At 40.1% G+C, this 144,179-nt stretch overlaps 2 protein-coding genes across 28 annotated transcripts in view; one reads left to right on the plus strand and one right to left on the minus strand.

Moving 5' to 3' along the window:
• The window catches only part of GJA3 (gap junction protein alpha 3), a 13,513-nt gene extending 8,167 nt beyond the window's left edge, over positions 1-5,346 (plus strand). For 2 of the 3 annotated variants that reach the window (XM_015852173.3, XM_015852172.3), the window contains exon 2: positions 1-5,346. This exon is cut by the window's left edge and continues 2,230 nt beyond it. The gene's annotated coding sequence lies outside the window, so the exon portion shown is untranslated. The other variant, XR_004305973.2, reaches the window with a different exon arrangement.
• Positions 5,347-30,613: 25,267 nt separating this feature from the next.
• Positions 30,614-117,723, minus strand: ZMYM2 (zinc finger MYM-type containing 2). Of its 25 annotated transcripts, none has more exons than XM_085536399.1 (26): positions 117,174-117,253; positions 116,325-116,382; positions 97,435-97,531; positions 95,609-96,104; positions 95,251-95,344; positions 87,444-87,732; positions 83,939-84,104; positions 82,764-82,976; positions 71,135-71,285; positions 70,247-70,362; positions 65,255-65,371; positions 64,533-64,683; positions 53,717-53,889; positions 47,412-47,577; positions 46,486-46,520; positions 44,429-44,558; positions 44,153-44,268; positions 43,167-43,338; positions 42,636-42,743; positions 40,850-40,944; positions 40,256-40,424; positions 39,186-39,337; positions 36,348-36,462; positions 35,030-35,281; positions 34,529-34,649; positions 30,614-32,378 (listed from the first exon to the last, which is right to left on the minus strand). In XM_085536399.1, the coding sequence occupies exons 4-26, from the start codon at positions 96,095-96,097 to the stop codon at positions 32,186-32,188; spliced, it is 3,783 nt and encodes a 1,260-aa protein (XP_085392525.1). In that variant the 5' UTR covers positions 96,098-96,104; positions 97,435-97,531; positions 116,325-116,382; positions 117,174-117,253; the 3' UTR covers positions 30,614-32,185. The 25 variants fall into 25 exon arrangements, 22 of the variants coding, with proteins under 22 accessions (XP_085392525.1, XP_085392524.1, XP_085392522.1 ...); XM_085536398.1 differs by having other exon boundaries at positions 95,609-96,107; XM_085536396.1 differs by having other exon boundaries at positions 95,251-95,434; positions 95,609-96,107.
• Positions 117,724-144,179: the final 26,456 nt, after the last annotated feature.

A 144,179-nucleotide genomic window follows, 5' to 3' on the forward strand; every position in this document is an offset into this window, starting at 1 on the left:
AGGTTCATCTTTCTTTTTTTTTTTTTCTTTTTTTTTTTTCCTTTTTTTTTTAACTCTTGACCTGTTAGGAAGTGTTCAGTTTGACCTTCTATCCAGTGTTTACCAACCATGATCACATCATGTTTTGAAGCCCACAAACATATTTGAGCATGCTTGATTATAATTTTAGATGACTTATGAAATTGCTTAGAAGAGGACAGGAATGTAAACCACACACCTCAGAAATGATTACACAGAACAATTTCTCTTCAGAAAGCAAGGATTATGGTTTCAGTACATTGTGGCCCTATATGTTGCCCATGGACAATCAATAGGATGAAGTAGAGCTCTGCATTTTAGACTATTAGTTACCAGCTTAAGTTTGTTGGAAGAAAGCTATTTAGAAGTAAACTTGAGTGCATATTTTTAAGTATTTGAACATTTCTAGAGTAATTTTGATCTGTAGATTTAAAGTTAATTGACTGTGTACTTACTCATTTTAGTTTGATTTTTGATCTTACAAGAAAATGTAACAGGAAGGAAACTTAATTAATGGTGACAAAGTCCCAAAGCAGCATTTCCTGTTACGATTTACCCTGTCACTAAACAGCAATCTGTAGTGTCTGAGAAGTCTGTAAAAACAGATTTAGACAATGTTGTGTTGCAGAAAAGGTGGCTAAAATATCTGGGCAACATGCTGGTGGGTCTGTATTAACCCCACTGAAGTCACTTGCAGAATTTCCATTCACTTTAACAAGGAGCAAGGTTTGGCAATGGAACTTGCAGGCCGTATTCAATCAGAACTAAAATTCACATGGAGTTTTGGGAGCCAGAACGAGTGTAGATTTGGGGCCTTAAATAAAGACTTTAAAATCCTGCTTTTGAAAATCCTGCTTTTGAAAATCGTGAACTTCCCTTAAAAAATGTGTGGAGGAAACTACTGGGTATTTTTTTCTAAGGTGCAGCTTTCCTTTTAACTGGCTTAATCCTTCATTTCTTTGGAACAAATACTTTTACAGAAATTAGTCAGAATTTTGTATTCCTGAGCAGGCTTGTGAGAGTTTGGGTACAAAGCAATGCAGGATTAGGTTCAACTTCTGTTCTAAGCAAAATCCCAAATCATTGAAGCTCAGAGTCAGTCCTTTTGCTGCTGTAAATTGGAAGTACTGTAGTTGGAGAAGAGCAACCAAACACACTGGGATAGCCCTTCACATGTTGGAAGTATTTGGCCTGGCAGTGCAACCCTTACTCAGGCAAAGCAGGGTCATCCTGTAGCAAATAGTTAAGTTGCCAGTTACCGTGCTGTTGAATGTTTTCCGGAATGTGTTTATTTTATTCAACAGTTAAAATGTTCCCACCACTGAAGCATGAAGTGGTCTGCTTTTGAATAGACACAAAGATTTTCTCTTGGTCAGAGGTACTGTTCTGCAGCCCCTGGGCATGCTGTCTCATGACTTCATTGACCAGCTTGTAGTGAATCAGGTGAGAAGTCTTTTTTGATCTTGGGGCAGACACTGCATTAAGAGTCAATACACAGTAGAACAGTAAAGACACCTACTGCTGGGTGTTCAGCTTGAGGCATTCACTCTTGGATTTTCTGTTATAAGCCATAAAAACCCTTTCTACAAGAAAGCCAAAAGTTGAATCGCACTTTCTGTTCTATCCATGCAGCTGTTCTGAACTTGATGAAAGTTGATGAAATTGCCAAGTTATAAAACAAAATGTAGAGTTTAGCACTCAAAAATTTTAGACTCAGTAGTATCTGTAGTAGAGGCTTTTAAGTTTAAGTAAATGCCAAATAATTAGACAGCTGAAATAATGCAGTATGCATTAGTGTATTAGTAGATCAAAATTCATCTGTGTATTAGTACATCAAAATTCCTTGGCTGGATTTTCCTTTCTTTCATGCTTCTGAAGAATTAAGTCAGAATCTTTCCAGAGTGTATTTCCAGACCACCTGGGAAATGTGTGTTTTTTTAATACAGAGGCCCGAGGGTAAAACTGACTTTCTGCTTGATAGAGCCCTGTATCTTGCAGTCCTTAACTTACTGAAACCTCTACAGAGTGAGTCCTGCAGGACTGCATCCATATTGTATATATAAATTGTGAACAGAGATAGTTTTGACTTAGGATCAACTGATACCTTTTGAATTAACATGTGGTTAGACCTGCAGAGAGCTCAGGTGCTTTTGTGGAACATAAGGTATTTTCAGGCAGAGAAATTGCTGGAAAGTTGTAAAATATCTTTTTTTTTTTTCCTTTTTTTTTTTTCCTTTTTTTTTCCCCTTTTTTCTTTCTTTTTCTTTTTTTTTTTCCATGTAAGGTTCAGGGGTAGAAAGTAACTCTTCTACAACCCCCAAGAGAAACGTGACAGCAGCCTCCACATCAAAGCAGAGCTTGTCTGAGAAAGCAAAAGCTACAACTTAAAGGTTGTGCTTTAAGAATCAGCTTGTTTAATTTCCACCAAATATTTCTACAGTGTCAAGCTTCTTGGTTACCTGCAATTCCATTTGGAGTCCACTAACTGTTTCTTCCTTGAAGCCCAGGTAATTGTTTGAGCAGAGCTCCCCTTCAGTGCTTACCACTCCTTTTAGCTGCTGTGTCACATCTGAGATCAGATTTGTTGAAAAAAGTCTCATTAAGGTGGCAGCATTTGAGTATTAATTAATCTTTACTTACAAATTTTCACTGAATTCACATACCTGAGTAAAGCAGAAGGACCAAGCTCGGAATTTGGTCTAATGCAGTGTTAACATAGGACTAGAGCTCTTAATTTGGAACTAATGGAAAACTTAGGATAAGGTCTAATTCTTTGCGCTTTTCTTTCCCAAATAAGAATTACAAATCGAAAGTATTTAGTGTCTCATAAGACATTTTCAGAACATAACTACTGGCTGGTGTATCAAAAGGAGAGTGTTACAGTGATTTAAGGTATTTGTCCTGTTTTGATATTAAAAATGGATTAATTTGCCACCTTCTGTAGTTCTAGGAAAAATGTACAAGCACCAACTAACTTGTGGAACAGACTGTCAATAATAGCCAATCATTTTCAGTTTTGTTTACTCTTATCCATTAATTAGCTCCAAAGAAGAGGCTGGTAGCAAACGATACTTTGATTTAGCTTGGTCACACAGAGGGTTGAAAGCAAAATCCTGAAAGATTGTGTTCACACCCATAGCCCAGTTATTGCAGAAGGAGAACTGAATCATGCCTGATATTAAGAAAAGTGGATGAAAAATAACCACTAATTTTTACTCTTTGAATAGAATGATTTTGGGAAGATTGTTTGGCCCTAAACATAGTTCAAGGTTAAGTAAACAATGAAAAAGAAATGAAGAAAAGCAAAGACAAAGAAGATACTCTGAACAAGTTACCAGGTGTATGATGAGCTACTTTTTCCAGTAAGACATCTCACTGTTACTAACTGACCCCGCTTTGAACAACAGGGTTGGACTAGATGACTTCCAGAGGCCCCTTCCAACCACAGTGATTACATGGAACATATTTGCCAAATCACTGATTGCAGTAGTACATTTTTTCACAGTAGTTTTACTAAGATATAAGAAAAATATATCTGTACTGTACATAAATGGTTTCTTTGCCATGGGCACAGATGCTGTTTTCTGTCACTGAGCTTTTTTAATTAGTGCAGCTGTGAGTTAGTACAAAAGAAAGTGAAGTACAATGTAAAACCACACATTTCTTCCCTTTGTGTTTTGATTAAATGAAAACAGCCTGCCTGAACCTTCTCTTTATTGAAGTGGTATATTTTGTCTATGAAAATCCATCTATTGCTTTTTCATAGATATAAAGGTGCTCCTTGAATTTGTTGATCCAGGCTGCCATTGAAAAATATTAACTTCTTGAAAATAGACAGCACACACTGAGAAAGCAGATGAACTGTGTTCTTCTCCAGTGTAATTCAGAAGCCAGAGGTGTGTAAAGTGGTGCCAAGGGTTGATTTGGTTTGGCATATCTGTCATTTATAAAGGGGCATGGAGCTAATTAACTGTCTGACATTTTGCAGCTCTTGAGATTATTTCCTTGTCTGAACACACTAAAGTGTAGGATCTATAGAATAATTAAAGCAAGCTTTAAAATTCAGATCAGTACTTGGGTCCTCTTTCAGTGATTCGCGGGACTGCCTTGGTTGATGCAGGTTGTTGCATTTCACTGAGCTCCTGTGAGTGAGAACAGTCTGCAAGAGCAGAGCATTGAGCCCCCCAGGCCCTTTATAATTTTTTCAATGCATAAAGTAACATCATGGATTTGAACAGGCTGCCTTTTTTCTTTTTGTTTTTCCTCCTGAATATCATTTACTTTGATTTTTCTTGTGAAAAGTGTGCTCTTTTTCATTTTCTGGAGTTTACATTCAGATTTTGATTTCAGATTGCACATTTGGATGAAATTGTTTTCTGAGTTTACATTTGTGTAAGAATTAAAAGAATGACTCTGGCAATATGCTAAACCTAAAGGAGATTGTCTTACTCTGACACAGGAACTCTTCAGATATAAGGCAATATCATTAAATAAAATGAAACCTGATCATTGACCTACTATAACAGTTTTGTTGGGAGCTGGCTGTACAGGGAGCACACTATGGAAAAATACACTTCATCACAAACAATTACTACCAGTCAATTTAGGGTTTGCTATTATTTATATGCCTTTTTTTGTGTCCGTGGAGGTTCAATGACAGAAATCAGCTGTGGCATTTGTCTTTCAAGAGCAAAATTTACAGCCTGGTTGAAAATTCCAAACAAAATACTTGTGGAGAAATACTGCACTGTTTAAGATTTTACCAACAAGGTGGATATTTTGTTTTCTAACCAACAATATGCTTCTGAGCCTGCAAATACAATTTCATCTGTCAGTTCTACTTGTGCAAATAGGGCCAGTAAAGGTAACGGGACTATTTGCATAAGCAAAAAACACTGACATGAAAAAAAATAAATTGCAGATTTGCGTTTTATGCTTGTTGCAAGATCCCCTTCAAATTCCAGGAGCTCCAGTCCTTGAATAGTTACGCAAGAAATGTGAACGTGCTTTAACATGGAGGATACACTCCTATTCCCATTTACACCATATCTCACAATTAAAAGGTTGTACAGCACAAGAACGCTTACTCAGAGCTTTCTTGTTGCTTACCAGATGTTTGTTTGTTACATGGCAGAATCTGAATACAAGCATAATGAATTTTCTGGACCATCGTGGACTTAGAATAACAATAAAAGCAGCAAACAATTAAAAGTGCTGTCTTCCAAGAAGTGCCTTGTGTATTAAATTCTGTAAGAAACAAGTTGATGTAAATGTTAGTTTACCTCAAATGTTTACAAAATCGTGACTAAATAAACTTTTTGTACCACAGTATTGCCTCTTTTCTATTGAATTTCCATGCCTGTGTGGGTAGTCTTTCAAAATACAGGAGTGACTGAACAGTTAAGTCAAGTCATTTAGCTCTTTCCCTTTATTCACTTGCTCCGCTGTTTCCCTTCTTCATATGAAGTGCTTCCTGAAGTGAATCTGTTGGAAAACTGGATGTTGAGACCCTTCTTGCAGAACTCTCCTGGCTTCAAAGGAAGCTCACAGACCAGAAGACACCGCTGATCAAGACCTGCACTAGCAGTTACGAGGGGCGAAGTGCTGACCACGTCAAAACTAGTGGGAGGTTTTCCTCTGCTTTCTGCTGAATACCGGTTTCGTCCTTGGCTCTAATTTTGACATATGTGTTTGTCTTGTGTTGTTTTGGTGTTAATAAGGACTTCCTTCTTTTCTCCACATGTTAAATTAATTGCTTTTGACCTGTACAGGCTATTAGCCACCTGACTGATTTGTCTAATAAGGCTGTTGCTACAAATGCACAAGAGATTTTAGTGCTGAGAAAATGGGGATAATGCAGAGTACCTACTGTGTTTGAAATATGCCCCTTATAGACATTGTTCACAGTTGAGCACACAGAAGCATAACTCAGTTTTGCACTGAAAATGTACAATGTACTAATGACAAGTTATGTCAGAGTGTCACATAACCCTGTGAACAGTCTACGCCCAGGTTTCCAAGCAGTTCAATCTGTGAAAAGCAGCAGTGTGGGCAAGGTTAAGTGACTCTTTGTAAAGCTTTATTTCTCGTACATTGTTTGTACACTTGTGCCATGGACCTGGGAGGGCAGGATAGTTTCTGTCCTGCAGAACTGAGTGTTTCTCCTGTGTTAGTATGGTTAGTACAGTACTTTTTGGTGCCCTCTGTGATCAGGCAATGCTGTGTCTGCTTTACATGATGCAGACACGATCCACCAAAGTGAGTGAGTAGATGGTGGGAAAATGAACTAAAATATTATTTTCCATGTGAAAATGTAACTTGTACTTCTATAATCCTAAATTAAACACAAACTAAAAAGAAGGGGCAGGCGCTTACGAGCTATGGCATGTTCTTGCTTGCCAGCTTGGCAATATTAAACCTTCTAAAGATTCTGGCTTTAAGGAATGCTGTGGTCTTCTGAGCAGAGATTAAGGGATAATTATGATTGAGTTATCCAGCCCCACAGAGGAACCGACTGTTTGCTTTGCATGGCTTATTTAGCGGGGTCTGTTATGAAAATGGAGCACAAAATGCAGAAGTAAGCAGCTGAGGATGATTTGCCTAAGCAAACTTGCTCTTGTTTGAATTAGTCTTGGATAATCTGAGGAGAAAATGGCTTCTTCATTATAAGCAGTGGAAGATGAGGAAAGTCAGAATCATAAAGTAGTTACAATTCTTCATAATTCTCTGTTATGAGATGTATAACATCGAATATAGAACTGCTGTACTGGGTCTCTTAATTAGGCAGTTTCTGTCCTCCGTTCTGTCTCTGCTCTCTAAGGGAGTTTTAAATTGTTCTTTTTATAAGTCATAAAGTTGCTTCTGTCTTTCAGGCAGGCAGTATCTCCTGCTTTGTGTCTTTAAATACTCCTGTGACTCAAAATGGAATATGGTTAAAAAAAAAAAAAAAGAAAAACAGAAAAACAGAATGAGCAGTAAGGACTGAAAGCACCAATTTCGTTTCGTTTTCGTTTCAGTACGAAGTTTCGTAAACTAACCACAGTTTAGTCTGGCTGAAGTTATGTCATAAATAGCTGTCACGATGCTGAATATGATTTGTCCACGTTTGTTTATGACCATGATGTTACATTTGCCTGCTCATGTGAGCTCGCTCTGGCAGCAGTGTCCGGGAGGTGTCAGGGATCTGCCTGATGGCTATGGGGTGTCTTATCACAACCAAAGATCCAGGAGTTGCAGTTAACAGTGTCCTTTGCAGTGTTCTGCAATTACAGATGCCGGCTGTAGCACACTCAGTATCTCTTCAAAGGAAAAACATCTGAGCAGTCTCCAGAAAGCTAGAGGTTTCCTAGAGGTTTGGTCCTCTGAGGCCAAAGAGTAACAAACAAAATTGCTGCCCAGTCATATTTTAGGGCCATAGACCTAGTGAGCCGAACCCACTAAACTGACCTTTTTCTTCATTGTCATTGTGTCTAAAAGAAAATATTTGGATGTACATAGATTGCTAAGAACTGAATTTCCACCACTGTTCTCACCAGAGAGCCAATTGTTAGTGAGGACAGGGAAAACTCGTGTGCTCATTGCTGACAGTCACCTTCCCAGTACTGACCACAGCTCCCTGCCTGCCTTTGTCCTGCCAGCTGCTTCTTTTTGAAAGCTTCATTCTCTCACAGGTCAGAGTAATCAAAAAACTGCTTTCAGGAAGAGGACTCTGGCTACTTTTGTCAGCCTGGTCTGTGAAATTGTAGCTCATCATTGCAAGACATTACTTGTAACTGAGGTCACCTGACAGTCAGAATTTCTATTTCACAACGACGCCAAGAAATAATGAAGTCTGATAAACTTCATCTAAAACATTTTGTATTAGAGAAAAACACAGGTGATCATTTTGGAAGCAAACTGCCATTCTGGGATTCAGGTTTGTTTGTTTGTTTGTTTTCCTATTTTGTACTATTTTAAAATTGCTTTCAATGGAAAAGGTAGCTGTACCTCTTGCTATGTCAAGCCAAACAAAGCAGAAGTGGTGATGGCAGGGCATTTTCTGAGCATGTCCCTTATGTTACCTAAAGATGGAAAAAACCTCGGTTTTAAACACTCCACTCTTATTGTATTCCTTCATCCCAGTGTTCAAACCTTTCATACCCAGGCTGATGGAAGCCATCTCCACAGAGGATCTGGATAGATTAATAATTCCATTGCTGCTGAGCAGACTGGACAGAGAATGGGTTGCTTATTGTCCATGTATAGTGTGAAAGCATCAATGTATTTGCTTAGGTGTGAAAATCTGCTACAGCCAGAGCTGAGACCCAGCTTTCTAACAGTTCTGTGTATTACTCTGAATTCCATTTCCCTACAGCAGCTATAGCAAGTCATGCATGACACTGAAATGTGCATTACAAGTTATTTTGGTGTATAGGAGAAGTGCAGTGATCTGCATGTAATTTGGGTGACTGTCTTTATTTTCAGCTGAAAGAATTCTCTCAGTTGCAACAACTTAAATCCAGTATAACTCCATCACACTGGTGTAACACAGATAGGGCTTCTTTTGTGTTAAAATGACTGCAGTGAACAAGATCAATTGCAGAAAGAATAGCTCTTTTTTAAAGAAAGATCTGCAAGTTCAGGACATAATGGGACAAATTAATCTCTGCTGTAAGTACACTCATTTCAGTGGTGCTGCAGCAGGGATGAATTCAGCACACAGCAACTTTACGATAATTCATATATAAGCACGCTTTAAACAAACAGCATTGTCCAGGGCATTGCTGGTCTGCTGAGCCTCTGAGCTACGAACTGGCCATTGTGCAGCGAGTTTGTTTAGACAGTGCCATTTTGTTCAATTGGCTACATCTGTGGTATTTTAGTGACAGCAGAAATGTCCCCCTAACTACAGAGTGACACTATTGCTGCTGGACAGGACCATTCTGACATGTAGTTCATTTGTGCTCTTATGAAATTATGACCAAATACAGAGAATAGTAGGTTCACCAGTTCTGGAGTGTATGACTCTTTAATTGAGTTACCTATTTAAGAGAATGGGACTGAAATGCTCTTACAGAACAGTCCTGAAATGTGACAAAGTGTCAAAGAGAGTGAAGGCCGAAACAACTCAGACTCAGAACTGGGTCTTCCAAAGGTCACTCAGTTCAGGCTTCATCAGAGGGACACATGGGCTGTGTGTTTTAGGCAATCAATATTATTACAGAGTACCTTCAAGGATGGCAATCCCACGGGTGATATCCTCTAGTTTTCTAAATGTCACAGAATCACAAAATCGGGGAATTGTAGGGGTTTAAGGAGACCTGGGGATCATCAAATCCAGCCTCTCTGACAAAGCAGGTTCCCTACAGCAGGTTTTACAGGAGAGTATCCAGACAAGTCTTGAATAACTCCAGAGGAAACTCCATCATCCTTACAGTAAGAAAGTTCTTCCTCATATTTGTGTGGAACATCCTGTGTTCCAGTTTCTGCCTGCTACCCCTTGTTCTATTGCTGTACACCACTGAAAAAAGCATGGCCACATCCATTTGAGTCCTGTACTCCAGATATTTATAAACAGTGACGAGATCCCTGCTCAGTCTTAGCTGAACAGCCCAAATCCTCTTAGCCTTTCCTCGTAAGGGAGAAGCTCCTGGCCTCAGTCATCTTTGTGGCCCTTCACTGGACTCCTTCTAGAAGTTCCCTGTCTTTCTTAAACTGAGGAGCTCAGAATGGCACACAGAGCTCCTGATGTGGCCTCACCAGGACAGAGAAGAGGGGGAGGATCACCTTTCTCAACCTGCTGGCCATGTTCTTCATAATACACCCCAGGAAACCACTGGCCTTCTTGGCCACAAGGGCACACTGCTGGCTCATGGTCACCCTGTTGTCCACCAGGACACCTATGTCATTTTACTCAGAACTCTCCAGCAGGTCAGTCCCTACCCTGTATTGGTGCATGCAGTTATTCCTCCCCTGGTACAGGACCCTACATTGCTCTTGTTGGAGATCTTTAGGTTCCTCCTTACCCAACTCACTGGTCTGTACAGGTCTTGTTGAATGGCAGCACAGCCATCTGGTGCATCAGCCACTATTCCCAGCTTCATATCATCAGTCCACTCCGAACATCCCAAAACACAGCTTCTAAGTGTTACCTCTTGTACACCATCTGCCATAAGCAAGAAATGTTTGGCTCTTCATGTGTTTAAATTCCTTCCAAGTACTTCTAGGCTCTTGTTTTACCCACTCTTAGCCATCTCTGCCAGACTGGAAGAGCCCATCTCCCACAGCCTCCCCCTGGGCTCCAGGCCGCTGACCATCATGACTAGATCCTCTCAAATTTCCCCGCATCCATCTGAGAACCATGAAACTGTGTTGCACTATTCCACTGGCTGCGTCACTGGTTGCTAGGACTGGATTTGAAGTTATTTGATCTGTTCCTAGCAAGAACCATCAGAGTAGTATCTTCTCTACTGTGCATGGTCTGTTTTCTCATGCTGCCCTGTGTTTCCTGTTGGGTGTATTACCAGTGTTTGGTGATCAGATATCCTGTTGTCACACAGTTGGCAGAGACAGAGATACAGGTCTGGTTGAAGAGCTGATTATGATTCGGTCAGGTCCATCCCTGACAACTTTGCTGTTGTACTGATGGGGCAGGCAGTGTACAGAGGAAGATGAAGAGTCTTAGATAGCCAAAAGCTATTTTCATTTCTTAGCTAGCTGATCTAGGAGGAATAAAAAACATGCTTATCATGTTTATAGAGTTTTCTACAGAAATACAGTTTATAAATAACCTTAGGACAGCTTTCAATTCCTTTTGGAATAGAGACTTCAGCAGAGAGTAGAGAAGTTTCAGCTTTCTCAGAGCTTGAGATGTTGCTTCTTGTGATGCTTTTCTTACAGTGCTTTTCATCTTGATGGCACCAAACCACCTCCACCTGCACCCCCCTTTTTTAAAATTTATTAACTTTTGGATCTGTTCCACCATTCCGAGGCTATGTTGACCAAAGGGTAGTTTCATCTTTGAGATGTCCAACAGTTATGCATTTGAACTGAACTGCATCCAGCCTTTAGCACTTCAGTGTCTTGGCAAAGCTTCTCCCATATGGCTACTGTACAATTAATATGATGATAATTCTAGGTATCTCTCAGCATTCTTTCACATATTTAGAGCTTGGCTGGGCTGTGGGATTTGGTATTTTGGGGATATTACAATGGAAAGGACCAGAGAGTATGTAATGGCTTGAAGTTGCACCAGGGGAGGTTCAATTGGATATTAAGAAAATAGTTTTCTCACCAAGAGTGGTGAAGAATTGGAACAGGATGCTGAGGGTTCACCACCCCCGAAGGTTTTCAAGAAACATGGAGATGTGGCACTGATGGACATGGTTTAGTGAGCATGGTGGGGGTAAATTGATGGTTGGACTGGATGATCTCATTGTTTTATTCCCAGCTTCAGAGATTCTGTGATTCTGTGTCACTCAGTACAAGCTCTTTTTTTCTTTCTCCTCTCTTTCCTGCTCACACATGATTTCCAGTTCCAGCCCGTTACAATCTTCCTTTCACTGTCCGTCTACTTCCTTCACCTCAGCAGCAAAGAACCAGTTCCACTTCCCTAAATTTATCTATTTATGGTTGCAACCACCATAGCTATTGCCCTACATCCCACTTGAGGTACTTGTCCTCCACCTTTTGTGAGATGTCCATCTCTTCCCTACCTTCTCCTCCAGTCTCTGGAACACCCATTTCATCTCTAAAAATGTTGCAGGCAGACACATTTCACTGCACTACTTTTTGTAAGTCTTCACTCTTTGGCTCAGTTCTCAGTTTCTTATTTTGTCTTCTTGAGATGTGTAAAAGTTCAGCAAACAATTTACAGGATGATGAAGGATTGTTGGCTGCAGTGGAAGTCAGCATTAATTTGTCCTTACAAATCATCTACGTGCTCTGAAGATCTCTTATTTTAAATCTACTCACAACACCTAAATACAACTTAGTTATAAAAGTGAGAAATCCTTTTCATTTAGGATCAGGTACCACTAAGCGCTTTTCTGAAACCAGCTCTCATGCAAATGTGCCTATTTTGCTTAACTCTACTGCGAACATTTCCTTAGCTTAATTGTAAGCAGTTTTGAAGGTGATTTCCTGAGACAGACTTCAAAGATAGCTAAAAAAAAGATGAAAAGTTTAAAGGTTACAATATAAAGATGATCAGGAAAAATTAAACAGGCCTATGCAAATTCATTATCTGACAGATAAACTCACACAAAGAGGAGATAGGGGCACAGAAAACTGATTAGTGATTCTGGGACAACTTCCAAGGACAAACTCTGCCTGTAAAATAAAATAATTTTTCTCTTTTTGTCTAGAGCCACCCAGACATGGCAAGTTGGAAGTATATTTTACCTTCTTCATAGCTCAGAAATACTCCTTGAAATAAATGTTCTATCAAGACCCGAGTTTTTGGTTTGACTCTTACCCTGGTTCTGGTCCCCAGGTTATTTCATTTAATGCTTTCAGGCATCTCCTTAGTCTGCTTCAGTCAACAGCGTTGACATTTGCCCACACACTGGAATCTGCTCACTTCAGGATGTTTATCTGCCTTCAGAAGGAGCCCAGTCACACAGAGATCCTGTACAACAGCCTCTGGTTAGATATCTCGCTATCTGCATGATGGATCTTTTTACATCTGTCCTCTGGAGCAGCTGGTTACAGAGCATGAAAGCTGGGATCTTGACACCTCCCTGGGGCAAAAAGAATCTGCTTGCAGAATGCATCCACGCTTTAGTTACAAATGATTTGTACTAGAAAAATAACAGATTAAAATCTGTGATATGCAAAGGGAACTCAGTTATGCTTACAGCTACCAAGAAGTATAACTTTTTGCCATGGGGAGTCCCAGCTGGGCTCCTCATCAGGTTTTTTTCTCATCAGTACTGCACAGACCTATCTTCTGTGTTGCCACCAGGCACTGTGGCTGCTCTTCTGCCAACAGCAGACAGCTGAATTTTTGAGCTTTGTTTTTCAGGCTGATGTCTGAATTTTGCACGTAAGAAAATAAGATAAAATTCAGTCTATAGGTGTGAAAGCTGTAATTCATGGATGGCCCTTAAGTACATATTAGGCATGGGTAACCCTGAAGAGTAGAACTAAAGGGTTAAGTCTAAAATGTAGTTGAGTTGCCAAGCAACTATTTTCACTTTTGTATACAACACTGTGTTATCACTGCACTGCTCAGAGATAGGCATGAATGGCACAGTGAAGTGGGCCTGAGAAACGTAATCAGCTTCATGCCTTGTAGTCCTGCAAGCTTGGTTGGTTTGTTTGGAAGAACAACAGCAAAATGCAGGACACCAAGCCAAAAAACATACACGGAGTTTTAAAAATCTGACTGATTTGTTAGCTTGATCGAAATTTTTTCTGTACTTCTAAATTCATTTCAGAAATGTGACAAATTGCAAACAGTGTATGTCAGCCCAACATCCCGATGAACGCCAGCTGGCTGGAGTAACCTTTCCTACAACTGACCTCCTGCCAATACTGATCCACACAGCAGGCAAACGCTGGTACTCACTGCCCTTACTGTGAACTACAGGCAGTAAATTACTTTTGTACTAACTTTTTTCCAAAATGTTTCCCCGGTATTTTAGTGCTTCTATGCTCAACACGTCATACGGCTGCACTGAAACACTATAGATGGGGATGTAAAGAGAACTGTGTCAGGAAATGACCCGAGAGATGCAAACCCTACACCTCCAGGCTTGTTTTGTCCACCATGAGAAGGCAAATTAGTATATTACTAATTACCTGTGTTCACTGGTTTTCTGTGTGCTGGACAACAAGAGACTTCCTAGGTTTTGAGACATTGCACTTCATGGGCTCTTCCCAAGATTTCGTTCTTGAGAGAGTACTGTGTCTTTGGATAAACCCAAGTGCAAAGTCTTCATGAAACTGAGACAGCTAACAAAGGTAAGAAGAGCTTATGGTCTTGTCTTGAGATGTGACATTGAAAGCATATTATGGGATTTCTTCTGCATAATGTCAATGTCAAGACAATTATTTTTGTAGCGCCATTTGGAAGGCAGTCATAGATAACAGTCTGTTTTGGCAGATCTCAGGAAGCAGAGAGCAAGTAGGCTTGGCTGTGTGCGAGGCTTTGGGCAGGCCTGTGCTGGCTCTGGCGGCAGGAAGGAGCCGCCATGCTGTGGACATGACTCCATCCAGCCTGCAGGGACAGAAACAGTGCTCAGCTCTCAATCTTCCCATCCTGTGCAGATGTTTACACACCAAAAGCCACTGTCACAAAAGGCAACTTGCTGACGATGCTAGCAGTGAGGTCAAAGCCTGAGAATGCACTCAGTCTTCCACCCTTTCTCCTCCAGTACACCAGCATCTGAGACTCCATCTGAAAGTACTGGGGACTAGCGAGGAGGCAACAGGGTGCCTCTGATCTGTTCAAGGAGAGAATTTTAGCATTACCAAACTGCTGTTTTCCAAAAACTGTAACATTCGGGTTCTACGGCAAGCTGAAAGGAAAACAGTTAATAAAAAGAGAGCAATGCTTTCTTTGTCTTGTTAGGAAATTAGACATTAGATTCTGGTGCTAAAAGGTCACGTTTCCTTGATGCTCTGCCACACAGAGGGAACTGGAGATGTTTTCTGATAGAATGGACTTGCTGTAGATGCTGCACACGTATGACATAGGTGTGCTGCAACTACAGGTCAGTATGAAAGATATTAGAATACTAAGAGATACTTAGAGATGTAAGAGCTGATGATGCAAAGACTGAGAGCTGTAAAGGTACTGAGAACTATGACAGAGGTGCAGAAACAGTGACAAATTGGCTGTCAGCACACGAGGCTGGGAAGTTACGCTTTGGTTACTTTCCAGAAAAGAAGTTTCTGATGTCAGCTTTATTTTGAGCAGAAGGCAGAAAAACAGTCCCAGCGAGATAAAAATAGGATGCTGTTGTATTTTATCATTTTACTTGAGTCTCATCGAACATTTCTGATTTAACTACTATTACCCTCATGCAGGTTGTGAAATACATGTCCAGATCTGTTAGAGGCAAAGCAGGCAATGTCATTAGAGAACTTTCCACATTCTGATTTCTATTTCTACCATTTCTATTCTGATGATTTATATTTCTTCATATAGAAATATTCATATTCCTGGAAATGTGTGCTCTCCTCTCTCCCTGCACAGCTGATAACTCCTGCTGCAACTTCTGAAGGAAGCACTTCTAGGGACTGAAGCAAATTAATACCCACTGAAGAGCAGGGAAGGTTGTTTGCAATGAGAAATGCAAGGGTAGAAATAGGAAGAATCGTTTCTGGTACTCTGCTGACATAAACTGGTGTACTGGAACCATGGAGTGGCTTGGGTAGGAAGGGACTTCTCAAAATTACCTAGACCAACACCTTGCCTTGGGCAGGGACCTGTTTGACTATACCAGGTTGCTCAAAGCCCAACTCAACCTTCCACACTTCCACTGATGAGACACCCACAACTTCCAGGGGAGGAGCTCACGCCAGGGGCTCAGTGGGTTTCCCCAAGCAAGAAGCTGATCATCATTCTTTTGAGAAAGCCCTCCAGTTCTCCAGTGCATGGCAAACTCTTTATTTCTCCCATGTTTTCTCACGGTAAATTCTTTTGTAAAAACACCAGGGATGAGGTGGGCAGGAAGGTCATGGGGCTGGTGAGCCATAGGCAGGAAATTCACCCAGCTCCCAGCACAAAGATGTGGGACCCTAGCATCTGCCAGAAGGAACAAAGTGCCTTTCTAAGGACACATATATCTAATTAAATAATACACTTCTGTTACGTGCTTGTTTGCTTGTTGTCATACAGTGACTTCAGTGATAGTGCTCTGCATGAGGCTTTATAGGTGTCCTGTTTGCCATTTAAGCTATTCATATGGATTTTGTTAATTGCTGCTCTATGAAGGTCAGAGGTTGAAAAGATACTGGGGTCACATAATGTCCACACTCAACATCAGCAGCTTATAGCTGCCAAGAGAGACCCAGCTGGATGTGGAGGTCATGACCATGCTACAGACATACTTGTGAAGTTACCTATGGAGCAGTGAGAGGATTTTCTCTAAGAACAGTGTCTGCCAATGTGAGAAGATGACAATGTTCAATAATCAGGTCAGTCTTTACAGGTTTCTCAGGGAGTGTCTGGGTTTGCGAGCTTCTGATCACATGTAAAAAACCTGTCTCTTGAGGAGGCAGCGAGCTTAAATAGCCTGCTGTCCTCTGACATTTCCTCCAGCTTCTGAGGGCAACACCCTGACTTGAACCTTAATTCTCCTGGGAGCTTTGATGGAAGGCAACATCCTGTGCTCATTACCCAGTGAAGTACAAACTGTTGCTGTGATCTGAAAGAACTTTGAATTGCTTAGGGATGTTTTCTGTTGTTGGCAATTGGTGCTTCTAAGACTGCGCTGCAGTCCCAGACTAAATCCTTTCCAGCATGCTTTTCCTTGACTGACCTTCCTATTAGCTTATTTCCTTTTAACATTGTTCTTTTAAAACATACAAAATCTCCATGTTGATAATTGAGATGAAGCACTGTATTACAATGGTCTAGCATTATTGTGTTAGTTCAGCAGTAAATCAGGGAGCTCCAGGATATGGGAAACCATGGACATGATTTCTGATAACACGCAGTAACATTTCTTTCTTTTTGACCTTGATTTCCCTTTCCTTCCAGCAGAGCTGTGTGAAAAGTTTTCTGATCTGCCACCTCTTGAACTCCTATTTCTGTCATCTGTAACTGGGCACTGGTGAGGCTGCATCTTGAGTATTGTGCTCAGTTTTGGGCTCCTCACTACAGGAAAGACATTGAGGCCCTGGAAACTGTGCAGAGAAGGGCAACAAAACTGGTGAGGGGTCTGGAGCACAAGTCTTATGAGGAGCGGCTCAGGGAGCTGGGATTGTTTAGTCTTGAGAAGAGGAGGCTCAGGGGAGACCTCATTGAACTCTACAACTGCCTGAAGGGAGGTTGTGATGAGGAGGGGTTTGGCCTCTTCTTCCAGGCAACAAACAGGACCTGAGGGAATGGCTGCAAGTTGTGCCAGAGAAGGTTTAGATTAGACATAAAGAAAAACTTTTTCTCTCAGAGAGTGGTCAGGCACAGGAATGGCTGCCCAGGGAGGTGGTGGAGTCGCCGTTCCTGGCAGTGTTCAAGAGGTGTCTGGATGAGGAGCTACGAGATATAGTTTAGTGGCTTGTGGTAGCAATGGTGACAGGAGGACTGCTGGATTGGATGATCTTGTAGATCCTTTCCAACCTTGTCATTCTGTGATTCTATGATTCTATGAAAGGAATGCAGAAACTGGGCAAGAAGACAAAGTGCTGTGGCCACACAGCAGTCTACAGCTGCCTTTATTGTTTCTCCTATGTGCTTTGTCTTGTTCCTTAAGTGTCAGATGTTCTGGACTCTTGCCAGACATTCAGAGTCTAAAATAATAGTAGAAAGGAGTTGAAATCACAAAAAAAGCCTGTGTGGAAAAGCAAGTGATACCAGCAGGCGTATGAATCTCATTTCACCGCTGCAGTCACCCAACTAGTGTCAGGGCTACAAAAAGTTTTCTGACATACAGCCAAGTCTATGTCTGTCTTCTCCAGGAATTCATGGTTCAACATGGATATCAGCACTTCCCTGTGTCCAGGGTAGACAGTATTTATTTGGGCCCATCCAAAATGACCTTGAGCACTCCCAGGGATGGAGCATCCACAGCTTCTCTGGGCAAGCTGTTTCAGTGCCTCATCAGCTTCATAGTAAAAAGAGTCTTCCTTGTATTGAATCTACATCTACCCTCCTTTAGTTTAAAACTGTAATCTTCTCGTCCTATCACTTTGTGATAATGAGTTCTTCCTCATCTTTTCTTGCACACCTCTTCAGAAAACTGAAGAAATAGAGATGCTGTGCATCCCACAGGATGACAGCCTGTTTTTGGGTGGCAGAAGCCAACAGAAAGTCAACAATTCCTTCATTCTTGTGTCAAAGACTTCCAAGGAATTTCAAAGGCAGTTCAGAGTATGTCCCCAGTTTCACGATTAAACAAGCTGACCTGGCTGCTGGCAGCTCAAGTGATTGCTTCCCTGCTACTGTCACTAATCCCTGCTGGAGTTACTGCCCCTTCTTGATGCTGTGACTTAAACTAGGTAAGGAACGAGCTCAATTATTAGTCACATACATCAGAATATATTCAACAAGTCAACTCTTAGATCTGGAGAAAAGAGAGATGGCTGGGCAGACTGGCTCCCACATGGGTGTCAGGATTTTAAGTGGTCCCTGCTGTCTCTTTGGGTACCATACCTCTTGATCATCTCATACACTAGAAGTATTTTGTGTTATTTTTAACTAGAAGATTTGATGGAAAGTTGGAGACATGTCAAAATTGATGACAATATTTTCAGAGGTTTTTTTCTACATTTTGGCAAGAGAATGACAAGAAAGCAACAAGGAAAAATAATTTTGGAATAGAATTGGATGGTACATTTTTAATACATTTTTAATAATATATCTTGAATTCATTAAACACATAGTTAATATTTTATCTTATTAATCAATGTCAGTTTCCAACTTGAGTTGAGAGATGGATATGGAAACTGACTGCTCATGCGAGTCATAAAGAATACTGCGTCCTCACCCCCAAGGATGAGGGATAACTGAAACTGGCTGAAACTGGCTGGAAAGACTTGCACTTAGAAAATTAAACTTCAGTTTTTCCTCGTTGTCTAAAGAGATCACGCAGGACTTGCTTGAACAAAACATTTGAAAATGCAGTTGTCATCCATTCTATTCCTCCTGCAGCTGAACACTTTGTTTATTTTATAATAAATGGTGACATTTGTTCATATCATGTGATTAAAAAGGATTCATCGCACATTAGAGCCCATAATCGCAGCCTATAGTCTCAGTTTAACATTTCTCACTGGCATATCCTACTTGACCCTGCTTACTGCAGCACTTCTATTATGCTGTCTAAAAGGACAAGAGGACTGAACTGAAAAAAAATGCAGGAGTGAACATTGCTTTCACACTCACAGCTATGTGTTCAGTACTATTATAGCTCTAAATGAATAGAAGAAATCTGGAGTCTGGCCAACGCTGCTTAACAGAAATCTCCATCTTCAAAAAAAAAAAAAAAAAAAAAAAAAAAGTCCTGATGCATTTAAATTAACGGGAATAACTAAAACAAGGAGCAAGAGCCTTCTTTCACAGAAATACAGGACTCCACTTAAGACAACCAGATTTAATATGATGTCAGCCGTATACTTCCTGCACTATTTCGTGGCATTTATTTTCTTTCTAGGAATGCAGGTTGATATATGCTGAGGATAAATATCAAAAGGTTGAAGAATACTGATTAGGGAGGTTTATTATTGGAGCTGGATAAAAAGTTAATTCATCTCAGAGTAGAGGAGGCTGATGAGAAGCCTCATGGCGACCTACAGCTCCTTACAAGGAGGCTACTGCTCTCAAACAGAGTTTTATTTTGGGGTGGTCCTGTGTGGATTCAGGAGCTGGACTCAGTACTGTGGGTAAAGCTGTAATGACATTTCTGTGTATCTTTAGGTCAAGAAAAATGTCTGTAATCCAATTATCTGGCTTTTCAGACCTGGAGCAGATGAGACAAGAAACTACGGAGTTTGGAGTTAGCGACTGATTTTTTTTTGCTGGAAAGAACCCATTCCTTAGACTCACTGGGTGTGGAGCTCAGGGCACCAAACACCACACAGCTCCCAGAGGGATCCCAGCTGTATGCATGCTATTATTTTTTTGTGATAAAGCTCCTCTTTCTTGATGAAACACACCTCCCAACATGTTCTCCATATATCTTAGAAGGAAATATGGACAGGCATCTGTTGGCCTGCAAATGTAACCTGCTATCAATTTTCCTTCCTTCTCTCAGGCCCAGCCACCTCTCCCAGACTACCAGGACACAGTGTTGTCTCCCAACACCTCTCCTTCCATACCAGGGAGAGTCACCTGTTTCAGTCAACCCTTCTTCAGGCCTTGTACCCACACACCAGGATTACATCTCCTCTCTGTCAACTGAGGGGCCACTGGACTCCTCTGTTGTCCTGGGAGAGGAAGTCCCACCTGTTGGTTTTGGATGGTACCTTAGAGAGGACCCATCACTCTTAGAGTGTGCCTTGCTTCCCTGAGCATCCAGAAACCCACGTGCCTGATGGCTACTGCTGGAGCAGGTTTACCCCAGCACATCTCAAAGATATCAGGAAGGCAGTGATTGATTTGTTATCTATTTCTTGAGTCATCTTCCAAGTGCATAAGATCTGTTGGGTACATTTGGGCTGGAAGGGTGGAAACATCTGCACTGAAGGACATAGGGCAGAGAGGGTCTCCTCCTGCACTCCGAAGCCCCACTTCATTCATCTCTGTTCTGTCAAATAGGAAAAAGAGAAATGTGCAGTGTGAAATTCCTCGAGTGGTTTTCAGCTGTTTATTTTTGTGTGAACTTGTCTGGTTAGCATTGGCTTTTTCATGTCTGCTTCACGGTAGCACATCTGTATTCCCCAAACGCAGCAGTAACAGTACACTATTCACTGTACAAAACGAGAAAGTCCATGCTTCAGTTATGTCAGCTTGGAAATGTTTGGACAAAAGAGAGTTGAAACTGAATTACTGTTTTCCCCTTCGTTATTAGAAAAAATGAATTATGAAATCATTTGCTTGTTAATACTAATATGTATTTAGTGCACTTCTTTTCAAGCTAACATGAAACTCTGTGAAACCTGCATTGTTAACATGCCTGATTTTTCACCGAGTTAACAGAAATGTGGTTACATCAACCTTTCATTGTATGAGGTCTCAGTTATGCACGGCAGCCTTTGTTATGCACTGACTGTGCGCTCACTCACGTGACTGTCTCACAAACCTCACACAATGGCATAAAAAGGCTCTCTCTTCTGGTCAGCAACACCAAATTTGGAGTGAAAAAGAAAGGAGAAGATTTAAAACGATTACCTTCAGTTGCAAGAGGATGTATTTCAGTAAAAATAGCTCTGATGCATTATTTATCATTTGATAGAATCACAGCATCATAGAAGCGTTTGGGTTGGAAGGGATCTTTAAGATTGTGTAGTTCCACATTTTATGCAATAATGCAGTTTTAACTGAGAAGCTGACAGCATCAGGTACTGTTCAAATAAGTGATTTTGATCACCCCATTTCCTACTTCAAAAGAAATCCATCATCAGCTTCCACAGACCGAGATCTGCTGTCACTATTGCATCTGTCACGAGCACTGCTAGAGAGATTTCTGTTTAGCTGGAAACTTTTACAACACTTGGAATACTGAACAGTTGAAAATTATGTGGAAAATGAGTACAGGTAGCAAATTAGTATAATATATAACGTACGTGCCTGCTGGCACAGACTCTTTATTTTCTGAGTACAATTGTTGAACTTCTTCTAACCTAAGACATATGGAAATCAAACCTGGCAGGTATTACAGCAATATGTAGTCAACGGTGTTAATGTTCCCAATTGCAGAAAAAAATGTAACTGATTTACATCCTGGCCTGTATCAGCAATAGTGCAGCCAGCAGGAGCAGGGAGGGGATTGTCCCTCTATAGTTGGCACTGGTGAACTCACATCTTGAGTGCTGTGTTCAGTTTTGGGTCCCTCATTACAAGAAAGACACTGAGGCCCTGGAGTGTGTCCAGAGAAGGGCAATGAATCCATGAAGAGTGTGGAGCACAAGATTTATGGGGAGCACTGAGGGAAGTGGGATTGTTCAGTCTGGAGAAGAGGAGGCTCAAGGGAGACTTTATTGCTCTCTACAACTGACTGAAAACTGTGGAGAGGTGGGGGTTGGCCTCTGCTCCCAGGTAACAGTGATGGGATGAGAAATAATGGCCTTATGTTGCACCAGGAGGGGTTCAGGTTGCATATTAGGAAACATTTCTTTTCAGTACAAAGAGTAAGGCACTGTAATGATTCTACGATTCTCTAAGTCTTATGGTAACTGAGAAACATAATCACCACTGAGCTGTGCCCCAGAGCTCCCCGAGTCCAACATCACCGCTATGATTTTCTGCAGCCACCTTCGGACTTTGCAGCACCTACCAGCAGTGGGTGACACCGCTGCCATGAGATGTCTGCTTGCAAATAGTAGAATACGAGCAGCATTTTTGTATTAAAGAAATATTGGCTTATACTGGGGACAAATATCATTATAAGGCAAAATGCTTAGTGTTAAAAGAATATTACCCGTTAAAAGGAAAAGTTACGTGTCTCCAAGCATGTTACATGTGCTCACTAATGAATGTGAGCCAATGGGAGATGCTGATTGTATGGCAATTTCCTATTGTGCCTTTTGCTGCATTCATGTATGTAGTCACCATAAGCAACCTTATAACTAGCATATGAGTAGAATCATGGCAGGAACAGACATGTATTTCCTATCTGGCCAAATAAGCAAAGGCAATTTGAGGAATTTGCACTGCAGTTCAAATAAGAGCTCCCTGCTTCTCCCCTGTGGGAAGCTTTCTTTTGCCAGGTTTCCAGTACTCTTAATCAAACATCTGGTAACCTACAGAAGGGGTCTGTTTCCTACTCCCTGTGTTCATAGTTTCCACTAGAAGGGCTGTCTCTTGCACCATTACCACCAGCAGAGGTGAGGATTAGCCCTTCCAGACTTAGGGTTCTGAGGTTGGGAGGCAGGTGCATGATGCAGAACTTGGTCCCAGAAGGAGATGCTCAGTGGTGGCCATGCTTGTGGCACGTCACACTCCAGAAATCACAAAAGGTTATTTGGTTCTTGCATAATTTAAGGCAGCAGCATCGCAGGAGTTTCTCCTGTAGGGGAGATGTGGAGAGACTGGGTGGACTGAAGGGGTGCACAACATCTCCACAGATGTGCAGGAGCCATAGCAGCAGTTTCAAGTGAGCTCAACAAACTTTGGCCCTTGAGGCAGACAAAGCAGCTCAGGTTCCTCATCTGAAGTCTTGCCACGTTTGGCCAGAAAAAATGCCAAGAACTGAAACTGTTTCTAATATGGTCTCCTGTCTGATGCTCCTTGCTCTGACCACAGAGGCTTCCTTCTGAGGAAACCAATTTTAGTGAGACTTTCCCAGCAAAAGAGCATGCATGCGTGTCTGCCCTTGGGCAAGGCATGTTCTCACGGTGACATTTATCACATTATATTTATCATATAATCATTCGGGTTGCAAGGGGCTCTTGAAGGCCATCTAGTCCACCCTGTGACATGAGCAGGGACACCTACAGCTCCATCAGGTGCTCAAAACCCCATCCAGACTGACCCTGAGTGCCTCCAGGGATGCCGCACCCAACACCGCTCTGGCAACCTGTGCCAGTGCCTCAACACCCTTATTATAAAATATTTTTCTTTACATCCAGTCTAAATCTCTCCTCTTTTAGTTTGAACCCATTTCCCCCTGTCCTATCACAGCAGGTCCTGCTAAAGTCAGAACCCCTTCATCACCTGGTGCATTTGTAGGAACTTAGGGTTTCTCTTTTGACCAAATGCAGCTGCTCATGGACTGAAGACGATTAATGAAAAGATCAATTTAATGTGCTTGATCTCCTTTTCTGTACCAAAGAAAGTTTTTAATTCTTAGATATTAAACACAATGCTGATGATAGCATTGAATTCTCTTTAATTTGACCCAGTTATTTGGGTATCCTGGGATGGGCTCTTTCTTTCTACCCTGGCCAATTTTTGTCGTCTTAATGACAGAGAAAACAGACCTTTCACAAAGTCCAAACCAAGACCTGTTGAAGTCCGCACTGACACAATCTCAATGTGTGGGGCTGGTGAGGCTGTTTTGAAGGCCTTTGATACTGTCCAAGCTTCCCTTCCTGAAACAATAAGGTTGGATTTATTTATTCCTCTAGCAGTAATTCAGCAAAGTGATTGTCACAAACTAGAAATGTGCTACAAAAGCTCACCTTCAAAATATCTCCAAAGAAAAAGTTCTGTAAGGCAGTTCAAGCCCTTAAAAGATTCTTAGTACTCTGCTTGGTACTAGCTTTTTCTGATACAGTGAGCTGAAGAACCTGAATGCTGATAGAGAATCACATAAAAATCTAAGTTTTAGCAGAGCTTCCAGATCTGCAATCAAACAAGTCAATTTATGACAAATTCCCTATTTCTTACATCACAGAATGGCAGGGAACTCTGGGTCCCTCTGCCCAAACCTTACCCCACCAGGGACTCCCAGAGCAGGATGCCCAGGACTACATCCAGGCAGCTTTGGCAGATCCCCAAAGAGGAGCCCCCACAGCCTCTGTGCAGCCTGTGCTTGTGTGCACTTCCAGGGTCTGCCAAAAACACTGTGGCTGGCAGCTTTCTGCTGGAGATGTAAAGGACCCAACAAGAGTTCCTAGGGACAGCTCTTACATGCTTCTCATTCCACCTCTCCTCCCAGCCACACCATCTCATATGATTTCTGCTATGAATCCCGCAAGAGTTACGTGAATCACAGAATCACAGAATTGTAGGGGTTGGAAGGGACCTCTAGAGATCATCGAGTCCAACCCCCCTGCCAAAGCAGGCTCCCTACACCATGTCACACAGGTCGGCGTCCAGGCGGGTCTTGAATATCTCCAGAGAAGGAGACTCCACCACCTCCCTGGGCAGCCTGTTCCAGTGCTCCGTCACCCTCACTGTAAAGAAGTTCTTCTGCACATTCGTGCGGAACTTCCTATGCTGTACTTTCATCCCATTACCCCTAGTCCTGTCCCCATGCACTACTGAAAAGAGACCAGACTCACCACTATGGCTCCCACACCTCAGGTACTTATAAACCTGGATCAAGTCCCCTCTCAGCCTTCTTCTCTCAAGGCTAAACAGACCCAGTTCCCTAAGTCTCTCCTCATAGGGGAGATGCTCCAGGCCCTTCACCATCTTTGTGGCCCTCCACTGGACTCTTTCCATCCAAGAGATCCCTGTCTTTTTTGTACTGGGGAGCCCAGAACTGGACACAATATTCCAGATGAGGCCTCACCAGGGCAGAGTAGAGGGGGAGGATCACCTCCTTCGACTTGCTGGACACGCTCTTTTTATACACCCCAGTATGCCATTGGCTTTTTTGGCTACAAGGGCACACTGCTGGCTCATGGTCAAAGAGTGAAGAGTTATTGCGCTGCTTTCAGCCTCCTCTTCTCCAAAGTTTCCCTTATGGGATTCTCCATTGAAGATAGAAGGCAAAACACGTTACTTCAGCACGAGGATGACACTGATAAGAATGTTTTCCCTGAGCATTAACACTTGTTTTTTTTTTTTGTAACGTGAAAACGAGTGGTGGCCCATGTCTCTGGAGCTGGAGTGGGATTTTGTTACAAGAAACATATGCAAGATGCAGTGAGGAGGGAAGGCTTTCAGGAATTGTGTTTTTTCCAGAGGCAATGAGGCCGATGGTTTGGTGGTGGTGGAAGGCACCTTCATTTGCCGCAGTGACACAGCTTTGTCCCAGGCTGGAAAGCTTCTTCAACCAGAAGGTACTGAAGAAATTCTTAGGAGTAGAAATGCAAATACTACACTTATGTGCCTTGCATAATGAATACTGGAAACAAAATCACGATCTTCAGGACTGCAGGGAGTATATGGCTTACTCTGCAATCACACCAAGAAATAAAATTGTAGAATCCTAGAATCACAAGGTTAGAAAAGGACCTACGAGATCATCCAGTCCAACCACCCTCCCATGACTGTTGCTACCACAAGCCACTAAACCAGATCTCATAGCTCCTCATCCTGACGCCATTGCACTGTAAAACCAGTAAAGCACTTTGAGTGATTTGACACAAACAAAACAACAGTGGTTTAAATTACACAGATGACAAGGATGTGCCTGTTCTTTTTCAAGAAAGTACACGGAGGCTTAAAGTTTTATGAAACAGAATTTTAGTGCACAAAATAGAGGGTTTGGAATTATTTAGCTGCAAGGACCTTGCAGTTCTGTCAATGGCTGTACTTCATGAAGGCAACGGCTTCCTAGGAGAGGAAATACATAAATTTTCTGGATGTATGAAATTAGTAATGGGTTTGGAAACACAACACGCATCCTGAAAATACAACTAGCCATATAAAATGCTTAAAAATGTGTCTGGTTTCCATGTTCATTGATGGTACACAGAAGCTGAGTGAAATCCTTTGAGACAGGCTATGCGGGAAGTATAAGCTTTGAAGGGATAGTCAGAGTACAAACTAAAACTGAGCTCCTAAATCCTATTACCTGCTCAAAAAAGATACAGTCAACCTTTTCTGTCCTTTCTCTGTTTGCTCACTCTTCTTGCAAACTAGCAACAGCTTATTCAGTCACCATCACAAGTTCATATCCTTGGAGCTCCCCTCACCACACCAGTGTCTCATGCAAACCTTTTCTGCTGTTTTGCCTGTGAGAACTGTCTTGGGGAGAATGGAGCCTTTTGCAAACATAACATTAAATTACGCCTTACTGAAGGATAAGGAAGAGATAGAATTATCATTTGAGCTCCTTCCCTGTCCATGCTTAATTCATAGGATCACAAGATGACTTATGTTGGAATGGACCTTAAAGACCACCTAGTCTCAAACCCCTGCCATGGGCAAGGCTGCCACCCACCAGACCAGGCTGCCCAGGCCCCTGTCCAACCTGTCCTTGACTGCCTCCGGGGATGGAACATCCACACATTCTCTGCTCAACCTGCTCCAGTGCCTCACCATCGAGTAAAGATTTTCCTCCAAACATCTAACCTAAATTTCCCCTCTTTTAGTTTAAAGCCATTCCCCCCCTGTCCTGTCACTACTAGACCATGTAAAAAGTCCATCCTCCTGCCTAATAGCGTCCTTCCCCAAAGGTCACAGTTAGGTCTCCACATAGCTCTCCCTTCTTTGAACAAGCTCAACTTCCTCAACCTTCCTTCACAGGAAAGTCGTTCCAGCCGTTTGATGATCTTTGTGGCCTCCTCTAGACCTGCTCCAATAGCTCCACATCCTTCGCGTGATGGGGGGCCCAGGCCTGGATGCAGTACTCCAGACGGGGCCTCATGGGGGCAGAGCAGAGTGGAACAGTCACCTCCCTCTCCCTGTTCCCATCCCTCCTTTGATGTAGCCCAGGATACTGTTGGCCTTTCTAGGCTGCCAAAGCACACTCCTGGCTCATATCATGCCAGAACTCCCAGGTCCTTCACCACAGGGCTGCTCTCAAAGAGTTCTTCTCCCAATCTGTAACACATATTTGGGTTTAACCCAAATACTTGACTTTGCTGAACCTCATTAAACTCTCATGAATCACTTCTCAAGCTTGTCCAGGTCCCCCTGGATAGCATCCCTTCCTTCTGTGGTGTCAACTGCACCAATCAGCTTGGTGTCATCAGCAAACTTTCAGATCGTGCACTCAATCCCACTGTCAATGTCATTGATACAGCTGTTGGAAGAGCACTTGTCCCAAGATGGTCCCTGGGGCACAACACTCATCACTGGCCCCCACCTGGACATAAAGCCATTGACCACAACTCTCTGGCTGCAAACATCCAACTAATACTTTATCCACCGAACAGTCCAGCTTTTGAACCCACCTCTCTCCAATTTAGAGATAAGAATGTGGTACAGAACCACATCAAACGCCTTGCAGAAGTCCAGGTAGATGACATCCTTTGTCCACTGCTGCTGTCACTCCATCACAGAAGGCCACCAGGTTGGTCAGGAACAATCTGCCCTTGGTGAGGCCGTGGTGGCTTTCTCAGATCACTTCTTTATCTCACGTGTACTTTAACATCTCTTCCAGGAGGACCTGCTGATCATACTCCATCCTGCTTTCAATATAAAGAACATGGATTTAATTGCCTTTTCCATCAACAACAGACTGAGACAGGACAGTGAGCATTACAACAAGAAGGAACTTCATATACTAAAACAAAGTCTGCTAAAAAGGGAGTGCAGTGTATGTTCACTACCACTCATGCCTTTGATCTTCCATCCCAAAGACACCTCTAATGTTCTTTTTGTGATTGTCAGCTCTATGGGACACCTCTCCTGTTTTCCCACCTATTTACAGCCTTCGCTTCTCATCAGGACAAAGCCATAGATATTAAGAAAACAAGTATTTTTTCTGCATTATAGAATCACAGACTCACACAGTGAGCATTTTATAGGCAATTAACATTGTAATTACTCTACAACCACAACTTTCTTTTCACTAATTTATGCTTAGTTCAGTAATTACGACACCTAAGCTGCCTCTTTCTCATTTGCCCAAAATGACTGTACATTTATTTATATGAAGAAAACCCACAAATTACTTTTTGGAAGAACGCATGCATTTTTCACACCAGGCTGTGAAAATCCTCTGTAGTTTTCTCACTGCTATCTTCTCATTTCCCCAGTATCTTGAAGCTATGACTTTACCTGTGAGTTATTCAACACCAGAGCTCCAACTGAGGAGACGCAGAGCACTTTCCAGGTGCATTTCTCAGAGGTGGCCAGATCAGCCATGTTGCCCCTTCATGCTTCCCTCTCAATGTGGAAAATGAAGGTGAGATTCAGATCTGCATCACTAGCTTGGTAGCTCTGTGTAGGGCAGGACATGACACATGGTACAGCAATTTGTCAGGCAACACTTTACTCTGACCTGACTCTAGTCCAGCTGCTGACAGTTCTTATAATATATAGATATATTTGTTCTAGTTATTACAACATTTAATGCCGTTTTGTTTTTCTTCTTCCAGAAAGAAGGCTTTTTATTGCACTCTGCATTACTGTTCAAATTTAGGTATTACAGATATACATACAGCCTTGACTCATTTTTGACTACAATACTTCAGTAGTTTACATTTGGTTGAATCATACAATGCCTGTGAAAAACATTATTGCTGGTGATGGAATAGCTCCATCTTCTGGAATAAAACTTATTTTCTTGTCAACTATCTTCATGGATAGTTTTCATTTTCATTCAACTTGGATCCATATTCCAAAATTACTTTAAGCTGTAACTTAAATATTCCATTGATGGCAAGTGAGTCCTGGGTAGAAAATGTGAAGATTTCACAATAACAGTATGATTTCTGATAAAATTTGGGAATTATTCATTATTTTCTAATTACACTGAAAATGTACATCCATTGCTCAGTATACCACACTAAACACTGATCTTTTTATTTAAGCAATAGCCATTATCTGATTTTGAGGACAATAATTTAGGTTCAGTTAACCAGTCAACATACACATTTAACTTTAGTTCTGATTCAGGGTACTTTAAGTTTCACATTAAAAATATGTCATTTTACAAAAGTACATAGGGAGAGATGTTCCCTGGGGGTTGGTGCTGGGGCCTGTCCTGTTCAATATCCTTATTGATGACCTCAGTGAGGGCACTGAGTGCACCCTCAGCAAGTCTGCAGATGACACCAAATTGGCTGGGAGTGTGGATCTGCCTGGGGGTAGGAAGGCCCTACAGAGGGATCTGGACAGGCTGGACAGCTGGGCTGAGGCCAATGGAATGAAGTTCAACAATATCAAGTGTCAGGTCCTGCACTTTGGCCACAACAACAGTAGGCAATCCTACAGGCTTAGGGCAGAGTCACTGGAGGTCTGTGCAGAGGATCTAGAGGTATTGGTCAGCGCTTGGCTGAACGTGAGCCAGCAGTGTGCCCAGGTGGCCAAGATGGCCAACAGCATTCTGGCTTGTATCAGCACTACTGCAGCCAGCAGGAGCAGGGAGGGGGATCCATCCCTCTGTACTCAGTTCTGGTGGGGCCACACCTTGGGTACTGTGTTCCGTAGAGGAGGCTCAGGGGAAACCTACTGCTCTCTACAGTTATCTGAAGAGAGGTTGTGGTGAGGTGAGAGTTGACCTCTTCTCCCATGTAACTAGTGATAGGACCAGAGGGAACGGCCTCAAATTGTGCCAGGGGAGATTCAGGTGGGATGTCAGGAAGTACTTCTCAGAAAGTGGTCAGGTGCTTGCACAGGATGCTCAGGGAGGGGGTGGAGTCACCGACCCTGAAGGTGTTCAAGAGACATTTAGATGCTGTACTAAGGGATGCAGTTTAGTGGGTGATAGTGGTAATAGGTGGATAGTTGGACTGGATTATCTTTTCCAACCTTAGTGATTCTATGATTGAATCTCATGCTGAAGTACTTTGAATCTGAACTATGGAGAATACAAGTGATCCTCTTTTTTCACAGCATTTGAATGAAAGATTAAAAGAAATATTTCACATTAAGCACAATGTATTTTAAACAGGTAAATGGTTGCTATACTTAAAACTTAACTTATGGTCAAGTCAGGTGTACAACTGGAGTGGGCAGAACAAAATGGCGATAATGATTCCTTATGTAACTTCTTCCGTGTTACGTGGGCACATTCTATGGCTGTTGTTTCAAGAAAAACAAACCACACCAAAAAACACCCTTGAGTTCTTAAGCACTCACAAAGGGAAGAGTACTGAAGTTAAAACTGACATACCGAGTGTTCCCTCTGCTATTCCTTGATTTCACGGGAAGGATGGAGCCACCAGAAAGAAACGAAAAATAAAAGATATACACCTCCATCTACTTTAGAAATATTGGTATATCTAAAGTCAATACATAGTCATGGACAGACAAGAATAATAAAAATTTAAATGAACTTGCTTTACAAAACAAAGCAACCGAAGCTTTATTTCTCTGTATAGAAAGATGAGTCTCCAAGTGCATTCTTCTTAAGCTAATGAAAACAAAAGTCATGCAGCCTTTGCAAGAAATGAGCCCTAAGGTGGTATGTGCGTATATATATATATACACACACACGTACACATACACATATGCATATATATATACACATACATACACAGACGGAAAATTTCTCCCTTTAATAAATGATTCTTCTCAACATAATTGAAGTCAGTTAAGAAACCAAAACTAATGACTATAGGAGAATATTTTACCACATTATTTTTCAGAACAATAGCAAAATCATTGCATGAGCCACCACATTGCTTGCATCAGTTAAACAAAAGCAAGGAACAAAACTTGAGCAGACCTGGAAATCAGACTCCTTCTGCAGAATAAGCACAATGAAAGGATACAGAACACATGAAAGGCATTTTCTTCAAAAATTTACCAGCGTTCTGCAACACGGCGTGTCATATGGCTTTTGTATGGAGGCATTCGGTAAAAGAATTTCCCCGCCCACTGTCAAGTACTGACTGTATTTAAGGACAGCAATGCAAGAACAAACAAGTTCAAATTTAGTATACCATATTACTTTATGTAATACAGCATCAAAATTCATTTCGCTAAGGCTACAAAGGACAGATTTACAGTGATATGAGGTACCAGCATTTATGGTCAGAAAAGTAAAGACAGAAAAGAATTATACAGCATTGTCATCAGACATTTTCCTCTTTTTTTCCCCACTTTTTCCTTTGATTTTTTTTTTCTTTTGTCTCCCTTTTATAAACAAAATACATGTCATGATGATCACATGCTTTAAGCTTATGTTCATTTATTTATACATGTATATATATATTATTTGTAGGGGGCAATTGAGAGAGAGTCACAAATAAGGAAAGGACACTAAGGTTTTAATAAGGGCAACAGAAAAAAAAATGTTTTCACCAGAATAGATTCACATTACAGTACACCAATATTGACAGCATTCTCTTTTGTCTATTTTTGGTACATAAGATGGAATCTCTCTACATAACCTTATAAGGCTTCAGTAACTAAAAAGTAAAAAACCTATTAGTTTACAATTTATTTAAAAATCCTCAAAGACACAGCAAGTTCTAAACTTTAGTAGTGCTACCCATACACAACCATTCGGTTTAAGAACCCATTAAAAGAGAGTGTCCTTTCAAGGGAGCTTGCAACAGCAGAGTTGTGCAATATGGATGTCTCTTACTACGAGAAAAAAAAATTACACATGGCACATTCTCATTCATATTTTGCAATGTAAAAAGTTACAAACATACCTAGTCAAATAAATAATAATTAAAAAAAAAGAATCTGAAATGTGTTTGTTATGTATCCTAGCATCACTATGCAGAATAATGGAAACTTTCACTCACAGACTATTTACATGTTAATACCCAGGTGAGGGTACACAATGCTACAAAACTCATAAAACAAAGGGTAAACTTGAAATGTTCTCCATAATAAAAGTCTAGCAGCATGACTCTATCTAATGCTGTTTGTTTTCTTGACTGTTTTTGGAAGTTTGTTTTAGTCTATGTCTTCATCCAGTTCATAATTGTCTTTTTCATAAATATCTTTTACTAAAAGAACCCGTACGAGCATGTTTTCCAAAGTGTTGCGGTCCAGTGAGGTGGAAGTGTACCAGACAGAACTATCTGAGGAGACAGAGCATTCTGGCTGCAAATAGAACACGTCCGTCCTCTGATTCAGATTCTGTGGGCTACAATGGAGAAACATAAGGGGAATTAGGATAACAGTTTTAAAGGATGAATTAATACATTAATATTTCTGACATTCTGTGTTAACAAAACTCCACTTTTACCTTGGCCTGCTACAAAATGAAGATTACTGTGGAGAAAGTCTCTTGTTCGTAGAGCTGTGCAGCCTGCCAGTCCTGCACCCTCAGGACAGCCCAAAGCAGATGCCTACAACTGAGCAAGGGTGTATGAGACTGCAGACTCTTCCACTTTTGCAAAACTCTGCAACTCTAGGACTTGCTAAAACAGAAGAGAGAGAGACTGGGCTTTCCTTGAAAATCAAGGATGGTAGTTCTGAGGTGCATGGAAGTGCACCAAGAAGCTAAATTCTGTCCTCCTCCTATCTATTTGAAGAGCTGGTCACTAAGACTTAAAATACCTTTAACTCTAAACCTGTTATATCTTGCAGTTCATATGCTTGCTCGATCCAAATGAGACATATCTTCTTCAAGATGATTCTTCAGATCAACTTAACTGCACTATGTTTCAAACCCTAACAGCGTTCAAAATAGAAATTAATTCAAGGTAAGCTAAAGTTATGGCAAACAGTGGTACGTGTTTTGATATACTGGCTAAACACAGCCCTGTGATCAGCAAAAATATGCAGCTGTGCTTTCCATTTTGATACAGGAACTTAAGAACAGGTTTCAAGATTTCGGAATAAAATTATCGAAAATCATTAGTTTCACAAAAACAAGGTCAAATCTCCCCACTACTTTTACATTTTTGTCACCCTTTTTTGTATGTTTAAAACAGAGTTTTGCTACTTAGATACATCAATTACATATTTTATGTGCAGCCCAAGACAATTCCTCTTCACTCAAAGTGACTCAGGGAAACCAAAAGGTTGGACACTCACGGTCTACACCATTCTTCACTTTTGAGAGTAAGATATTACTTCCCAACACAGGCTGCATCTCATACTTCATCTGATCTACTGTGCTGCATACACAACGTAATTTTTCTTCTCTTGCATCACTTGCCTGTATTCTACGCAGTGGCTGCTCCAATTTAAGACGACCATTTCCCATGAAATCCTGTTCTCAAACACTTCCAAAACACTCATCTGCTAAATTAATTTTTTGCAAGATCTTCCTAAATTTTCTTTTTAATGTATCAATACATTGTTAAATGCATTAATCTCTGAGCCGATAGGAAGGAAACAAGCCATTTCTAAAATGCAGAGTTAATGAGGATTATGTTTTTCCTTCTGCAAAATACTTGTAGAAATGTTGTCAAATAAGGTACCTTTCAAATTTGTGACGACTTAACATGAAGCAAATCTTTTCCATAGATTCAGAGAATCATTTAAGGTTGGAAAAGTCTTCTAAGATCATCCAAATCCAACTATCCACCAATCACTAATACCTCCCCCTAGACCATGACCCCTAAGTACTACATCTACCCTCTCCTTAAACACCTCCATGGACAGAGACACCACCACCTGCCTGGGCAGCCTGTGCCAATGCCTCAACACCCTTTCTGAGAAAGAAAATGTTTCTAAAATCCAACCTGAACCTGCCCTGGTGCAACTTAATCTCCTGTTCTATCACTGTTTCCCAGGAGAAGAGGCCAACCCCCACTTTGCCACAACCTCCTTTCAGGCACTGTAGTGAGTGATAATGTCTCCCCTGAGCCTCCTCTTCTCCAGACTGAAGTGTCCCCACTCCCTCAGCCACTCCCCTTAAGACCTGTGCTCCAGACCCTTCACAGCTTCGTTGCCCTTCTCTGGACATGTTCCAGGGACCAAATTTTCTCAACAAAACTCTTACTGAAGAGACACAGACGTCACAAACAACATTCCAGTAGCAAAATCTACCAGATTCCTTGTTGGTAATTCTTAATTGGTAACTCTCTGCAGAATGCTTGGGAATTTTGTGTAAGAAATCATCCTCAGATGAAGCCCCTGACAGTACTCTGCCTGCTTCCACACTTTGTGCAGACACTGTCCAATTACAAGACTGGAGATTTCAGTGCTTTCATTTAAATATATTTTTAAGAAGAATCCAATACATTCCCTTTGTTTGGGCATATGTAATGTGTCATCAAAACATTTCCCTTTTGTACAAGGTCTTCTCTAGGACTCTTCCTTTTTACCCCATATCATACCTACCTTTTAGACAGATAGCACTCAAACAGTTTCACAGGGCATCTAGTTGGATCAGACGTGTTTTCAATTTGTTCAAATACTGGTTCATCATCTTCATGTTTCCTTTTTCCAGTAGTAATTTTATCTTTAAGAAGAGAACCAACAACATCTAAGCCACAATAGTTATTTCACATTTTTCAGTAAATACCCCAGAGCAGACTGACTAAAATTCAACCTAAGTACTGCAACACAGTCATCACACCTACATTTATCTATGCACTGGAAACATAACCCATAGCCACCTCAGAGTCTCAGCACGTAACATGGAGACCAGAGGGCTGAAAGGGATCATTTAATGCAGTGACACTGTATTCCCAACAACACAATCCCATTAAAGACCCAAGAGCCAAGAACTGAATTTTACGCAACAGCAGACCTCTGGCTCCTGGCAAGCTGCCCAGATGTCCCTCAGATGAGTGAAACGTGGATGTTCCTGCAATACTTATTTTGGAACTGTCATAGTACCTTCACTATCAGCTCTGCACAGGGAAGACACCTGATATCGAAGACAAGCTTTGCTTTCCATTGTTAGAGGATTTTTTTTCCACTGTCTGAAAACAGTGCCAAAAGAAAGTCTTAAGTGCTGCTCCACTGTTTTCAGACCAAAATACTTGGTGTTAAAGTAGAACAGAGTATTCAGAAGAGCAACTGGCGAATGTGATCCCAGCTGTTTAATCCTCCATAGATAATCCTCTTCAACTCGAGAGAATATTGATCCTTCAGAAAAAAAATCAGAAAAAGTATAATGAATTAGCCCATAAACTGTCCAGATGTAATAATAATAATAATAATAATAACAATAATGAAGTTTCTGTTTGCTGTAGAATTTAGTAAAATGTTCATGACAGAAGCCTCTCACAAGCATATTTAATTATATGCCTATAACCCCTTAAAACCACCTTGTAAAGACAGTGGAACCCACAGTTTCAGGAAAAAACAAACAATGGAAGATATGCAATTTCACACAGAACGTATTTCTTACATGCAGTTCCCTCGCATTATTACATAAAAGCAAATGTTCAAGGTCCAATCCCCTAGCCCCTTCACAAAAAGCCTTTTTTTTTGAGTTTTCTTTATTCTGCATAGACCTCTGCATAGGTACACCTTCTTTCTTACTGCTCACGGATATCACTTGGAAACAACTTCCAGGCCATGCGGATGCGCATAAACAGAGCCCTCATAGGCTATGCAGATAAAAGACAATGTCAAGTAAAGAGAAGAAGGGCTGGTAAGTAGGAGCCCTCGCTCACAAGAAGTTTAAGACAGATATGGAAGATTGGATTCTGTAGTTTAGAGCCAAAATGGATCTGCTGGGAAAAAATTTCTAGTATCCCACACTTCTATTTTCTCTATGAACTGACAACACTCCTGAGTAAAACGTTCCAAGCAGACAGTCTCCCAGTCCAAGTAAGACTTAACATGTAGCTCATTGGTCCAGCATTTGCCTGGCTCATTCCCAACTGGAGATTCACTTGAGCAAATATAAACTCAGCTCAGGTAAAAACAAGTCAAAACCAGCCATTTTTGCTGATTTTCTCTCCTCTTGAAGACAAGTGGTCCATTTCAAATAAACAGATTGTGGCAAAAACAACTCTTGTTATGTGGATTACCATGAAACAAGATAATGTTTATAATCACAGTCTTAATTAAAGTCTTGTACGAAATCTTTATGATGTTTAATCAATTAATACCACAACATACAAAATCTTTCTATATAGCTGCACACTTAAGAAAATAAAGCTATTAGGAGATGAAAAACATACATGACCAAAAAGCAAATTACCATCTGGAAGTATGCTTGGTTGCCAACTTCTAAGGATTTTATTTAATTCTTGTTCAAACGTCTGGTAGGTTGGATCAATAAATATGTTGTCTTTTCGATTACTTCCATATAAATACTACAGAAAAAAAGCAACAGACAACATTTAAACATCAGATTAGAATGAATTCTGGGCTACACCATTGCTTTTCAGCACAATACTACTAAAAGCAGTACTTGAAAATACAACAAAATGCTGCTACATACTGGAAAAGCTTTTAACTCCAATGCTGCAAATTTCTAACTAGATGTGTATCACAGATTAATTACAGTCTAACAATTCTCTCTAAAATGTTCTTGTATCTGATACTGTATCAACACACAATGAGTCATTTAAATATAAATGTGTATATTAATTTATCTTTTCCTACAGCTGGGTCATCAAAGAAAAGAAACATACAGCAAGAAAACACTATTTATTTGTTAAGTCTGGTAAACAACAAATGCATCTTCAACAAGCCTGAACAAAAAACCCAGCCCCATATATTTATGGTAATGATATCCAGCAGTGCAAGAAAAACGATAGGTTGATGTGAGGCACCAAAACCAGTCTTTGCTGGGACAAAGAAAGAAGGCCACGATGCAGCAGGGCTGCCAGGCAGGCTAATGACTTGCTCTAGAGGAATCCTTTCCACTCAATGCTCACCTCATCATGCAACAACCTTTATTTTAGCATGATATTTTTCAAGAATCGTACTTTGGGTTTACAAAATACATTACTGAACCAATTGTGTCTGCAAGCAGAACAATTTCAGCTTCAGATGAACCTGAACTGAACATGGCTACTGGCTTCATTCAGGGACGATTTTGCTTTAAAAAAGTTTTCCACGTGTTTCATTTAAGAAAAGCAATTATTGTACAAAGTCAGAAAGATAGCTTAGGGCTCAAACAACTCCTGAGCACTTTCACTGGGCTCTAAACCATGGCACACGCAGGAGGAAACATCCCAGCCTGAGCCAGGGCTTCACCACTAAGAGTGAGTGCAGTCACTGATGAAGGAGAAAGCTCTTTTTCAAATCTGCACCTTCCACATTCTATTCCTTTGATGTATTACTCTTAAGTCAAATATCACTGGTCTTGGCATCTTTTGATCTTCTCTGAGCCCATTCTGAGTTAAGAAGAGCCAACACTCTTCATAGAGCAATAGGCGATTTATCCCATTTTCGGGAGTACATACGCGGGGGCTGTCAGTTGGAAAGAAGGGGTAGGAAAATATTGGAAGGCAATGCAGTTTTGTTGCATGTTGCAAAAATTACATCACATTTAGTGTACCCACAGCTTGTTTCAATCTATTTCCGAAGCCTTTAGTGCACAGGAGTTGGCTGCAACCCTTGGCAGATCACATGCTCACATGTTTTGCTCCTCTCGCTCTCGTGAAATACAAACTCATCAGAACAGGGAAAGTCTTCCTACCAGCCTGAATGCCAGGGGCACAAGTGGGCCATCAACAGGCAATGAAATGAGGCCAATAACACCACCTGAATTAAATACTGGACTCTAAATATAAGCAATATTTAAAATAACACGAGTGCAAGTACTTCCTTTAATGTTTCAATGTTGTATGAGTGTTAAGGGTCCTGATATTTGCGTGGTACCACACACACTGGTTCTGATGAAGTGAAAAGTAAAATTTTATGCACCATTAGCTTTCACGACAGACAAAATACACAACATCAAAGGCATGAAGAAAAGAAAAAACACTGCTATTAGTTAAGTTCCACTTTCTAAACGCAGAGCTCTCTCTCTGTTCATCAGCTCAATAAGACTGTTTTCAGTTCAACAGAAAGGTACAGACAGTAGATCATGCGAGTGCAGTGGCAGAAAGCTGGCTGAATTGAAACATGCTTTGTAGCAGTACTGACTAAAATACCAATGGATGCTCGCTTCTCAAATTTCAACCATGTCCCACATATCAGTGGGACACAATATCAGCTAACTCCTTAATTTTGTATGTTCTTCATACAGAAAAGTTATTGGAGGTACTATTTCTTTTTTCAAAAAGCCTTTCATTAAAAGCAGAACAGCAGTTTGTGAACATTTGGCTTTCCACATCCCATGCATCTTTTTGTCTTTCAAATTAAACAAATTTTTCCATTTCTCAGCTCTGAATATGGTTTGTTTTATCTACAATTTGTCTTATGTACCAAAAATTAAAACATCCTCTGCTTAAAAGATAAACTAAAGAAAAGGGTTTTTTAAAAATATCTAACGTTACTGCTTTCACATGCACTTAAACTGACTCCTTTTTGCTTTGAAATATGATAGAATTGCAATTTGAGGGAGCTGGCGAATGGAAGGCAACAAATACAGCACAGTTTCCTATGTTCTGGAAAAGAAAACTGTCCCCGTTTTCAGTAAAATAAGACTCTCAAAACAATGCTTTAAATAGCTTGTTTCCACTACCTGCTAAGCAACAGAGTTAGTAAAACCTTTACATCTCATTCCTCATTCCATTCTTCTCTTACGTTGAGCCCTCTTCAGCAATCAGAGTGAAGCACAGCATGGAAAGCATCATTGCACACTACAGTTTTTTCGCTTTAACCCAATGAGAAGCTTAAAATTGTAACAGCATACCAGCTTACATTTGAGTTTTCAAAATGGGTCTGTAAACTCATTTACTATACAGACTTCTATAATGTGATTTATATAGCAGCCTCTCTGAGTTTCAGACTGTAGCAATTATATTTACAACATCTCCTGGCCCCCTCTCATCAAACAATTCACATTATCTCCATTCTCCCACTGAAACAGATTAGAGCCAAATCAGCAGCTCCACTTCTCATTTCTACAGCCTCTACTAACCTCCTGAATCCCAAGACACAGATAATAGATGCTGTCAGGTGCATAGTTCTCTCCATTAGGCCTTCGAATTTCATTGACAAAATGGGCCAACCCATAGTTTAACTCAGCTGCAGTATGTGATAATAGATCTTCCTTTAATTTCACAGACTTTGCTGTAAAATAAAGACAAAAATGCTACATTATACAACAGTATTATTACATGATGGTGGTGGGATGGGGTATTTTTTGGACTGGAGTGGGAGAAACTGGTTTGACATCCTCTACACTAATCAATGAATGAGTTGAAATGTATCTACTAAGAAGATCAAATGTTAGGTCTGCATTAAAATAAACAAGGCTACCAGAGTAAACTCTAACTAACCAAACGCAGTATCACGCATTGAAGAACTCAGGGTCATGCACAGCTGAGGATGACACAGAAACAGGCAGTAGCCCAAGAAACTGAAGTGAATGGAGTGGCAGAGGAAGACCTTCAGGAGAAACGGCAGCATCCAACAGCATAACACAATGGTGCTAAGACGCATGTGGGAGCTGAAGAAGAGCAAGAGCAGCAGCAGTCCTTCTTTTTCCCCCTTTTTCAATATACAGAGGAGCTTTGCAGAAAGAATAGCAACATCCCACAGGAGTGGACACCACACTATGCCAGATCTCCAAAGCCATGTAATGCCAGACTATGATGAAGATCTCTTCATCCTACAAAGAGTAGGATGCCTCTCCCTCACAATTTAGAAGAAGCCCCGAAAAAGTGCAAACTCTGAGAAGAGTCAGAATACAGGGAAAATCAGGGTGCAAACAAACAAAAAAATCAAAACGGTCATGAGAAGCCAGAAGAGCTAGAAAATGTTTGTCCTGGCTTGTGCTAGACATAAAAGTCCCAGTGCGCTGAGTAGAGAAAATTCTTTTATGAAAAAAATAAAGTGTGGCACCTCTGTGGTAAAATAATCCTTGTTATTGTAGGAACACCAGGGAAGAACGGAAACTACTAGAAATTCCAGCTTAAAATCAGGCAAGATCAACAATTCTCAACTACCAAATAAAAACATGGATGCCGGATTTTTGGATATACGTACTTGATTTCAGTTCCTCTGATTCTGGAAGCTCTTTGTCTAAATGCTGAGACTTCACCCAGTGTTTCCATGCATTCACACCATACGTGTATTTGAATGGAAAACTACACTCTGAGTTTTCAGAACTATCATCGTGTGATTGGTACTCCGACACAGCTCTCCTCTTCACTCCCTGCCATTGAAACAAAGTGGTTAATGCAACATTAAGGCACACTCACTAAGTTTTACTATCAGCTTTGTGTCCTGCACCGGCAACTCTATATTTCCTGTTAGTTTTTGTTCTAAATGAAAGAATTTGGCTAATTTGTTTGCAATGTCTAAACTAAGATTTTTGACTGAAATTTTAGAGAAATTACAAACAAATTAAAAGGGACTTTTAAAGTCATTTTATAAATTTTATATTAAAGCCAACAGTTAAATGCAGCAGACACAGGACTTAATTATTTTAAGTATATCAATTTACAACAAGGAAGATTGGAAACCAGGTATTGATAAGCAACTGAACGTTTTAGAGCAATAAGAGAACTACAAAAAAAAAAAAAAAAACAACATTTTTGCCCACTTAAAATTTGTGATGTTTTTATAACACGATGCTACCTTCTTTTTGGGACGAGGCCTTGGCTGCTCCTCATATTCTTCCCCAAAAACAGGAGGCAATAAAAACTCATTTTCTGTATCAAGCTCTTCAGTTGCTGAAAATACATTAAAAAAACCTTGTTTTTATGCTCCATTTGAGTAATACTTGTTTGAAAAAAAAATGAATTATATCAGTGCGTATTAATGTAAAGATTCTACACAAAAGCACATACATGAAACATCAATGACAACTGGATTCTGGCAAGAGGGAGTAAATGCATTCGTATCTTGAAGGTAAGGCAAAACCATCAGAGTGCTCTTTCTATATATGTTGCAAAGAACGCAGTGTTGAATACTTCCAAAAACCATCTCACATCACTAAGTCAGCATTTCTTCCCCCAGATCCTTACACAATTATTCCTGCCTGGGAATACACAGCAACTGTTCCTGTTTAAACATCTTGGAGCATCAACTCTTTCTGACAAGCTGTTTTTAGTCCATATTTACAAAGGCAGAGGCCTAGCCCATGACAGATGTTATATTTACCTAGATAAACAGATAAATACTATTTTGATATCCTGCCACTGAATATTTCAGGTTTAGGACAAAGGACTATTACGTCAGACAACCAAGCAGAGTGAAGAGATTTAATTCTGCAAGTTCTAAATTTATTTACTTTACTGAAGATGCTTTATCTCTCATGTAACTATCAATGACTTCACTAAAAACAACACTCTTCTGAAGATTATTTCACCACCTTGCTACTCAAGACATCATTCCAAGTTTATTACCAAGTTCCATGTTACCAAGTTTAATCATAAGGAGGAAAACTGATCCAGTTAAAATAGAACACAAATGCAATGATTTAAGAACTTTACCCCAGACTAAATACTAGCCTTTCTTTTGCTATCAAATATGAGAAGCACTTCAGCACAACTATCATATAATCACAGAACAGCTTGGGTTGGAAGAGGCCTCAGCCATCATTTAGTTCCAACTCCCTGCCACAGGAAGGGTCGTCAATCACTACCATCAGGCCAGGGCCCCATCCAGCCTGGCCTTGAATACCCCCAGGGATGAGGCATCCACAAATTCTCAGCATCTCACCACTCTCTCAGCAAAAATCTTCCTCCTGATATCTAACGTAAACCTGCCCTCCTTTTGTTTAAAATCATTCCCTCTTGTCCTGTACCTATCTAAAAAAAGTTCATTTCCTCCCTGCTCATAAGCTCCTTTTAAGTACTGGAAGGCCACAACCTATTATAAACTAATATTGTTTACTATTCCACTTCAGTTTCTTCCTTCATTTCCCCCCCTTCTCACGTACCAAGCCTTGCTTATAAGGAAGATTAAAGAATACATGTAGTATATCTTGCTAGTAAACTTCCCTAGAGCAATGTCAATCCTTTTTCATAATCCCAAGAGACAGCATTCAAACTAGACACGCAGCAAACCGAGCAACTTGGTCTGAGCAAGTAGCGTGGTTATCTACAGCACAAGGAGACTTTCAACATCAGATACAGAAGTTAGCCAGGGAAGGTATGAGTTATCCACCCAAGAGAAGCTATGTCAAGGGAGGTTCTAACCACCCCTGAGAGTTTTTTTGGATCTCAGATTGATTAGGATACGGTGAAAGGCAACAAAGACTATTTGCCTGCATTATGTAAAGAGCAGCAGAAACTGCAGTTAACAAGGGTCTCAAAGCAGGGATTTTCATGATATTTCAAATATTACCTCTTTCAAATATATCATATAATGTCTATTCCATAATATTTCACAATGTTTATTAAAATGACAGAAAAAATACCTCTTGGAAAGTCTATTTCAATATCGAGGTCTGGTTCATATAGAACATCTGGCAAGCTTGTCTGTGCCTCTGTTTCTGAATTTAGTAGATTGGACTCAGCTATCACACCTGTAAATAAAATAAAATTAAATTAATAAGGAAAAATTATTGTACTTTAATTAATATGGATTAGCAAAAATAAGCAGGCATATAGAGCATTATAATTTTAGTGGTACTAAAACTGGTTATGGCTTGTTTTGAGTTACACTGAGGAGAAAATGTGTGACAAGCAGGGAGTATGTCGCTGTTTTTAAAAGGAAACTATGGGTACAGCACATCAAAGTCACACAGCAGACTTCAGAAAGTTTTCTGTATTTTAACTGTGCAAAAATGTTTTAAAACTACTTAAACAATTAGTATTTCAACCCAATATAAGAGCTTAGTAATAGCATTGCTGTACAGAAAGAATCTTCCCTAACATCAGAGACTATTTCTCCCTGTTCACACACATCCCAGCATTCCAAAGAACCAAAGACACGGTAATTAACTCACAGGCTGCATCAGAAACTTCTGCTTTTCCCTCATGTTCAGGCACCATCCCTGACAAGGTCAGCAGCTCTGTCTCCAGAGGATTTGAGGGTACTTTCCCCCTCAGGTCTTCTATTGCTGCAAAGATTTTCTCAGTGCTGTCCAGAGTAGTGGGCAAGAAAATGGGAACCGGCACCTATGTAGACACAGAGGAGATATAATTAGAAAAGAAATAACAGCTGCAACAAAGAGTCAACTGCAATCAACATAGGAACACCAACTCTATGCTCCTGTTCTAGAAGAGGGTTGAAACAAACTAAAAACATATCGCTTCAGTGTGAGCTCAAAGAACTGCTGACAGATTAAATGATCCTGACCAGAGGGAGAGCAGTAAAAGACATATAAGAAATACAACAAAATAAAGTGCGCATGGTAAAAGCAGAATGGATTTTGGGTCTCTCCACCTCTATGTGACTGTAACATCAGAATAACAAACCAGACAAATCAACATCCTGGTCTAGTGACTTGTTTATGAAATATGGAGCTCTAGGAATTTAGGGTTTCTTTCTACTGTTTGGATAAGATTTGGTATGTAAATGATAAAAAAATCAACTTAAGAGTTATTTTCTCAGCCTGAGATTCCTTTCTTGTTTTTCTTCCTTTATCCTGCTCTGTCATCCCCCTCTAGCACAGTTTTCCCACTACGAACAAGAACAAACCTTCTTGTTTAATGCTTATTCAGAAAACAAAAGCATCACCCAGAATCTTCCCTAACCAAAGTTCAGCAGCATGAGATTTTTACACTCAAAGAAGGCAGATAAGTCCTAAAGAGCAATCAGGAAATTATATGCCACTGTTTCTGATTTCTGATTCTAACTCAATAAACAATACAGTGGTGCCCTTGCAGTCGTTTAGGTGGAGCAGGAGAAGAACAGTCAGCAATACAAAGCTGTCCCTTGCATGCATGTTAATGGATACCAGCATAAATATAAGGATGAAGTCTCACTTACGGGAACAGGAATCGACGTAGGAACAGGAACAGTTTGGCTATACATGTTCATAGGCACCGGGACGTAGATGGGTACAGGAATAGGCACTGGGACGTACTCTTTCTTCCAATCATCTTCTATTAAAAGAAAAAGGAAAAAGGTAAACACTGCAGAAACTTGATATATTTTACACCTGCATATTAGGGGGAAACAAATCACTTATTTGCAATATCTTCCAATAAAATAACAGTTAAAAAGAAGCCTGCAATGACGAAATTATTGGTTAATGGGAGTTACCTGTTTGACAAGATTTTGTCTGCATGTGAGGTTTACAATACGTGGCTTTTGTCATTGTCAAAGGCTTGCACAGAACGGCCTTGTTCTTCATCTCTCTGTTAGGGGTTGGGGAAGGCGGTGGTGCTGACCCCTGCAGACAAGCAAATCAGAGAACACATTGCTGTTGCACTACATTGATTTCAACACAAAGTCTTTTTAATTTAATCTATCAGTCAGTACTCTCCATGCATAAGATACTAATGAGGAAGCTCACAGCACTCAGCAGCACTATGTTTCTTTCTTTAATTGCAAGCTATTCTGATTAAGCTGCACGAGCTGCTACTACCAGGAGTGTCACATGGCTGTTTTTAGCTTGGCCTAGGCCAGTATTTCAATTCCGAGCATTCCAATTCACAACTTCTGCCACTTTTTTATTTTTTAATTCCTTGTCTACGTGAAAGTACAACGTAAACTATTTTATAATTCAATAATAACTTCAGCTGTAAAAATAATCCCCCATGAACAGCAAAACAAACTTTTGGCTCAAGTTCTGATCTTCTTAGGTAGGTCACAATCCTACTTAGGTAGGCCACAATCCAAAATCACCTACCAAAAAAAAAAAGGTATTCTAAATAAAACTTTATTGTTACACTTTTTACTATCCAGAGGATGAACAGTGAGCTCCCCCTGCTGCCTCTACAACAGCATCAACACATTTGGAAATACCACACAAAGCTCAGTGTTCTTACAGTCAACAGGTAAAAATATTTTGCTCCAAAAACGCTGTTTGACCACTAGTACCAAGACTGCCACTTTCATTTGATCAAACACACTAAGATTAGCCTCATGTGCGCTCATATAGAAAGTGAAGTCACAAGAATGGCAGGCAGCACACCTTGTAAAATGTGAACAAATTACTGAATCACAAATAGTTTTTATCTGGTGGTGCATCATTTTTTATTTTTATTTTTTTTAAAGATATTAACATCATTGGAAGGTATTAAATCTAAAATACTAAGTGTTTTTAACATGATGGTTGAACATGCTACGAAATACGTCTTCAGTTACCCAAACAATCTTATTTGGTGTTTTCCATTAACATGTTATAAAATGCTACCAAAATACTTTCACTTAAGTCTAAGGTTTAGCTTACAGAAGCCTGTTTTCAGGTGAGACAATTTTTTCCACTGAGAAGTAGCAGCTATTGAGATCTTCTGTGTGAGAAAACAAAGCCAAGTTTTAAACAAAATACACTAAGCTCGATGTTCAAAATTATTACTAATAATGAGATTAGGAAGAAATTCTTTACTGTGAGGGTGGTGAGACACTGGAACAGATTGCCCAGTGAGGTTGTGGATGCCCCCTCCCTGCAAGCATTCAAGGCCAGGCTGGATGATGGGCTGTGAGCAACCTGGTCTAGAGGGAAGGTGTTGCTGTATATAGCAGGGGGGTGGAATTAAATGATCCTAAACGTCCCTTCCAACCCAAACCATTCTAGGGTTCTGTATTTATGACAAGCTGAAAAAAACTGATGGACTCCAAATGAAGGCTGCTGCTCTGCTCACTGTCACAGACAGCCTTCCTGCCAGGAGCTCATGCTTCCCCACCTTGCCACCAATCCAACCCCATGCACCTGCACCTAACTGTTCTGCACTCTGGAACTACAGTTTAAGAACTGAAACTTTGTTTTCATCCTTTCAAAGCTGCGGTACGATCTTCATATTCCAACTGGCCAAGGAAATTCTCTTCCCTTTCTACACTCAATAAGCACATCTCATCTGTCTAAAGAAAAGAGATACACGCACTTTGTGAACTAACTTCTAAGCAGCGTGTTCATGCAGCACAGATATAAAATATGTGGCTGCTGATTCCTTTTTCCAAAAGATGTTGAAAAGAGCACATGAACATTTAAAACATTAATTTCAGCTACTGACTTAATAAAGACTAACAAAGCCCACAGTTATGCCAGTATCATTTTAATACACACATTTTAAAAGCATCAATTGAAGCCACCAGCAGCTCTATTCTAAATTCATCTGATAAGGTTATATATGCATATATAATATAGATGTACTTACTGTTACTTTTGTTCGAGGAGTTTGACAGCCCTGATCTAAAAATGCAAGAAAACATTTTTTAGAGTTCTTCTCCCTCTTTCAGTATCAGAGCAAATATCAACATATATAATTGGAGTAACATTAATTGAACAGTGCTGCTCAGCACTGTATGGCAGGTGAGGACTGAGCATGACGCTTCTCACTACTCCACAACTCCATGCTTACACAAAGCCAAAAGTCAAATCAGTGCTACAGTCAGCTGTAAGCAAAACTTGATTCAGAAGGTAAATACTAAAACATTCATATATGAAAGCAGCCACACAAATAAGCTGTGTTAATACAATTAAAGGAGATGTTGATTTATTTGCATGCTGATATGCAGTTTAGATCCCATATAAACACACATCCTGCTCCCACCAGAAATCTAAAGGCACCTATTGCCAACAGAACAAAAAAGCAACACACAGGTCATGCCTGGATACTTTCATTTTGTTTTGTATATGATGCATTTATTTCTTTTTAATTCCTTTTACTTCTTTCCTTTTAATTCCAGGTGAGTATATCTGCTATCTGCGACCAAAACATGCTTTGAAGAAAAACATTCCCACAGAGCAACTAATAACAAAGTAAAATGAGAGTAGAAAACACTTAGCATTCCCATGACTAGAATGATGCTTAACCTAAAGAGGTTTGGTTTTTATAAAAAGTAATTGTAACAGAGTTCAATTTCCGATAGCATCTCAGCTCTCGAAAGAGCAACAAAGTAAAGGTTAAGGTAAGAGGTACAGAGCAGATCAGAAAGTCATGACTCTGGTGTTCACATATAAAAGGGTGGTCTCTAATGTAAGCAAGTTTGTTAAATCAAACAAATAGCTGAAGCAGTTTTGAATCTTTGGTTTAAATCAAGTAATACGCTTGCCATTTAGCAGCCACGAGGCAGCACGTACCGTATTGTAAGTTCTCCGGTCCTTTTTGGGTTGCCAGATTTGGTTCATTTTGTTGACAGTAGAAACGGAGCAAACAGTGCTGATCACAAAAGTGTTTCATTTCTCCACGCCACTGCACTTTCTCTCTGAGAGTTCCTTGTGACTTACAACAGTCACACCGTGCAGCCTTAATGCAAAAAACAAACAAACAAACAAAACGATTTAGACATTCGTAAAAAGTCTTGAGAAGAAATTACATTTACTTTTTAAAAGGTTACATTCCTAGAAGTATTAAAGCATTCCTACTGCTACACAGTTAATTCTCACTTGTGTAGGCCATAAGACATTTACACAACCCTCAGACTTGCCCAGACCAACACACTTGTCATTTCACTTTCAACTGTTTGCTGGGGCTTAATGCCTACAGCGAGTATGTTGGTTCCACTTAAACATTAAGTCCTTAAAAGCTGCTCATTCCTACACATTCAGAAGAAAAATGAAAACTGTGTGCAATTGCTTTCATTAATTCCACCAAAACACTCTGCAAAACAGGAGCAGAAAGAGAGATTCCTTCATAACTTGCTTGAACCCATGACACACGTTGCTGTCTTACTCCTACCCCACAAAAGTTTCATGGTTGTTTGTTTTTTTTTGTTCTGTTTATGATTTAAACAGGATAGGAATAGAGGACTGGGAAGGACTAGAGGGAATGGCTTCAAGTTGCACCAGGGGAGTCTCAGGCTGGACGCTAAGAAATGATGCCATTCCAAAGAGTGGTCAGGCACTGGAATGGGCTGCCCAGGGAGGTGGTGGGAGTCACTGATACTTGAGGTGTTAAGGAATGTTTAAACATTGAGTTGTGGGACATGGTCTAGTGAGAGCTATTGGTGGTGGGTGGATGGCTGGACTGGTTGATCTTGTAGGTCTTTTCCAACTCTAGTGAATTTATGAAATCAAAATCACTTCTCTAGGGATTAGGTCAGTGTAAATTACATTTACATTGGTGTAATTGTAAATTACATCTTTACATTGGTGTAAAGAACTTTTCTGTTCTCATTATTTTCATACTTTGACAACAAGTTCAGATTCTGGTTAATTAGTTCTTCCAAGTTTCTCTGATTGTTTATTCACAACAAAATGAGCTCCAATCTAAGGAAGATTCACAGTAGCAAAAAACTTGAAACTGTGTTCTTCTACATTCTTAACTAAACACTGAAGAAATGTATGCTGCACCAGGCTATAAGATAACTTCATGAGGCATCGCTAACAAAGACATTTTTCTGCTTAATTGGTTCCACTGAGTTTAATCAGCCATGATATCATCTGTCTGAACAGCACTAGCCCCATCTTCAGATTTTCAGCTAGAAAGGGTTGTCTGCATTATTCCTCCCCTACATATTTGCTTTCAATCTCCATCCCAAAGTGGTCTTTAAAACTAAATGGAAAAAAAATAAATGCTTTATGGATGCTTAGGAATCCAAAATAATTCCATCTAACAGTATAGCCAGGAGAGGAAGAGGGAAATTTTGATAGAATGCAACACAAAACATTAGTATGTAAAACAACAGACAACACTGGAGTTAGGCACAAGGCTTGGATGGCTGAAAAAGTGGTCCAACTGTAGTTCTCATGACTCCAAGTATCAACAGGTCAATAGCTTCACATTTAAAAAGTAACTAAATTTGAGTTCCTTTTCTGTACTTGACCAGTTCAGCTCCATTCTCTGGCAATGCAGGAAATAAAGGTCTCAATTGCCATTCCCAAATATTTAAAATGATACTGTTAGAAACAAGTCTCTCATTTTATAAGAAGCTTCAAGTATATTATATATATATACACATACATATTTAATATACTTATTAACATGTTTGTTTGAAGGAAATATGTATGTTTTAACCTGTCTGGCAGCAATTAAAGCAAATAAAGCAAATAAAGGTGCCACTGGAAGGGGAGATGGCACTTCTCCCTTTTTGTGGAGCTGGCACCAGCAGTTGTGCTCATGCACCTGCATGGTACAAGGTCAGAGACCTGTGACGCCCTCTTCCTCCCTTGCTTCATTACATTTGACACTTTGACTTTCTGCTGATGCTGAGCCACAATTCATTCTGCAGCATAAGATGTTCTCAGAAGGACAAAAGAGCAAGTCAACTGCACACATGGAAGTGAGAATGTAAAGTGTTGCTGGAAAATAGCCTAGGTTTATCGATTAAGGAAATGGTGAATTTGCACCTTAAGTGCAAATGCATCTTTCCAAAGCCACCAAGAAGCTGAAATACCGGTGGGAAAAAATAAACTTGTATAATTTGCTCAGGTTTTTTTTTTGTTTTTGTTTCATTTTTTAACATCTCAAGCCCAGCTAACAGTGATCATTAAGAATGACTGCTGACCCACATATGGAAAAGTCCACTTATCCTGAACTGCTGTACAAAGCTTCACTATCAGAGCACCACTTCTGTGTCTTCTCTGTCCTATAAAGAAAAAAGGTGCTAAGTAATGTAAAACTCAGGAACTACTTGTAGCTTGTAGCTACTAATTGTTTTCTCCCTCTCCTTTTTTTGCTCTTTCATTCAAGATTTGAATAAGCCAATTATTGTCTCTCCTGGGCTGCAACTAAGGTTTTTATATTCAATACAGTTAAACACCATTCCTTAGCATTTCCTCTGTGCAGAAACTTCAGTTTTCATCTCTGTATTTATGAATGCTAATTCTAAATATTTACATTGTGATTTCTGTAGTCAGTACCATGAACTTCTCTGTGCACTGGAGTTTCTTACACTACTTGCTTACTCTGTCAACTTCCTCAACCACGAAATTACTGAAAGGAAAACTGACTTCAGGATGTTCTGCTTTCTTCCTTCCTTAACCTTTCAATTTCTTTCCACTTAGAACACTGACAACTTATGCATGAACTGAAACAACCCCCAAAATGCCTACTTTCAAGTCCTTCTTTCTGTGCTCCATCCACACCTAACTCCTTCTCCACTTGTGACTGGTTTTTGGTCCAATTCTTTCCCCAGGTCTGACTTCAACAAGTTCAAATTACCAGCACCAATCTAAAAGTGTATAAATCAACAGTGTTTGCCTCAGAGTTGGTTTAAAATCTAACTCTTTACATGTTTAATGTAAATGAGCTCTTTAGTCTTTCCCTGACCTGTTCCCATGTTCTCCAGGGATAAGGACTGGCGCTCATTTCATATTATCTTAGCTGTCTATTTTAAGCTACTTTGGTTCAATCTACATTAAGCAAGAAGCAAGAGGTGTTTCCAGAGAGTGACTGATTCTAAGAGAAAGGAGATCAACCGATCTAAGTGTACCTCATTGAAATTGAGATGCCTAACTGTACAATGGCTAAATTTGGACAGCAGAAATTCCACAAGGTCATCTTGTTGCCTTTACCATTCAGATTAATACCGGCTGCACTGTTTCAAATCTTACAATGGTTGCCAATTATGGTATCTGCAGCTCACTAGCTACAATAATTTTGCTTGTGCCTCAGACTGCGGCTCCCCACTTTCACATTTAGTCTCAGCTATAGACATCTGACCTCTACTAAATACGCCATTATTACCCAATACGTTCAGTCCAATCACTATTCCACTGCTGACCTGAATGACCTATATTTGCACTTCAGCTGTGGTACTTTCAGCAATACTTCACAACATAAATTTTAAGAAACAGACTTCTGCAGTTCTCTCCATACAGAATATGGTTTAAAGGTACTTTCAGTTCTCTCATACGAGAAACAGCAGATGATCAAAATAATCATCAAACAGGCTACTAAAACATTTATACTGACATCTCAAAAATGACAGAAAATATCACCCTAACCACAGCATGCAATCTGAGTTTACAAGAGAAGCTCTATTAACAACAGGAGCTAGCCTCAAGACACCAGAAGTTTTTATTCTATTTGTAGAAGTGCTTTGGACTCCAGACTACAGAAACTTCCTCAGAATTTGGCACCAATTGTTAATTTCAGCTGTCATTCACCAGATGGTGATGGCTAAACTCTCCTTCAACGTATCAATCACTCACGTTAAGTCTGAGGAATAATTCTAGATAAGTCTGATGTGCTTCCACCACTGATAACTTTTTCCAGCCTTCTGTGATGAGAACTTTGGTGCTCAGGGAAGTTCTTACATAAATAATTAAACATTTTTAAAAGTTAAGATGTTTTCCAGATAATTATGTGAAAAAAATGTGTCCAGAAAAAAGTAGACAAAGAAGATGGAGACAAACACTTGTTTAATGAACACATTAAACACACTAAAACATTACTAAATTATTACTACTTATTTCTCTTCATGTACACATTTATTGCAACTCCAAAATAACACTAGACATTGCATAAGTGAGACAAAGCTCATACACAGATATCTATCCCTTTAAGAAGCTAACAGACAGAACAGCAAATGAAGTACAAATTGAGGGAGGGATCCATGTCTCATCTGTCTTCTTGTATTTTAACCATTATCTATTTATGGCTATGCGAGAACGTTCACTAACCGTGCACTAAAAACCCAACATGTCTGGAGCAACTGCTGTAAAAGAGGTAAAAGTTACCTGCGAGAATGTAAGGGAAAAAAGGACAATTCTAGCAAAATACAAGTACCAAATCCTATTACAGGTCTTTTTTTACGTAATAAATTCCAAACTCTTATAATCAGAACTGAATTAGGTAAAGACTAAGAAGTACTTGGAAAAAAAAAATAAAAATTAACCTACAATTGAATGCCATGTGAGACCAGTTCCAATAGCAAGCATGAAATCACGTATCACTTCAGTACCCTCCAGAGTACCAAAAGTCACTAGTTAACAGTGTGCTTAAATTACCTTTCTAGGGCATGTCTGATGTTCCTGTACCAAAGTACCAACAGCATTTCTTAAGCAGACTTTAATGGGCCAATTAAGTTACCGCTTTATCCCACAGATGTGAAGGATAATTTGAAGTTAAAATGTTTTTGAAAATCTGAAGTAAGGTACAAACTTCCATATAAGTTTACCGCATATGAAACTAGTTGGGTACACTCAACCCCCAGACTATTATTTATTGAATCCCCTTAAGGGACCTTTAAAGCATACCACAGCTTTATTAGATTCTCTATTAGAACAGGCACTTTTTACAGAGGGATAAATTTTATCCCACACCTCAAGTTCTAAGGCATACCGATTAAGTATTATTGAATGGAATGACATTTTAGTACACCTAAGAACTCCGCAGCCAAGCTTTTCACCCTGTTTTTGTACATGAGACAGAAGATTCTGGTCTTCAGTAGTTTTCTTTCAGGAATTTCTAAAAGGACTCTATTTACATAACTCAAAACGAAGATTTCACAATGTTGGGTGGTAACATTTCTGGAACCTGCCATTCCAAAGTATCAAATATGTCTTCAGACTCAGTTCTGTTATGGTAGGTAGATCATCTTGAATTACTGGACTAGAATCTAGCCCTCTAACATTTCAAGCTTTTGATTGCCTTTCAGGCTCTGCCGGGGGTCTTGGTAAAGTGATAAATTTGGTATTGTTTCTTTTTGCTATTGCATCCACAAGTGTTGCTTTTGGCTTGATATTATCAGTGTAGCTTTCCAGGATGTACACACCAGAGATCAAATATTTTATCTACATTTCTAATCAGAGGTTAAACCCGGTCCAATCTCACCCTTCTTTCCTTCAAAAAAATGAAAGCAGAACACTACTTAATGTGAACTCCTTGCTGATTGTGTTGCACACGGTAATTAAACTTCCAGAGATTTAGAAATAGATGCCATCACATTTGACTCAAACTTTTATTAGAAATCCATTTGGTCTTGTATTTCCCCTTGCCATCCTTTCCACTGTGAAATAATGAAAAATCGAAAGCCCTGCAGTTCATGCTGTGGGATCAGAGAAAAGGCAAAACAAACAAAAACAGGAGGATGAAGAACTGCCAACCTAGTTTATCATCACTCAGCTCAAGGTGTCATCCAGCAGCTTTTAACAGTGTTCTCAACATTCTGAATACACAATTAAGCAACTTTGACAAGAAAAATATGGTATCAGTTGAGGGGGGAAAACTGTGATTGTAAAGTACGTAGTAGGTTTTTTTCTGTACAAGACTTCCTTGCCAAATGAATCAATAAATCAGCTGGTAGAAACTCTGCTCTAAGTTCTAACAAAACTCAATTGACAAAATTAATACACCTGCTTTTTGCACAGCAAATGCTTTGCTGAAGTAAGCCATACTTGCTGCACAGTCCTTGAGATATCCTCACATGTGAATATTTGATTTTTATTTATTTATTTATTTTTAACTTTGGAGCTCTTTTCAAAAATTCTGAGTTACTTGCCTTGTAGTACCAGTCCTGAAATTTTTTACAGCACTCTTCACTGCAGAAATCTCTCACTACACCATCAAGTTCCTTAGTTGCTCCCTTTTTGCACAGCTGTGAGCAGTAATTACAAGTAACACATCTCAGTCCTAACCGTCTTGCAAAGTCTTGTTTATATAGCAGCTTGCAGCCTGGAAACAGATTTTAAACATTAGGAACAAAGTAATTTTTACAGAGAGATATCACAGTTAAGAGTTAAATACTGAAAACAACGGCTAACAATTGGGGCTTAGGAAGAAAAATTCAGGTTGCATAAGACACTGTATTTCAAGATATTTTTACCTGAAGATCTTTCCTGCACAACTCTGTGGTTTCGTGTGATATCTGCAACTCTCACAAAACACTATGCTTGAATCTATGCTTATCAAACCCCTGAATAAACAGTCAGAAAAATTACACAATTTGTTATTCAGACAGACTCCTGCAGACACACCTTCTCGGAATGAAATTTTCAGTCACATATTCTCAGAATGCTAGATATCCAGACAATGACAAGCAGTAATTGTAAGCTAGGCGACACTATGCTCTAAAACAATACCTATCTTCAAGTATCTTTTTTCTATTAATACTCTCATTCATGTTAGCACAACAAACCACTTTAACAACTCATTCATTTTTAAGAACATAAGATGATCTAAGAACTGAAGAGTTTCCTAAAGAAAAAAAAAAAATAAATGAAAATGCAACTACAAAGTAAACAATTACAAGTTCTGAGACTGTTAATGCTCTAAGTTTACAAATTCAGTTTGTGTAAGATCTGTATTCAATACATCTTTTTGTGCTCACATTAGGCGGCTTGGTTTTTCTTATTTACATTTGCTATCAAGTTTTAAGTCCAAGGTCATCATTCTGAGAGCTGATCCTCCCTCAAGCAAATTGGAAACCACATTCTAAAGTACTAAATGCATTCAAAGATGAATACCGCAGCTATTACACAGCCTATTTGAGAACATACTGTATTTAAACTACCTCAAATCTAGTGTCTGTTCAAGTTGACGTTTAAATCTCTATAACTGTGCTAATGCAAAATTTTCCATGCACCTCTGGAATTGTGCTACTTTTGCATAGGAGAACAGCATGAGAAGATAAAGCAACTGTCTGTATTAAACAGTGGAGGGACAAGGTAACATCTACACATTAGTAATCTATGGTACTTGTGGCTGTTTTAATGATCTCCCAAATATATCAGTACCACCAAGACCAGAACTCAAGTCTTGCAAGTACTTGCTCTGCTGGGGTACGCTGTCTAGCACATGCAGACATCTGTACTTCTGCTAAATACAGAAATTCAATAAGTAGTACGTATTTCCTCTAGTATACAGAATACTGAAATATCATTTAAAATACTATTTGGTAATTCCAATTATCTGCCTTGTGCTGTTGTCTACTAGGTGTTCTGAATTTCAGTGAAATCAGATACCAATTTAAAGATCACTAAAAGCACGAATGCAAGTGGAAAATGCAGCAGACAGCATTTTTCAAAGCAAAATGTTACTGAGGAATTTTAACTTGCAATGCTACAAATTCTGCTAAAAATTAAATTTACTAACAGTGTCAAAGCAATAAAGTTACAGAATACACTGTACATAATAACTGCGTTTTCAGTTGATTTTTTTAAAGTTATAACTCAGATCCCATAACAACAGAATAAACAATATTAACACACAGTACACAGTGCAGAAGGTAAGAGCCAAAGCAAGCAGTTGTCCTTACTGTGTAATTTGAAAGTCAATAATAATAGTAAATAATACACTGCTATGAAGAAAATAATAATCCTGAAGGCTACCGGCATGTGCAAGCAATAACTTCAACGTACTGGTTAAAGCACAGAATATTTCTTGCTAAGATTTCTGATGGTCATATTTCTCATTATTGTACGTGGCATCAAAGTCTTTCTACCTTTTTTTTTTCAGTCACAGAGACAGCTCAGCACCAAAACTTCTCTTCAGATATGCCTTCGAAGAGCCATTCATTGCAGCATCTGCTTTTTAAGACCAAAGCTAGCAGAAGTACTCTACCATCAATCAGGTACACTAGCTGGCTCTATAGCCTACAAAATGATTTGGTAAAATTTACATGTTTCTTGGCTGCTAAATTATGGAGAGTAAAATTGAAGACAACACTGTGGTTACGCTAAAGGAAAAAAGAAAACTGGGAAAGAAATGTTTGATTCTACAGTCAAGTATCTCTTTGACTGATGAAAAATAATGAATAGTGAAAACTAAGTAGGGACAGACAAAAGTCCTCAATTCAACCCTGAAAAACTTTTATTTATTTTTAAATCACTGACTGCAGGACTTTCTGATGAAGGATGCCTCTACAAAGGACAGAAAATCCATCTTTATGAAACCTCAGATGTTGATAGAGACAGATACATCTCTGCAGATTTCTACCACAGAAGCACAGGCTTGTCTTTCTGCATCATCATAAGCAAAATTCTTCAGGAATACTTTTTTTGTTGTTGTAATATGTAATACGTAATGTAATCCACTTATAAGGGAACTTTTGACTGCTTCAAGCTCTCACAGATTCCAATGAAGTGAAAATAAGATGCCTTTTAACAGAAATAAGAAAGCTCTTATAGGACATATTTTAATTAGGCCCTTGGTATTCTGTGCATACCTAGAATGCAATTTTTTATCTTAAGGTTATGGTTTTGATTGGATTGTTAGTATTTTCCTTGAATCATAGAAAAAAGTGTTCTCCTTTGATAAAACAGACAGAGTTCATTCAGGCAGCTGATCTTCACAGTGAACAACAAAATCCCAAATTAAAAGGGCAGTAGTGCCCGTGCTACCTTTGAAGATGTGACCAAGAAGCAGACCTTGACTGAGAGAACATTGTGGATGAGTAAACAACAGCCACCAGTTCACTGGTACATCCAGTATCAACACCAGAATCATACAGGTGTGGCCAAAATTCCTGTCACTGGAAGTCAGGCTTCATGAACAAGCATTACTTAATACCAGCAGCTGCCAGCCCCGTCACTTTAAATGTAAAGGTACACTTAAATTCTAAACCCTTCAGGATTTCTGCTATAACATCAGGTATGTTCAAACATGACAAGGTAGAAGCCCCCTGAAGCTGTAAGTGATTCTATGAGACTAGCTTCTAGTCATTTTAAAGAAAAATTAAGTGCAGGTCATTTGGTTACAGCTGTACAGGTAATTGATCATATTCTTCAACAAGGATTTAACGCAGGACCTACCCTGAGACCAATACTCTATGAGAAATCACTTAAACAGCATTTTATGATGTCACTCCAACTCAAAATTTGAGCCAGACTTGAAAGAGGTTGCTAGTGCCTGCTAAATCAACATAACACATCCTCCACTAGGTTACTAAAATCATGGCTCCCAAACAAAATCCAGACCCAAATCTATCCTTTATTTAAACTCTAGATTTCAGCTTCCCACATCCAACTGGAAGGAGAGATTAGGCATCTGAGCATGTGCAACACAGATGACTGTAAGGATTAAAGAGAAGTTCTTCCAAGCCTTCACCTCAGACAAGCTAAACATCAATAGATTTCTCAGATCTTTCAGGTCCAGTCCTGCACAGTTACTCGTGGCAGAAAACATGCTTCACTTGACTGCCTGCAGACTAACACAAGCAAGCTACCAGGGACCTGGTCCTATTCTGCTAGTGGCAGCTACTTGAATTACTGCAAGTTCAGTACACTCGCACATTAAGAAGCTGTGAAATAGAATTACTTCTAGAGTCACCACCAGCCCCTTGTTATCTCAAAGAATAACATATTTTATACGATGTAAATGTTCCATCCTAAAAGTAAATAGGGTTTTGTTTGTTTGTTTTCCACACAAAGGCTGTACTTAGATTACCTCCCTCTTTCTTCAAGCAACATAGCAGATTCGCCATTATCTCATCCTGTAACTTAGCTGTAATCCATAACCACTTCATCTAGACATGAATAACAGGCCTTGATAAACTCTGAAGCTGTGTTCCATCTATGTCATTACATTGCCTTCTTTACTGATTTGAGTTCAATAGCCATCTCTTCCACCCCCTTGTTTCTATCACCCTCAGTTTCTGACTTCACTATAACAATCACTATCCTTATGAAAAGAGATGCAAAGCATCCAGTGTTGGGTCTTGCTGGGATTATCATTAAAATAGACTCCATTCTCTCTGTTTAACAGGGAGGTCATGAATTCTGCTTTCTTCCACATCTTCTGCTGAAGAACTTTTTATTACTTTACCATGCAAATACAGCTCAATTTTCTACATATTCTAAACTTACCCTAGTCAATATTTCAGATCTTAAGTTCTTTTCTTTCTTCTCCTTCCTACCCCCAATTCATTTACTCAGTTTCTGCTTGTTCTTAAAGCTTTCTAAATTTATTATTCTCTCTCTTATTTATTAATAAGAAGCATATTTATCAGCTTTCCTCCTTTTGCGCTTATAATTTCAGCACCTTCAGTTGCCATCATCCCATATTCGTAATAGTCAGTGTTATCTTTGTATAAAGAACTGTCTGAAACTTCTTGAAAGATGTAACAGTGAAATTAATACTGAAGAAAGCAAATCTAATGAAGACTTGTGAAACAGATAAGGTGTCACATCCCACTTTTATATTTTTACCATGTCAGAAATTAGCCTTACGTGCACTAAAAATTTCAGATTCAGAATAACCTGTACTCAAAATTCAAACAGTATCAATGTTCTTCTACAGACAGAAGATAAACATAATAACCTCCTCCTTAGTGCACCTCTAGCACTCAAAATTTTCAGCTGTAGGAATGCTGTCAGAAGTATCAAAATCCACAGTAATATGTACAATTTGTAAAGTAAATCCAGAAGACACATACACACCCAAGCTCTAATTGGAAACTACATCCACACAACCAGATTCTTCCACTCACAGCATCCCACAAAAACTGACTCTTCAGCTTTTCTGCATGTATTTGTCTGAGAACATGGATCTGCTCTCCTTCAGCATAGCCAACAGCCTTCACTTGCTGCTTCGGGAGTGAGACAGCCTATTAAATATTTCATAAGGGACTTTTCTGGTTTCAATATGTTCTTTTCTACCTTAACTTCCCCTTTCCCCCTTTAATCAGTAAAAGAGTATCTTACAGTAGCAGAATTTGTAATAGTTATCTGCAGCTCAAAAATTAATACCAGACTACTAAATAAGAAAATGTGGCCTGAACAACTGCACTGTGCCAGTCTCAGCTCATTAACAAAAGCTGCCATTAGCTCAATTTGATGTCAGGGATATTCCATAACAAATTTTGTATGTAACTGTCAAAGCATACTGTACTCTCAGGGAAACTCAGGCACCTCAAAATCCCTCTCAAGATGGCTTCCATTTGGTACTAACCATCCTGCTTTGCAGAAAAGAATCGGTTTTCCCTCATTAGCAACATACCTCTTGCAATTGTGTTAATGGATTTTTGAGAATCATAAATTCAACAGCATTTAAGATATTCTGCTTTTCATTTGTTCAGTTTTGACATGGTATTCCAATACATCAGTGAATAAATCCTCAAAAGAAAGCCACAAGGAAGCTGATAATTTGGGTTAGTTCCTAGAGAGATTTGTTGTACATTGCCAAAGGATGCAGTCAAAAGCAAAAGCAAGCTCTAACAGAGCTGTCAAAGCTGAAAAGATACCATATTTAATATGGTAGGCCACCGTAAGAGCTGCAGAGCAGGAGATAACAGCTCTGTGAAGCATAAACCTGAAAGCTTGTCAAAGAAAATTTTTATTATGCAAAGTAGTTAACTATGATATAAAATCTTACACATACTAAAAAATATCACTTTATCCTGTCAATACATTGTATACTACTTACCAACCTCTGATAAGACTTTATGAGGTCCCTTTGCAAAATAGCATGGAAATAAAAAATTGCGATTGAGAAAAAATGGCCATAAAAACAAGTTCTTTGTTACCACCTTCAAGATTTTCTGTACATGATTTCATATATCAGTATGTTTGTGCTTAGCTGACAATGTAAACAATTTTGGCTGTAATTTCTTAATGTCTAATTTCAGGTAATTAAGTCTTAACTAGGTGTGAAACTTCCATGTGTAGGCATTTCTAGGTTGTTTAAAACATCATGTTTAGGCTCTTCTCAGTATCTGTAGCATTTACACATAAATCTAAAAATCAAGTAAGCATTTAATAACATATTTAATGAACTACTCTGCAGAAATGTCTGAAAAGATGCCAAGCTGAAAGTAAGCATCTTTCCTAGACAAACTAAGATTAGAACTCACATTTTCCTCCATTTTTTTCCACTTGTCAGCACTGCAGTGAAGGGTTACATTCTACTTAGGTGAACTATTAAATCTTGCAGAATCTTGTACTTTGATGCACATAATTCCCAGAACCATAGTAGGATACTATCAACATTATTATACTGCTGTTGATTTTCTAATTGAACTTAAATCTATATTACCCATTTGAAAAGAATTTTCAAGAATCAAAAAACTGAGTTACTCCACAGCTTACAGACCCTTTTCCAAGAAGCAGACTATTGCATGTGAAACAGTGTTACTGAAATTAATACTATAAATTATTGAAACGTCTATGTTATTTAAATCATAGCACTTAGTTCTATGGAAAACATGAATTACATGCCAAATAAGCCTACGAAGAAGAAAGTAATGGAGATGCTCATTGTAATACATCTCCTTCTCTGAACTGCCAAAGACTGACTTCTTTAAAACCTGTAGAAAGGATCCTGTCTGCAGTTGCCTATCACGTGGGCCCATCAACTGGTTTAAAAGGACCAGAATGACCATCTAGTTTCAACCCCCCTGCTATGTGCAGGGTCACCAACCACCGGACCAGGCTGCCCAGAGCCACAACCAGCCTGGCCTTGAATGCCTCCAGGGATGGGGCATCCACAACCTCCTTGGGCAACCTGTTCCCATGTGTCACCATGCTCTGTGTGGAAAAATTCCTCCTAATCTCTAACCTAAACCTCTCCTGTCTCAGTTTAAAACCATTCCCCCCTTGTCCTATCACTGTCCATCCATGTAAACAGCTGTTCCCCCTCCTGTTTTTACACTCCCTTCAAGTACTGGAAAGCCACAATGAGGTCTCCCCAGAGCCTTCTCTCCTCCAAGCTAAACAAGCCCAGTTCCCTCAACCTTTCTTAAGAGGAGAGGTGCTCCAGCCCTCTGATCACCTCAGTGGCCCTCCTCTGGACCTGCTCCAAGAGCTCTGCATCTTTCTTGCATTGGGGGCCCCAGCCCTGGATGCAGCACTGCAGATGGGGCCTCACAAGAGCTGAGTAGAGGGGGAGAATCACTTCCCTCTCCCTGTTGGCCACTCCTCTTCTAATGCAGCCCAGAACACAGTTGGCCTTCCAGAATGCAAGCACACACTGCTGGTTCATGTCCAGCTTATCCACCAGAATCCCCAAGTCCTTTTCTGCAGGGCTGCTCTCAAGGAGTTCTTCCCCCAGTTTGTATAAACACCTGGGGCTGCCCTGACCCAAGTGCAACAGCTTATACTTGGCCTTGTTGAACCTCCTTAGGTTCACATGGGCCCACTTCTCCAGGCTGTCCAGGTCCCTCTGGATGGCTTCCCTTCCCTCCAGTGTATTGATTGCACTGCTCAGCTTGGTATCATCTGCAGACTTGCTGAGGGTGCACTCGATGCCATTGTCTGTGTCACTGATGAAGATGTTGAAGAGCACTTGTCCCAAGACTGACCCCTGAGGGACACTGCTTGTTACCAGCCTCCACCCTGACACAAAGCCTTTGATCACCCGAGGAAACGGCCACAATTTGCATCAGATGAGGTTTAGACTGGACATACGAAGGAACTTTTTTTCTCAGAGTGGTCAGGCACTGGAATAGCCTGCCCAGGGAGGTGGTAGAGTTGGCATCACTGGCAGTGTTCAAGAAGCGTCTGGATAGGGAGCTAGGAGATATGGTTTAGGGGTTTTCTGTAGGTATGGTAAAGGGAGGACGGTTGGACTAGATGATCATGTAGGTCCTTTCCAACCTTGTGATTCTATAATTCTATGATCACAATCAGCCAACCAATTCTTAAGCCACCAAACAGTCCATCCTTCAAATCCACACCTCTCCACGTTAGAGAGAATGATGTGGTGAAGGACCATGTAAAAGGCTTTGCAGAAGTCCAGGCAGATGACATCAATCACCCTTCCCCCGTCCACCGAAGACGTCACTCCATCATAGAAGGCCAACAGATTGGTCAGGCAAGATCTGCCCTTGGTGAAGCCATGCTGACTGTCTCAAAACACCTCTTTGTCTCATATGTGACTTAGTATAGGTTCTAGGAGGATCTGCTCCATGATCTTCCCAGTCACCAAGGTAGTTCCCTGCGTCTTCTTTTCACCCTTTCTTGAAAATGGGAGTAATGTTTCCCTTTTTCCAGTCACCGGGGATTTCACCAGTCATGATTTTTCAGATATGATGGAGAGCAGCTCAGCAACCACGTCAGCCATCTCTCTCAGAACCCCAGGATGAGTATCATTTGGACCCATAGACTTACACACATTCAATTTCCTGAGGAGTTCTCAGACTTGTTCTGCTGTTACAGAGCAACAGAATCCGCTCCCCACATCCTCACCTAGAGGCACAGGGTTCTGGCAGACCTGGGAAGCCTGAGGCAAAGCACTCACTGAGTAATATCAGCTTTTTCTATGTCTGAGGAAGGCACCTCCCCATTACCTCTCACTGGAGGGGGAACTTGGCCTGTCTCCTCCTGCCTGTGCACTTGCAGAACCCCTTGTTATCTTTCACATCCCTCGCCAAGTTCAGCTCCATCCACACCTTGGCTTTCCTAATCATATCTCTACCCACATGGACAACAGCCCTGCATTCCTCCCAGGCTACACAACCCTGCTTCCACTTCCTGTACATTTCCCTCTTTTCTCTCAGTTTAAGCTGCAGGTCCTTGCACAGCCTCGATGATCACCTGCCTTCCCTGCCTGACTTCTGCTGGGGGATGGAAAGCCTCTGCACTCTCCGAAGGGTGTCATTAATGAGCTGCCAGATCTGTTCCATACCCATGCCCTTAAGAACAGTTTTCCAGGGGAAACTGTGGGTTGAATGTAGGTGCCAGGCTTTACCCATTTTGTAAGTGTGTGGAAATAAAGAAATGTATGCATATGTAAAAAAAAACAAACCAAACTCAGGTATGAAAAAATACGAGCAGAGAATGATGGCACTTTCAGTACTCTACTAGGTAGACATAAGCAGTCAAGTGGTATTTGTGGTTTTCCCATGAGTCTGCTTGAAGATGAATAAGCACTCTTAGATTTCAACATCACCTGTTTAGCTTCTTCTGATTTTACTTAGAGGCCTCCCTCAAATACAGATTTGAAATTGGCTAGAGTTTTCCCATTAAGAGTTTGATTCCTTCAAAAAATGCAGTATCTTTTGTGACTTTGGTGTTTCTTCTCATAATCGTAACACAGCATCTTCTGGTGAACAAGAACCCCATATGCTCACTGACAACACCTTTGCTGCTGGAGTTTCTTGAACAGTCTGCAACAACAAAACTTGCATGGGCCACAACTTCTCTGAGCAGCCTGTTTCATGGCCTCACTAGTCTCAATGAAAAACCTCCCCATCATCTAATCTAAATCTGGTTTTTGTTTAAAGTCATTTCCCCTTGTCCTATCACTACCTACTTGTGTAAAAGGTTGTTTTCCCTCCTGTTTACGATGAGCTCTTTAAGTATTGGAAGGTCACAATGTGGTGACACTGGTTACGCTGGTGTATTCTGTAATCTACAGGCTCAAATATGAAGTTGCCTTCATATTTTAATATATTCTGTGGAATTGCTATTCACAGAAACAGTTTCTAGCCAGGTGTTGAGTGTTGCAATATACTGTAAAATTGGGTCTTTTGTCCTTTTTCCTCTCCAGCTACCACTTTGCAATCCAGAACATAAGAATGTAGTGAAGGTGAAGACATCTATGCCACCACCACACTCCATTCAATGGAAACACAAGATTCCAAAGTCCAGAGCTATAACAAATATAGGAAGGAAGATGCCTCCAGCCACACTCTCCACTCCTCCCCAGGCTAACAGAACTCTTGTACAAGTAAATTGGAAGCTTACTAAAAAATAGTGAAAGCATTATTGTTCCATTTACTTGAAAAAAAATTGTACATCCTCTCAAGATGTAGTTAAAGTTCTAAGATCAGGATTAAATACCAGTTATCAAAGAACACCAAAAGTGGAAAGATTAAGGCTATTTTCTGTTTCTATTAAGACAATATTTTGATGCAACTTAAAAAACATAAAAATAAAAAAAATCTGCGATTTGTGTAGTTTTGTCTTTGTATAGTTTGCTTTCCTTTTGAAAATCCATATAATCAGTCAAGAAAATTACAGTGATACTACTCAACCTACACCACCAGGCAACATAGAAAGGTTATTTAAAGAATAATTCCAATGTTAATACAGACAGAATTTCCACTGCCCTATTAAATTTGTAAGATATTAACCAAACAGAAGTCTTGCTATTACTCAGTGTTGGTAGAATGGGTATAGGTTCTGCTGTATACATTTCAAAACAGGCTGTAGGTCTTGAAAAACTAAATAGGCGACCACAAAAGCAGCTCAGATGAATTAATAGGCATATGTACAGTAATAACAATGAAAATTTCTGGTTCAGCCTCAGGTACAACATAATGAGCTGGTAACTTACACTTTAATGTTCAATACTGGTACAGTAAGTCAGCTGCAGTAAGACTATAATGACCTCAGGAAAACATACAAGCCAAAAAAACCCCAACTTAAATACATACATACCTTCACTACAAAATGGTCTTTTGATGCCAGAGAAATTCACAGTCTCATGCAGTGTTTTCTCCTCTTGGCAGTATTCACAGTACGTAACTATACAGTGCAGTTTCTTATAATCATCAGAACATGCTCTGCTGCAGAACTGATACACTTTATTCTAAACACAAAATTACAAAGCATCACAAAGAGGGTTAACATGAAATCTTAAGATCTGGTAAGTACAACTGCAAATTTTTACATGCTGTGTAAATGAACGTGAAAGCATGCAATTAGGGCATGGCTTCTAATGCTAACAATGAGCAATGCTTGCTCAAATGCTACAAACAGTCATCAATTCATATGAAAATGCTAAACAGAAAAATATGGCAGTCACTCTGAGCATATTCTCTTCTGATACTTCCATTTACAGAGCAGCATAACAGTCTATTCACACGGCTATTCACTACAATAACTAAAGACAAAAGTAGGTTACAGATTTTCAGCCAAGGTGAAAAATTACACTTTTCTTTGAATTCCACAGATGTGCTTTTATTTGTTACATGAACAAATAATATGGATAACATGTTATCCAAACCAAAGTTGGATTACATTCTTCAGATCCATTCTACAGATTTTATTAACTTAAAAGTCTCTGTGCTTTATAAAATAGAAAAAACATAATGCATTTACAGGTTTAAACTTTTGTAAACATTTCACTGTACTAAAAATAATAGGGGAAAAAACCTTACCTCCCATTCTAGCACTTCTGGCTTTGAACAGAAAGAACTCTTGCAATAATTGCATTTCAATTGAATATCACCAGGAGACACAAACTGACCGTTTGTTGAAGACTGATCACTGAGAGCCTGAAAAACAAAAACATACACATATACATCACTAAAATTAAAGTTACTTTGAAAATGCATGTTTTGATCAAGCCTACACTGTTTGAAGTTTACAGACAAGCACAGGAGCATTTCTAGGCAAAAGCACAGCAGGTTAGTCTTCTTCCTTTTTCTCGTCACCTTAGATTTTCCACACTTGAACCTTTACACTTGCATTTTAGGTCATATTTCTTTTATCTTATGTTTCTCTGTCTGCTATTTGAGGGAAAACAACAACTACAACAAACCCCACTGTCCCCAAAGTGAACATCTGTTAATCACAAAACGCTTGCCCTATTTTGGTCAAAGAATTTCAGACAAAGACCTACAAAAATATTTTCAAATCCAAACCAGACCAAAGCAGATAATCACTACTTTCCCTAATATTATCACTTTTAAAAAATCATTTTAAAGTAACAGGCTATTAGTGATAAAACTGTAACTACTCAGATATGTCAGAACTAGCTCATATTCCTACTTGGCTTCAGTGACCATGGCTGGAAGACACAATCCTTCAAACAGACAGGCCCTGAACAACTATGGGTTTTTCAGATTGAGAGAAATACTGTAGATTTCATATGTAGGAATAAGAATTTAATTTTGTAACTTGACAATTCACTTTGTGCATTTCTGCAGCAATCATTAGGTAGAGAACTCTATAGCATAAATAGCCTTCCAGCAGGTCTTACATATACTTCCCAGACAATCTTTCTTACCTCCCTACATCAACCAACAACTGGCATGTTGCTCATTGAGCATTCAAGACAAGGTTTTAGTGATCATGTACACCTAAAAAAATCCAGAGTACAAATCTCTCATACACATCTCTGCAAGTTTTCCCATACCACTCCCAACAAGACATCTATTAAAAAACAAAATCTCACTACACGCATTTGTTGCTTCCTCTCCACTTTATACTACTGAAAACATGAGAGACTTCTGCGAAGTCACAAAGGCATTCTGAGGTCAAGGTCCAACCTGTGTATTTGTGCCTTTGCAGGCTTCCTCACAAAGCAAATGTCATTCTCAACACAGGCTGTCATGTGGATTACGGAATCGCAATGAAAATCCTGTAAGTTCTGGTTGAAAACTAAGAGAAATCACAAAGCAAATATACCTACTGTATCCAGTTGAAAAACTAAAGCTGAAGATACGAGAATCACCGAGTTTTAGGCTGTTTTAAGTATTTTAGACTGTTTTAAATATTCCTTAAACAGTCTAAAGAATAAATATAAAATATAGTATCTTACAAAACCAGATAAAATCTGAGTGATTAAGTATGGTTCTAAAACAACGTGTGGGTTGGATTGTTTTGTGTTTTGTTTTTTAATCATAAACACAATATTTATTTATTTAAGAGATCAGTAAAGGACTAAATACACGACTGACCATTCTTAAACAAGCAAAAGTAATCGTTAAACCAAGAGTTAAATCACAACGTGATTTAGTATGCCTCCATAAAGTTCCTATTGCATTGCTTGCAATTAAGGACTGTTTCTGCATAGTGTTTTAATGAGTCAAGATGGCAATCATGTAGTATTTTCACCATCCTGTCTTCCCCCTGAATTACAAGGTACCTGGAACAGAGATTATCTTTAGGGATTATCTGGAAGCATTATTACACACACAGAAGCACTGAGGTAGTAAATTCATTAAAATCTTTCTCAGATGTCCCTGACAAGGAAGACTTCATCGATGTTATGCTTTATCTAATACATACTTGAAATCATATCCGTGTATGTATGTACGTCCTTGAATACAATGTTAAATTCCTGTCCTGAACATAAAGGGCATGCAAAGAGCCAAGCAAAACTAAATATCACTGCACAGCCCTTTTCAGGCTTCAAGACAACCACTATTAACTGTTGTAAGACGTCAAATCACAACACAAGGCAGACACTGCACAGGAGTGTTCTGAGAAGACCAGTACAGCAGTACAGCTTCTGGCCTGCCCCTGCCACTCCATTCACCCCAATGGTAAGTGACAGAAGGGTTATTCTTGCTCACGGCAATGCAAAATCAAACTATGGAAACATTTATGTACGTAATTGTATACGCTACGCAGAAGGTATAGTATGCAGTCTAACTGCAGTCACTTTCTTTCTCCAGTTCAAGTAAAAGAACTTTTGAAAGAATCAAACTGTTCATTAACATGAAAAAGCAGCAAAAAAACACAAGAAATCTTTTACGCAGAAGAATAAGGTAACCCATTAAGACTACACACAAGCACATTTAGATACTAGAAGTTGAATAGGGAAGGAACCAAACACCTTCCTTACCCTCACACACATGATCCTTCCAAGCTCAGCATGGAACCCTCAATTATTTTTATCACAATCAGATTTAGAACATTATTTCTATAACATGCATGCTAAGCATCAGCAACATGCTTCCACTTCAACAAGTTCTTTTTTGAGAGAGAGGAAGATACAGTGAGAGAAATATAAGGAGCGCAAGGAAGAGTGCTTGCAGCCATCACCATGATGGTAATAGAGAGCATGACCCAACTATGAAAATCCAGAGTGAGCAACCAGCTATACACACGCATACATACAAAAAAGTACTTTTAATTCTTCCACATAATTGTTCTACAATTCTTCATATGCATTCACAAACTGAAAAATAAGTTTTAGCAAGAATTTTCTGAAAACTTCCTAAGTTTTGATAAGATAGCTTGTTTTCAAGGCATTTAGACTTCTACTTTTGTAAGGCATTTGTACTAAGCCTCCATGTTCACAAGAAACAAATTAGCAATGTTATGCTTCCTTAAGAGACAAGTTCAGTACAAGATCTTGAACTGACCCAGTAAAGTTACTGACAGCAAAACTGGGTTATAACAACACAACTTTGGAGCAGTTCTGCTCCTTGCTCTCCAACACCATCCTCCAACAGGAGCACAAAGAGCAAGATACAGTCACACTATTCTACTGCCAACTACTTAACAGCAATCACATCAGACAGATTACTGTCCTCTTCTTTACACTCTTTATTACAGAAATTAATGCTATTGCAAGCTGTCTGCATGGAGGGAAACACAGATCTGGATATAAGCTGCACAACAAGCAGTTTGGCTAAATCTGCAAGTACTTTAATAGATTAGAGCAACAATTAGCTAGAAACATAAAGTTATTCATAAGATAAAATAACCAACCCTAGAACACTGCAGCCAAAATTAGGAATATAAACATTCAGATACATCTGTAAACCAAAAAGACAATAAGTCTTTGCAGAAGGGAGGCACAGACCTTGAACAGCAATTATTTTGCTTTGAAAAGGGTAACTCCTAACAGATTGAAGACTATAGAAAAAATAGCACAGTAAGAAAAATGGATTAATATAATACCAGAAATATAAAACACAATTAATCCACATTAGTAAACAATGAGAAGTATGGAGAATCATAACGTATCAGTTATTTTTTTCAAAAAATCATTGGAGAGAGTACTACAGTATGTCTGAAGGTATAAACTAAACTTAGATTCAGCTCCCACTGTGTCTGATACTTAAGTATCGGACTTCCCATGGGAACACATTCAAAGGTCATATCACACTATATAATCCCGTTTCCACCTAAATACTAAATGAACAGAAGAAGCTCTTCTCATACGATCAATTCTCATCTAAACGTAAACACATTTTGTTCTTCTAGATAATGGATACATGGAAACTATCAAAAGTTAGAGTTTGATAGACCATCTTTCTGCCCATGGTCTTACTGAGAACTTATAGACTGTACAACTGTTACTAACTAAACTCCACTACAACATTAGAGAGACAATACATAGTGCTGAAGCATTACAAAGGTCCCAGTAAGATCAAGAACCCACAATACTTCAAGAGATCTGCATTACATTCAATCATGTTGCTAAATGCAGATTTCTCTACAAATCTAAGAAGGCCCAGGCTGCATTTGCCATTTGCTACATTAATTTTCTTATTCAAATAACACAAAGTTTTTAAACTGAGAGCTCTTTGGTCTGAAATCAATTGTAAGACCCCAAAGAATGAAAAAGAGGTTGAAAGAGTGTAACTAATTTGTCTTTACATCCTAAGAATATAAGAACAGTGCTCCATGACAGAAGTTAAGGGAGCAATTAAGAGACTGGTTTGCAGAAAACTCCAAAACTTAATGACAAGTGGGAAACCTCTGTACGGGTGTAACCCTCTCTTCGCAAGATGAACAATTATCATTCACACACCATATATTGTTTTTACATACAGAAGATTGAAACAGTGTCTTTGAACTGTTCCTTGATATCCTAGAGATTAATCATTACAATGCGTTCTTACATATATTTTAAATTATATTTAAACAGGATACTTTGAAAAAACACAGCAGCCTCTTACAGTGTGCTTATCATTAGGCTTGCAACACCTCAGTTTCTGGACATCATTTAAACAGCTGTTTAAAAAGTCTGAATAACTTCGATCCTACCTTCCATTTCAGAGAGTCATTATTCCTGATGCCACACACCTCTGTTAGCAAAATATATACATATTGTTCAACATGAGAATTCTGTGACTGCAGTTGGCAGAGATGAGATGAAATTTGTTAACTATCAGTGCGCAATAGCAAAACTCACCTCCACAGAGAGGCTGTAGTGGGAAAAATAAGGTGGGAAGTAGTACTAGGTTGTATTCTCTTATAGCATTGAGGAGAAATGCATTATTAAGATATTAGCCAGTGTTATTACAAAACAGAAATTTCAAAAGAAATTGTTATGAGCCATAAGCATCTATGTTAATCAAAAGTCATAAACATGTATATAAAAGCAAATTAGTTTAATGTGCAAATACTTAACACAAACACAGGTACACAAATATTAAGGGAGGAAAATATTTAACACAACAGCTAACCTGAAATTTAGCTACACAACTGGAACTGCAAAAGTTGTACAGTTTTCCATCAGGCATTGAGGCTTGATACTGAGGTAAAGAGTTTCGTTTACAAAAGTGGCAAATAATTTCCATACCTAAAAGAAAAACGTAGTTTACAAACAAAATTAATACAAAACAGAAATGCAAGAAATACTGGGTTGCAGGTCAGCTTCTCAATGTAAAAAGCTAATTTTCTGTTTTCCAGTCAGCTTCTAAGTCACATAACATAAATCTCAGAGTATATTTTTTTTTGGCTGAATTCTTCCATTAAAACTCAGCACTGAATGTGAAGCAGTACCACCTTCTATCAAACTCAGTAGAGCACAGTGAGCTTAGGAGTCTGATGAACCAAGATTAGGTCTCCTTTATGTATTGAAGAACACAAACGTTAAACTTACTTATTCATTTCTTTCACCCAGGTTCAACATCTTTCTCGAGAATATCTACACACATTATAAATACTTCCATCCTTCACCAAGAGACAACTGCTTTAGGAGATAAAATAGAGTGACCCCAAGACAAAAAAAATATATTAATTTACAAGCATGGTAGCTGCACTGTCATTCTGTGGCAGACCAGAACAAACTGCATCTCAACCTTGTTCTACCCAGAAGCCTTAAAACTGCTGAAGAGATCCGGAAATCATGCAACAAGGTCAGTGAGGAGAAGTATCTTCCACGGGTTCCTCTACTAGTGTTAAACATAACACCATCTTTTTATAAAATCTACATTTAAAACCTGAAGTCACTAAGCATCTTCACAGAATCATTCTAGAACAAGATAACCCACTCCCACTGTTCAAACAACAACAACAAAAATCCAGTCTGCACTTATCAGTGATGAAAATCTATCATCCTTGTCACTTACTTTGTGATTCTGCATGTTTTGATTTGTGTGTGTTCATGCATGCAGTTGAGCAGTATGGCTCCAAATATCCATTAGGTCCTATGCACTGTGTCATGTCAAAAAACCTGCACTGAGCTCTGCAGCCAGTACAAGATGTTAATTTGCCATATTTCTAAAACATAAAACAAAGCAAAACAATTCATTAGTTAAAACTATGTTTGGCTTTTAGTTTTACATTTTAGTATAACAAATACAGAGGAAAACTTATTTACTTCTGCAGTTCTCTGCCCCATCAGAACCTCCCTACATTAAAGTGACTCTCACAGTCACCTTCTCAAGTGCAGTTGGCGCTATCATTGGGTCTTTCCCTCCTGGAGGGAAAACGGTTAAATTTCTGTGTAAAAACAAAAAACAAACACAAAGTCTGAAAAAACAAAACAATAAAATAGCCACCCGCTACCTACAAACTGTGACCTGTGACAGAAGAGTACAAGTTCTGATGAGTCACAGAGTTTGAAGCAACAGCTTCTCTCTCCTTGCTGGTGGGACAATGATTGCATGGCAAGAAACAACATGACATGATGTAAATAACGGTTATAAACCTGTGCAAAAAGCATTCTATTCTTTACCCAAACACCCTTAATATTACTGAGTAGGAGTTACTTGAAGAAGCTGCTTAATAAAAGCACCCACTGGAGAACTTTTCTAACTTCTACAGTCTTTTAGTTCTGGTCTGCCACACAGAAAATAAATACTGCAGAGTCGCTGCGCTCCTCATTCAACCCATCAAGGAACTGCAACTCCACACACCCCACAGTACACTGAATTCTGGCATCTCCCAATAGGAAGTTCTCCACAGAAAGGAACAAATGCTCTGCAAAAAGCAAAGAAAAATACTACCAAGCAGAAATACCAATGGTAAAGCAAGAAGACAAAGCTCAGTAATTCTGACCCTCCACTTACACTATTTAATTATCAGTGAAGTACGCATCTCATGCACCATAAAGAAATGTCTCAACACCTTCCTTGGTCAGAGAACTCCTAATTTAAACTACAGTGAGTCATATCAGACAGACAGACAGCTTATTGAGTATTAGAAAATATTCCACGGACACTTCTTCCACAGAGTGGGTGTAGCACCTTGCAGAGAACAACACAATTCCAAGATACTAAGGCAACTTCAAAATTTGCACATGCCACTTAAATGAAACTTTTACTGTGATTTCCTCCTAAAAGGAGTCTGCACACAGATATCAAGCTTCTACCTATAGGAGAGTACTTTACACTGTTCCAGTATCCTGACTCCACATCTTGCTTTAATTTTTTGTCTTTAAAAATATACCCAACCCGGTACCTGAAAATCCTTTTCATTAGCCACAATACTGGAAAAATTCATACTAGATGCCAAGATCAAAATGCAGCCATTGACCTACAAACTGAAGCTCTTCTGCCAATACACGCTTATCTCATCTGGCTTTAAGAGTAAAAGCTGGAAATTAGGAATACTTTAGGCTATGTCAGTGAGAATACAGGTGATCACACTTCACATCCAACTTCACTTCTTTGAAAAAGTTCAATGAAAAACGACCATCAGAAACCTACATGCACATATAGCCCTAGTATTTCTACAACACCACAAAATACAAATCTAGAAGTCCTGGTGGAAATATGATGACACAGCTTAACAAACAGCATTCAGCAATATAACCAGAAAACAACACAGAGTTAAGTGGAACCTTCACAAGTTTTTAGTCTGAAATAAAAATCAAACATGCTATAAAAGATGGCAAGACAAAAATACTTTAAAGAAGAAATTACAGTAAGCTGCTTAGTGTTTACTATACTTCGGCCATCATCTCATTTAAGCTGAACTTCATGTATTTTTATCACTGTTGAAAGCATTCCTTAAACTTGTAAGTTTGAATATAAAAATTATTCAAAAAAACCAAACAGATCAATGCTGTTAAAGAAATTCAAGTTCATCTGAAGCTGTTCATCGATCAGCATTATACAGCTGCACTGAAAATATATTTTAACAGTCCTACACAAAGGCTTCCCCATTTACGTCTCACGGTTCGCAGGTACTGTTACATTTGTACTCTCACATTCATCACAACAGGTTGCCTTTCATCTCTGAGAATCTGTAACATTACTTTCACCCTGTAGGAGTACAGTTTGAGAACCCTTTCTCTAAAAGCATTCTCAAAGCTGCAATAAGCAGACAATTCACTAAAGCTAAGAAGAATCACATAAGCACATAGAAGATTCCTGAAGCATGTTTCTGATCCAGAAGCAAGACAAATGATAATGACAGACTAACAGTACCAAGAGCAGTATTTTGAAGGGCATTACAAATCAACTGTTTGTTGCGTTTGTTGTCCTTTTTAAGGTAAGAATTCACTTAAGTTCAACAGAAAGATACAGAAGACAAACAAAAGGGGATGGCTCTTCTCATAACAAGGTCATCACTTCTTACTGAAGAGTGTCACAGACTCTAACACTCTGTGTTTTGGGAGTCCTACAAGCACTGAAAAGATCCACTACAAAGAGCAAACAAGATCCTTTCTTCTTGAAAGTCAAAAGCTCAGGAGAAAATACCATCAGCACACCTGTCCAGTTCTCTCTCTTCCCTGAATGCCCACTTCCATGACCTGCAGGCGTCACAATTCCAGATGTGAACCAGTAGATCTGTTCTCATTTTCCTACTATGGAATATTTTTCTAAATGAACTAAAATAATTTTTGCCATTCACAAGGAAAAGGGAGTTTAGAAAAGAAAGAAAACTAAGAAAAACTAAGCTGCATCAGCGTTGTTACTATTTCGTGGTCATGAGACAAAAAAACTCTATTAGTAGAGATAGTAATAGAATAATGAATAGTGAAGCCTTTGTTATTGACTAAGTAAGGAGGGAAAGAAACCACAAAACTTCCTGATTTCATTATAAACATCACTGCTTTGTTCCTCACTTCAGAAGCACAGAATCACATAGACAGGAAAGGACTTCCAGAGATCTCCAGAGATCAAGTGCAATGCCCTGTTCAATGCAGGTCCACAGCTAGTTACTCAGGTCTTGTTCAGTCAAGTTAATCATCTCCAACGACAGGCATTCCAAAATCTCTTTGAAAAAAACAAAACAAAACACCTCTCTGAAGTATTTCACCAACCTTACAGATTAAAAACAAATGACAAACAAAAACCCGCCACTGTACCCAATCAAACGACCCTTTGTTTTAAAATAGTGACTGTCATCTCTCATCCTTCCACTGTGCGCTTCTGTAACAGCCCAATCCCATCCCCTATTTAACCACCCACACCTCCACTTGGTATTCTCAAACCTGAACTCATCTCTCAAAACCTGTCCTCCCTGGCCCTTGAAAATATCTTGGTAGCTTTCCACTGGACCTACTTTAATATGCCAATACTTTTCATCATAGAGAATCCAAAACTGCATACCTTGCTCCAGAATCAGTCTCTGAAGTGCAGATAAGAGGGGAAAAATAAGTTCCCTTGACCTACATGTCACCCTCTTGCTAATACCGTAATGAGTTGTCTACAGAGGCTGTGGAGTTGCCATCCCATGAGATACTCAAAACTACGGATTTGGTCCTTGCAACCTGTCTCCAGGTGGCCTGCACTGAACAGAGGGATGGACACAGTTCTCCAGAAGCAGATTCCAATTTCAGCCATTCTGTGATTTTGTGGCATTGCCCAGGATGCAGCTGGGAGAGTTTACCACAAAGGCACACTGCTAACTTCTGTTCAGCCTGCCCATCACAATACCCAAATCTTCCTCCAAAGCTGCTTTCTTAGCAGTCGTCTCCCATTCTAGATGAAAAACTGACTTCCCCTTCTCTCTCCATGATACCTCAGTGGTGGTTAAAAACGGTAATGGGTAAAATGTATGCATTTCAAATCAGCCTGAGTTTCAAAGCTTCAAAGATGGAATAAATTCAGCATCAACCACCATGATAGAGTAGTAAGCATTCTCCTTCCATGTACAACTTCCTGCAATCAAAAAGCTCCATCTCCATGCTATGCTTATGAGTTTTTACAGTAACCTGTAAAAAACGTAAAATTACCATCCTTAAACATGAACGTGAAAATTCAAGTAAAAACACTATTACCAAATTAGTACAGAAAACAGCATCAATTGGATTGCTATGTAGAAAAAGATAAGCTAATAGAGAGGCAAAATTCCTAGAAAATGGCAATGATAACCTGAGGGGAAAACTGATGCCCAAGTACACCTCTCCCTCACTAGATTTTGGTTGGATCTCATCAGGTTTTGGCCTCTCACAAAGCACAGAGTTTAAATACTGATATAGACATTCTTATTTTCATTCTTTCATTACATGTTTGTACACATCAGACTTCCTGATAGACTTCTAGATTTATTCTACACTACAGAAGTTGGGTCTATTTCATGATGTGTATGTCATGGTTCAGGAAAAAAAATATGAAAAAACGTTTCACACAGCTTCCAATTCTTAGGATTCAATAGTTCAGCATACATTTAAAATCCTCATTCTATCAGTGAGGACCGCGTTCCACTCAAATTGAAAGCTACAGAAGTCTATCAGGACAAAAAAGAGAATTAACTGCACATGCTCCAAAAATAAATGTACTGCTGCAACAGAAATGCAAACTTCTGGAAATAAAATTCATTTGGGAGGTGTGTGATTTATGTTCCTGCCATTATTAGCAATAATCCTTTCAGAACTAGTCTTCCTTAATATCTTACTGAAAGGTTCAGGTTTAGAGCTTCTCTTGCATAGATCCTACTTAAAAGAAACATCAAGCCCAAGAGAAAGTATCAGAATAACATCATAATTTCACTGCACTTTAAAAATAAGCCTCACTTCTGTTTGCAACTAATACAAATTGAATTCTCCTTCATTGGCCTTTTTGGCTGCAAGAGTATACCAATAAAGGCTATTAGTGCCTAAGATCTAGGCACCTGTACTACAAAGTATTATTCTCCATTAAGAGCAGCAGTATTATCTCCTTTACGTTCCTGCAGAAGGATGAAGAAAAGCTGCAGTGTAATAGAGTGCTCTTGCCATTACCACTCCCATGCAAAGGCCAGGAGACTGAGAACACTAGAAGACCATTTGATTGCTAGAGTGCTATATATCAGCACAAAGATTTGTTTAGAGATGGATGAAGTGCTCTACAATTGAACTCATATGGTCCGCGTAAGAAAGATCTGTACATACCATAGCTTTATGAAGTAACAGTTAAGTATTAGATATAAGATTAAAAATAGGGAAAGCTTCTAGAAAGTCTTCTGGTGCAGAAACAGAGTCAACTTGTGTTCAAACAGAATGGTAAAGGATGGAGAAGAGAAAAATTATTTAAGTAGAACAGTACAGGTATTCACTACAAGGAATTCTAGGATAACAGAGATGCATTAGTAAGGTAATCAAGGAAGCATCAGCTAAACTGCTTCTGATTTATTTGAAAGGACGGTACAGATGGATTCAGAAGTAGCAACCACATCTAAGAAAAGAACCAGATGTCAGCAGAATCTGTAACAGCAAAGAAACAAGGAACCGTATTATTTATTCAGCCTTTAGTAATACCACACTCAGACTATCTCTCAAACAAGAACAACTGTAAACTCTTCCCTGCTCCAATTAGAGACTTGAAGATTACCAACACCTCAAAAGCATTCACACAAGCCTGAAGAGCAAAGGTAGAAGTATTTGCTTCTATGGTCCTTGTACATGAAACAATTTGTGTTTCAGCTGAACAAGACAAGCAACCAAATGAACAGCATGTGCAGTAACTTTTCTCTGGCATCACTCACTGCTGGTGCTCCCCTCTCTTTTTGTTAGTTTCATTTCTCTCCAAACATCTAGGGAAATCAGAGCTGAAAATCCCTTCTTCCCTTACCTCAAAAAGTTACTGACTAAATGAAAACTCCTGTTTCAGCTCTGTGGTTTGCTTTTTCCCAGCCTTCTTCAACGATCCCAGGTGCTGCAGTACATTGATGTGGCTATTCCCATTCTAACATCAGTACCTACACACATCACCTCCTTGCTTCTTCTCCATAACAAATTCCTGTGCTTCCATGCAGACCACATCTCAAAATTCTGTTGTAGCTACTTCTCTTCAGAAACATACATCTGATGTACCTACTTCACTGTATTTATAAAACACAGGAGAGGGGGGAAATATCCTGAGCACTTACTACTAATATGTCTCTGTAGTGTTGTTTTTTTTTTTTTGTTTTGGTTTGGTTTTTAGTTGAAGAGCAACAGACTTCACAATTGAAGAAATACATTTGAAATGGTAAAATAAAGGGTATTAGAATAGAATATCTTCCAGAGCAACTTGATTTGTATCAGAGACACAAGAAACTGGAGGTGTAAAAACCAAGCAACCTCAAAAAACTAAAAAATAACAACAAAAAACCCACAAGAAAAACAAAATCTGAGCAGGAACGACATTAGTCTTTATTTGTCAAGAAACTGTCATTTAAACTATGGGAAATGAGGTAGAAAACATCCAGTTAATTCTGTTTGTAGAGACATATACAGTATCAGATTTGGCATTATTTAAGCTGAGTGTTAAGTAAGACAGAAGATTACTTTATACCAGACTAAGTATTACTTGAAGTTTAGACAATAGGAAACATTTTTCCACTAAGAGTGTGACGAGGTGCTGGCACAGGCTGCCCAGAGAAGCTGTGGATGTCCCGTCCCTGGAGGTGTTTAAGGCCAGGTTAGATGGGGCCATAAGCACTCTAATCTAGTACTTGACCTAGCAGCTGGCAACCCTGCCTGCAGCAGAGGGGTGGAAGTTGAAGATCGTTGAAGTTTCTTCCAACCCAAGTTATTCTACGATTCTATGCAGTCAGACGGAAGTACTTTACAACTTGAGAAAGAGGGTCTACCACTAAATCAGTCTGACTGAAATGGCTGCCAACCGTAACACTGCCTCTTTGAAGAGACCAGAAATAAGTTAAAAAAAAAAAAAAAAGACAAAAAAAAAACCCACAACAAAACTGAGAGATCGATCAGTATTTCTAGGGGCTGCTCAGCCCTCACAGCTATTGGTTTTAATAGCTGTATTTACTGAAACAGTCATTTGTAACAAGAGATTCAAGAGCAGTGACAACTGCAGGAACCAAATTATACAACTACTTGTGCTACCCCCCCCCCAAAAAAAACAGTAAAAAATTCACTAATTTAAAGAAACACCCTATCAATCCCCCCAAAAAAACAGGAACAGCAGTACCAATACCCAAGAAACATGGAAAAAACACAGATGATGTATGAAATAAGTTAAAAACCCTAAACCTTGACTGTAATACTATGCAACAAGACATTTTAGCAAAGCATTTAATAAAATTTAAACTAGTAGATATCAGTACCTTCTGTGAGAGTGAATGTGAACTTTGTAATAATACTACGTTGTATAACAGGTATATATATAATAGCATAGAGTGAAGGTTCCTCAATCTCTGTACACATAAAGCAGATGGAACAAGTTCTAAGGAGGCTTTCACAGAATAAACTGTTAGGCAAAGAATAGCATCCAAAGTAAGAAAACACAGCTGCCTAGGTTGGGCTTTTCCTATTGCTTTTCTGTAAGTGAATAGATAGCTTGAAGGAATGGCACAGCTTGGTTAGTCATGAAGCCCATTCAAGAAGCCGTCATCTAAACAAGCAAGACAATCCAATATAGTTCCATTCAGTGCTGAAGGAAAATTTTCACTACATAAAAGATACTGCAAAGCTATTTTTTTCTGACAGCACATGAGGACCACTACTTTATAGAAGCAGCCAAAGCAAAGAAGCCCAATGATATTTTAACAAGAATTTTAGTTATGGAAAGAAATAACAAGAAAAATAAGCAACAAAGAAAGGAAAAAGGAACATTAGTAAAGCATCAAACGCCTTTCATGCCAGAATCAAGATCACTGGACTGATAAGGCCAGTAAGCAAAGCAGTTAAAGAATGTAGCTGGAAGTCAGAAGGTGTTGCTGGTAGCACAAGCCAAGTCATAGAATTCACTTGTTCCTTAGAACAAGGTTGTCAGATCCATACCTGCCCCACCAAACCAGGGCACAAACAAGATTGAAAGTACCTTGAAAATGAAGGTTATTGGTTTTTTTTTGGTACAGAGTATCTACAGTGGTACCTGGAGCAGAACCACTGAAACAGTGTATGTAACTGCTTTGGTTAACACGTCTTCATTGCAAGCATACTTGAGGTCTCAATTCGTTGCACATATACTAATTTTTAAAACGGCTACTTTCTTGTTTTAATTATGGAACACCTACTCAAGGACATCAAAGTATGTCAGCATTTGCATAATGTTGTAGGCAATGTAGTAATCTCCCTGCCAGATACTAAATCTCATTCATCTCCAGGGTTGTTTTTTGTTTTCTTTTTGCATCTTTAAATCCTTGTCTCCCCAGATGCGAAGGGCCAGAACCTCAATAGCTCAGCTCAATACAATCAAGTAGTACAGTAGTAGTAGTCTTCAGGTTAACAGAAGAAATAATAATAAAAAAATTAATCTGCTTCCAGTAAGGATTTTCTCTTGGCATTATTTTATCTATACTATCATAGTGATTGTGTTTTTAGGAAGGAAGTTGTTTTAATGTCATTTTCCCTCTTGCTTGTATTTATTTATACATACTTTTTTTTTTTTTTTAAATTAAACAGCTTGACTTGCCCTTCACTGTTTCCATGACCTGCTACTTTACTAACTAAGAGCAGGAACTATCCTGCTCTTGCATATAGTCAGCGATCACTAGTTAGGCTACGAATACCTAAATTTTTGTGGGTTTTTCCCCTCTGGAGTTCTTATACAATTTGTGCTCTCCTATTTATTTTCCATAGTAAAAGAAAGTTAAACTCTGCAATTTCATCAGCTGTGGGCAAGAAAAGAGCCATCTCCTATCAGGAAAGCAGAAAACAGCACAGAGAATTCAAGATCACTTGTCTCACAGTTTTAAAGCAGATTTTGAAATAGTACATTGGAAGTTACAGGCACCCATGGCTTTTAAACATGATTCAGGCACTTCAGAGAAAGACCTACTCCCCATGGCAGGAAATACTCTTACTTCCTTGCCTCCCACCAATGCAGTCTAAAACAGAGTAAAGAAACTCTTCATAAACAATGGATCACTTGCGCCCAGCAGCCATTTCAATAGCCACAGTAATTTTTATTGTGCACATCTTCAAAAGGAAGAAAAACTGTCCATGATAAGTTGATAAAAATTGATTGTTCAAATCAGTGTAATATTTATTTAAAAAGTAGGAATGAGGTATATAGGTAGGTACAAGTAATAAAATCCAGTTTTTGTTTATTGCTGCTACAAAAGTAAAGCAAAGTGAAAGTCTTATGACATTTACAATATAAACTGCTGAACACAAAGCTCGTACCAGCAAAACCTATTTATTTTACAGTAACGTAAGAAAACATTTGCTGAAACTTATGTGACACACAGTAACAAGATGTATAGCACAAGGCTGTAATCAAATGACATCAGCTGTTCCTACATTATTGACTCCAGTGTTTATTTCAGTATGTAACAGCAACTCTCTCATATTCTGTCCTTCCCTTAACAGCTGAATCTGAATCAAAAATTTCCAAGGAAATACTGTTACTACTAAATAAAGAAGCCTAGAATTTACCCATCATGGCCCAATGAGTTTTCATTTTCCAAAATCTAAATTCCTTTTCAAAAACAGAATTCCTTGAATACATTCAGTTCAAAAACCTTAATGAAAATGGAAGCTTAAATGTACCTCGCTAGACAACCAGTTACTTTGAAATACTAACTACTGCGCCCTGAGCAACTTTAACACCTACAACAACAAACTAAAAAAGATCCTAATTCAAAATTAGTTTTCTTAAAACACTCCCAAATTCTCATCCTCCGTGAGCATTTGGTATCTAATGGTGATTAATTGCATTTAATCACCGGTCCAAACAAGATGTACATAAGCACTAGAGTTAAGCTCCTCACAGCCTGTTACAGTTTCCCAGCACCAAGAAAAAAAATATCAAGAACTTGTTTGAACGAAGCCTTCTGTCAGAACTGAATGCACCAAAATGTTTCTGAATTGTAAAAGCTTCTATTAAGGATCCGCACAATAAATGTGCAATATCCATCACTACTTATGAAGATTCCAACGTTCTGCAAACTGTTCCTCCTCCCCAAGTCAAACTGGAATATGCAACTTGCTACCCACATCCTTCCCATTCTCAAATACACATCTAAACACAATGTAAAAAAAAACATCTGAACAGAGTACAGTCTGTAATGGAAATACAGATTTATCATTCAACCTCTCAAAATTCCACGTTCATTTCTTAATTCCATATGCAGTGCATGTTATACTGGTTGTGTGGGAATGTCTCAAGTTCAAAGTTAATCTCATGCCTTTTTGTTTCTTCGAGAGACAGTATTCAACGTTTCTTCAAGTCTTCTCATGGCTTCTGGGCATGCCTATGTTTTTAGTATCTTGGAAACCTATCAAGTCCCTTTTGGATTAGCTGTGACAAAAGAACAATGCTCATGTTATGTTTTCAGTTACGCTATTTACATACACATGTTTCCAGTACTGCTGCTTGCACATTGCATATACACAAGAACACACAACCCCAAAAGTAGCAAAACTGAACATCCTAAGAGAGAATACAAACTTATAAACACCCAGTGCTGGCTTCTTGTTTCTCTTGGGTCACTGGTATCTTAAAAACGGAAGATGAAGAACAAACCCAAAGCAAAGTGCAGCACTGGGGCCACTCACACAGTCAAGCAAAAGCTTAAAATCAGGTAAAGAAATTAATTCCTAGTAAAACAGTGATTTCTGATTTCATAGCACTATTCCTAGAAACTCAAAGCAGTACATGTTAGGAAAAAAAGATAACAAAATCTCCAAAATGCACATAATCCTCCAAAGTATTTAATATTTCAGATATTCTGATTATCATTTAAACCTTCCAGCAGTATTAGCACTGGTTCAGAGCTAAGTTGGCTCTGTAAAAAGTAAAGTGCATTACTACTCACCATCAGATTTCTTGATTTGGAATTATTTTTAAGCATAAGAACAAAAGAAACCCAAACCAAGTGAAAATGAAAACAGAAAATTTAGGACACAGAACAATGAAAATAACTATCAATTTCAAAATCTTATTCTGTTCAGTAAAGGAGATTAGACATAGTACAGGTACACAGTCAACGTGTTAGACTATTCTCACAGCAACATCCAACCTACATGCCCTGCGTATATTTCTAAGTTTCAACTGCATACAAGCCAGCTTTTCTATCCAGCAAAGAACACTGCTTGGGGACTAGTGAGTTTGCATGACAGGCTTGTTATTAATACACTCCTAAGTGAGAAACCCATGAGAAAGAAAGAAATTAAGAGAAGGTTAATTGCAAAGATAGTTGGTTTATAACAAATAGGTACTGTTATTACAGTAACAACAAAAGAAAGCCAATAGTAAAAGACCCACTTGGGTTAGTTTGTCCCCATTTGTATTCTTGCATTCATTTCATTTTTATTTTCATTTTTGTTACTTAAGACTTGGAAGATTAAAAAACTGTGTTACGAATAACAGCATACATTAAATGAGTATTAATGCTTGTTTCATTTAAATTCATAAGTTAAGAAATAATTACCTGCTTGTATTCACCAACGCAGTTCTGACAGCAGAATCTTTTCTGCTGACCATCAATAGTAAGAGTATTGTTTCCAGCTCCTTTACTGGGTAAATACTCCCCACAATGCTCACAGCAATTCATTATTAAACCATTTGCCATCCTGTATCTATTGAAGCAGTGGTCACTGCACAGCTTATGAGTCATATTTTTAAAGCTAACTTCATGACGAATCTGAAAAACAGAAATAAAAGTACTCCATCACCACACACGCACAAAGATGCCTTAGAAAAGACAGAAATCTTACATTCAAGCACAATAACTAAAACCAGACTTTACTAGCTCACAGAAAAATTTATAGACAGATAATATGGAAATAGAAATTTATTTTCTTTCTGAAGTTCTAGAAAAACACCTTTAGACACATTTGTTCTTCTTGCCTACAAGCAAAGATCAGAGAAGAATGTAATAATTGGGCATCTAAGAAGAATGGCAATTTTATAAAATATCCCTGTAGAGAATGGTGAGAGATACGCATTAAAAGTTGTGTAAAGTAGTCATCTGAACTACACTGGGTCCAATAATGGCATCAAGTAAAAAAAAAAAATATATATATATGTGTGTGTGTGTGTGTGTGTATATATATATAAGAATACATTTATATATAAAAGAATACACACACACACAAGAATACATATATATATATGAATTTAATTTAGTTTTAATATATATAGTTTTATATATATAAAACTATTATTTTAATATATATATATATATATATATATATATATATATATATATATATATATATATATGGCATTTACTCCAAAGTATGCATGTAATATTTCAAAATATACAGTAAAAAAATTCATCTGTATATCTTGACTTCTTAAATGGCAATTCTTCTATTTGTGACCCTGATTGCATTTGCAAGGCTCAGTGACTTATAAGACTGTTGAAAGTAACCACTTCATTTTTCTTAGAAGTCCTATGAAGTTAACTGAAGTAATTATTATCTGAACTATTTTCGCCCTTCCTTTTCTCTTCATGAATATTAAGCCTATCTCATTGCATATGAGAACACTGAATCATATTTTGCATCTCCTTATTTTCAGTTCTCTTATTTGTAAACTGAGATTATTAAAACTATTGTCATTACTGAGGATAAGAATAGAATCAAACAAAATCAATCTGACCTCGGTTAGTTTACCACAGATAGTGCATCTTGATTTATTCAAAGCTCCTTTTGAAGGATTCTGTTTATCTTCATAGAAGGATAAACATGATGTACTGCAGAACTCCTGGAAAGACTCACTTGAATCAACTTGAGCAACGATGGTACCTTTCATTGTTGTTATATCTCTGAAAGACAAAAAAAAAAATCCTCTAGAGTGTACATATATAAACATATGTCCAAACAAGAACCCTTTACAGATTGTAACACTCATTCTTCCTTTTTATACTTTCATTTCAAGCCAGTTTTGTGGCAGTTGTTAGTCACATGCAAAACAAATAATATCTTCTGTTAACTGAAACGATTAAATCTCTACCACAAGCTTGCCCAGAAGCATTCTCACTTGAAAATTCAAAAACAGTTTAATACCGCAAAATTCCAAATCATTTGAACAGTTTAGCTGTCCACAAAGCTGCATCCACTTAATGCATTAAACCAAACAAATAACCATCAATAACATTAATATGAAATACACAACACAAATCCTCTTCTGCTCTCTTCCCACGAAAATTAACTTCAAATTTCTTTGATTTTCCACTGTGTGCTGCACATGTAACAAGCACCACATTCTCCAGCCAGCCCTTATATTCAGATCCCACAGATTTGAAAGGTTGTCCCCATTCGCAGTTTCATTCTTAATTCCAAACTACCCCATTCTATAAATTAGAAGGAAGCAGAAGAAACAGATGCCTTCTCCTGTGCCCACTAATTCAAAGGAATATTTTATCGATGTACAGGAAGTGCTACTAGCAGAGAAAATAAAACATGGACTGGCTAAGTTTGGCTCTGCATTATAAGTGATCATGAGCTGTAAAAGACATGCTTCACTCATTCACAGGAGCGCAAACTAGGATGAGTGGGAAAAATGCTGTACGTCTCCCGAGACAGGCTCCTCTGAAAGTAGGCCTACAATAAAGCTGGAAATGGACTCTATCAGGAATTCTAATGACAGGACAAGGGGGAACAGCTTTAAACTAAAAGAGGAGAGATTTAAATCAGATATCAGGAAGGAATTATTTAATCAGAGAGTAGTGAGATACTGGCACAGGTGCCCAAAGCAGCTGTGGATGCCCCCATCCCCTGAGGCACTCAAAGCCAGGTTGGATGGGGCACCGGGCAGCCTCAGCTGATAAGCAGAGGTCCGGCCCATGGCAGGCTGTTTGAACCCAATGGGCTCTAAGGTCACTTCAAACCATTTTATGATTTATGCAAATGAAGTCATACCATCCCCTCAGCATTTACCACTTGCAAGTCTGCCTCCCACTAAAGGAAACTCAGCAGCTTTTGGTTGGCCTTTCAGCAAGCCAGAGGAGATTCAGGTTCGGATGTGATACATTTCTGGTCTGCAAAACAAAGCCAAAGCTGCCCTGAGGATCTCAGAGTTCCTGGCTGGATTCTATAAGGACATATAAGGACAGTGAACTCTCATCAAAGTAGATGAGTTTGAGGTCAAAAGTAGTATTTATATTTAAAGGAATTTTAAACTGTATATAAAGAAAACTGGTTTGGTTTTGGTTTATTTTGCTTTGTTTGTTTGTTTGTTTACAATAAGGGTAGTGAAGAAATGAAACACTTTGCCCAGCAATGTTGTAGTTGCACGGTCCCTGGAGACATTCAAGGTCAGGCCTGAAAGATACCAGGTTTGCTACCTTGGAGAAGTTCTTCACTTGGCAAAGCAAAGAACAACATCACCTCAAGAAGCATCTAAATGTGACTTCACAGACGTTCTTTAGAAATCAAACAACAATGCAAACTATTTTAAACAATGAAAAGAAGCCAAGAATCAGTTATTTTCCCATGATTCATAAATAAAGCCTTTTCATTTGTGTGTTGCTGCTTACAATGCGCTATTAAGTATACCCAAGAATAATTCTCAAGACAACACTAACTTAGCCATGAGTTGTCAAGATTTCAGTCAAATAAAAAGATTATTCTTTAGCTTCACCTATGATACAGTTGGTGGAATATTTACCATACAAAAAGAAATAGGTGCATAAAAAAAGGAATCGTACAAACCATCAGAAAGAGTACAGTGCTCTTAATTAGCACCATAGAGGTAACTGCTCAGAGAACTGGAACTTTTACATCTATTATAAAAGAGCTAAAATGTTAAATCTGAGATATTTATAGTGTACCAAGATATGAAAACAAAGGATATAAATACTTCCTACATTTTGATATTAAGTCTCATGAGAAATGAAAATAGATATGAATGAATACAAACCATTCATCCACATAATATAAAGCTTCCATTAGTCTAAATATGTGATTCTGCAATTAAGCTACTATCATCTTCTCCAAAACATACATTAACAAAGGCAGTCTTTACTAAAAGTCTTCTTTAGCTTGGTAAAAATTAATCATTCAATTAGTGTCAGTGCAGGGCGTACTAGGCTGAGATTTTACTGGAAAAGATATAGAAAAGTATGAGCACCTCAGAACCAGTATACCAACGGAACAAAACAGTACAGCTAGTATGCCCAGCACTAGGAAAATAAATCAGATAATCAGAGTGATTTGGGTAGGAAGGAACTTTTAGTTCCAACCCCTACAACTCTTTATACCAGGTTCTTCAAAGCCCCATCCAGCCTGGTCTTCAACACCTCCAAAGATGGGGTATCCAAAACCTCTCTGGACAACCTGTTCCATTGTCTCACTACCCTCACAGTAATGAATTTCTTCCTAATATGCAGGCTGCCCTCTTCCAGTTTAAAACCATTACCCTTCATTCCATCACTACAGGTCCTTACAAAAAGTCCCTCCCCAGCTTTCCCATAGGTCCCTTCAGATACTGCTATCTTGGAAGATTTCCCCTTTAGCAATTTTGAGCTATGAAAACAGTGAAAAATTACAAGTCAAACCTATCAAATAATTCAGAATAAGTCACTTTGAAGTATGCTTGTCACCCTTTCTACTATCCTCTTAAGCTATAATTTGAAAAGCTGTCATTGTTGCATATACTCTATGGGACAAATCCAAAGCTTCTCCTCCTCTACACACAGTCAACAGTGAAGAGTCCCCAATGTTTCTTCAAGCTGTTTGAAGTTTCTACTTTTTTAGACTTTGTACCTTCTACTTTCAAACTGAATGGTTTCTGTGTAAAAGGTCTACTCTTTTCATGAGAATTTTTTATCTGAGTAATATATATATTCTGCTACAGGATAACTCAGACAACCTTCACCTCCTTGCCTCCCCCACCAGCCCCCCCTTTTCTCCATCCTCAAAATCCCTAGTCTGTGTTTGTCCTTCACAGAAATAACCTGCCCTACTCTGAACTCAATTTGACTTATTTTGTTCTTGTGTAAACAGTGAATTCAACATTTCCCAATGACATTAAACCGACCGTATATAAAGTACCCGTGTAGTCAAATTTTATATCATTAACAGTATAATTATCATGAATGCAAGACAATCTCAAGTATTACTGGATTTTGCTGCTAATACAACATAAAATAAAAATCCCTTACTTTCTGCACATGACACAAAGTTTCTTTGGAGCAGGTTTGTGTGAGAACGATGAGAGGCAGGTGGTAGAACAAAAAAGATGAGCTGATCCTTTCCGTTGATATGCAGTCTGACCCTTTTGCAAAGGCTTTTTGCAGTTTGCACACGTAACTTTAACCTGTTTAGAAGGCGGTGGCTGCTGAGTAGAAGGCTGGAAGATCTGTTTGGGTAGCGATGCTACTGGTGACAAAGAATCCACACCTGGTTGCTTTTGATTCCTGGGGAATGAAGCTGACTGGGATATCCAGGAATCTTCAGTAAAGAAAGAAAAAGTTAAGTGAGCAAACATGAGCATATATACAGAGAACAGTATGGTCATAAAATATGTTTTTTTCTGGAGCTGACAATTTTAGTGGCATTTTTGAAATTCAGATTTAAAATTCACTTTCACAATACCACACTCCACTGCTGAAAAAAGCTTCAGAACACAAATATGACTCAGAACGGTCCCATTCTACACCTTACAACAAGTTTTGCAGACCTCCATTCACTTACACTGTGTTTGTAAATAGGTAATTCCATCTCCAGACCAACAGAACTGTAACTACCAAGGTTCAAGACACAAGTTTTCCAAATTTATCAACAAAAGCATGAAACCTTAAGTATGAAACCTTAGTTATTTTATTCTCAAGTGAGCTTTAATACACAAGTGATGAAGTTACTTAGTCCCGCCTCTATAGCAAACCACAGAGTTGAGGTCCTCCATGGTGGTCTCCTGGTCTGCAGCCCAAGAATTGTACTGTATGATTTCCATCTATGCCATTGATTACAGTTTGCTTTTAACATGACCAGTCTTCTCAACACAACAAAGAACACTTAATCTGCAAAGTAGCACGGTCATGAGAGTTTCAAGTTTTTTTCAGTAGAAAACCATGCCCCTAGAAAATAACATCCCATTATGTCCTGGCAGTAAACAATTCCATGTCCTTCTACTCCAGACCTCACTAGTCTTCCAACTGCATTTTTAGACAGTAGACTGTTATGTAACTATGTCACTTTTGGCACATCTTTTATAGCTTGACATTTTACAGATTAATTTGCATATCTACTGGATAGAAAATTTTACCCAAGTTCTTTTTTACGCACCTGGAAATGTTGCATGATTCTGGTTAAACTACACCATCAATATCTTGGTTTGAATCAAGAAACATAGTTTGGACAAGAAAAATATACAGTTCTGTCCTCCAATAAAATGTGAATTCTAGGCCTTTCAATGGAACGTAAGCTTTCATTTTTATAACTATCACCACTGTTCAGGAACTTTGGGCTTCTGAAGGATGCCAAGAATGACACACCACTGGAGTATGTAATAAAACATGAAGAACAACTTCTTTTCATATACCAAACCACTTACAAACACTTTCAATAGTATGTGTCAGCTATCCCACATACTCTCATAGAACTTGGGACTTACCTTTCAAGCCTGAGATTCCAGCCATTTAGACAGGTACTTCACACACACAGCTACCACTCTATTGGGCAGTAGCTCTGCTACTATTTTTAAGTTTGAACATAATTTACTGAAAAGAAATAGAAATACTCAAGTCTTCAATATCCTATTCAGTAGGTTCCTGGAGTGTTAAAATAGCACTATCAAGTAAAAAAGATTACTTTAAATTCTACAACTTCTGGGCACCTTAACCTACAAACTCCAAGAAGTGCCTACAACTTAGGCACTACCTTGGCCTATAATCATCCATTAAACTGTATGAGGAAACAGTGCCTTCTGTTTTCTAAACTAGTCTTAGCCACACAAAGAGTTTTACTAACGTTATTCTGCTGCATATTCTGCTGGAAAAAAAAAATAGCGACAAAACTGTAAGCAAATGGAAGATCCCCCAGCAAGAGGAAGATCATTTCCCAGTGTGATTTTTTAGCTGCCAAGGATGTCCTATTTCTCAAACATTTAAGGCAAGTAAAAAATTGACTTACCTCCTCTACGTGACATTACATTGCATTTCTCCTTCAACAAACATATCACAAGAACATCTAAATATCTTTTTCTTTTCTGTATCACACCTTCATAGACAACATTTCTTATCTCATGACTTTTCTTCACGTCTCATTTTTTAACTACACTAACTCTCCCCACTTATATACTCTACAAAAGACCTCTAAAATTGGCTTTTCCTGTCCTTGAACTGAGAGAATATATCACACAACCTCAACTGCTTTCTGATCAGTTTCCACGCTCCACTGCCCTTATATCTTCATCCTGCAGGTTTCTATCTCTAATTCTCCCCTCTAATGGTCAAGTTTATGAGACCACACAGTTTCATGTGCAATTTCTTCTTAACTACTATTCCCACTTCTTAAAAAAAAAATCAAAACCAAAAAAAACCCTCATTCCTCATTGCTATAAAGTTATTCCCTGCTACCACTGACACCAACACCAATACATTCATCTGTAGCATTATCTTGCAAAAAATAAAAAATAAAAAAAATCAGCTTTTTTTTTTTTTTTTTTTAAATTTATTCTAGAAAGCAGAAACTACCAGCATAACTTAGGGCAGAAGTAGAAGACAGTTATGAAGTTTTGCAGAGCCATGCAGCTCTTGAAACATACTCCAGTACGTCTGCATTAATAACCTGGTTCACATTTAATTTATCAATTGTTCATTCTGTTCTTGGAGCAGTTTTGATGCACAAAAATTAGATTCCATTCAGAACAGTGGGACCCGAGTTCCATTCCAAAAGCACCTGAAATACGTGCCTCAGAGCTTACCAGGAGCATTAAGTTCTGAATTATTATGTAGGACGTAAGGTTCTGTGTTACACACCAACCTCCACCCATAGAGTGAAGGCATTTAGCCCAAGGAAACAGAATAACACCAATTCATTATAAATCTTACTAACCATATTCAATGGATTTGTGCCCACATAAAATTGTGATGTGGCTGACAAGATGCCATCCAGAGAGACTCAAACATGCTCAAGCTTCAAGGTGAACCTTATAAGGCTCAACAAATCTAGGTGCAGGGTCTCTCTGGTTAACCCCCAGCCACTATCATTGCAAGCTAGGTGAATTAAGGATAGAGCACAGCTCTGACTTAAAGGACCTGGGGGTACTTGGGGATGATACACAAGATATAAGCCAGCAGTGTGCCCTCACAGCCCAGAACACCAAACATATCCTGGGCTGCATCAAAGAAGTGAGGTCAGGAGTGTGAGTGAGTGATCCCTCTGTTCTGCTCTGCGCTGGTGAAACCTCACCTGGAGCACTGCGACCTGCTGGAGTGTGTCAAGAAGGCAGCCGCAAAAATGACCCAAGGGATGGAACACATTCACCACAAGGACAGGCTAAGACAGCTGAGGCTGTTCAGCCTCAAGAAGAGAAAGCTCTGAGGCAACCTGAAAGCAGCCTTTCAGTATCTAAAGGGGAGCTGCAAGAAGGAATGGGACAGACTCTGTAGAGTCTGTTGTGGTATGACAATAGGAAACTAAAAGAGGGGGGATTTAGATTGGATCTAAGAAAAAAGTTTCTTAATAATAAGGTGCTAAAGTATTGGAACCAGCTGCCCAGGGAGGTGGTGGATGGCCCAACCCTGGGAACACGCAAGGTCAGCCTGGTTGGTGCTCTCAAAAACTTGATCCAACTGTAGGTGTTCATTGCAGAGTTGGACTATGTGGCCTTACAGATCCCTTCTAGCCCAAATGATTCTGTGATTTTAAGTATAAAAATCTGCAAATGATCCGAACCTACCATTTTCCAGGATTTTTCCTTCATTTCCTTTCCTTATTACTACTACTTTTCTCCAGTTAGTTTTTCCTTTATGTCCTTGCTCATTTTACTCCTTTCTCTCCATCATATTTCCCTTCTTCCCCTTTACCTGTGGCAGTCCTTACTGCTTACTTCAGAGCTTACTGCTCTTTAGTTTTTGCATGTGAAGTCCACAGGCATAAAAAAAATCCTGTATTTGCATATGTGAAAATAAACTTCTCATATCCACTTGCAAGCTTATATTTTTTCCCCCCTTCTTCATGCATGAAAAATTTCTGTTCAGTCCCTATCAATCACACCAAAAACACAAGTTCAGTCTTTTCAGGGAACGCACATGTCGATTTTCTTATTAAGAAAAACAAAGGCACCATTTTGAGGTAATGAATGCTTTGTCATCCACGACCACATCACCATCTGTGATGACACAATAATGTGATTCCACACCCACATCAGAGGAATCAACAACCAATAGCGCAAGTTTCACAAGACTCATTTCTGAATTTGTTACCCACTGAAACATCCAGACAATCGCAATTTCCCGAACTTCAACTTCAGATGTCAAATCTTGATATTAAATTTAACATGAATACAACAAAAAGAACACAAGGTAACATCTGACTTAAAGGCTTATTGTCACACTCCCATTTCCGAAGCAGAACACAGAAAATACTAATGCTTTGGCAAAAGTACATTAGGTGAAATTATGACCAAACTGAAGAACTACACTATATAAATATTTCTCAAAAAGCACATTGAAAATTCATGTATTTTAATCAGCATATTACAAGTTAAGCAATATAAATAGTGGCTACTGAACCTGGATTTTAACTAAAAATACTTGTTTAAAACTACCCTAACTAGCCTGAAGCTAAGCCTTTTGCAAAAGTGGTCATTCTTGTTTTTTTTCCCCACACTTCTTGCCCAGCTGGACAGCAGAATATTGGCATACGAGTTCAAAATATTTTGCATTACTTTCACTATTCTACAGAATTTAAGGTTTCACGTTTCAAGACCAGTGACAACTGTCCCATTTTATTTTAGAAAGTCTTGCTTATAAGACACAGTATACTGCCATTTACACAGAGATAACAAAATTATACAATGAGGTCTTCCTCCATCAGCTACAAGAAGTTTCACACTTGTAGGCTCTCATCCTGATGGGGGATTTCAGCCACCCAGGCTTCCACTGGCAAGACAACACAACCAGCTGTAAGCAACACAGGAGACTCCTGGAGTCCACTGACAGTAACTTTCTGGTTCGAGTAGTGGACAAATCAAACAGAGATGCAGTGCTGCTGGACCTGGTGCTCACCAATGTGGAGGAGTTCGTTAAAGATAGGGCTGGAGGCAGCCTGGGCTGCAGCGACTATGCTCTGGCTTCGTTTGTGATCTCAAGGAACAAGGGCAAAGAGTAGAGGCAGGACTCTGAACTGTAAGAGAGTGAACTTCAGGTTGTTTAAGGAATTGTTGAACGAGATCTCCTGGAAAGAAGTCCTTAGAGACAACAGAGTGGAACAAAGCCAGTTACTCCTTAAGAATGCCTTTCTAAGAGTGCAAGAGCTCTTTATCCCTCAGAATACAAAGCAGGCAGGGGAGGCGGGAAAGCAGCATGGCTTGGCAAGGACCTGCTGGTCAAATTGGGGAAAAGAAGGATCATCTGAGAAGAATACAGGGATGCTGTCCAGACTTACAGAGATGGGATTAGGAAAGCCAAGGTACAGATGGAACTGAACTTGGCAAGAGACATTAAAAACAAGGGGGAGTTCTATGGGTACATAGGTCAGAAGAGACAGAACAAAGAAAGTATTATATCTTCCCGGCTAAATGAGAAAGGAGAACTGGCTACAACAGACACAGAGAAGGCTGAGGTACTCAATGAGTTCTCTGCCTCAGTCTTCACTGGCAGCCAGGATTCTCACATCCCTGAACATGAACCTCTAGGCGGGAACTAGGGGAGCAAAATCCTCTCCACTGTAGTGACAGACAAGGTTCAAAATTGACTCATGAGACTAAACATGTGCAAGTCCATGGGACCAGATAATATGCATCCCAGGAAGATGGCTGAGGTGGTTGCTGAGTCACTCTCCATTGTATTTGAAAAGTGGCTGTCAGGCCAAGTTCTCAGGGACTGCAAAGAGGGAAATAACACTCTCATTTGCAAGAAAGGGAGGAAGAAGGTCCTGGGGAACTACAGGCCAGTGAGCCTCACATCTATGCCTGGGAAGATCATGGAAAAGATCCGCCCTGGAAGACATTCTAAGACACATGAGGGAAAAGCGTGTGATCCAAGAAAGTAAGCATGGATTCACCAAGGGAAGATTGTGTCTGATCAATCTGGTGGCCTTCTATGATGGAGTGACAGCACTGGTGGACAATGGGAAGGCAAGTGATGTAATCTACCTGGACTACTTCTCCACTCACCACAACCTTGTATCTAAATTAGAAAGATATGGATTTTAAGGGTGGACAAGGAATTTGCTGGAAGGTCACAGCCAGAAGGCTGTGCTCAATGACTTTATGTACAGGTGGAGGCCAGTAACAAGTGGTGTTCCCTACATGTCCATCTTGGGTCTGGTACTCCTTACCATCTTTATCAATGACACAGATGATGAGGTTGAGCGCACCCTCAGCAAGTTTGCTGATGAAACCAAGCAGAGCAGTGCATTTGATGAAGCAGGAGGAAGGGATGCCACCCAGAGGGACCCTGATAAACTCAGAAGTTGGGCCCCTGTGAATCTAATGAGGTTCAACAAAGCAAAGTGTTTTGTTTGCTTTGTTACTCCATGAGAGTAGTCCTGCTAAGGACTCAGGAGTTCTGGCCAAAGAAAAACTTAACATGAGCCAGCAGTGCAAGCTTGGAGAAGACCAATGGTACTTTGGGTTCCACCAGAAAAGTGGTGGCCAGCAGGATGATGGAGGGGACTGTCCCCCCCTACTCTGCCCTTGTGAGGCCCCAGCTGGAATACTGCGTCCAGGTCTGAGGCCCCAAACACAGGAAGGGTATGGAGCTGTTGGAGAGGGTCCAGAGGAGGGCCATGAGGATCATTCAAGACCAAGAGCACCTCTAAGATAACAGGCTGAAGGAACTGCCCTTGTTCAGCCTGGAAAAGTGAAGGCTGCAGGGAGATTTCATTGTGGCCTTCCAATATTTAAAGGGAGTTTATAAATATGAGGGAAATAGGCTTTTTACATAGGTAGATAGGGATAAGACAATGGGGAATGGTTTTAAAGGGAGGGAGGTTTAGATTAGGTGTCAGGGAAACTCTTTACTGAGGGAGTGGGGAGGTGCTGGAATAGGTAGCTCAGAGGGGTTGTGAACACCCTGTCCCAGAATGTGTTCAAGACCAGACTGGAAGGGGCCCTGCGCAATCTGATGTAGTACTTGATCTAGTAGCCCTTCCTGTGGCAAGGAGGCTGGAACTTGATGATCCTTGAGGTCCCTTCCAACCCAAGTCATTCTATGATTCCTTGAATTTAAACATAATACTGTAAAATACAATTTCATGTAGTCACAGGTAACAAGATAGCAATTATAGTGCGTGTAACTGAGTGCAGGAAGTTGAGCCTACAAGTTAAACCCACTTTGTTAAGCACCGTAAACACTGAGAATTGATCAAATGTCACAATACATTGCATACTAACTACTTCTGACTAACAATCAAATCATCCAATTCAGTTTTTATTCATTCAGACTGTATGAATTAAGAGGTCTTTTCCAGCTTTGATTCTGTGATTCACCATTCTTTGAGTGAATAAAGAAGTACACTCAAGCCATAAATGAAACTTCGCTCTTTAGACAGAAATATTTATATCTGAAAACACCTGAAGCATTACTGCACAATCTGTGATTCTGTGACCTGGGATACTTTACCTACACAAGACATCAAGTCATTGAAGAATTTTTTTTCTAGAGTTGTAGATAAAGTTGTGATAAGGATCAAGAGAATCAAGATCTTTTATAAGAATTAAACTTATAAACTACTGCAGTTCAACTGACCCCCAAAAAATTATCAAACTACTTTAAGGTAATGGTCAGAATTCTAACTTACCAGGATTATGATGAGTCACAGATTCTCCATTTTGAAATACATCTCCAGCCACATTCATTCTACCAGGATTGAAAGGTCCTACACCAGTCTTGGTCTGTGAAGTTAAAGATGGGGTGTATGTTTGCATATTAACACCAAAATTACTTGACTGCAGTCCATTAGATACATCTCCCAAGTTGGCATTCTGCAATGATGTTACATGAGTAATCATTAAGTTCATGTCACGCCCTTCAGCATTTTCTACATGACCATCACTCACAGAGCTCATAGTACCTGTTTCTAATGTAGTTACATTAGCAATCTGAATGTCAGAGTCTGGTTCTGTGGATATACCACTACTACCAATTCCTGAATTTACCTTACTTCTTGAAAAACTGGAAGCTGAGAAATCCATATCGTTGGCTCTGTTTTTACACTCAGGAAGTCTTCGCTCATTAAAACTGGAAGCATTCTTCTCTTGTCCTTGATTTGTTTCAATATCTTCTTCATCATCAATAATAATAGTTTCGCTTATACTCCCCTTTTGAGAATTCAAGTCTTTCGGAGGAGGAAGCATTTTGCAATCATCACCTTGAAGTTCGTCATTTTTTGACAATGCAAACGCAGCGTTTCTTTGTTCTGCTATCAGTGATGTAGAATTTTGTGGCGTTTGTACAGGTTCAATAAAAACTACATCATCATCATCATCTACTGTAGAGTTCTGGAATTTACCCGGTCTAGAAACTATGGAGCTTGGTGGACTAGCAAATGTATTTCCTACATTTGCAAGACCTGCTGCCATGGTGGTATTTGCTAGGTCAGGTATATGTTCAGATAGTTCTAAGCCTCCCAAAGAACTTGTGTCCATTCCAGACCTGCTGTTTGGAGAAAAACAAAGCAACAACAACAACAACCAAATGTCAGAGTATGATATAACTTTTCAGTAACAGCTCCTAAAAATAACTACACAGATTCCCAGAGAGTTGGTTGAAAGGGACCTCTCAAGATCATCTGGTCCAACACCCAACTACAGAATTTATAGTCTTAGTTTTTATTTGGTTTTCTTCTTGTCTTGGCTAATACACAAAGAAAACCCACACATTTTCTCTATGGTTTCTTATTTGAATATCTTAACATTCACTTCGTTTCTAAGCTTCTACTAGGAAGTGAAAGGGCGAATAACAACATTTCCCACTAAAACAGTGTTTAGCAAAAACACATCAGAAACTGAATTTTTGTTGGTATTCACTACAAGATTTTCATTTCTCAATCCCACTCCTGAGGGACTCCCTCCACCCACAGATACAATGAGCCCGTAAGACTTCTTTCGCTAGACTGCAAAGCAAGGTCAAGATTTAGACCACCATAATAAAAAAACTGAATTTGTATTAAATTCCATTGCTATTAGAAACATTACCAACTTTCAACATCAACAGATTTATTATAAAAAAAAAATAGACTGAAGCCGTATCAATGCACATCATTTTCGTCTAGCTGACGTTCCCCCACCCCCACAGAGGCAAATCTCCTTATGTGGTCCCAATATAACTGAGACAGAGAAGCAAAAGAGATACGGAATCGCCACATGCACTGAGAATACACACATTATTACAGGTGCACATCAACTTTGCATTTCTTGCCATTATCAGATGTGGCTCATCTGAGGTCCTGACTTACTACTTCATGTTCCCCAACATGAAGTTCCTGCAGCTCTCAACAGCTTTGATCTCTTTTCTCTCTAACAGCAAGCAATGCTTCTTCAGGCTCCCTCACAACAGCTACTTTGCTTGTGGGTTTCAGTTTGCATTTAGTTCAGTTTGGTCAAATCTCCTGTTTGTAACTGTATCATCGTGAATTAAACACTGATAAGCAGCAAATAGAATATGTAACTTCTGTACCTCTTCTTACCTTCTGCAATTTCAAACGAGCATATGATTGCTGTTAAGAGAATTAAAATTTCTGTAAAGAATACCTGTACTAAAAAAATAGTGAATTAAGCTGACCTTGATACATACAACAGGAAATACACAGTTAACATTAAAATTAAGGTATGTCTGAGTACACACTGACGTGTGACATCACTGAGCATTTATCAAAAGCTACAAGTAGCTTTCTGTGCATTCTTATAAATTCTTTATTAAAGGAAGTTGAAATATCCCTCTCATAAATACTTACCCATCCAGAAATCCACTGCAATCTGTTTACCTTAGTAAGTTGCTCCAAGACCTTTTATTTGTCTTCCTGTGTGTGGCCTGCTCTTCTTGAACCAACTTGCTGCCTTCTGCAAAAGCCGTGTTCTGTTCTGAAACAGTGTAAAAACAAACAGTAAATACCTGAAACAGAGTATACCTAAAAACAGCTCAAATGTCTTCAGTTGTCCTACAGTAATAGGGAAAATGTTTGTCTATACCATCATTGTCATTAGTAATGCAGCCAAAGTGCTGTTTACTCTCAATTTTTTTACTGTTAGTTCCATTTACAGGATTAGTTGTTTGGGGCTTTATAGGTAGATGGAAAAAGTACAGTGTTTGTTAAGACACAGGTACAGTTTCAATTACAAAATCAAATACTAGAATTAAAGAAGTCTGTTTCTAATAGAATGTAAAGAAAATAAATAATTTAAGCGAAGTGAACTACTGACAAAAGAAATCTTATCAGTTAAGTTCCCTTGCTTCTTATGGCATCAACCTCCACAATGCCTATAGCAGAACATACAAAGTTAAATTCACAACATGACAAAAGAAAAATTACAGAACACACATTGCAAATCAGGCTTACATTGCATTGTTAATCATTTTCAGATTGTACATATGCACTGCAGTATGTTCAGGCATCCATAGCTTATATTAACACACATGACACAGGAGACTGAAAATGCTCAAAGCTCAAGCCTGTATTCATTCCTCAGGTTTTGCAACAGTCATTAGGTTTACCAGGCTCGGCAGCATTTTTACAATAGAGTATCAATGTATGTAGTTATCTACTGTTTGAAGACAGGCCTTAAAATCCTCAGGCAGTAAAGCCCAAAGAAATAAAGCACAAATATTCTTCTAAGCATTTAGAATATTATTTATGCCTTCATGTCCATTAACTGGAGCTGGCGGGGGGGGGGGGGGGGGGAGGTTGGAATAAAAACAGCAAAGCTGTGAACCAGATTAATCCTAGAAGAGAGGCAACCACCTTTTAAGTCCTTCGCATGTTGTTAGCCTTATAGCCAAATGCCATTATGTAAGAGCATCTGAAACCTTATGAAGGTAACATTCAATTGGAACGAAGAGTTTTCTTTTACAAGTATCACTATCATCAAAACAGCTGGCTTGTTCCTACCTGGAAATCAGTCAGTTACACTGAAGATCAATTTAATCCAATATTCTCTTTTACCAGTCATTTTTCCCCTCGAGGGCTGATTAATTCTAAGTTAGACTTCTCAGCTTTTACTGATAAGAATGTATTCAGTTCATTGATTCTTAAAAGTTTCCCAGTTTTATTCCGTATATTTTCTTTCTCAACAAGGAGGAAAGCATCACAAGCACGTAAAGCTTTTAATGAAATTTTAAATATACCTGAACAGATGGGAGCAAAGAGGAAATGAGTCCCTGCCAAGACAGCACCTCAGACCTGAACCAAACCTTTGCTATTTCTGCTTTCAAAGATTCTCAGTAGAAATGTAGATGGAGTTATTGCTTTTGCTACAAATTATGTGCATGTATTATAACAGCCTGGACGACATCTTTTTGCCTAAAAATACTTATTTTTCCCCATCTGGGCTCTTAGGAGGCTTTAGTGACCCATGTTAGGTATGACATAACCAGAAAAATTCATTTCCTCAACCGCTGGTACACAATAAGATCTGCTGATATTTGCACACAAGTATCAGCTTCTATCCTTGCAAAACTCAGCAGCAAAATAAAAGTTTTTCAAGTTTGTTTCTTTCTTTAAGAAAAAAAAATTAAAAAAAGCAATTTGCAAAATGACAAGAAGTTTTCTACAAATGCTGGTACTGAAAAGAAACCCAAAAACCAGACTATTTTGCATTCAATATTTCTAAATGAAAACTAACAACAACAAAAGGAATAACTTACAAGTATAGGTTTACAATAGGAAACCAGGAAAAACTCCATACCCCATAGCTTGTTAAGCATATTTCACTGCTACCATAGAAACGCGATTGCTAGAATCCTCTGAAATTCATTAGACTCATCACTGGATAAATTGCTAAAATTCAAGATAAAAAGAGAATCCAAAGCCTAAAAAGCTACAGACTGGCAAGATCAATTCTGCAGACAATCTACATTCAATACTGTTGCTAAATGAACTCAAGGTTGTGTGGTACTACACAGGCACCAAAATTATAGCTTGATGGAAACACAGGCACTATCAATACACACCAGCCCTTCCTGAACCATGCTTTCTACGTCCCCCTTTTAAATTAGGTTGCACCATTGATGCATAAGTCTTCATGCTAAAATAAATCACTATCTCATTCAGGGCTTAATTGCTGAAGAAATAAATGGCAAAATCCAAGCATGACTCTGGAAGAATGACAAATTTAACAGCTTTTAAGACAGCCATCCAGGTAATGCTTCATAAGCCAAGTCCTTACTGTTGGAAAATAGAATAGTTTTGAATGTAATAGGAATTGAAGAAATTTGGGAATGAAAGAACGTAATTAAAAATAATCAACAAAAAGCTGGATTTTCCAAGCCAAAGTCTTTACCATGTGCCATTAGCAATACCTGGGATGAAGGTGACAGATATAGAAAAGCATGGTCGTGGTTACGCACCCTTGGAGCAAAGTCATAAGGATCAAAAGGAGTCACTGAAATCTCACCAAAACAACAGCTGCATCAAAGCAGGACACTTGAAACTGACATTCAAACTAAGACCAGCACATGCAAATGCTTCCATACAGAGCCTTAAAAAGAAAAAATAATTATATGTTCTCTCAAAAACAGATTCAAGGCATCTTGAAAACTAAAGGGATTAACGAAGTTCTGGAGACAGCGTAACACAAGGGTACAAACAACACAGAAACAAATAAGAACTATTGATCTGTCCCCTAGAAGAAATACATCCTATTAAGAAAGCACAGTATCTTAACTAAATTATTTACCCCAACAGGTACTATGCTACAATTAATTTCATATCCACAAGAGGAGAAACAACATATTAATGCCATAATGCAGGGACAGCATGGATGACATAAGAGGAAGAAGTGAGACTGCAAATGCCAGACATGCAGTAGGCTGAAGACTTCAAGTACTGTTGTGTAGACCAAGGGAAGAGGGCAGACAGACAAAAACAAGCAAACAAAAAAAACAACCAAAAACACAGCTATCTACAATCAGAAAGATCATCTACAGAAAGAAAAGCAACGCCTGGTAATTCTGAGCCATACAACATGGCTCAAGATGTAATTAACCGGACAGCTCTCCAGAATAGCATATTTAATCCCAAGGGAATGAATGAGAAAACAGTTCATTACTTAAACTTCTGACTTCCCAAACTAGAACAACAGAAGTGCTCGGAACCAAGTTAAAAGGAAATGGAATGGAGCAGCCAGAAGAACAAAAGCTTTTTGAAAGCACGAAGGCCTTTTAAAGACTCAACAGATGAATCACACAACTAATTTGAACTCTCCCAAAACTACAAAGGCTAGTACCAAAAAGGCTCTGAACTAAAAAGTATCATGGAATTATATGTGTGAGGAAAGACCTGCATTCATTTGCCCTATTCTTTATCCTTTGCTAGGCATAGCTCTGCAGCCTACCTTGAGCTACGTCAGAGCAAAGGTCTGTCTAACATACCTACTGTACAACAGCACAGTTTTACAATAGACAGAGTAGCCAAGAAACCTGAACCACAGCAAAGAAAACAGAGCAAGATGTTTGCACTGATGTTCAGTACGGAAAACACGAGGGAGGACCACATCAAAGCTTGCTTTCTAGGAGTTAATAATGAAAAATATCCAATCAGTGCTAATAAAGAATTTTAGAACGAACCACCAGAACCACATGATTTTCACTGAGACTTCTAAAGGCACTCCATAATATTGTATTAGTTTCTGTGATCAATTACTTAAATAGAAGGTGATAATTAACCAAATAATTACAATTACCATCCTCTATCAATCACTAAACAGACTGATAGAAACTACAGCTAATAAAACATACTGAGGAAAGATACAATAAATGGGGAAAGAATTACATAAATTTTGCAAAGGAAAGGCAACATCTCACAGTACAGGGAGGTAATTTGAGGGTTCACATACCCATTGACCAGTGCTGAATAAACTGGTACATAGCAGCACTCGAGATTTTCAAAAGACATTCAACCATATTCCTGACTAAACAGTACAGTGGAAATTATCCATAACTAGTTTTGAGCAAGGATCCTCTTAAGGATGTGCATTATTTGGAGAGATGAGTATTGTGCATTGTTAGCTGTTATTTCAATAAGGAGAAGCTATCAATGGGGTAACCAACAATAAAGCGATAGAAGTCAACATTTATCAACCCTAAGAGATACATTCTACCACAGTGGGTTTCCTAATTGTGCAAAGTTATTCACAGTAGCTGAACACAGAGATCAACTGTGAAGCACTACAGAAGAGTATCACAGTGCTAAATGCATAGACAGCATGGTAAGTGAAATTCACCTGTGATAAACACCAGACAGTCACTCTTTGCTATCTGTTCAATACATACACAGAGATTCCTCTGAAGTCGAAGTTAAAACACCACAACTGCAACCTTTTCAAACTAAATCTGCTCAAAAACCAACAACCACCACTGGTGATGATGGTAAGAATCACCGTCGCATAATGCCAGAAACGCAAACAAAAGCAATTGGACAAACGTTGAAAAAAATATACTGATAACCATTAACCACAGCAGCTCAAAGGCAGCTCTATACAAGTACTTATCCAGCCAGATGCTGAAAATCAGAAGAATACACCAGCAGAAAAACTGTGTTCTATGTGCCAAGTTTATATTTCCAGACATCAATGCTGCAACCAGAATTGTGAACTGACAACAAACCTGATACAGCAATTACTCCAATCCAGTAAAGCAAGAGTATTATATGCACAAGAAACATCACAAGTCTTGTGGAAGTCTCAATCATCTACCCAAGATCTGAATTTTGGCTTATGGCTGTTAAGCTGACAGTTGAGCTTAATTTATTATTATTATTAAAGCAAAATAATCAGTATCACAAAGCTCTGTGAAACTGATTCTACTCATCAATTCCTCACACTGTCGTGCCTTTGAACACACCACCAATTTAATTCCTTAACTCACCTACTTTCAAGAGTTCACACCCTTCCTTAATGACTCTTATTTCATTAGACTTCTCAGAAGTCTAGTTATAAAAAACTCAGTCTACTGTAAAGACAAAGTGATCCAGCTATCAGAAGCTGTTTCTCTGACTTAACAGCATGCTGTTACTTCTTGCTATATCTCATGAATGTTATACTCTCTAGACAGATATGTAACATACATCCCACAGCTTCCTCGGGCTTGAAACATCAACCGGCCCCCACTGGCTGACCAAAAGCATGTGACAAGCCACCACAAAACTGAGTAAAATAATTCAATTAAAATCAAATTAAGTGGTTGTTTTACACTTCAACCGACAGTCAAACAGCCCAACTACACATACTCACGAAGGCTGGAAAGAGAAATAATCCAGCATTTTTCAAAGATTGTGATTTATATCAGCTTTAAGGTTAAGCCTGAATGCTGATACTGCAGGCCTGTTTCAATCTGCGCAGTGAATAATAGACACTGTGCATGGACAGCTACCTATGCAAGTAGAGGAGGGGGAGGAAAAGATTAAAAGCAGTTCTAGTTCACCATACTGAAAACTTGATTACCAGAGGCAACCACATAATAAAATCATTCTCATTAGTCATCCTTACTGTAAACATTCAGCATATTTGTGTTTCCTCCTTACATCCTTCCTGAGGGATGCCCCTCATCAACTCAAAGCATTTTTGGCAACCTCATATTAGGCAGCTCTGATCTACTGCCAACTTTTACAGGTTTGACCTTACCAACAATTAGAATGCTACAAAAAAGCCACCTAGTTACTCAGCCCACAGGTTTGCTTTATTATACAACCACACAGCACAGCTGTTTCTGCAGCCACACTCATAACCAAACAGAAGTTGTTCCAGCTGACCAAGACTTTCTGCTTAACTCCTTTCCAGACAGACCAGTTCCCTAACAGATTATCTGTCCAACATTAACAACTGTGCCCGAATGTAACAGGGTTGGTGCCAACTTCATCTTCGAGACCATTCTGGAGGACATGACAAGCCATTTGGGGCGGAGTGGCTGGAGAATTGTATGGAGGAAATGGACCTGTGATTCTGTGACCTGGGGGTACTGCTTGATGCTCGGCTGAACATGAGCTGACAGTGTGCTCGGGTGGCCAAGAAGGCCAACGGCATCCTGGCTTGCATCAAAAACAGTGTTACTAGCAGGAACAGGGAGGTAACTGTCCCCCTGTACTCGGCACTGGTGAGGCCGCACCTTGAGTACTGTGTTCAGTTTTGGGCCCCTCATTGCAAGAAAGACATTGCAGCCTTGGAACGTGTTCAGGGGAGGGCTACGAAGCTGGTGAGGGGTCTGGAGCACAGGTCTTATGAGGAGTGGCTGAGAGAGCTGGGATTGTTCAGCCTGGAGAAGAGGAGGCTCAGGGGAGACCTTATTACTCTCTATAACTTCCTGAAGGGAGGTTGTAGTGAGCTGGGGGTTGGCCTCTTCCCTCGTGTAGACAGTGATAGAACTAGAGGGAATGGTTTCAAGCTGCACCAGGGCAGATTCAGGCTGGACATTAGGAAGTATTACTTCTCGGAAAGGGTGGTGATGCATTGGAATGCACTGCCCAGGGAGGTGGTGGAGTCGCTGACCATGGGGGTGTTCAAGAAACGTTTGGATGTTGTGTTGAGGGGAAGTATTGTGTTAACTGGGAAGTATTGGTAATGGTTGGACTGGATGATCTTCTACGTCTTTTCCAACCTTGATAATTCTGTGATTATCCACAGAATGACCTGCATGAGTGACAGCAAACACACACACCACTTACTGCATAAAACACTCTTGCTCAAAAATGCACATGACAGCTGACAATTAAGCAAACAGCAACAAAGTGATTATTAAAATACACACATACCTGATTGTGATCAGTGGATATACCAGAAATTTGTAAGACTTTAAGCAAACCTCACATACTATATTGAGGCTGCAATGACAACTATTTTATCAGCTAACCAGCTTAACACACAGACTGGGCTTCTGAGTTCAATGTAAGTACTCACATACTTTGAGCTAAGCTCAACTGCCCACTGTCACTATCACACTGCTGAAGCACACTACCCACCACCTCACTGTGCTCACAGCCACTATCTGGTCTCCATAAATGTCCAGTAAGTGCTGATGAACATCAGTGGGTGCCAATGTTTGTGCACAGATGAATTCAAACCTTTGCTTCATGCTCACTTCCATGTCAGACACCACTGTGTCAGACAGCTCCTCTGCTGCCATCTGTCACGCAGCAACAAAATGCAATGGAACATTGGTGGGAAGGCTCAGCCTCTATTGCCATCCCACCAACATCTGCCTCTGATGTTGTGGGCCAACATATTTAAACAGGAGGGTTGACTTTTGGAGTAGCCCTCTTACCACCAGTAAGAATTTTGGAAACAGGATATCTGTTCATAGATGAGACTTATGAACCTACTGTCCAATATCACCATTATGAAGAGCCTAAGATCTTATTACTTCAGCCCAAAGATCTATTCCAGAAGAATTTATGTTCCAGTAGGTTTGGATCTGTTTCAAAATTCGTTGTTTCCCCAAAATTTCAGATCTTTATGAAGAAAACATATTACTAATATTTATTATAGCACCCTAAATGTGCTTGTCACAGACTTCAAGAAAAAGCATATGCACAGAAAGACCTGCATACCACTAACACAGCTAAAGAGAGCAAGAAAGCAAAAGCTACACAGTGAAAGAGCCATTTTGAAGCATTTGAATCAGCAAGTTGTTTTTCATTCAGAAGATAAATTATTTAGACACAAACTAAGACTGAATGAAAACTGAGAGGTAGGGAAATGCAAACTTAACTTGTCTCCTGAGTACACCAACGGTACCGCAGCCATCCATGATGTGCTGACGTCTGGTTTCCAACTGACACTTCCAAGAATATCTGAATATCTTTCTTTAACACAGTCTCCTCCTTTGGTCTCCCTAATCAACCTGTGCTGAGAATTACTCCCTTGTATGTGTAAACAGAATGAAAATTCAGGGTCAATCTCAAACTTGATTCTGCTCAGGGTCAGTTATGAATTCAGGAGCATCCAAAACACCATGTATTTTCAAGATTACTCACAAATGGATAAGTAGCACTTGGTGTAACCATGGCACATCAAAATCATATTGCTCACTATGACTTAACTACGAAGTTATTTTAAACTATGAAATTTCAAGACAGTCATATGGACATGTACTTTCCCCCCATCTTAAATATGCGCTTTCAATACATTTCATGGCTTCTCAATCATGAAAATGTGCAGATTAACAAGAACCCAGCACTACTTCTAGCCTTTAAAGCCATTATGTAAAACATGATAGACATTTATTTCTCTCTACTATTCAAGCAGCACGGTGCTACTTCAGGATACATGCTATTACAAAAGGAATAGAAAGACAGACAAATAATCCATGAAGTTGTATCTGTTCATCTATTACTCATGTTCAAATACATACCTATTTCCAGGAAAGCAGGTAACACTAAACCAGAGCAAGAGACTTGAAACATGACCTTAGTCAAAAGGGAGCATTACAGTAACAGAAGAAATACACTCTGCTAAAGATATAAAATAGGAAAAGGACAAGTGGGCAAGGAGAAAACAGGGAGAAAAACTGAAAACAAGTAACCTTAATAAAACACAAAAAGACTAAAGTGTCAACCAACATAAACCAATTAAGAAATATGCACTGTGTATATGGGAAATATATATATATATATGTACACTCGATAGATTATGAACAGTCTAGAGAATATTCAAATTATTTAGATATCTGGACTAGGAAAAGGAACACAGGCCACTGATAACAAAGGGTCTGTGGGTCACAGAACACATTTCAGTAATACTCCTTACACTTGTTCCACAAGGATCAATAAAGATTATAAATTCAGAATTCAAATCTCTGAAGTCCCTAATTCTTTCCAGTATTCAAGAAAATAAACCAAGATGATAATAGACAAAGTGTATAATCCCTTCAATATGTCATTTAGTTATTACAGGTTTGAGGAAGCGCCAAGTTGGAAGCACTCAGGGCATAGACGCAACTGTAGCAAATGCTACAAATTTACATATGGTACAGATAGTAATGAAAAAAGACTAGAACAATTAGTCAGAATGCTCTAACTAATCAAATAAGCTATTTCTGTACCTTTCATAAGAGTTAGAATTGATTTGGCTATACTTTTGATACAACTGTACTTAATCATAGTCACTATACTGATCTGTAATTACATACTAAATACATACATAATGCTTTCTTCAGTGGTACCACAGAATATCCCAAGTAGGAAGGGACCCATGGGCATAAAACCAAGTCCATCTCTTGGCTCCACACAGGAACACACAACATCCAATCCCAGCATCTGAGAACTCTGTCCAAATACTCCCTGAGCTGCAGCAGTCAGTGCTGTGCCCACTGCCATGTTCAGGCTGTTCCATTCTCACCACTCTCTGGTGCAGAGCCTTTCCCTCAGCTCCATGCCCTTACCTTGGGCCCTATCGCTGTCACAAAGAGTAGAGCTCAGCACTGCCCCTCTGCTCCCGGTATGCAGCTGCCATGAGGCCGCTCCTCAGCCTGCCCTGCTCTGGGCTGAGCACACGAGGCCCACAGCTGCTCCTCACACTTTGCCCTCCAGATCCTTTAACATCTCTGTAGCCCTCCTTCAGACACCCTAAGAGCTTTATGCCCTTCTTATACTGCAGGCCCAAGCCCACCCCCAGCACAGGAGGTGAAGCTGCACAGTACAGAACAGAGGGGACAACCTCTCCTCTCACCCAGAAGCAGTGCTGAGCCTGGGGCACCCCAGAACACACTGCCGACTCACATTCAACTTGCTGTAAAACCACCAGATCCCTTTTTAAGGGGCCATTGTCTAGCATCTCATCCCCAAGGCTGCACACATAGCCACGACTACACCACCCCAAATGCAGAATCTGGCACTTGCTCATCTTAATCTCATCTGCCTGATGATTGCACAGGCCTTTGATTAGTCAAGATCTCTCTGCAAGACTTCTCTACCCTCAAGGGAGCCAACAGCTCTTTGTAATTTAGTACAATCTGCAATTGTACTTGGTATGTATTTCAGTCCCGCACCCAGACCATTAACAAAAATCGCAAAAGATGAGCAAGTTTGTAATGTTACTGATAAAACTGGCACATCCAATCACGTCTAAACCACTCAAATCTAGAAAACCAAGCAGGGACAGAAAATGTAAAAGAAATCTTTAGTGAGAAAGGATGAGATCTACTAGATCTACTGTATCCTGCAGGACTACATAGTCAAAACCAGATCAGTTTACTAGCAAGAATAGTGTTAATTCTGAAAGGATTTAAAAAAAAAAAAGAGAAAGTATTTCATTGGGAAGGCTAATTCAGAATGTGCAATGCAATTCTAGGGTGTTTAAGCCACATTATACACCTACATTTTGTTAATTACAGATTTTATCTAAACGTCATGCTTTATTTTTGTGCTACAAGAAAAGTGAATGTCCAATATGACAATAAAGTGCTGCTTATCAATAGAGAGCATCTTCTTGGTCAATAAATGATATCAGACTTAGCTTAAAATGCTGCCAATTTAATAGAAAAGCTTATTTTGGAAGTGACTTCAGGATGCCTCATCTTGGTAAATCCAGGCCAGCTCAGAGGAATGTCAAATCAGAAACAAGACCAATGGCAGAAGCTGGGTTTTTCAGCTTACATCCAACAGTTTTGAGTATCTAAAAGGATACAGATTTTCCAACCTCTCTAGGATACCCTCTTCCAGTGTCAGTTATCTTTGCTATTAGGAATCCTCCTTGTCGCAACCTCTTACCCACCATCCTATCAAAGTGTATACCTCTAAGAAGAGCCTGCCTTTACCTTCTCTATGCCTTCCCATTAAACAGCTGAAGACAAATAACGTTACCCTCTAGCCTTCTCAAAGCTGAATATGCCCATCCCTCTCAGCCTGTTTGTTACACACTCCAACTCTCTAAGCAGAATGGACTTCTTCCAGTATGTCAGTATCTTCATTATACGGGGCTGACTCAAAAATAGACTGACCCCTCTAGATGGGGACTCAGCTATCTGTGTAACAATCACGCTTCCCCCAAACTGCTGGCTTCAGACTTTCTTAATTCAAGTCTGAAGCCAGCAGTGAACAAGTCTTCACCCTTACAAGAAGGCAATGCTCACATTCAAGGTAGTGACCCACAGAACTCCCAAGACCTTTCCTGCAAAGCTGCTGTTCATCCTATTACTGCCCAGCCAGTGCTATTCCCATACAATTTACAGAAGATAATGTTATTAGATGCCAAAAAGGATTTTTAATACTATCCCTGACTGGCACTTCCCTTTGCTTTTTCACTCTTTATTACTTTAATTCAACATGTCATATACACTTCAGTACATACTGCCCATGATACAAATAAATCAGCATGGGCAACTGGTAGACATCATTCCTGCTACCTTGCCAGGTTTATCAGACACTGAAATCATAAACCCTTTTCAACGATGCTTTTAAAGTTAAATTTTGTTCTTCTTCTGATTTTTGTATGTGCTTAGAGGCAAAAAGTATCATTCCCTGACACACGTAAGTGAACAAGAAGTTTGTAGATAGTTCATTTTCCTCTTGTCTGTAACAATAACCAACATCAACCAGCAGTCTTAGCCAGACTTCTTTTCCATCTGAGGAACACCCAAGTTCAGCTCATAACTTGCTGTTTTTGATCGAGTATGGACAAGCTTCTTGAACACAATTTACCTTCAGCAATCAGCCTTCAATCCATCTATTAATCCAAAAAGAGGAAAAACTGGATTTGAGAGTACGTGTATGTGCTAGATTCAGTAAAGAAATTCGCGCAGACTACAGCCAAACAGTCACCAACAAAGGAAATAAAATCTTAACACAGTTTAAGTCTACAATAAGGTAAGATGGACAGGACATGAGATCCAAGGCAAGAACGGATACAATCAGCATTGCAACTGGTTTCCTCAGCTGCACTCCTGACGGGCTTTGAGTTACATTACGCAATCAAAACTCCTGTTTATTGAATAGAACAACCCAACTAACTTCAAAAAGTAAAGGTAACTACCTGAAGATGACCATGTTTCTAAGATCTGTCAATCTTTTCCACTCCTCTGTAAGTCATTCTTGCAGGTCTTCTCTAACTCTCCAATTCTTTTCTATTGAAAAATGCCGAACTTCATTCAGACCATAACTGCTGTCCTACACACCATATTACATAGATCAACTCAGTGTTTCTAACTGTTAACTATTTGGACATAAGCACACAATGATGACCAAACACAGTGAAAATGTTAACAACTCCATAATATATCCAATAAATTAAAACAATGACAACAACCCACCACCACCAAGTCCTTCATTGCATTCTTCATTTCCTGTCATTTCCAAATAACCTTTTTCATGCATCTATATGTATATGTATTACAACTTCCTTTGTCCTTTCTAAGTAATATTTGGTTTCTTTAATGAGGAACCACCTAGCAGAAAAAAACCTTTATCTTATGAATGAACATTAAAATAAACATCACAAACACAGATACACTGATCAATAATTCAAAAGATGCCTGGTAAATCTGTTTGGCTTAGCAGCAGTTTCTAGTCATAGGCAAGTTGATTTATTAGCACAAGCCTTCTTTCCAATCTGAAAAATAATAATAATAAAAATAAAAACACTGATACCACACCCATCCATATACTGCAACTCATCGTATGCCGCTAGGAGCTGAAGTTACAGACCACATTATGTTAGCCACTGTACCAAAACAGAATATGAATGTCTGTTCAAAGAGCAAACAACCTAAACATAAGGGACAACAGATGGAGCGAGACAAAAAAGAGAATACATGGAAAAAGCACTGCCATCAACAATGGTTAGAATTCTTGTTCCAAGGACGGTATGCTGAGGTCTCAAGAGTAACAAGAAAGGTATTCATTTAGCTGTTAGTTTGAATTTTGCTTCCTCTGCATTAAGAAGGTCTTTACAAGGCACACATATGGAAGCCCCCCCAAACATGAGGATCATCACAGGAGAAGGGACAGAGGGGTTGCACTGCCCATAATGTCGCTTTCCAAAGAGCACTTAAAACCTCATTAACAACAAAATAAGACCGTAACACAATCCACAGCTAAGCCCCAAGTTTAAATCAAAACCCATTCATTTTAACATCCATAAAATATAACATAAAGACCAAAGATACAGAGAACAAAGACAAGGTATGAGATGTAGTTACATGATCCATTTAAATAGCTAAATAATAAATATTTAATTGTTTGTTAGCAATTAAGATATAGCTTACTGCCTGTCAGAAGAATAGAGAGCTGTGTGCCTAAGACAATAACTAAATTTCAGGCTTAAACTAAATGCCTGAAGACAACAGCATCTACAAGCAATAGACAGCATGGAAAACTTCCCTCCTGTGAAGAAAGGTTTGCCTTTGGGAAAGCAGCCTGAACTGAAGGTCAGGTACCCATAAAAAACATGGCAGAAGCACACAGTGAGATACAGTTGGTAGAGAGAGCAAGTCTGGAAGAAAGACTTGAAAATCATCCATATAAAGTTGACCGCTGAGGGACAAAATGGCATCTGACATGGAAGCAAACATGAAGCAAAGGTAGGAATTTCTCCACACAAAAAAATGACACCCACTCAAAAAAATGACACCCACAGACATTCCTTGATGCTTGTGGAGACCAAATGGCAGATGTAAGCACTGCAAGGTGGTGGGTGGTACATTTCAGCAGCAGCAACAGCAACGTGAAAGACAGTGGATGGTGCCTTTTGGATGGCCATGTCAGACTTCTACAAGGTCAGCATGCAGGCTCTTGTTCATCATGGGCAATAACACATAGCTAATGGTGCTGACGGAAACACTATTTATCAATGTAGCTGAGAATTTGCTCTACTAGTGTTGCTGTGCTCCCTGTATCTGTTGTAGTATTCAATGAAATAAAGATGAGGTGTTACTTTTGGGGTGGCCTACATATATCTCACAAAAAAAGCCTGAAGAACAAGATGGCAATATGCTCACTGAAAAGTCTGTCGTGCAGAAAAACAGGTCCACGCTTCCCAGAATGACTGAGCCACAATTAGGCTAAATCAAAAAATCCTGTGTATATTGCTCTTCTACCGGTTCTGTTGTATTTGCCCATCTTTTCCCAACTAAAAAACTAAGGACACCATGTAGAAGCCCTCATGAGCAATTCCATGGCACCACAGTTGCCTGAGTGGGTAACAAACACTTCCTTTATTGCCATCACTATAAGAGTCAGATTGGTGAACTACCTCATCAGCTAATAATGCCAATATCTACATAGCTGATGACTTTTCAACATACCCAAGTGTATATCACAGAATCCTATCAAAGAATGGACTGGGTTGAAAAGGACCTCAAAGATCATCTAGTTTCAACCCCCTCACCGCTAACTACATACATGGTCACCAACCATTAAACCAGGCAGCCCAAAACCTTACCTTAAATACCTCCAGGGATGGGGCATCCACAGTCTCACTGGGCAACCTGTTCCAGTGTGTTATCACACTCTAGGTGAAAAACTTCCTCTTAATATCTAACCTAAACCTCCCCGTCTCAGTTTAAAATCATTCCCCCTTGTTCTATCACTATTCACCCATGTAAACAGCTGTTCCCCCTCCTGTTTATATGCTCCCTTCAAGAACTGGAAGGCCACAATGAGGTCTCCCCAGAGCTTTCTCTTCTCCAAGCTAAACAAGCCCAGTTCCCTCAACCTTTCTTCATAGGAGAGGTGCTCCAGCCCTCTGATCATCTTAGCAGCCTTTTAACACAGTATATTAAACAGGGGAAAAGATGGAATTAAAATGATTTCCTGCTTAGCATTTGTCAGTAAGAAATAAAACTTACAAGCAGGAACTGTGAGGGTGCCAAGACATTAACAAGTTGCCCAGTGCAGTTGTGAATTCCCCCTCACTGGAAGCACTCAAGGTCAGGCTGGATGGGACTTTGAGCAACATGGTCCAGATGGAGGTGTCCCTGCCTATACCAGTGGGGTTGGAACCAGATTATTAAAGATCCCTTCCAACCCTAACCATTCTATGAGAGAATGCACTATGCCTTGGTACTTACGTACGGCATAATACACGAATTCAGGCATTTGGAAGCCAGGCTAACAAAAACTGAAGGACTCTGATAACTTCTGTAAGAGCTAAAGAGTTTATGGATTTTGACATACAGTTTGCTACAGAATACCTAATTAATCTATTTTAGGTGAAGTGGTAACATTTGAAGTGCTAAGTATTCCCAAGATCCAAAGCTATCCTTTCTTCACAACAGCAACGCATATAAAGTAATTACATCACAGAACATCTAAACCCATAATCTTCTTGTGTTACTGATACTTGATATGGTTGAGGAGCGCACCAGTCACGTCCACGTCCATTTCAAGACACTACTGTAGCCATCCTGTTCCAAGAGCTGAACACTCGCTCCCGTGCCCCTGACTTAGCACTGCACCTGCCACTGCCCTGCAGGTTATTCTCCAGTGGCCAATAGTAGAAGCAACACAGAAGTTACAGCGAAATTAACTCCAGAACACTTGGGAAGTGAACAGACAAGGAGCTGAAGCATTAGGACAAACTCACAAAGCATTAATACCCTTCAAGCAGAGAAATTTCAAGCATGCAGTGGTGGCAGCCATATCTCTTGCGACTCCCATTTGAACACAAAATTGAATAATTTCTGATCATTGTGTTTATGTCTGACTAAAAATCTGCATTCATTGTCTGTCCTATAAGCACTGACTGCAGTAAACTTGCTCTCATCACAGACAACGGTCAGAAAACAACTTTAACCGCTGCCACATCCAATAAATGAAATGCTTCAGGTGAAGATGGGAGCATTCCTTAATACAAAGTTACTATCTAATCCATCTAATGAAGGACAGATGTGGATTCCTATGTAACTATTGATGGTCTCATCCATGTAGATTCATCATCAATTTCTGCATTAATTCCATGGAATTCTTATGGATCAGAATTAGAATAATGATGTCTTTGTCTTAACGTTGGTGATTTCCAGAAGCTCAGGAAAGATAAGTCTGAAACTGCCAAAACAACAGGAATACAAATAAGCAGAGTTGAAGTCAATACAGTCAAAGTGTCAACTGAAGAAGACATACAATGCAACTGCATTTCAGATTTCTCACACAGCTCCCTTCTATCCAAAGTTTCTCTTACAAAACACTGGCAAGTTCACTCATGTCGCTCCAAAACGAAGAATTTTAATACCAGCAACTAAATGGAGCAGATCATTTTACCACGGCCTGCATAGACAACCTAAAAGAGAGGTTAGACATAAGGAATGCTGGACTATTAGGGTGGGACCCTTCCAACTCAAACCATTCCATGACCTACCAGCTTCCTCTGAACTCTAATCTCGCAGAAATCCAGGTATTTTTCTGGAACAGCCACCGAACAAGATTAAACATAATTAAAGTGATTTAAAGTTAAAAGCAGTTGCAAAATAAATAAATTAAAGCTCCTGTCTGTTGAAAAATCCACCAACTTCTGTAGACAACAGAATTTCTACAGCATACAAGGCTGTAGCAGCCTCATAAGACAAATATTACCTCAAACATCTCAGAAGAGACGTCTAACTCATCTTGTCAGGCTCCTGAACTTCATATCCCAGTCCCTTCCTATAGGCAGGCAAATGTCATTATTCTTTGGGATGTTCATGAATGACAGCAGCAGTTCTCCACAAACAGTGGATTTTTCCATCAGTAGCGACACTTTATATAAATTCTTCACAGAACTCATCGTTCTGCTTTTGTTGCTGAATATATTGATTGGTTGTGAATTCCAGCAGAAATAGAGAAAACTTCAGAAATTCTCTATTTATCCCTTGAAACCAAACTAAGAACTCCTGTAATAGCATAAGACTGTTTGTGAAGCTGCTGGACAAAAACTTAAAGAAAGTCAGCAGAAGACTCCAAGAGTTTCTATCAGTTTTGGTCCCACACCCCTCTGCAAAATTGGACAAGCCCTGCAGAAGACAAAGAAACTTATTTTCATTTATTCACTGGCACTCGTGTACCCTTGCTGATGCAAATCCTTCTTAGCACATTATAACAGAGAAGCAACAGTAGAATGCAATCATATTTAGGGTCGAAGAGGATCAGCAGCAGTAACACACAGCAAGTTTATAGATACTCAAATTAAACCAATCTTACATTTAAAAAGTGATTTGGTCTAACTACATCATAATGGCTCATCACCATCTTCATTTCACAAATTACAGCTGAGGAGCTTGGAGTGCCCATGCAGTAGTGTGCACAGAATATTCGCCTGCCACACATGACAGCATGGCTAGAGGATATAGTCTTTCCTCCAGCCACATGCTTGAGAAAAGACCACACCACCATGACCACAGTTGGCAGAGGACCACGTGCCATCCAGTAGGATGCCCTTGTGCAATACAAGGTGTAACTCGCAGACCAGCTGGCAATTACACAGCGGTTTGCTGAATCTCTGCCCTACGGCTGCTCATGGCAGCAGTCTCACCTTCTCACAGGCAGCCACACAAAGCTGCAGGGTATTTTTCAAGTTAGCTCCAGCCTTCAGCACTTTTCTGCTCTCTTTCAACACAACAGACTCCCTCTGCCCAAAGTGCTACTTGTCCTGACCCACGTCAGAAGCTACTTCTTTAACATGAAACACCAGCAAGAGCTGAACAACTGTTGGACTGGAAGGTAAAATGAACCTGAAAACTTGGCAGCCTTGCATCCAAGGCATGGTAACAATAAGAATAACACTCCTACTGCTGATAACAAGCCATACAAACTCTGTGTCTTTCACAAGGTTGATCATTTCAGACATTTAGAATTAATTCAGATCTGATGCCTTTCTCCTAAGCAGCAGTGTTTCCGTGGTGAAATACCCATGCTTTGTAGATGTAAGATACCAAAAAGTGACCAAGCAGCAGCCTAGGCAGACCTGAGAAATCCAAGTACAACGATAAGGGGACAAAAAGCTGCCGAGCCACAGCAGTGTGTAGGGCCGTACCCCACGCTCCTCCCGCACACGGCCCCGAGCGCAGCGCGGCGCTGTTTGTTTTGTTCTCGGCACAGCAGCAGCCGCATCCCAACAGCTCCCACCGCCTCCATCCACACACACACACACACACACACACACAGCTACTTTCTCCTCCACTGCACTACTTCGTAATTTCAGAAGCTCCCTTTTGCACAGCATGCAGCAAAGGAAGGTTATGAAACGGAGCTGGACTAGGGTTAACCCACAGCCCGGTCCCCCAGGGATCTATAATCAGCCTTCCCTTGGCCTAACACCCAACAGAGCAGTGCTTGGGGAGTACGACACAACAGCCGCTGGCAGGAAGCAGCAAGTCGCTCTACCGCCCCCCGGCCTCAAGGCACGAAGGATACAGGACTGAGGAAAAAGGAAGGGGGAAAAAAAACCACAAAAAACAAACAAAGATGGCAGAAGGTGCCTGGCCGTGAAGTTCGATGCCCGCTTCACGCCTCCAGAGGGCACCCGAGAGGTGCCCCCCCCCCTCCCGCCGAGCCGGGCGGATCAGCCCGTCTGCCTCCGGAGCGGCTCCGTCTGCAGCAGCGCCCACCGCGAGGAGGGGCCGCCCCACGGCCACCCCGGGGCAGCAGCTGCCGGGCCCAGGAATGTCCCCACCCCGGCCCGAGGCCCCTCCTTTTACCCCTACCCCTGGATAACAACGAGCAGGTCTGACGGGGGCAGAAATAGGTACAGAAATAGCACTCACAATGGAGCTCCCTCTCCTTGCCGCTCTCTGCCAAGGCTGCACCAAACCGAGCCGGAGCCTGAGGGAAAGACACGGGGTTATCGCGGGGCACCGGGCAGCGCCCCGGGCACGGCTTTCCCTCGCCCTTCCTCCCGGTCGGCACCGCCCGCGTCGCCCACCAACCCCCGACCGATCAACGCGGGCCCCCGGGGGAAATAAATAAACCGACGGCGTTGCCCCCGGGGCCGCAGCGCGGCCACGCCGCCCCCGAGGGGCCGAGGCACCGGGGCGGGGAGGGCACGTTCCGCACTAACTCGCCTCGGCGGGCCCCGAACCGGCAGCGCGGAGCGGCGGCCGCGCAGCCCCCTCCCGACCGCCCCCCGCACGGCGCCGCCGATCTGCCCCCGGCCTCGGGTTTGCCCCCCTGCAGTCGGCCCGCGGCACTGCCGCCTCCCGGCCGCCATTAGCGAGCCCCGGTCGAACAATACGGGGGGGAGCGCGCGGCGCAGCGCCGGGCAGCGGGGGAGGCGGGAGGGAGGGAGACACCCGGCGGGAGGGGAGGGGGGCTGGGGTCGGAGGGGGAGGGCAGAACAACGGCCGCAGGCCCGGCGGGGAAAGCGGGGGGAGTTCGCTCAGAGGTGCTATACGCCGACGCCGGCCTCTCCCCAGACGCCCCGGTCCCCTCCAGACGCTGCCCCCGGGCCGCCTCCTGCCGCCCACCTCCGGGCGCCCATCAGCGGAGCTGCCCCCGGCTCCGCTCCGCCGCCAGAGGCCGCCCGGCCCGGCGGGGCGCCGCGAGGCTCCTCCATCCCCGCCCCGGGGACAGCTCCGCACCGCCGCCCGCGTGCCCGGCCCCGGCCCCCGCCTCACCCGAGGGCTCCCCGCAGGCACCGAACCCCCGGGGGCCGCACGCGCTCCGCCTCACTGCTCCGGCGGCTCAACTCTAACTCGGTCCGGTCCCGGGCTCGGCGCAGCTGCTAACGAAGGGGAGGAGGAACCGGGCCGACCGAGCCGAGGAGGGCCCGCCCCCGCCCCGCCATTGGCCGTCCCCGGGGACGGGCTCTCGCGCCGGGGCAGCTGATTGGGCGCTCCGCCCGCCCGTCAGCGCCGCCCGCAGCCGGTTGACCCTATGAACTGCCAATCTCCTGCCGGCCGTGCCCCGAGCGCTTCCCACCTCGAGCCCTCGGGTCGGAGCAGCCCCAGCCGTAGCCCAGCGGCGCCGTGTCCGCTCTCGGCATCGCCCGGCCCCGGCCGCCTGACTTATTGCACAGGTCGGGCGCACCGCGCTCCTCCGGCCATCCGTGAGGGAGCAGCGCGCCCAGCTCAGCCCAGCAGTCAGTCCCGCTCCCTGCGGGCAGCACCGCGCACAGCACAGCTCACCGCGCACAGCCCGGGGCGCCCTTCCCCTCCGCGCCCCGACGTGGGGCTGCCGGCTCTTATGGCGCCCCCCGCCGGTCCCGCCTCGCCACCTTCCCCCCGAGCCGCGAGGAACTTGGGGCCACCTTGAGGAGGGACGGCGCGTGCATCATGGCAGCGCTCCCAGCGGGGACGGTGCCCATTGAGGAGCCTCCTCTGGGCTCCACGTCTGCCCCGCCGGCAGCGCCTCCCCGTTGTGGGCGCCCTCCCGCCCCCACCCATTGAGGAGGAGGGCGCCATGTCGGCCGCCATGGCTCCTGGAGGAGTGGTGGTGATGGTGGTGGTGGTGGTAGTGGTGGTGGTGTCCTCCATTTTGTCGGGAGCCGCCGCGGGGAGCTTGGGGCCAACGCGACTCAACGTGTGTCGGCCATGCGAGGCGCCCCGCAACGGACCCCGGCGGGAAGAGGAGCCGGGAGCCCCCGGCAGCGCCGCGGGGCGGGAGCAGCGCCGCGGGCGGCCACGGGAGCCCAGCGCCGGGAGCCAACGCGCCGCCCGCCCTGTGCCAAAATGGAGGGTGCGCAGTGCCTGTGCGCGCCGCCCTGCCGCTCTATGGCCATGGCACCCACGCCTGTTTCGTCGAGGACCCGAGCAGCGCGGGTTGTAGCGCGGCGCTCCGGCCACTCTCCGCCCCATTCCTTCATCCCATTCTGCCCCGTGGAAGGACAAAGAGAGAGCGAACCCCCACCCCGTCCTTCCCAGCCGCTATCGGTTCTCGTCAACCACGCGGCGCGGTGTCCCCTGGATGGAGCCTCTGGCGTGTCCAGGGAGCGGTCCGGGCTGCCCCTGCCGGGCCGGGGCCTCTCGCACGGCCCCAGAGAGGAGGGAGCGCTCCCAGGTTACGGAAGGGCTGGGGTTCGCCGCCGCTCATGGTGCTTGACTAACAATGTTCTTGTGTGGGAGAGACCAGAATAATTCTACCGTCTATTGTCACAACAACACAGCCCGGGGACACAACGGAAGTCAATGGCTGAAGCCAAACGCCCAACACTACTCCTGGTTGTTGAGTGAAATGAATGCCTTTTTCACACCACTCAACCTCTCTGATGGGATTCTGAGAGCTGCTTGAGTTGGGGTTACATCAGGTGCTCGTTCCTGAAACGTGGGAGCTGCTGGGAGAAAACAATCTAACAAAGCTTCTACTGAGGAGAAAAAAATGCCAAGGAGAAGTGTTGCTACCTATGTTGAAGCTGTCTTTGAATAACTTATAAGCTTTGTTCCATGTTATAGCACTGCCCAAATAATCGTGATAGTCATTTAACTGTTGAAATTTCAACACAAAATCTTGTATGTTCTGCCAAGTCAGTGGTTCCTGACCATGTCTCCTTTGTTAGCCTTCAACACCTTGTAGGTTGTGATATCAAAGCTGTGTTTGGTCATCTTTCACATGACATATTTTCCTGCCTTTCCAGTTGCATGTAGCTAGTAGACATCTTTGTTCTATGATAATGCCTCTATGTAAATGTTGTGCTGAAGTTCAGAAATTCAAGAAGACCTAAGTGCCGGTTCTTGAGAGCATCCATATGTGGCAAAATATTAGTGCTTTTCTCATTCAGAACTCATTAAGTGTTACCTGTCATTCTGTGTTACTCAAAAAGAGTAACTGAAGAGCACCTTCCTTTAACTGCTGCCCTTGCAATAAGCATTACTTAAGAAAGTTATCAAAGACTTCTATAGTGATGCAGACCCTTTCCATTGATGTTTTGTATTATGCCATTTGAATAGAATTTTTAATGGTTTGCTTGCAATTTTGGAACTGTACTGAAATATATTTCTATATAAATGTCTATAACTTTAGAGAACCCTAGTCCCCCTATAGACATATAACCCTATTTTTGAATTTATGTGTTCAAAAGTAGACACAAATAGTGAAATGCAGCATATATTTTTTTCAATTAATTTTTCAAATGACATTAGGAGGAAGGAGGAAAATGTCCAGACACGTAGAAAGTTCTCCCTCCTCTGTAAAACCACGGTTATTTTGAAGAGCAAACCAGATCAAGTCATTCTATTTTATGTTTTGAAAGCTAACATTAGTTCAAATACTAAGCAATAAAATCTCTTCATGAATGCTACAGATCCAAAATAGATGTATTTATAGGCTCCACACCACTGTCTCCATGAAAAGGCCTAATGTCAGCAACCTCACTAAAAACATCTTACATATTGACTGGCAGTAGATAAATTCAACAAGGCTGAACTAACTGTATGCTCTATGACTTATGAGAGGAATGACATCCTTCTATCTGACACAAGGTAAAAATGTCTCTCAAAGCAGACAACTGTATTTGAACTGGTCTTTAAGGTCCCTTCCAACCTTCGTCATTCTGTATGATTCTATGATGGTATTTTAAAGTGTTGGTGTTTGAGCAGGAATCTTAGGACGGCTACCAAGCCAACTTCCAAGTGATGCATAGTAAATTGTTTATTTATGATTTAAAATAGTGGGTTTTACACCAGAAGTAGGAGTAAATGTTTTTTATTTCCTAAAGGACTTGTTCAGACTGAGTGCTGCTCTGGTTTGCATCAATATAATTGTCTCAGTGTCTTGAATGGAGTTCTGAGGACTGAAAATACTTGAACAAGACATCTTTCACTGATCCATGCATGTAACATTCCAACGGTAGTAGTTCCTGGAACTCTTCAAAACACAGACAGATACAGCTGATTTGAAGATTGGATTGGAAAAAAACTTGTGTTTTGAAGGTAAATAAAATGTAGGTTTATAAAAATGTGCATTTCCAGCACACATGGAGGGGAAAGCGAAGTCTAATCCTTTGTAAAATGTGTGACCCAAGTATTTCTTCTATGTCATTGTTTTCTTCTATACTGTCTGTCCCACAAACGTTCTTCTTTCTTTCTTAAACAGTTTTACTTATCTACTATCTCATGGTTTTCTCTACTTTCTCCCTCTGCCATTTCTGATGGTATTTACTTTCTTTTTGTTTGTGTCCCTCGTCTCACTTCTTTGCCTCTCTGTAGCCTCAGTCCTGTTGGCATTTTCTTTGACCATCAGAAAGAAAGATGAGGAAAAACTGTAGTTCGTGGTGGAACATGTCATGTTTGCATGTTCATGGCATAGGAGTTCTGGTCTCCTAGTTGATTCACCAACGCAACTTCAAGAAGTAGCAGCAGAAGGAAAAAGATGGAGAAAAAAAAACCCCAACAAAACAAGAACTGACAAACAAATTCTTTTAAAACACCTGTCATCAGTAGCATCTTCATCTTTCTGTTTTGTTTTTTTTCTATAATATTTCCTGTATTGCTGTTTTTGACATTCATTTGGAATTTCAGCTATTCTTAATAGACTAAGCTCTTAAGGTAAAGACTGTACATATAGAATCATAGAATTACCCAGGTTGGAAAAAACCTTGAAGATCATCAAGTCCAACCGCAGCCTAACCAGTACCCTAACTCTAACAACCCTCTGCTAAATCATATACCTGAGCACCACGTATATGTTCGTACGGTACGTAGCAGACCTCATACTATTAAAAAGAAAGTGAAAAGAATCATTATTTTCTACAAAACATTACCTGTGGTTTTCATTCTGTTTTTTTTTAGCTATGTACACTGTTCATAATATTTATAAATATATGTCTGTGTAAATAAGTTGCAATCAGCTGCTTAATTTGCAACGTATCCAAAAGTAATCTTTCAAAAGTCAAATGGTGAGATGGTATACGATATCCTATAAGATTAGAATTCCTTGCATGATATACTATGTCTTGAAATGTCCCTGATGCCACATCCCACAGATCAGTTTTGGAAACTAAAGAACAACCGGGCAACCTCGTCACAGAGTTCATACCAGTACAGTAAAGACTAAGCATGTAGTACCTAATAAGGTGCTGTTTATCCTTTTCTTCAACTTACCCTATCACTTTCAGTAAGTTTTGCAATAATGGACATTATTTTTATTTGCAAATTATTTTTACTCACTTCTAAGCAAATGAGGATTTTAGTTGGATAAATATATTGTCTTTATCGCTAAGAAATGACACTGTTTGTAGATTAGAATACAGGGCCTTAAGACTGGAAGAGACATCATAAGTCAGTGAGTCCAGTTCTTTGCTATTACAGGAAACTGTGTCATATAATCCCTTCCAGAAACTGTTCAAGCTCCATCTTAATGGTAGTTTGATATGTTTACCCCCTACTCCTGTTGCAAATCTGTTCCAGAACTTCATTGTTCTGGTGGTTAGAAAACCTTCTCCTAATTTCTCAGCTAAATTTGTTCAACAGTCCATTTGTTTTGGTGCCAGTATTTGTCCTCTGGTTTAAATAGCTCTTCTCCCTCCCCAGTGTTTACCCCCTGATATATTTATAGACAGTAATCATATCCCCTCTCAGCCTCCCTTTTGCTAGTCCAAACAAAAATCTTTTAGTCTCTTCTTGCTCAACAGATCTTCATTCCCCCACTAGTCTTTGCCCCTCTCCTAACCAAAACTCATCTGCCTTAAACACGGGTTTAAATGTCCATAAAGTTGCATTTAAATTGAAGTAGTACATTGTACAAAACAGTAATATTTCCAGATCTCCAGAAAATATCTCAGTGTTCCATGTGTGCTTGCCTTTTTTGCACAACTACATTAAGTAACCACCATCTAGTATAGTAACACCTATTATTTTTTTCTACCCTGCTCATTTACTGGGAAAGTGCTCAGTTAACATCAATGCTGTTGTTATTCTCCAGGTGTGTGACCTTGCGGTTTGTGTTGTGGTAGTTCTTGTTTCCTTTTGCTCAGTCATCAAGGTCTTTCATTGTTTTTCCATGTCATCCCTCTGCAGCTCCATGATTGCCTAACTCTGTGAAACCAGTCAATGCAATGAGATTGTTTTCCTTAACCAAATAGTAGGATCAATCCCAAGAATAAATATGCCAGCAGACACTCCTCTAGTCTGACACTGCTGTTCAGTGCTACCTGCTGCCATTTCCTTCATTCTACTCTGACAAATGCTGTCCCACCTTTGTGCTTCTGGATGTGCAGCAAAGCAAAGCAGTCCTGTTTTTTTATCTTTTTTTTTATCTTTTTTTTTTTTTTTTTAAATCCCATTGAAATCTGTCTATTTAGTCTCAACTATGCCCTTAAAGTAACAGCAGCCTTTTCAGTTTCAAACCTCCTCAGCCCAGCTGACTTGATTATCTAGGTCCCTTGGTTTACCAAAATTCACCTTATGAAACTGAGAGGCTTCCATACAGACTTGCATTTGTTTACTTTCTGTTAACTGTACACTATATCAATTTCAGGATAATCTACAACTTGCTTTTTTATACTGTCCTCAAACTAGAAGCCTGTCCAACTCTAAAATAGCACCATTCTATGTTGGTTTAGTGGCATTTTGCTGAGAAAAGCTGCTGGTCTCTCTGACATTCTGATGTATTTGGGGTCCTGCTATCGTGATGAGTAACATTTATTCTCCAACCTACTAAACCAGTCAGGGACAAAACAATGTGAATAGCTTTTTGCCACCTTAGGAAGTTGAAATGTCAGGTAGGTGCCAAAGCATCAAGAGAGGCATCAGAGAAGGCAGTGCAGCTTGAAGGTGGGGTTACTTCATTTCAGCAAGAGGAATTGTTACGTGACCCCAGCCTCTCATCTTACCGCAACCTAACTTAGGAGTGGCATCTATGTATGTGTGGGTATCTACAAAGAAAATTATCTTCTCATTCTAAATTCAATATCTTTCTAGGTTTCCATCAATGAAGCTCAAATATTGTTTGATGACTATTGTAAATCAAATTCTGGATTTGGTAAATCAAACTTTTAAATAAAGGTCTCCTCCTAAACAAGAGCTTTCTACAAGCAGGATGAAGGTCTCCTGTGTTACCTGTAAGAGCAGCGTTGAAAGAGGAGGTGTCAGTACATAGGAACATTCAACTCTCTTTCTTCTCATTAGATCTAGCATATACTTTTCCTTTATTTTCCTGTCATTTGTAAAACTAAGGATCTTGAGTGAGATCAGGCTTCACGAGGCTTAACCCGCAGCTTTACCAGGCAATTTGCTGCATGATAAAGCTATTGCCAGAAGTAGCGGTCTTGTTCTGCCCTCTGTGGTTGGCGATACATTTTTGTTACCTTTCTATGCAGACACAAATATTCACATGGCTAAAAATTGTCCAGGTTTCAGTGGGATCTCGTTTAATGTGCAACCAGGCAAGTGATACTGCCAGGTAAGAGAATGCCTGTCCCATCCATGAGACTGCACAGCTAGCCTGTGCAAATTGAAGAGATGCTACATATATGAAAATGAATCTGTAGTCTTTGACAAGTGATCTGGCTTCTATTTTATCTCAGCAGGACCAGCAGTTAGGTTTAAATTAGTTATTAATATTGTTTAGAGCTAGCTGTGGGGAAAAATGTAAAATACGGAATCATGATGCTAATTATACTTCATGAGGCTTAAAATTTGTAGGCAATTAAAATATTTTGAATTTTATTGTAGGAAATCTAATGTAAAATTAAAAATCATTAAAAATCTCCTGGTACAAATCATTGTGATGGTGGTTTTGACAATATTTGAACATATATTTTGTAGAAAAAGACTGGAAAATTCATTATTTTTTGTACGCCTTTGTACACAGACTGCTTACTGACCGTGCCATTTGTTGCTGTAGAATAACTATAAAGTGAGAATTTTACTTTTGTCCAGAAAATTCTTCATCTTTAAACATCTGTCATCAAACCCTCTTTTTCCACACACGAGAGTTTTTTTCCTTTCTTTTTTCCATTAACTGATGTTCATTTCTCATGCTTAGTCCCATCACTGGTGATATTTCCCCCATTATCTGTCCCAAATTCTGAATCTGTTGAGTCTTCTCCTCACTTTTGAGGTCCTCCAATGTTTCATCATTCCCTTTCAATTTTCTAGTATCTCTTAGGGTATCTTCCTTTCAATGCCTTGCTCTTACTCTATTCATCTTTCATAAACCTTTTGATCATATTCAACTCTAAACTATTATTGTGCTTTTTATAATAAATAAATATTTATTATACCTGAAAAAGGAAGTAAAGGAATAGTAAGTTTGCAAAGTTAAATGCTTACAGGTTCAGAGCTACATGAAAGGAGGTTATGGCAAGGTGGGGTTCAGCCTCTTCTCCCAGGTAACAGAAGTAGAACAAGAAGGAATGGCCTCACATTGCACCAGGGCAGGTTCAGGTTGAATATTATGAAAAATTTCTCCTCAGAAGGACCAGTGAGAAATTGGAACAGGCTGCCCAGTGAGGTGGTGGAGTCACCTTCCCTGGAGGTGTTCAAGAAATAGGTAGATGTGGTACTAAGGAAGATGGTTTAGAGGGCTACAATGGTGGTAGGTGGACAGTTGAACTGCATACCCTAACGTGAGAATAACACAAAATGTTAAAGGGCATTAATCTGTAATTCACCCTAACTCAATACCCTGCCTCATTCAGTACATAAAGTGAATGACATTGATTCATGCTACTCAGGAGGTGTTCACTCTACTGTCCAAAGCCAAAGCCCAATGTTTTCTTCTTGAAATCTCTCAGTCTCTGCACCATCTGGTTTCTGTAATTTTTGTACCAGAGGAGCTCAGGATCATACAAACACCAGGCTACTTCATGACTTCATACTTTGTACACTAGGTACCCTCTGTACCAAAGGAAGGAATGCCCTGTGGTAAAAATAGTATGTGATCTCACAATTGAAAGACTGTAGTATGGTACATGTATTCCAGGAGTTTGAATTGAGTTTTTGTGAGCAGCTTGAGCTCTAGTGCTCTCTACTTTTTGAGTGTTCTGGTTTCTTGTAATCTTGATATTCTCTGAATTACTTTCAGAGGTAGTATCCTAAAAGGCACTCCAGAAAATTGGCAACAGAATTTCTGTTTTGTAGAAGCAAATTGTCATCTTTGGGGTTCATCCAAAAAGTTCAAATCTCAGGAGTTCACAGAACAAATTCTGGTGACATGAGCTAATAGCAAATGAAGGCAGTAGAAAGCTATCATCCGTGAGTTCCGTGGAACCCAATCATTAGGGATAGATAAACTAACATTTTATGTTGTCTCTTTGCCAGGTAACTCATGAATACTGGATCCTAATCTGCATTCAAAAGGACCATACGTTGTGAGGGACACCTGAGAGAAGAAGCTTACAAGGTAATCAACAGGAGAATGTTTAATCTGAATATAAGATATACTTTCTTATAAATCCTTTTACAGCACAGATGAAGGCCATACATTCTAACTTTTTGTACTTTATAGACCTTTAATTTAATGGGGAAGTATAAACAGCAATACTTTGCAGTTTGAGGAATTAGAGTATTTGACTCTAGTTATGTTGGTAAAACAGAAGTATGGAAGAGGAGTAAAATTATGATGATATCTGTGAGGAAAAATCATGGGATTGAAATTTTGCTCTACAAAGTAAGTTTTCAACAAAGAAAATTTGAGAAGTCTAGAGATAGAGGATAATGTCCATTAAGCATATGACTAGGGCAGCAGTGGGGGAAATTGTGTAAGGAATCTGTGAATGGGAAAGGAATGAGCCTCAAAGAATTTTCATACTCTATGTCTATTAGGTGACTGGCAACAGCACAACTCACACTGATGGCACAAGTTAGAGAACTGTAGCACAATGTGATCCAATAACACACTTTCTATCAGTAGTGTATCTTTGTTGTAGGCCTATTCCAGCTGAACTACTCTTTTTATAAAACGTATTGGGGAGTCTTCTTTGTTTTCTGACCATAAGCTAGTTGATTAATACAGTTAATCTGTAAGGACGTGTCACATACAGAAAGCTACAATCACTTGGTAAGGGGGTACAAGAAAGAAATACGCTTTGTAGTACTTCTACTTGCAAGCTTATCAGTCTGGTGGCAAATCTGGACAGGTGGCTCTGTGCTGGCCAGTGCTAACTGGGTCACAGGGAAATGTGATCCTTCAGCACGCTTTTGTAAGCAAGAGGACCACTATAACCCTTAAACATGAATACAATAATGCTAACAGGTTGTGGCGTAGTTATATCACAACTGTGCTGTGCAAAGTACTGTTTGTACTGTAGTATGTAGTCCAAAACACAAGGAAAAATTAGAGGAAATTAGTGAGAAAATTGCAGAGAACAAATAAAAGAGTGGAGAACTGTCCTTACAATGTGGTTTTCATCCCTCTAAACTGCACTGTCCTGTAGACAGCACAGTATTTCATCATCTACTTTTCTCTCACCACTGACTCTAGAAGTAGTCGTGACACTTATTCTAAATGCCAAACTTTTAAACATCTGAAGTAGCAAAACTGATCTGTCGTGGGAAACGTTGTACTGGGAAGCTCAGCTGGCTCTTGCTTCATACAGATCCTAACTTTGAGATTTTTCCCATGGAAAACTTATACTTGGTAGTACCAGAGCTCCTTGTTTACTGCTTTGACATTGAAGTAAGACTTACTAGAGCAAAATAAGGTATATGTTGCCCTGGAAGTACTTATCAATGTTTATTACATATTCTTCATCACTACAAATCTGTGTTTTAATCACAATTTTCTTTTTATCCTCTAAATATTCTAACATAGCTCACACAGGAGTTAATTCTGAGGAAGTCTTTTGGCAGCCAAGTTAATTAGGCAGCCAAGTGTCTATTCTGGAATCAACTGGGAGAAGGGATGCAGCAGTTCGTTCTGGCTTTCTGGTCAAGGAAGACTTGAATAATTATCTTTTTCTCATTAGCACTGGGCACGGGTAGTTTAACTAGAATCAACAGTTAGGAAGAAAAGTAGAAAAAACATCCTGTGACAAAACGTCCTATGACACCTAAGCCACGTGTGGTCTGATCAGTTTGTCAAAGGAAGACTGATGAGTTTCTTATTACTGCTCATTTAGATGTGATTATACATATGTAGATGTCACACCAAAGAAATGCAGATCAAAGAATTTAGAATGTAGAAACTACTAGAAAAGGATTACCATCATTTTCTTTTTCTTCTCCAGTGGAAGATAGAATGGTTGTTATGTTAATCAGAATATACATTTTTGTATTTCTTTGGAAGTGCATGGGATTACATCAAGAAGTAATTGACTCTGTTATCAGTTTTTCTTCTGCAGGAAACAAATCAAGACCCAAACTTGGGTTAACTGCTGAAACTTAATAATGATGTTCTGTTTTCCACTCAATTGGTTTTTGCTGACCAGTTTCTACGAATTACTCATTTTGGTGGCAGATCTTTCTTCAAGGGTGATTAAATTCCTAAATTAGCACATTTATAAAGAATGGTTTGTAATAATTGTCAAGGTTTGTTTTGTTTTTCAGAAGATTATTTTGGAAGTTATTTAAAAACACTTCAAAGACAATGCAGTCATTGGTCAAAGTCAGTGTGGGTTCATGAAGGGAAAGTCATGCCTTGCTAACTTAATATCCTTTTATGACAAGATTACCCACTAATAATAGAATCATAGAATCACCAAGGTTGGAAAAGACCTAAAAGATCATCCAGTCCAACCATTCACCTATTACTAATTGCTCCCACTAAACCTTGTCCTTCAACACAACATCCAGTCGTTCCTTGATAACCCCCGTGGTCAGTGACTCCACCACCTCCCTGGGCTGTCCATTCCAGTGCCTGACCACCCTTTCTGAGAAGTAATACTTCCTAATGTCCAGCCTGAATCTCCCCTGCCGTAGCTTGAAACCATTCCCTCTGGTCCTGTCACTAATGACACAAGAGAAGAGGCTGACCTCCAGCTCCCTACAACCTCCCTTCAGGAAGTTATAGAGAGCAATAAGGTCACCCCTGAGCCTCCTCTTCTCCAGGCTGAACATTCCCAGCTCCTTCATAATGAAATGAAGGAAAGATGGGTTTGGGGAATTTCAGACTTTCAGACTCTGTTCAGACTCTTGTCTGTCCCCTTCTTTTGTACAGCTCCCCGTTAGGTACTGAAAAGCTGCTCTTGGGTCTCCCTGGAGCTTTCTCTTCTCAGCCTGTCCTCATAGGGAAGTGTTCTGTCTCTTGGATTTTGTGGCCCTCTTCTGAACACACTCCGGAGCCATAAAAGAATAAAAGGCTCCAGAGCAGTACAGAAGTAGTTAACCTTTTGGAAAAGATCACTGTGATTTTCTTCTGCGTGGCACAGGATTTTTAAATACAGGAATGCAATACTGCTTGAATATGGAGTAAAGCTAAAGCAGTACATCTTGTGTTGTAGAGAGAGAGACATAAAATTTGATCTCTTGCAGCGTTCTTGATTTATATCCAAGGTTAACTAATACTGTTTTGAGATCAACCCTCTTTGCCCAAAATGCTGCATAAATTTGACTTACTAGCTGTTGACAAGTGTTATTCTATGTTCGGTCTAGCTCAAGTGGATAAAACTAGCAGTTTGAAATTAAAACCATATATATGTTAATAACTGTGCATATTATTTCTCAACAAGCAATAGACCATGTAAAGTAGACCGCAGCAAAAACCACAGGGTTTCATTGCAAATGAAGAAGCAGATGCTGAACTCAGGAAGCCAGAACTGTCAAGGGATTTGCCAAACTAAGGAGTCAGTTATGAGTATGTCCACTGACAAAGACAAAAAGAAGCAAAGAAAGCTGCGGTGCCTGCAGGGAGAAGGAATTATATGGTCAAAAGCAAGTGGTGGTCTTGGAGTGGGAAGAGAAAGAACATGGGACAGAAAGCAGATCTCAAGAATATAATCAGTAAGGACTCAAAACCAGAAGTCAGAGCCTGATTGCAGCTGAAGTACGCTTAAAACAGCAAAGATCGAGTAGCAGAACTCCAGCACACGTGGAATGTGTGGGGGAGGCCTTGAAATGCAGAGGACAAAGCTTCAGGGCCAGCTTCTACCTTGTCAGCTTGTCAAGACTTGCTGTGATCAGCTACACAACTTTCAGCCCTCAAAGCGAGTCTCAGAGTAATCTGACAGCAGGGCACAACAGGATGTAATTCTTAACTATTGATGCAATTTGGACCATTTACTCCTCAGTGGCACGAGTTGGAAACAGCACTTCTCAACTCCAAAGTATGTTTTGCAGTGTTCTGAGGATGGTCATACAGCAAACAAAGCAAAAGGCTTCAAACAAAACAAAAGTTCCTCTGTGGACTGTGGCAAAACTGCTGATGAATTCCACCGGGGAGGAGCTGTCTTCAGTCATTTTGACTGTACAGTATGATTTGTTTCAGTTCGTTTCTGGGAATTACAGTGATTGCAGCAGTTCCATTACTTAACACTGAGACGGAGTAGGTGAATTCAAATGAAATACACACAGTCAAGAAAAAATCAGTTGGGCTTAGCAGACCAAAGCTTTCAGTTGTCATTGCACTTCTGTAATCCAAAGTGATCCTTTCGTATCTTACTAAATATTTGCATATACATTGTCATAGTCCTCTGGGAACAAGATAAGCAGCAGTTTTGTACATGGGTCTCTCCAAAAGTAATGCCTTCTATTTACTTCCATGGAAACTACAACAGATACAAAGAGAACAATAACTCTATTTGATAGAGCAAATTCTCAGCTACAGAATGTTATTGTGCAACACAGTTGCTACCATTAATTGTCCACTTTTGCTAGCAATGAACATGCCGCTGCGCCTGCATGCGGTGCTTGTAAAAATCCGCAAAAAATCCGTAAAAACATGTAATGAAATATTGCTGGGAAGGCTGAGCCTCTACTGCCATACCATCAACATCTGCCTCCAATGTTGTGGGCCAACATAATAAAATAGGAGGCATTACTTCTGGAGCAGCCCTTGTACATCTTACGATGAAACTGAAAATGTTTATACTTCTAAATTTCTTTCTGTTTCTGCAGAAAACAGCCAAGTTTGCATTGTCAAACTCTGTGAACTGGAAGAATGTCACTCAGACTGATTCAGGAAGCAACTTGCTACATCTGTAGGTAATGTCTACAGGTTTTGGTTTTCATGGCTGGAGACAGCTCCTGTGATGAATGGGAGCTGTATCCAGGTCCCCTCTTTTGTATGCCACATGATAGAGAGAGTGCAGCTCAGCTACTGAGGCACTGGGAGGGATGCTGGAAGGGATGCAGCTTGGACCTCCCACCCTGATGTGTAATCCAAAGGAGGAGTTCCTAGAGTGACAGATGTACAGGTAGAGAAACAAGTGATGGTTTTGGACACTTACTGATAAAGACACAGAGACGAAAAGTAACAACCAGCAGAGTAGTGTGGTCTTACCACATTTTCCATTGGTGATGGCACGTTGGACTATCGGGAAGCAACTCATCATCTGCTGTGTGTGGCACAAACTGAATCCTGTGGGAACAGTGAGATGATACGTGAAACCAAATGTGCTAACGTTGGCTAGAATGTATGGTATTACAATAAGAAAAAGGGTGCAACAGAAGTGAATAGAACTGAATCCAACTTTATTTGCAGATAATCGATAATTTAGTAGATTATTATTATTTATTCCTGGGAAAACCTACTTTATTTTGGGGAAATTTATCATTGGGAGTAGTAAAAATAGCAGTCGTTGGCAGGAGCACAGTGCAGTATATTCCACAAATAAGAAGAAATGTCAGAATCAAGGAGAATGACAGCCATAAGACATGCAAAATAAGTTGTGTTGCACCTTTGGGAATAGCTAATTACTCTGTAGCACAGTGAGGGATCAGAATGGGTCAGTGTGTGACAGTATGCTGCACTGGCTCTTTTTAGAACATCAAACACATATCCTGGCACTTTCCAGATACTCACCAGTGAATGAACAACTGATTCAGTTTCATCTACAGTGCTGAATTTTTATATGCAAAAGGTGCCGAAAGTAGTTGTAAGTATTTTATGCAAATTCAGACACTGAACTGGAAATGGAAAAGTAGTAAGGCCTAAGAACAAGAATTCCCTGAACAGACTGTAAGTGACAATGGCTCAGTTCAAATTCGAGGAGTTCCAGCTGCTTTTCAAGGAAACGGTATCAAAGTGACACATCAGCCTCTTACCCTCCTGCCATGAATGGATTAGCGAAATGATTCGTTCAGTCGTTTGAGAAGGCAATCTGTGCTCCATGCCTGCGTGCTATTAGGCTTCTAGCTCAAGCTGGTTACAAGACAATCATCTTCTGTCTGTAGGAACACATGCTCATGCTACTGCTTATAGGACTTAATTTATGGCCTCACCAGGATGTCCTAATCCTTCATCTACAGAAGGATTCTGAAAATAAATATTATGACTGACTTGTCACAGCTAAAATGGCTGAGCAAGCATGTGGAAAAAAATTTTTTTTTCCATGTGGAAAAAAAAAAAAAAATAAAGCAATTTCAAAGCAATTTCAGAACCTGGAATAATTAGGACAGAGGCTGGCGCTCTGCTTTACTGTGCTAAAATCTCATAGCACTAATTAAGTTGCAGAGAAGACAAGGAACACTTAGGCTGAAAGAGCTCGCAGGGTCGTGCAGTCCATCACTCCATCCCAATGCAAAATTATTTATATCTGTCACTCCTGAACTGCTCTTTAAAATTCGTCAGCTTGATTTTAAACAGCCTCCACAACCTTATAGTTTTATTTCAACATCTCCAACATTCAGAAGTTTTCCCTGACATCCAGTTTGATTCCTTCTTGCTGGAGATCAAGACCATTTATGTCTCACCTTGTAAAAAAGGGACACGGAATTTGGAGTACTGCCTCCCTCCAGATATTGCCCATTGGTCTGTTTGAAATCTTATGACATGTGCCTTTCCCAAAACAAGTCTTCCCGAACTATATCCCTCATTTCTTTCAGACCATGTTTTCTACACCTATGTGTTCTTTAGTGTCCTCTGTGCACTTGCTAATTGATGTACTACTTTGCTGAGTGCTCAGAACTGTACACAGTATCCAGCTGAAGAATCTTTAGTGCCGTTTAAGATGGGGTTATTTCATTTGTCTTGTAGATTGTATTCCTGCTGATCAACCTCAGTATCGTGTGGGTTTTGTTCTTCTTTTGTTGGTGTTTTTTGGTGGTGGTGGTTTCTGCTTTACAATGCCATTGTATGTAGATAACAAATCAGTAGTCTGACATCCTTCTTTGTAGAACAGTCATTCAAGCACGTCGTTGTTCTTCACACTGTGATGACTTTTGCCTATAAGGTAGCAGCTTGTACTTCTCACTGTTTAATTATATCCTTTTTTTTCCTCCAGGTTACTTCTATAATTTACCAGCACTCTTTGAAAATTATAATCCCTACAGAACATAGTTCAAATCTGTTCAATTTCGTGTTGCCTGTGAATTTGTATTTTCTCTTTACCTACTCATGTGTTTTTTGAAGTAGTGAGCCATGCAAGCTCAGTCCCTGCAGAACTCCAGTCAATGCACTCTCCACTCACCCACTTGGACAGAAACAATCAATAACAACTCTATTAGAACAGTTTTGCATTACAGTAGTTTGATTTGGGCTGTGGTTCTGTAGCTTATTTATTAGAATTTCATTTACAGGAATATCAAAAACATTAAAGTCAGCATAGAAAACATTGACTGCTTCTTCATCTGTAAGAACAATTAACCTGATATAGAGAGAAATTATTTTGGTATAGTTTGCTTTACTGGTAGGATTTGGCTGTTACTTTTGTTCTTTCTAGTTCTTATGGGTTGCTTGTTCCAATTTGTTTACCCAAAAAAGCATTAGGCTGATTGGTTTAGAATTCCCTGATTTATCCTTTTTCTCATTTTTTGCAAATGTAAATACAAGTGTTTTTCCATTCAACCTCTCGTTGCTTTTCACAAATTGTCAAAGATGATTTCAAGTATCGTAGATTGAAATTTCTCAGGCATAGACAATTTGACACTCCACAATTTAAAGTATTTTCTGATCCATTCTAATTTTAGGCTGAGTACTTATCCACAGAATACAGCACTGTGCCACCATCTGACTCAATCAGCCGTGGTACTAGAAACTGATGGAAAAAAGGCATTGACTGTTAGATCTGCTGATCAGTTTCCTCTATTGCTCAGTGAGCTAATGCTTTTCTTGATATTTGTGTTACTACTAGTGTAGTTAAATAGACATATACCAGTCCTTGATGTTCTTAGTTCATTATCTCTTGTTGTTGTTCTTGTGCGTAGAATCACAGAATCATAGAATCACCAGGGTTGGAAAAGACCTAAAAGATCATCCAGTCCAACCATTCACCTGTTAGCAATAGCTCCCACTAAACCATGTCCCTCAACACAACATCCAGTCGTTCCTTGAACACCCCCAGGGTCGGTGACTCTGTATGTGAATGTTTTGGCCTCTCTTATTTTTGTATGTATATACTTACGCTATATATTTCTATTTCATCCTTGGTAATTTGATCTTTTCTGCAATTTCTCTGTCGTTCTTTCTTGTTTGGGAAGAATGAGGAAATCATGATGTAGCCAGCTTTGTGTCTTTGTATACTCACTATCTTTCCTGTACAATGAAACATCCCACATTTGAGCATGTGAAATATTTGTTTGATATCTTATCAATCCAATATCCAAAGATCTTGGATTCCTACTTTCTAGGTTCTCTTTCCCAAGTATTCTTCTAACCTCCCACTTTCAGTCAATTCCTCACAGTCAGTTAAAGATGTATCTTGTGGAAGCTTCCTTCAAGATGCTTTCCCCTTCTATATCAAAGTGTTTTCATCAAAGGGTAGCTTGTGTCTCACTGTGCTTTTTCTCAACAAATAACCTAATTAATAATCACTGTTACTATTAAGTGGTTGCTCAGAACCACTTGATTACTTGCCACCAGTTAATCACAACTTTCAGTTTGCTAATCTGTAACAGGTTTCCACCGTGGCAAAACCCATACACACTTCATTTATTCTTTGTCCAGAGGCCTTTAGCAGAAGATCTCCATCTACCATCTGTGGCTCATGACAAAGGTAAATCTTTGCTTATTTCTTTATCTATCCTTTTGCAACAGGTTTTACCCCATTAGTATTATAGTTTCCTGAACAACTGTACAATCTGTCATGCCAATTTGATCATAGCTCAAGTCATATATTAAGACTTCCAGGTCTTTAAGCACAGTTACTTAGGAATTATTTGCATTTAGGTGGAAAGATTCATCATACCACCTGAAGGCTGAAGACTAATTCTTGCTCATACTAACCATGAACACTCATTGCGTGGCTATTTTAAGATCTCCACATAATCCTGTAAGTTCTTATGCTGCAAGAACCCAGAAGCTTCCCTATACTCTTTCTTCTTCTACATTAAGATCAGTGAGTTCCCAGCCTAAAAGACTTGTCTGACAAATCTTGGTTTTACTATCCATATGTTTTTGAGAAAAAGAGGCTGAGGGGAGAACCCGCTCCTCTCCACAACTAAGTGAAAGGAGGATGCAATGAAGGTGTCTGTCTCTTTTCTCAGATGACAAGTGGTAGGACACGAAGAAACCATCTAAAGTTGCACTAAGGTAGGCTGAGATTGGTTATCAGCGAGGATTTAATCATGGAAAAGGTAGTTAGGCATTGGAATGGGCTGCCTGGAGGTGTTTAAGAGATATGTGGATGAGGAATGTGCCTTAGTGGTGTACTCGGGAGAGATATGTGATGGTGGGATCTGAGCTTACCTAAATGATGCTACAATTTTGAAAACATCTTCTCCTAGCCTTTGAAGTAGCCTATGGACTCAGGCATAACATGATGTGGGTTCCCAGTAGCTTCACTGGCTCGCAAGCTTGGCAAGAACAGTGGCACGAGCTGTTATCTCCTCTCAGACAAACCCGAGGGGATGCCTCCTCTCTGGAACAACACAGTGACTACAGGAATCCATTTCCTTACAGAAAAGCAGGTGTAGGACTTCTCTGCAGACATGCTATGTGTGTCTCTGTGTGTGAAAGAAGCCATCTGTGACTTCTTTTGTCTGTTCACAGAGTTCTTTTTCTAAGTGGTGGTTGCGGCTTACATTTCTTACTTAGGATAGGAAATAAAACACCCTCAACCACTCACACCTAAATCATGACTTTGATATTTCCTTCACAAACACAAGACTGAAAACCTGCTTTTTAAGTACAGCATTTACGCTGCCACTGGAGGTAGGCAGTAGGCACTGAGGTCTAATATGTATGTTTAATCCTACTCCACATAAATCTTGGTGTCTTAAAAAACTTTAAAATGCATTATTCAGATAGATCTTCTATCATGTCATTTGATAGGCTAGCAGTAAAACAGTGAGATAGACATTGTGTTTTCAAAAGTGATGCACTCCTGACAGTTTCTAGTGGACTTAATGGGAGCTGTTGATTCAACCTACATACAAGAAAACATGTTTAGAAACTGGAAAATGAACATAGGGTAATGACTTCAGATTTCTATTAGAAAACTGTCACGTTTTTAAGGATTTTTAAGGATCCGGCTCTACAATCAGTTTCCAGCATACCTGAGATTTCCACACCCTGAGATTAAGAAATGACCTTCGCATGTGGCACATCCTATTGTGAGAATGAAAATTCACTTGAAAATATCCCTATTTGCTTTCTAGGTACATAAGCTCAGAATCATTCTTTCTAATAAACTTCATACAGTTCTACTGAAATTGCTATTCAGGCTCTTTAATTTAAAATAATATCCCTTAGTTGATTTCTGAAGATGCTTTTCCTCTTATTGATTCATAGAAACAGACCGTAAGGCCATAGTTTCACAAGACAGTCGATCTCATTTTAGGAAGCCTAGTAGTATAGGATTAAGAGCATTGCAGATGTGTTATGCAAAGTCCTGAGTTCATACAAAAAATGCCTTCCTAATATCTAAATTAAATATCCATTCTTTTAGTTTAAAGCCTTTCTCCATTGTCCTGTTACTATCAGAGCATGTAAAAAGTCAGTCTCCTTCCTGTTTCTAGGTTCCCTTCAAGAACTGGAAGGGGTTTCAGTCTCTTTTCACAATTGCAGAAAAAGAATACTTGCTGCCTTTGGAGGCCTTGCAGAGTTCCTCTGTATAATCACAGAATCACAGAATTATCAAGGTTGGAAAAGACCTATAAGATCATCTAGTCCAACCATTACCGATACTTCTCAGCTAAATCATATTCATCAACACAACATCCAAACATTTCTTGAACACTCTCATGGTCGGTGACTCCACCACCTCCCTGGGCAGTGCATTCCAATGCCTGACTACCCTTTCCAAGTACACATGTGACCCTTTTGAACTTGTGCAACACGTGTATTCAGTTTTCTTTTTGGGGAGGCTGTTTGTTCCTCTGTTCCTTAAACACTTCTGTTATGAGAAGCGATTCTTGATTAACTAAAACTTTTCTCGCACTCTCAAAACAATTTGCATCTGAGGATATTGGAACTGGCTTCCCTGAATTGATTTTGAAATACATGAAGAGCATTTTATAACAATAAATACAGTGCTTCTCACAGGCAGCTCTTCCCTAGGTTAAACATCCGCGCTGTCTGGATGGACTGCAATCTGTGTTCACAGATTTAAGCTTATTTTTCAAATGCGGCATCACCCATTTTGCACAGTCTGGTCTTCTGAAAGTTCATTTGGTAAGAAGCAGTTCTTACTAAGTATAAAGTGTGAAATCTGGCAGTAAAGATTTAAATTAAACCCATCTTTTTTTCTTATTTTTTCTCAGATTACATCCTGGCAACTGCTGTCTCACTAAAAAGTAGCAATTAGTGACCACCATTATGTGTAGAGCATAAGAAGGTGTAACTGAATGCTCATCCCTCTGCATTTAATGTAATCTTATTTCATAAATTATAAGATCTTACAATGCAATATTCAGTATGCTTGTGTTGGTGACAAGATAAACCCAATGTCACGAAGGTAGACTTAACTGTTCTGTGTGAGTTGACAGACTTCAAAAATGAGTTTGTGGTATAATAACTATTCTAAGAGAGTTAATATTATTTTTTATCACTGCCTTATTTCAAAACATCACCCCAATCTGTCTCATTAACTAAAAACTAATTAAAAAATAAGCATGTAGTGCATTACAGTTTATATGGTCTTCGAAATTTTAGAAGTTTGAGTCGCTTTTTTATCTTCTACCTTTAAAATCATTGTAGAGTTTACACAAGTATGTAGACAAGTGTGTCAATACACACCCTTCTGTTGGGTGAGATCCATCAGCGGCAACCTAGAACCTGTAGCAGTTGAAAGTCCAGAGTGTAAGTGCCTTATGAAGCTTGATATAACATGCTTTCCTTTGAAAGTTATTTTGATGAGTAGCACTTAAAAAAATGTGTGCTTCAAGAGCTGGTATTAAATGGATAAAAGCCAATTGTTTCATCTTTCTACACCCCACGTACAAGATGCGCTGAACATGGAGCACCATAAAAATTAGCTCACAGCTCCTGCCCCACTCCCATTCACCTATAGGGACAACACTGTCGGCTCGCTGGCTTGCTGGGCATATGGCATCCCTGCCAATTCCTCAAGTTGTTGAAATCTGCAACCTACACCTGTGTTAAGATGGTGGCTGGTCCCATCCCTCACAGCAGGAGGGAAGCTGCCATTGCCCGCGGGCCGCCATGTTGAGAGCAGGGGTGGGCGGTGACCTCAGCCCAGGGAGAACAAAGGCATGGATGGCTGTCCTGGAAAGAACGCTGTCAGCCTGTGAGCTCAGCCTGCTGAGATGAATGGAGGCGTTGGCATTGCGGAAGGGATCAATAATTCATGAGGATCCTTACAAGACCTTGTGTGCCAGAAGCTGCTACGGATAAGCCTGCAGCTACAGGGAGGAAAAGTCATAATTAGAAAATGAATTGGACCATCAGAGCAAAATAAGTTTTTTAAAAGACAACTCCTGGTAGTGCATCTGCTAAAAGGATGGTAAGAGATTAGAGTAAGAGATGCATGATGCTATAGAAGGTTATGCAGTTGTAGACTAACTGTGAGAACTACTGTTAAACCTTCTGTCTTTTATGGAAGTGTTTAATTGCTTCTGGGAAGGAGGGTAGTGTGATACAACCCATGCCAGGCAAAATAGCATCTGCCCTCAATGTAGTTTGGTATTTTGGCAAACCATCTCCTTGTCCCTCGAGCGGTCTGTCTTGGGAGTACTCCAGTCTCAGCAGCAACACAAAGAGGTGAGAGTGCTGTTCCCTCACTGACAGGTGTAACACTTCCATCCAGCTTCTGTTCATGTTGGTCCTCAGTACTGTTCATGCACAATCTTTACTATCCTTCCAAGTCAGGGCAGGTTACAGTGCATTTGATTCTTTATCATCACTGTTCTACACTTGGCCCTTATCTGTCTTGATAGGTGGGCTGGATGCCACCACTTCTTTTCCATTTTGTCATTATTATTGACCTGTGTAGCTTCCTCTTACAATTCATGTGAGAGTGCAGTTTGGAAATTTCCCGCTTGCCGCTTTTAAATGTAATGAAATGATGGCCAGCCTCATTGCATGCTCAGCAGTGTGTAGTAACACCAGATCTTTCTCTCTGATCCTAGCAGAAAGCACCCAAGGAGAGTCTCCTCACTTCTTTCTACATTCAAGCACATTTAGCATATTGTGTGAGCATTGGGCTAGCATAAGAACAAGTGCTTCCATTATTCTGGTCACAACTGTCCTTTGAGTATCCATCAAGAAAGTCCATCTGTGAAAAGCTGAATTATTGACTTTTTGGGACTACTTCCAGTTTGGTTTGACGATGTCTAATGAAATTGTACGCAGGGCATTGGATATTGCAGGCTCTTGGAATAGCACTGAGTTTGTGGTGCTCCTGGATCATGACACGTTTTGAAAGTGCACACAGTTTTACGTGCACTGCCAACTGTGCACCAATTCCTGGCTAGTAGGTACAAATCCCTAACTAGGCTCACATTCAGTCCTTTGCCTGATTAAAAAAAAAAAATCAACACAAAAATGACCACAGTGTCCCAATTTTTGTCAGAACTGGAACACCTCATGAACATTATTTGCTTTGGGGATTGTCCTGCTCACATTTCTTTTATAGAATAACTGGGATTCTGTGTGTGATAATATACTATTAATCATGGGAATTTCTACTGGAATTGTTCCTTTCATTTGAGGATTCAGAGTGCTTAGAAGTTAATTCATATTACATTACATTGCCCTTGTGAAGCAAGCAAACATTTCCCTCAGTGCAGAAAATGAGATGTTAAGAAGATGAAGATTTTGGAGACTGCATGTCTTATAGACACCAGTATAAAAATGGCTTTGTTTTTGAAGATAGTGAATGCTTGCAGCTTCCACTAAGATTAACCTCTAACTTTTGTCACCTGCTATTGAAAATTCACTTCAGCAAATTGCCTTGGTGACAGGGTAATGCAGTAAATGTGTCTGCAGGAAGCGTCTGCCTTTGCTTGATCTGACATTCAAACAGAAAACCTCCCTTTACAAACTTTACTGTGCTTACATTCCAGAAGGAAAAAAAAAAAACAAACCACACACACGCAAAAAAAAAAACACCCTCATACATGTCGTTGATCTGGAAGTGATGTTATGCTGTTATGCCTTTCTATCTGTGTGAGACATTAAGTGCTGTTTCTGACAGATTTCTTTACTGCTGGTCTGCCAAGCAGTCTTGCTCTTCTGCAGATGTGATCAGTGACTTGCAGGAACTGTCCTACAGTGTGATAGCAGTACAAGGACACATGGGAACGGCTCTGTAAGTAGTGTGGTGTCAGGGAAGCACGCAGGGCAACAACTGCCTGCTGGAAGGCTTAAATATGCCATCCAGCAGAAACAGGAACTGGCTTGCTACAGGAGGGTCATCTTGAAGTGAAAGATATTTTTCTCTAGATCAGGCTATCATTGAAAGTTGCCTGACCTGGAGGCATATAGAGTGGTGATTTATTGTGTTTGTTAACTGAGCTAAACTGCCCCTCTATTTATTTAGGGATTAAAGCTTGCTTGAGAGACTAACTGGGACGCCTGTGGTCTTTTTTGTTCCGGTCTGGAAAGAGAGGAAATTATACTATATGAGCTATATGATATGAACCATAATACTGGGAAAATAAAAATAAAAATAAAAATAAAAAGATTGTGTCTACATTAAATGTTTTCATTGGTCTCAAAGTTTTTGGTTAATTTTACTGCAGCAATTCAGTGTGTTTGATTTCTCTGCAGCCTGGCTGATGGCTGAGCTACCTCCTTGCAAAGGTAACTTTACCTTAAATGCAAGAAGAGCTGGTAGCAACAAATAGGTGCCTCATTTGTTCCAGCTCAGCATGCTGTTTTAGCTCATGTCCACTCTGACCAGCTGTGTACCAGAAAGCAGGCAAGAACTGAGAGAGAGATGGCTCTCACTCTGTTTTAAATTGCAGCAGGATGTGCTAGACTTCCTCCTCAAATTCCTCAGGTGCAGTTGTCAAAGGGACAGACAGCTTTGTTGTGCTCAGACAGATGGACACATCCGAATTCCTGTTCTCAAAGGAGATAGCATTCCAAGGCTCAGGGCATGTTTTCGGGAGTGTTTCTTCCTTGCCTGCAGGGAAGGTAAAGCCTCTTTGACAAAGGCTGTTTCAGACACACTTAAAATGTGGTACTACATTTACTTACGAGCATCTTTTTAAAACGATCATTCACTTGTTCCTTATCTCCCCCACTCCTTTATTTCTTTAGATGGATTATTTCCCCAATCCCATTAATTTGTGGCTTTATAAGAAGCTGAGAAACATGTTTAAAAAACCACCTGAATGGAACAGCAAGAAATATCTGGGGAAGGAATGGAGCAGACATTCTTTATAACAGTATAAGTGTCATTAGCACAGTCACAAGATCTAGATTCTCAAGAGTTCTGTGAAAATGAAATGAATGTGTTCCCTGTATAGGTCAGCACTTTTCTCTTAAACATTTGGCAAAAGATTATATGGTGAACTAAGCAAGCTTCGGAGTCTCTCAACTACGGCAGTACTTGAATTCTTGTGTGCTAAACTACAAACCACAACCTACCTCAAAAATGGTTCAAAAGAATTGAAATTAACCATTAGATATCACCATCAGAACTATGTTTCAGCTCACCTGATTTTGCATTAGTTCAGAGTTTTGAATAGGTAAAATTTTTAGGTCACTGAATTTTTAGGTTAGTAGAATATTCTGACCTGTAGAAAATGCCCAGAGATTATAAATACTATCTCTTGTCTGGCTGTAAGAGTGATTGATGGACACAAATGAAATAAAACAGACTTAGATAAAAGCATTCAATAAACTACTGAAATAAGGAATTCACTCGTTTGTAACAAGTTACTTTTCTTCCTAAACACAAACCCAATCCTTGGCTTGAAAATGAAAAAGAAATGTATATTGATAAATATCTCATACTTTTCCAAATCTTTGTCACTGCCTACTGCAGAGGCTCTTGGACTGTTCAGCTTACAGAACGTTTTCAGCTACAGTGGCTGAAGTAAGTCAGCTCACAGAGAAATATTCCCATTTAGAAAGGAAGATGAAAAGGTATTACTGTACAAAGACGAATCATGTAAGAAAATTTACGCAATAATTATCTTAATCAGAGATTAGGGAAGATGCAAATAATCAAATGCAAGAAACACATTTCTGCAGACTGTGAGAGAAAGAAACTGGAGAGAAAGAGAACACATCGTGAGCCAACTACCACATCCAGGCAACAAATGAATTGTCCTTTAATTGAATGCAAGCCTTTAAGGACCACAGGGTGGCGGAGGTGGGCAGGAACCTCTGGATCCGTCTGGTTCAACCCTTGCTCCAGGAGGGACGCCCAGAGCAGGGTGCATAGCGCCACATCCAGGCGGCTTTGGAAGATCCCCGAGGAGAAGAGCACACAGCATGTGGGCAGCCTGTGCCAGCGCTCCGCAGAACGAAATGCTGAAGAGGCAGAATCACCTCGTTGGTCACCACCCAACCACCACTCGTTGACTGATTCAATTCACTAACTCAGCAGAAGTTGATTCTGCGGGAAAGTGTGTATAGATTTTTGTTGGTTAGTGAGCTCACACATGAATCTGCCAAACATGAGCCAGCATGAGCACCGTATGGCCAAGGATGAGGGGAAGGCAGGGAAAAGACTAGCAGCAGAAGAAGGAAAGGAGTGTTTACTCACTCTTTGCTTCACTTTCTCCTGTGATGATGAGCTATATCAGAACAGATCCACTGGCTGCGGAAATCTATCTTATGTGTAATATGAGCACTGTTATCAGATCAACTTCTCATTGCTTCACCAAGGGCAGATCTTGCCTGGCCAACCTGGTGACCTTCTGTGATGGAGTGACAGCATCACTGGACAGAGGAAGGGTGACTGATGTCATCTACCTGGACTTCTGCAAAGCCTTTGATGTGGTCTTTCACTGCATCCTTCTCTCTAACTTGGAGAGGTGTGGATTTGAAGGATGCACTGTTTGGTGTATTAAGAATTGGTTGGCTGGACACAGACAAAGGGTTGTGATCAAAGGCTTTGTGTCAGGGTGGAGGCTGGTAACAAGCAGTGTCCCTCAGGGGTCAGTCTTGGGACAAGTGCTCTTCAACATCTTCATCAGTGACACAAACAATGGCATTGAGTGCACCCTCAGCAAGTCTGCAGATGATACCAAGCTGAGCAGTGCAATCAATACACTGGAGGGAAGGGAAGCCATCCAAAGGGACCTGGACAGGCTGGAGAAGTGGGCCCATGTGAACCTAAGGAGGTTCAACAAGGCCAAGTATAAGCTGTTGCACTTGGGTCAGGGCAGCCTCAGGTGTTTATACAGTCTGGGGGAAGAACTCCTTGAGAGCAGCCCTGCAGAAAAGGACTTGGGGATTCTGGTGGATGAGAAGCTGGACATGAACCAGCAGTGTGTGCTTGCATTCTGGAAGGCCAACTGTGTTCTGGGCTGCATTAGAAGAGGAGTGGCCAACAGGGAGAGGGAGGTGATTGTCCCCCTCTACTCAGCTCTTGTGAGGCCCCATCTGCAGTGCTGCATCCAGGGCTGGGGCCCCCAATGCAAGAAAGATGCAGAGCTCTTGGAGCAGGTCCAGAGGAGGGCCACTGAGATGATCAGAGGGCTGGAGCACCTCTCCTCTTAAGAAAGGTTGATGGAACTGGGCTTGTTTAGCTTGGAGAAGAGAAGGTTCTGGCGAGACCTCATTGTGGCCTTCCAGTACTTGAAGGGAGTGCATAAACAGGAGGGGGAATGGCTGTTTACAAGGGTGGACAGTGACAGGACAAGGGTGGACAGTGATAGGACAAGGGGGAATGGTTTTAAACTGAGAAGAGGAGGTTTAGGTTAGATATTAGGAGTAAGTCACACAGACATTAGGAGGAATCACCACACAGAGGGTGGTGATGCACGGGAACAGGTCGCCCAGGTTGGTTGTGGATGCCCCATCCCTGGAGGCATTCAAGGCCAGGCTGGATGTGGCTTTGGGCAGCCTGGTCCCGTGGTTGGTGACCCTGCCCATGGCAGAGGGGTGAAACTAGATGATCATTGTGGACCTTTTCAATCCAGACCATTCTATGGTTCTATGTTCAGCATTCTGTACAGATCAGGAATCCATCCTTTTCATGAAAGAAACAGAACACAGATAGCTCTTTCAAAGCCCATTGTAGTTTCTGCCTGCTAATGCAATGAAATCTTACTCATAATCATTGGGGCAAT

This window comes from Coturnix japonica, chromosome 1 (assembly GCF_054131305.1).
Source record: "Coturnix japonica strain WE chromosome 1, WE-NBRP24, whole genome shotgun sequence".
NCBI classification, from domain to species: Eukaryota; Metazoa; Chordata; class Aves; order Galliformes; family Phasianidae; genus Coturnix; species Coturnix japonica.

Coding starts and splice junctions, on each gene's coding strand:
- ZMYM2 (XM_015852176.3), bottom strand. CDS start 96,097: ATGGACACAAGTTCTTTGGGAGGCTTAGAACTATCTGAACATATACCT. Junction 43,339..44,152: donor CTACGTCGATTCCTGTTCCC/GTAAGTGAGACT, acceptor GTGTCTACATAG/GTGCCGGTTCCCATTTTCTT. Junction 34,650..35,029: donor GTGCAGAGCTGATAGTGAAG/GTACTATGACAG, acceptor CTCTTCTTAAAG/ATAAAATTACTACTGGAAAA.